Raw genomic sequence first — 144,179 nt, 5'->3', positions numbered from 1 at the left:
GGCCGCTTGCCTTTCACCAGGGAGGTGTATCCCAGCATGCCCCAGAACACTAGACTCTAGTGTTTTACTGGGGCAACACTGTGTATGTTTGTGGCAATTGTCTCCCACCCTCTGGCATAGCTGTTTCCCCAGGTCTTTTAGAGTATCTGCTGCTTCCCATTGGCAGGTCCAGAATGTGATTTTATTACCATAACTTGTTCAATGGGTCCAGGAGCCAATATGCCAGTATGGGAATCATTTCAGGTACTGAGGATAACTCTCCAAGGACACATATTCTCCTGAGGAACTAGGAGAATAATCATAGGAGGGCTGGGGACCCATTATGACAGCTGCAAAAGGAACTCAGATCTACCCTCCATTTACTTATATCCTCCATGATGCCTCGCTCTGACCAACGGATGACAGTGATGTTCTAGGTTCCTGGGGAACTGGCAGTTTTTTCACTTTATTGAGACATATTTTATGCATCATATAATTCACACATTTCAAGAGTACTATTCGGTGACTTTTAGTAAATTTGCCAAGTTGTGCAACCATCACCATAAATCAGCTTTAGAACATTTTCATCACCCCTGTAACGTCTCTCTGGCACACAGGGAAGAGAGATCTTACTGGAGTGATGAAAATATCATCAAATAGACTTTGAAAATGTTTTAAAACAATTGCATTATATTCCATCTTGTTGATGAATGACCATCACTTATTAAACCATGCTTAACATTTAGATTCCTAACATTTTGTGATGATATACACAATGATATAATGAACATCACAATCTGCAAATATGTGTGTACATTTCTTAATATACACCTAGGATGGATTTCTAAAAGTGGGATCCAAAAATTACAAAAACTATAACAGTCTGAATGAAGGATAAACACCGTGGAAGGGCTTTTTCCAACTCTGTGGTTGGCAAAAAAATGTCAGGAGAACAATTATTTTTGAAGATAGCCAACACCTACTGTGATAAAGAAGGGGCAGTCTATCCCCATAGGCCCTAAAGCGTATGCCAGGCAGTTCGGGGAGCTTCCCTCTGCGCCAGTTCCTCTGCTGCCAGGAACTCAATTCCTTAGAAACTGCCTGTTAAAAATTTAACACCTGAATGTTCCTAAAATGTTAAAGCAAAAAGCCGCATAAAGGATCTAAAGTCTGGGCCAGAATGGGCAGCTTTGATTTCTTTCTTTACTTTTTTTGTGTATCTAGTATTCTATTTTTAGAAGACAAGGCTGGAGGGACTCTAACCAGAGCTGCTTTGAGAGCAACCTGGACATACCTGGGCCAGCAGAGGCACTCTGTGATGACATTCATCACTCATCAGGGCCCTCACATTAGTAAAGCTGGGAAAACACACTTCAGCTTCTCACTGTGAGTCAAGGAAACACCAAGGCTGAATTTCAGACCCTCAGTTCACAACAGTTTCCCACCACCACCCTCAAGTGGATAGCTTTGACAAATCTTCAAGGTGAAAGAAACAAATCCATAGCAAAAGAAATTTTAAATGACATTTATTATTTCAATAGGCACTTTTCCCATGCTTTTCTATATTCTAGCAAATTCAGAACAAGACAGTAAATGGTTTTGCATTCATGGCAACAAATTCGCAGTGTTGAATGATTCCATTCAATTTTCACTATTGTATAAGGGCCTTGGTTTACTCTCTTCTGATAGAAGAGGGGAAACAACAGTATTTGCTTTTCTAGGACTTTAAAGGACTTTCATGGATTTTCTGGGTCAAAACAGGTCTGATGTGGTTTTACCCAGGCTACTTCTGAGGGTCTGGGGAATTCAGTCCCCAGCACCACACCTGACATCACTGTGTTCTGTAGACTGACCTCCTTGGACTTCACTGAGGTTCTGGGCCTAAGGGTCCACTGCCTTCCTATTGCTTTTTAATAAAGGATCAACACAAATAAACAAATTAAAGGCTAGAATAAACCCTATGAGATCAGGGGCATCAGTCTGAACTCATGCAGTTTTTAGTATATATACCAAGATTTAAAAAAAATAACATGCTAAATCATTTTAAATTATTATTAAAAAGAAAGGTGTGTATACACATGGATTAGTATGCATGCATATATTTCCTAGCTCTGACTGCTGATAGAGCATAGACCAATGACACCCTGAAAACAATAGGCACACCTAATGCCCAGATCATGGTTTCTAAATGCCATTCTCTAATCAAATAAGCCAGGGCTCCTTGGAGAAGAGGTTGATTCTAGGGCTGGGGCAGGGATGATACAAAATGAGCCTGGAGCTCAATGCCAGAAAGTAAGGAATTATTAAAGATAAAGGAAGGAAGGAAGGAAGGAAGGAAGGAAGGAAGGAAGGAAGGAAGGAAGGGGAGAGAGAGAGAGAGAGGGAGAGAAAGAGAAAGAAAGAAGGGAAGAAAGAAAGAAAGAAAGAAAGAAAGAAAGAAAGAAAGAAAATGTCAAGAAGACACAGGATTTGATCTCTTAGTAGGTAAAACTGGAACAATTTAACAACAAAATAAAAAATGATATCATTGAATTATCATCCAATGAATACAATAAATATCCATGAGTCCACATTATAGAAATTATTGAATAAAAGAAGAGACAAACTCTTCATTACAGAACAATTCCAGTTAATACATGTCACAGGAATGAGGGAAATCAATAATTACCATTAGAACATTGCAATAACTGCTGTGGGCAAGAACCACTGATGGATGCTAAAAGCAGTGGTTTTAAAAAGGTTTACACTGGTTAGGATTCTTATGACTGCAAAATCCTAAATCAGTTTACAAGAAGGACAGGGTAACACAAAGGCAAGAAGGATAGTTGACCATCTGTACCACGTGGATCCAGGAACTCAAATGCTATTGTGAGTTCCTGTCTCTGCTTTTCTCTAGTTTATTCTACAGATTGGCTACCAAGTCTAGAAATATGAACTCATGCATATTTATGTAATATACATGCTTTTATGGTATGTATCTTTTATAATAGAAAATAAATGATTTATTAATATTACATTACAATGTGCACCAAAATAATGGCATCTATGTTTCCAGACACTATGACCACCCTACATAAGAAGACTGGGTAAAATGACTTACCTAGGTCATATGATTCAGGCAGTGGGTGAGTTAAGAGCTAATAGGGAAAAAATCTAATATTTCCTCCTTTTACATATTACAGACCAGGCATTACAGAGAGACTGATTCTTTTCTTAGGTCTCTTCCATGATTCCTAGGAAAAAGTGGTGATTGGTCAGCTTGGCTCAGATGTTTGCTGCTGCCTGGACTGGTCAACTTTGGCCACACGGTCACTGCAGCTCCTGTAACTGTTACCTATGTATGTGGAAGAGCTGGCTTGACAATCCATGTACCATAGCATGTATTGAGGACCTTCTCTCATACAGGACTGACTATAGGGCAGGCACTGTTATAAGCACTGTACTTGTCTGTGTCATTTAGAGTCATGATGATGACCCCACACATTGTCATTCCAGTTTTCACGCTAATCACTAGCTATGTTGTCCATCTGTTAAAGAACTATTTTTTTTTCTGATTATAAAGTTATAGATGTTTATTCTGAAGAAATTGGAAAATATAGAAAACACAAAGGATACAGTAAAACACCTGTAGCATTGTTATACAGAGATAAATACTGTTAATGTATTTGAGTATTTCCTTTTCAGTATTTTCTATTTTTGTGTGTGTTTTCCACAGTTGAGTCCATTTTATATATTCACCTTATAACTTGTTTTTTGGGGGGGTTTGTTTTGTTTATATTTGTATTATGAGAACTTTCCTATGTCACTAAATAAACTTTAGAAATCTCTTTTTTCCAGCACCTATAGAATGTTTGATTTTACAAGGTTATACTTACTTGTTGTTAATAAAGGATCAACACAAATAAGGAAATTAAAAACTAAAATAAACCCTATGATACCAAGGGGCATCAGGCTGAACTCATGTAGTTTTTAACACATATACCAAGATTAAAAAATAAATAACATGATAAATTATTGAGTAGTTATTTGGTTTTCTATATTTTTCTATAAATTATTCCATCATAAATATATTTGTATAAATATTTTTGTGTCTCCAGTTATTTCACAAATAAATTTGTCATGAATTTCTATAAAATTTTAATTTTATGAAACTTATTCCATGGATTTCTGTGTCGAAGGAAGATCTGTGATTTTAAGGGCCTTGAAATTTGTTGCCACATTGCTTTCCTGAAAAAGTTATCAACTTATGTTCACACTACAGACAGTTTGAGGGGAAACTCCCTGCCCACTTATGGGAGATCAAACTTTCTAAACAGAAGATAGATACTCAGTCTCAGGGGAATTGGAATCTTGGAGAAAAAAAATGGGCTTTTAGAAGTATTATCTGAGAAAATGTGCATGCCTTAACATTTTAAATGAAAGCATGACTGATTGGGGGAACAGAGAAGACAGGATCAGTTAATATTTTTCTGAGAGTAAAAAGTGGATCAACTGAGTTAGAGCTCCTTCAGGAGAAATAAATTTGGGAGGCAGAGGTGTTCAGACATAGAAGACAGAGTGTTCCTTTTTCTTTTCTTTTTTTTTAAAGTTTATTTATTTTGAGACAGAGAGACAGAGAGAGAGAGCATGCATGTACATGAGTGGGGGAGGGGAAGAGAGCGAAGGAGAGAGAATCCCGAGCAGCCTCCACATTGTCAGTGTTGAGCCTGATATGGGGCTCAAACTCACGAACCATGAGATCATGACCTGAGCCAGAACCAAGAGTCAGACACTTAACCAACTGAGCTACTCAGGCACCCCAAGATGGAGTGTTTCTTATTTGAAGTTAATCAGATAAAGATTTATTCTTAGAATAAAAGATAACAGGTTTATATTATACACACACACACACACACACACACACACACACACCTTAGAACTAAGGAAACATATACCAAAGAGATCGATTTTAAGAAAGCTAAGGAGAGACAAGATCTATTAGTGGCACTAATATGAAAAGTGGGATGTAAGGTAGGGATACACTTTTGTTAGATGCCCTTGGAAAAAAAAGGATTAACTTCAACAGGACAGAACATGTCTTGAGAGGGAGTCCTAGAGAGGACAAGGAGGCAAAGGTGATGTTGAGCCCCTGTATAAGAGCAGGCGGCTGCCTCCAGAGTGTATATTGCAGGCAGAAGAGGGTGTGGGGACAAAGACACAGGGAAGGTCTGTTAAGAGAGGAGGCCAGGCTAGGCCACTTAGGGGATGACGTCATGGCACAGAACTTAGAGATTTTCGTTGAAGTGCAGGCAGAAAACAGAGGGAAGAAAGAATGTTAACAAATACCAGACATTAAAGGGCAAATGATAATAGTGTGAAAAGAATTTAGGGGGTATGTGAAGAAATTAAAGACCCTGCATTCATTTCCTATGGCTGCTGTAACTTGGTGGCTTAACCTAACACAAATCTACAATCTTACATTTCTGGAGTCAGAAGTCCAAAAGGGTCTCATTGGGCTGAAATCAAGGTGTCAGCAGGCTTATATTCCTTCGCAGGCTCTGGAGGAGGATCTTTTCCCTTCCTTTCCATCTTCTAGAAACAGCCATTCTCGGCTGTGGCTCTGTATCACTTCCACCTCTCCTTCTGTCTTCACATCTCCTCTGACTCTGACTCCCCTGCCTCCCTCTTATAAGAACCTTATGATTACATTGGGCTCACCCAGATAATCCAGAATAGTCTCTCCATCTCATGGCCTGTAACTTAATCCATCTGCAGAATCCCCTTTGCCATGTAAAGTGACATATTCACTGGTTCTAGGGTTTAGGATGTGGACATCATTGAATCATTGGGGGACCACCAGTCTATCTACCATAGACGCCAAACATACTTGAGGTTCATGGTCTCCAGCATTTGGAAATGGTCTTACAGGCTCTCCTGGACAGTGTCCCCTTCTGAAGTTTGGAGCCCTTCTCTTTGTCTATGGGCAGAAAAAATGCCAAAGGATCCAGAAATGTAGCAAAAAATGGAGGCCCTAGTTAAAAATAAATTAATTAATGAAAACAGCAAGAAGAAGCATTAGAATTTAGAGAGAGTTTATCTGAGATGAACAAGAAGCAAAGAAAGTTAGAGTTTCTTCCCCTCATAGAATGTAGCTGGTGTCATTCAGAATAAGAATCCAGGGCCTAATGGAGGACTTTGTAACAAAGCACTGAGCTGGAAGGCCATTCCTGACATGAATAGGTGTTCTCTGACTAGTAGCAACAATGTCTGAGAGAATTTTCAGTGACATTTTGTTGAAAGAGAGCTGGTCAAAGTTCTTTTACCCATTTTGACAAGTCTTTATTATTTTACACTAATGGAAAAGATCACATTTGTGGACATTAAATATAAAATGATGAGCTCTTGGGGCACCTGTATGGCTCAGTCGATTAAGCGTCCAACTCTTGATCTCAGCTCAGATCTTGATCTCAGGGTCGTGAGTTCTGGCCCCGCGTTGGGCTCCGTGGTGGGTATGGAGCTTACTTAAAAAACAAAACGAAACAAAACAAAAATCCCATGAGCACTTGAACACAATACCTGCATGGGGAGAGAATAGGCAGAGCCCTGTTGGGAGTGTGGAATTGAGGACGTACAAAGCCCTGAAGTTCAGGGGGTTGTCAACAAAGAATCCAGAAGAGATTGGATCAGGAAGCACAGACTTCTGGAAGGGAGAAGGTATGAGAGCACCACAGAGTGGCTGCTGGAGGAGGAATCGCTTGTGTATATGTTGCCTCTGTCTACAACAACCATCATAGAACTGTGTGGTTAATAGGACAAATTATGAACGAAGATTTGGAGAAAATCACATAATGCCAACAACCTAAGAGAACAGGAAAAAATTGAGGACAAGCGAATTTATTCCCTGATTTTTTTTCTCCACATTTGTTATTGAGAAAAGTGAGAATAAATGAATTGGCCCTCAAGGAAAGGACAATAATGATTGAATTGATATTATGGAGACAAGATCTTATAGAATGCTTAATATAATTCAAAGACCAAGTCTGACATTTGAGGGAAAAATAGTTCTCACTCACAAAAAAAAAGGGGGGGGGGGAAACAGATGAGATAAATAATAGGAAACTTTTTAAATAACTGAAAGAATTTTTAAAAATAGAAATAAAGTGTCCATTTATTTTGGAATGATTACTTTTTTTATCTGTGCAAAGTAATACATATTGCTTTTGGAAATGAAAATCATAATCTTGAAACTATGTCTACTTTTACTGGTGATGTTCAAAAGAGTAATATCCCCCTCAAAAGATGCATTTTTATTAAATCTTTAGTGTTGAAATGACATGTGTATCCTTTAGATGAACCAGGGAAATAAGTAAGTGCTGAACATAACACTCACTGCTCACTGATGAGAAAAAATGCTGGTGGACTGACATCTTAATTGAAGAAAATGAAATCTTATTTTGCATTAAATCCTGAAAGCCCTTAGCTCTGGCACCAGTAATATCAGACCCAAGCTCATTTTCCAGGTGGTATAAAATCTCAATGTAGTACAGGAGAGACAGATTTTATTTATGGAAGATGCTGAGCGCTCGCTTCTTTGGAAGTAAAACCTTGGGATGTGGGAAAATCACTGGTACAAGAGTTAGCAACTTTGCAACTCAGTTCCAAATTGAGCCCATTGTTGGGTTAGAAGTGAAACAACTTGAAGTTCATGCTCCTCTAGAGTATCCTTGCCCAGGACTCCATCGGAACACTTTGGTACCTTTGGTATGTTATGTAAAGCTGGGCTTCCTCATGCTGCTTTGTTTTGTTTGTATATGAAGTTGACATGGCGGCAGTCACCGCAATGAGAAGAAATGGCTGAATGAGTGAGCAGTGGAGAGGGAGGTCAATGCCTATGTGTGTATGTATGCATCACTATTAAATAATGGGCAAGGACCATGGATGGCCAAACAGCCACCTCACTGGCACATTCTTCTGGAAATTCCAAGAGTGTGTTACATGGCCTCCTATGAACTGTCTTAGATGTAATTCTTGACTTCCATCTAACTTACAAATAGGAAAAATATTGATACTACAGTGGTCACATCAATCTCTGCATGAAGGGAGAAGTTTTCCACTAAACTGGTTTTAATTTGTGAATAATGGAATCCTTTTTTGACTTCAGGTGATGTATTTAATTTGCCATGGTTACTGAACTCTGCAGTTTATCCCCTGGCCGCCAACCAAGATGGCACCATGGGAGAAGTGTGGTCTCTGGGGTCAAAGGAATGCAGTAGCTCCTCATACTGGCTACTGGTCAGTCACACAACTTTGTCTAGGGTATCGAACAGCTCTGGGCTTGTTTCCTTCTCTGGAAACTGAGGATGTAACAGCTGACCCTTGGCACTGATGTGAAAGTCAAATGAGCATACGCAGATAAAAGAGAACTAAGAGGGTGCCTGAGTGGCTCAGTCAGTTGAGTGGTAGACTCTTGATTTCAGCCAAGTCATGATCTTGTGGTTTGTGAAATCAAGCCCCGCATTGGGCTCTGTGCTGACAGTGCACAGAGCCTGCTTCTGATTCTCTCTCCCTTTCTCTATTCCCCTCCCCTGTCATGCTCACTCTCTCTCTAAATAAATAAATATTTTTTAAAAAATTTATAGAAAAGAGGCAACCAAGAAAGGCAAGGGCTAGCATCACTTGTCCTTTCGGTTGGGGCAGGTAGAGCTTAGGCTAAGATTCCTGTGGTGCTCTGAAGGCACCCACAGCCTTAGGTAGAGGATTGAAGCTTGAGATGATTTCTTCATTCCATCTTAGCCCTCAGAGCTTCCACATCATCTTCTCTCCTCTCCTCTCCTCTCCTCTCCGCTCCGCTCCGCTCCGCTCCTCTCCTCTCCTCTCCTCTCCTCTCCTCTCCTCTCCTCTCCTCTCCTCTCCTCTCCTCTTCTCTCCTCTCCTCTCCTCTTATGGAATGCCAGCCCTGAACAACAGCGAGACTAATTCCCAATCTTTTTTTTTTTTTTAAGTTTGTGTAAACTAGTGAAATTTTCCCAGGAACTGGCTCTGGTCTTGCACCTTTCCCCAATGTCTCTCTGGGCTCCTCTTTTTCAGTTATTGAGACTCTCCCATGCCTTTCTCAGAAAATCTTCTTCATAATATCACATTAACATGGTCGACTAACAGATCTCAGTTGATATCAGAGTCCCCTTCCTTGCAAAGGCCTTCCTGTCTAAAATGCCCCTTAGTCATGTCAGTTACCCCTTTTCTTATGCAGAGAGGGAGTCCTTGGTTTCCAGCAGCCCTGTGACCCCTTGAAGAAGGGAAAAGAATTAAATGGAAATCTACTGTGTGATTTTTCAAGCCAGTTTCCTTGAAAATCAAGGGTTTTCTTGTTTTCACATGCAATTAACATCAAGGTTAAAGGTCACCAACTGGTATTTGAGGTATTGTTCATTCTCCCAGCAATTCACAGTTTGAAGAGTATTTATCAGCTTCAACATTGACATTATGAAGCTGCTGACATGGTTTGAGGACCCAGTGGGTCTTCTAATCACAAGGCACTAAACACACACATCATCCCAACTGAACCTCAGAATTCTTTGAGGAGGACCTTCTAAAACATCAGCAGCAGAATTCATCTGAGTTGCCAGGGACTTGGGTTAAAAGTTTGTGAAGAACTGTAAAATATTGTGCTCACCAACATTCTCTCTACCCTGACTCAACTTGTTGAACACAATTATAAATGAATTAGACATGACAGCTATAACCTTCTGTTAACTCCACAGTCGTAAAAGACCAGATGCAACACATTCACAGTAAAATACACACATGTAGACTTTAATTTTAAAAGTCTACTTTATTTTGCTTGGCTTTGGCCAGACTTGGAGAATTCTGTCTTTTCATGGGTCGTAGATGTCTTTTCTCTAGAAAGAGCCAGAAAATTCTCTCTTTTACTGCCTAGAAGAACTTTCATAAACCAAGAACCGGCATGAAATCACCCCTTGTCAATTTTCATTCTGGTACATACTAATGGGCAAATGATCCCCTTTGTGGATCAATAATCCTCAAATCCAGTGTAAACAAATATGAGGTGTGCCCATTTGTGGTCCATCTTCCTTAACTGTGTTTGCTTTATTTGCCTCCCTCATGGTTCTTGAAGTATACTGATCTGCACGTCAATTTGGAAATAGGACCAGAAGCTTTGGAGTTTGGAGTCTAAGGTCAGGAACACTCAGTAGTTAAATTTTCTCCATTCATTCCCTGAAATAAATGGAACATGTAACCCAGGGTTTTTTCTTTTCTTTTCTTTTCTTTTCTTTTCTTTTCTTTTCTTTTCTTTTCTTTTCTTTTCTTCTCTTCTCTTTTCTCTTCTTTCTTTCTTTCTTTCTTTCTTTCTTTCTTTCTTTCTGTCTTTCTTTCTGTCTTTCTTTCTTTCTTCCTGTGCAGAACTCACATAGGATATTAAGGGCTGACACTTATTGACTGTTTTCCAAGCACCAGGTACCATTCCAGATGTTCTACATCTGTTCTCTCAGATACCCTTAACAGTCCAATGAGTTAGGTGCAAAAAAAATACAAAAGAAATTGAGTACTTTAAAAACCATAGTTCCTGGAAACCATCTCATATATGAAAATTGTCAAAAGTCACTGAATATGTACCTTGCACTGTATGTCACCTCCCGCCCAGCATTCAGACAAGGAACCAAGATGTGGCTGCCATTTCAACCACAAAGTGTTATGTGTCATGAAAGTTCACAGGGTATCAGAGCAGAGAGTCTCAGACTTTAATATCCATCCAACTCACCTGGTGATGTTGTTAAAATGCAGATAATGAGTCAGTGGGTCTGAGGTGGAGCCTGGGAATTTGCAAGTAGGGCTGGACCTGCTCTTCCTTCAAGCACACATTTACCATCATGGAACCAGACAACAGGCTTGATGTGAGCCCTGCTCACGAGAGACATCTATGAGCATTTGCAGGATTGCAGGACTGATGGACTAACCTTGAAGCTGGACTAGGGCAGCATAAGGTAGAGACAGGACTGGTGCCAGGATTCAAAACTGAAAAAGGTCCTTGCTCCAGGTGCTGACCTACATTTTGCACGATGCTATGGGTGAGTGCCTCCTTCAGCCCTCCCCTGTCACCTTGCTTAACCTCTTTCCCTCTCATCCCCGGCTCTGATTTTCTTATCAGATCAGCCACATACCTGAATGAGATATCTTACCTTAGTGCCAAGTTTACCAGTAATTTCTTGGCTACAGACAATTCAGCATTTCAGATGAAGCAGAGAGAAATCTGGGACATCCCACGTAACTCCCAGGGGCTTTCTTCTCTTGTCAGACCCACACTGTCTGGTGGAGAATAATAGATGGGCTCGAAGTGAAGTTCTGTGGAGATCCACACAGCAGGGAGGGTCTCAATGTAGAAACATCCTGTGCTGTGCCCCCGAGAGTTGAGCTTATGTGACATTCTCTCCAGGAAGCCTTGCTTCATAGATTCTGGGTTTATTGACTAAGAGTTATTCATTAGTCAGGACAGCCTGCTAATGGCATTCACTAAATAAAGTCCCTCCCTTCTAGCAGATACCATTAGTCTTTTCACCCATTTGTTTAGCTGACAAGAAGCTTGGCCAGGGCATCTCTCAGTAAAATGAATGAATGGATCCCAGTCCAGGAGCTTCAACTTCTTCCTCTCTCCTAGTTGCCGAGAACAATTTTTGGAAATGTTCAGTTATTTTTGGCTCCCTCTGTAATGTTATGATCGGCAGTTTACAGAACGCTTGAGTAACTCTTATAACTTACAAAACTCATATAAGTGGAGGAGCCAGGATTAGTCGTACACAGTCTGACTGCAGAGCTTGTGTGTTTAACCACACAGTGGACTTCACAGTTGGTGATGACCGTGGAGCCCTCCCTCCTTGCCCACGAGGCTGGCCTGCACAGATGATATCCTTGGGTTTCCTGACCTTCTACCTCCTGTAGATTTGGGCCACTGTGGATCAGCAGTAGGAGATAGGATAAGAGACAGAGGAGGTTGGGACATTTGTTCTTCCCGCTCCCTCCATCTGGTGTCATCTCTGGCTGGACTGTGACCTGGGACCATGCCACAATTTCTCTCTGGTGGCCCCTGCTATGAGCCACCTTCTCTTTTCTTGTTCCTTCAGTCCCAGAGATGCCCCCAAGTGCCATTCTATCCCTTATGATTCTCAACACTGTGACACATCTTTACAAATAATCATTTTATTAAACTTCCTCAATGACACAATTTGAGTGTGACATCTGTTTCCTGCTAGGACCCGATGGGAAAAAGTCTGCACACCCATCATCCAGAGGTGCTTGTGTGTGTGTGTGTGTGTGTGTGTGTGTGTGCGCGCGTGCGCGCGCATTTAATTAATTATTATTATTTTTTTTTTGGAGAGAGAGAAAGAATAAGTGGGGGAGGCTAGAGAGAGAGGGAGAGAGAGAATCCCAAGCAGGCTCTGTGCTATCAGCACAGATCCTGACACGGGGTTCAGTCTCACGAGCTGTAAGGTCATGACCTGAGCCTAAATCAAGAATAGGCTGCTTAACCAACTGAACTACCCGGGTGCCCCTGTGTATGTTTTCAATGAACTTTATCCAAATCAAATCAAATGGCTGAGTGTGGGACTAAAGCAATGCCATATTGTCTCAAAGTCCTCCAGATGGTATGCTAAACTGCCATGTGTTAAAAGCTCTCCCCCTATGTTTGTTTAAAAAGGTTGCCCATGCCCTGTATAGCACATGGACCTCATTGCCTGGGAGGTCATAAACAGTGACATGCAGGATGTTTGGAGCTCTTCCTCCCTCTCAGCTCTCCTGGAATGTAGATTAAAACTGTCATCTTCAATTAGCAGAGAAGCCAGCTACAGCAGAAAGAGCTACTTTCTCAAGGTCACTACCAGTTGATGACCAGGGTGACAGTCAAGCTCTGATTCTCTGCATTTCCCATCACTTTCTGAGATTTCTGCAGTAACTATGGGGTGTGTCCATTCTGTGCCCAGTGTGATTAGTCTTTGGGATGAGCTATATGGAAAAGGAAAACAATTACAATTCCATTTCCATCACTCTTTATTGAGGAGTGGAAACAGATCAAAGGAGACCTAACTCCGTGCTTACTGTACATGCAAATGTTGAAAGTCGGAGGGAGCACTGAACAGCCTGCTGAGACATTTCAGGCAGCTCTTCTCTCCCCTGCCCCACATTCTCTACCCCCACCATAATTGTAGAATTTCTGTAAATGTAAAATTTCCACTTAAAATTCATAAGTGCCAATTTCATTACTTGTAAATTGCTCTGCATACTAATTGGATCCTAACCTGTACCTATGTAATTTTGCTAAAACCTGTTTATCTCTAGTCCTTGGGATAACTTGAGGCTTGCTTCTGTTTCTGCAGAGGCGATGCAGGACAGAAGTCCCACCAGCTGATCCTCAGGAGATGTGTGCTCTCCCCACCCCTCATATGCTTCAGTGGGTGCTGCAGATGAATTGTTATCCCTTAGCAAAGCACTCCTCCCTGCAGTTTTTCCCATTTGCAACCTTCTTCCTGTCCTGGACTCTTGGAAGATATTGCTGGAGGTTAGAGAGGGAGCTGAGCCGTACTGAAGAATTTTCACTATGGATTAAGGCACTGAGGTCCTAAACTATGATGGCAATTGCTATTGCCTGTGTCTACCATCTAGAGATATTAAGACACTTAGACAAGCGTTATGAAATCTTTAGCAGCCATTGTAAATGAAATGTTGCAGCCTATCTTCTTAGCTCTGCCCATGGAGCCTGGCAGGAGAGAGAAGGGTTGACATGCAGTGTGTTAATCTATGAATGGCAAACTTCTCTTGACTTAAGGATTATGGTCTCCTCCTCGGCCAGAATGCTCAGAAGAGTTGTAAACAAGAAATATATTTGCCCAATGTAAATGTTTTTCAACATTTTATTATGAAAAAGTGGAAATACATAGTGAAGTTGGAAGAATTTTAGAGGGAACACCCATGTTATGGACTGAATGTGTCTCCACGAAATTCGTATGATGAACATATAACCCTCAGTAACCACAGAATGTGGCTATATTTGGAAAGAGGGTCTTTAAAGAGTGAAATGTTAACAACATTAAAATGAGGTCATGAGCATGGGCCCTAATCCAGTCTAACTGGGGTCCTTATAAGAAGAGGAAGTCTGGACATAGGTGGGGACAGAGGGAAGATTCAGGAGAAGACAGCCATTTATAAGCCAAGGAAAGAGGTCTGGAATGGATTCTTCTTTCCCCAGCCCTTAGAGGCAGTAAACCCTCCTGACACCTTCATCTTGGACTTTTAGTCTCCAGAACTGTGAGAGAACAAATTTCTGTTCTTTTAAAGCCACCCAGTTTGTGGTACTTAGTGATGGCAGCCCTAGGAAATTCAGACAAACCATATGGCCATCACCTAGGTACTGCTATTGCCATGTTTGTCTTTTAAATTTATTCTGCCCCTTCTTATATATCCATCCCTCTGCCATCATCATTCTGGCCTGATTTAAATGTTATCTCTGATTTGTTTGTAATCCCATGGCCCAAAAGAATATAAAGGAATGGTCCTCATTTAAGGAGCATTAAACCTTTAGACAATTGAGGGGTGTCTATGGTGGCATGATCAAAAGCATACATGGGTTTTTATAGTTGTATTTATAAAAACATAACATTTCACATAGATTTGGCTTCTTGGGTATAAAGCAAATCTTGTAGACCATGGGGGAAGGGAAGGGGAAAAAATAGTTTCAAACAGAGAGGGAGGTAAACCTATAAGAGACTCTTAAATACAAAGAACAAACTGAGGGTTGATGGGGGGAGAGAGGGGAAAATGGCTGATGGGCATTGGGGACGGCAGTTGTTGGGATGAGCACTGGGTGTTGTATGTAAGTCATGAATCATGGGAATCTACCCCCGAAACCAAGAGCACACTGTATATACTGTGTGTTAGCTAACTTGACAATAAATTATATTAAAAAAACATAGCAGCACATTTGGGTAATGGCGACCCCTGTCTGCATCCTGAGCTCATGTGATTTCTGTGGGAGGAAGGAAGCACAAGAACTTCCTTGGGATGTGGCTGGCAGGGAGGTGAGAGGAAGTATGGGTAGATATGATGCTTCCACACACGCACAGAACAGCACAAAGTAACCTGGGCAGAGCTGCACTGGTCCTGTGACCAAGGGGCTTAGTCTCCCTTCCTGGGAGGATAGGGGCTCCCAAGCTTGGGTGGGCGACAATGAAAATGTCCCCTTGCCTATGGAGAGTGCAGCCTTGTCCCATGTCCAGAGACATGTTAAGCTAAAAGAGAGAACTCTGACCTGAGAATCAACTCTGGTCACCAGCTCCCTTCTGAGGGTTTTGGTATCTAAACTACTGGTCACTGAAATCACTTAAGGTGGAAACTTTGACAGGATATTAGACAAAATGACACCACTTGGTAGTGTGCTACTGATAAACCTTTCTTCCTAAACATGGTACGTGGGCTTGACCTGGAACCCGGGCTTAGGATGACCATGCCAGTTTTAGAGTCCACTCTGGGTCAAACTGCCAAGCCGCACTGCTGGTGACAGGCTTCTCAAGGAAAGAGAACCAAAAGGGAGAGATTGCTTTCATTTCTGTCTTTTGAGAGAGACACAGTTTGACAGACTTGTGATCCTTTTTCTTAATCAATCTGCACTTGACATTTAATATGTGCTCAGTGTTGATAGCAATGATAATCACGCATCTGCTAGCATGGGTAATGGCATGCCTGAGGAAGAAACACTGAATATATGAATAAAGACGATTACATTTCTTTTTTTCTTGGATATAGAAGGTGGGTCTCGATTCTAATGATGTGCCTTGTGGATCTCTCCGGAAACCTTCCGGAATACCGGGGCAGTACCTCCATCACGGATGCGGGCCCTTTCACACTTGTTTCAGTGTTGCTTTTCCTTTAGTTTGACCTCAGCACTTGGTTGCGAGCTCACACAGGACAGATGGGGTCTAGCACTTACCAGCTGCTGCTCGCCCAGCCAATGCATCTCCCTGCTCTCTGCTCACAGTAGGTCCTGAATACACGTGTTTTGAATGGAGAACTGAGTGGAGGCATTTCTATTTCCCTTTTGTGTGAACCAATGCCTGATGCTTCCTTTGCCTCCAACAGCTCATCCTTCAGAAGGTACAGGTTCCAGGGTGTCCATAGGGACAGACACAGAGTCCTCGGGGCAGGTGGCTGCAGTCAGCTGAAGGCCCTCTCTGTAACCCAGGACCTTCGGTCTTTCCTCTCTTCACCTCCATGCTTCACCTCCTTCCACTTTTCACTCTCTATCCTGTCCATCCTTCATTCTAGATTTTTCTTTCTCCTGTGCTATAGGAGACTTTGAGGGTTCCTGGTGTCCTTGTAAGCCAGATTTCTTACACCAATTCATCTCAATTCATCAGATGCCTGATGATAATCTTGAACCTTAAATATTGGCCCCCCTCAAGGAGGCTTCTGTGTGGATTTGTCTGCCCCTCCCAGGAGGCTGTGAACTGAAGCATGAAGAACGGAATCCTTCCTAAAACTGAAAGGAAGCCTGATTACTTTTTCCCCCGGACAATAGGTGTCAACTTATTCTATAAGTAATGTCACAGGAAGCAGATGCTTTCTTTCTGTTTCTCTCTCTAAGAGCCAGAGGCAGAATTCCCCTAGATTTGTGTTGTATAATTCGGTAGCTGCTGTCATGTGCTAACAAGCACTTGAAATGTGGCCACTTGGAATTGAGATGAACTGTAACTGTAAAATCCATGCCGGTTTAAAGACTTATTAAGACAGTAAAAAGAATTTTTAAAACATTGTGGAATACCTTATTAATAACGTTTATATTATTTATTGTTTACATGTGGAAATTTCTGATACTTCAGGTTAAATAAAATATTATGAAATATTATTTCCCCTATTTCTCTATTTTTAAATTTAAAACCACTTTATTGGGGTACCTGGGTGGCTCTGTCAGTTAAGTGTTTGACTCTTTATCTTGGCTCAGGTCATGATCTCACAGTTCATGGGACTGAGCCCCTTGTGGGGCTCTCTGCTGACAGCATGAAGCCTGCCCGGGATTCTCTCTCTCTCTCTCTCTCTCTCTGTCCCTCCTTCCACTCACGCACTTTCTCTCCCTTTCTCTCTCTCTCTTGCAAAATGAATAAATAAACATTAAAAAAATAGGGGCACCTGGGTGGCTCAGTTAGTTAAGCATCTGACTTCAGCTTAAGTCATGATCTTGCAGTTCATGAGTTCAAGCCCTGCATTGGGCTCTGTGCTGACAGCTGGGAGTCTGGAGCCTGCTTTGGATTCTGTGTCTCCCTCGCTCTCTGCCCCTCCCCTACTCACAACTCTCTCTCAAAAACAAATAAACATTAAAAATTTTTTTAAGTTTAAAAAATAAAACTACTTTATTGAGGTGACATTTGATCAACATGAAAAAAGCTGTACATATATTATATGCACAATTTGATGAATCTGTAGACAAGTATACACCCGTGAAACCATTACCATAATCAATGTCATAAACATACCCTTCAGCTCCAAAAGTTTCTTCCTATTTTATTTATTTATTTATGTAATGATGATAACACTTAACATAACTACCTTCTAGCAAATTTTTAAGTATGCATCAGCCACCCCTTTTCTGGGATACGTTCCAAGCCCCCCAGTGGGTGACAGAAACCATGGATAATACCAAACCTTATACATACTGTGTTTTTTTCTAAGACATACATACATGTAATAAGGTTTAATTTTCAAATTATCCACAGTAAGAGATTCACAACAATAACTAATAATAAAGTAGAACAATTTTAACATTACCCTGTAGTCAACGTTATGCAAATATGGTCTCTCTCACAAAATACTTTATTGTGCTGTTTTCATCTTTCTTATTGTGATGATGAGTGATAAGATGTCCACGTGATGAGATGAAGTGAGGTGAATGATGTAGGCATTGTGATGTAGTATTAGGCTACTACTGACCTGTCAACACCCCAGAAAGAGGATCGTTTGCTTCCAGACGGCAGCTGACTGCAGGTAATGTGGGAAGAAAGATGACTGCTAAGGGGGGTTACTATAAATCCAGGCACAGCACTCAACAGTGGATTCCAGGACTTGTTCGTCTTCCATAACCAGAACTTGGTACCCTTTGATAGCACTGCCCCATTTCCCCCTTCCCCAGCCTCTGATAACTGCCTTCCTACTCTGCTTCTACTCATGTTCCTTTCCTCAAGCAGGTGGGATCAGGTAGTACTGGTTCTTCTGTGTCTGCTTATCTCCCTCAGCACAATGTCCTCCAACTTCATCCATGTTGTCACAAATGGCAGAGTTTCCCTTTACGTTTTGGCATGTGGCCAACAGAAAATTTAGAATTACAGATGTGGCTCACATACTCTTTCCACTGGACAGAGCTACTCTGGGGAACGAACAGGTTTTTTGTTAATCAAATTATTTTGATGACCCATGGCAGTGAGATGACAGGTCTGAAGAGGGACAGGGTGAGCAAACAGCAGGGCTGGGCACAGGGGACTGACAGGGCAGAAAGAGCAGAGGAAAATTTTAAGAGCAGGAATTCCGAATATTCAGTGATGCTGTTTGCAAGTTAGCGATGCAAACTTTCTCTGACCCTCCTGACTTTCGGTAAAGTTTCCGATCAGAGTGTTTTCAAGGAAAATCAAGGGCAATCCGTGGGTGTGACGTGAAGGTACAAAGCCACAGGTTATAAAATAGAGATGGGAACCGAGAAGCAGCAAATCCAAGTCGGAGAGCACCAAGGAAGGACCATGTGAGTGTCCAGAAAAATGCATAATCCCTGGAGAGACGACTGGACTCGGAGAAGTCATGGGATGGGCTTGTGGGTCTCACCAGCAGTGCAGCCTTACAAAGGGGGCCCAGTCAGATGTCACTTTCTGAATAGTGCATTCATTTTTGATGCATTTCAAAGTAAATTTCACTTATCGGTATACTTCCCTTTATAAACTTTAGCATCAGGATATGCCATCCCCAAATATGCCACTTTGGTTTTTTGTTTGTTTGTTTGTTTTTTTAAATTTTTTTAATGGTTATTTATTTCTGGGACAGTGAGAGTCAGAGCATGAGTGGGGTGAGGGGCAGAGAGAGAGGGAGACAGAGAATCTGAAGCAGGCTCCAGGCTCTGAGCTGTCAGCACAGAGACTGACATGGGGCTCGAACTCACAAACCGTGAGATCATGACCTGAGCCGAAGTCAGTCGCTGAACCCACTGAGCCACCCAGGCACCCCAGCCACTTTGGAATAAGGATTATTTTGAGCGGAAGGCAATTGAGAATCAAGAAATGTGTGAAGAATTTTTCTGCCTAAAAACAGGGCATAAATTTCCTTTTTGCAAGGTGACCCTCTCTTCTATACCAAGAAGAAAAGAATAATGTTTACCATTGGAGATGAAGAGTCAGCACGGAGATGAATCTGTGTAAACAGACCTTACTAAAAAATTCCTTAATTTTCATTAGTTTCTTCCAAGCATTTCCTAATCACTTTCTTACAATCTATGATCTCTCAAACCTAAACTCTCTTTCTTTTTTAAAAAGGTATAGATGTCCCGGAGTGCTTCTTCGAGTTTCACTTATTTTTTGTGAGCTCTTATGTGTAACATGTTAATAAAATGTGTATTTTTCCCCCTGTTAATGTGTCTTTTGTCAGTTTAATTTTCTGGCTCCAGTCCTCAAACATAAGAGGGTAGAAGAAAAGTTTTTCCTCCTTCACAAATATCATTAATTGGAGTTCAATATATAAGGTAAAACTTACGTACAATGGGTGTGTAGTTTTGATGAAAGTATATACCTGTGTAACACAAAGCCCTGTCAATATATGGCAAATTTCATCCCCCCAGAATGTCCCTTATGCCCTTTCCCTCAATCCTCACCTCCATCTGCTAGAAGCAACTACCTTTCAGATTTTTCCTGACCATAGATTAGTTTTGTCCTTTCTGGGACTTCTTGTAAATGGAATCATACAGTGCATACTATTTGGGTAAGACTTCTTTTACCCAGCAATTTTTTTTGACATTCTTCCATATTGTTATTAAACACAACATTCTAAAGCATCTTCTGTCACTCTAAAATGAGCCCAAACAATTTTATTTCTACCAGACTAAGCATACACTCTGGAATTTAACATAAAGACATGGACATCACCATAGTCCTTCACATCCAATATTATGCTCCTGATGTTGATAATAGTAGCTACACCCCAAAATACACTACTTTGGCATAATACTAATTTAAGCTGAAGGAAATTAAGAAAAAGCAGATTACAGGGATGGCCCTCAGAACTTCTCCTTTTGATCTAAAAGCAGAGCATACGTTTTATCTGGAAAAAAGTGCCCTCTCCACACTAGGTAAAGGAGAACATCCTTAACACTGGGTACTAGAAGTCAACATGGAGGGGAATCTATACAAACAAACTTACTAAAAACAACAGTATCTTCCATTGTTTCTCTGTATACTTCCTAGTCCCTTTCCCATAAGTAGCCACCCTACCTCAGACCCTTTTTCCCTCTGTCCTGGCACGTTTGCATAAGTTCTCACTCTTTGTGAAAAGGTATATGAACTCTCAAGACTACCTGCTCTTTTTGGTTTTTTGTTTTTTATATATGGAGGCCTCCATGTTCCTGTAAAAATATTAACATCAAATATGAACTGTGTGCTTTTCTCCTGCTTACCTGTCTTTTGTCACTGTGAGTCTTAGGCCAGCCACAGAACCTGAGAGAAGAGGTTTTGTGCTGTACAGTTCTAAGAAATATCTGTGTCCTCAATAATCTCACTTCAAAAGGTACATAAAATATAAGAATACCCAAACATCATATATTCCTGTTGAGGACATACTTAAAAATTCATCAACCATAAACATACTGTAATACTTCTTTAATCTATGTATTTCAATTTTTATCATATCTTTATATCATGTCAGAAGCTTGCTACCCTCTACACTGAGTAGAACTTTTTCAAAAGCTGCCCCTTCATCTAATATTCTCAAACTGGAAATATACTTTGCCCAAATCCTCCCAAGCTATATGTGTGATGTAGGTCCATTATCCTGTCTCAGCTTCCATCTTTCAGAATGGACGTATTTCAGATTTGCTAAAGTTTTGTCGTGTTTTTAATTAATATGGCAATCAGTTAATGGTTACTTATCATGGGCCTCCTATGATTAACGTATTATGGAACTGGTGAATAAGACAGATATGGTCCCTGCCTAAGTAAATCTTGATTGATTGATTTTAAGTGAGCAAGAAGCTATGCAAGAATAGTTCAGATGCTATGAAAATGTAAAGCAAGGGCCTTCACTTAGTCTTCCTGAGAAGAGGCATCAAGCAGGGTTGAGGATGATCAAAGTTAGGTAGTCAATGCAAGCATCCATCAGGCTTCCAGAAGTCGGCTCCCACAGTTGCAGAACTGGGGGGCAAGCACTTAGCTCACAGTTGACCACATGGCATGAATCAGTCCACTGAGTTTTTGGCTGCCAAAATTCTTTGCCACTCTGGTTTGGTGGTCATTGATTCCCAATTCTTAATATTGCTCTTGGAACATATTGGGAGTGTATTTATTAAATGACTTTGCAAAAATAAAAAAAATGCTATTTTCCACATCCACGAGCCGCTAATCTGAATGTGAATAAATATGGATGAGCAGTAACTTATGCATATATTGAAAATATGCCTTCTTAGAGATCTATAATGCTTTTTCTCACTCTAGAAGCCTCATCAAAAAAACAATGGAATGCAGTAGATTTTAAGGATATACATTTTACCAAAGGTACCAAAGCCTTTACTAAACTTCAATCCCTTAGTTGAAGAAAGAATATTGTAAAAAAAAAAATCTTGTGGACTGGCTCCTGGGAAGTTTGTAAACAATTTCCTTCTTTCTTTTTCTTTTGTGTCCTTCCATAAAGTAGCCAAGCATTATTCCTATAAGCTATCAATTCTAACAGAAGCCAAATCACATGTATTTATTAACTTTCTTGAATTCTTTTTTTTTTTTTAGCTTTTTTACTGTTTATTATTTTTGAGAGAGACAGAGACAGAAAGCAAGCAGGGAAGGGGCAGAGAGAGAGGGAGACACAGAATCAGAAGCAGGCTCCAGGCTCTGAGCGCTCAGGACAGAGTCCGATGCGGGACTTGAACTCACAGACCATGAGATCATGACCTGAGCTGTCGTTGGCCGCCCAACCTACTGAGCCACCCAGGCGCCCCTAACTTTCCTGAATTCTTAACATCGCTTGCTAATCCCTTAAAAACAGTTCCCTCTTGATCTGAAGGTAATGGTAGCAATAAAAATACACATTATAGCATCATTACGAATTGTTTGTTTTGTCTTCAGTCTCTTCTGAAGTTCCTCCACTGGATCAGCTGATAATGATAGCAATCAAAAACATACAGCATGCAGGCGGGAGGCAAGAGAATCCCAGGAAAGACATACAAGACGTTCAATTGGGATTTAAAATTAGATGGAACCAATGAGCCAGAAAACAGACAGGGGAGGCTGCTTGACAGTCTGTAGCAGCAGCAGGAATGAGCATCCACGGAGTAGGGGTCTCAGCTGGGCAGATGTCTGTGCCAGAGTGAGTGAGTGACAGATGAAACAGGATGGAGCAGCCTCCATTCTGGGAAGTGGGTGCTGTCACTACTTGGTACAGTCTCCTTTTGAGGGAGTGGTCCCACTCATTTAAGGAAGGAACACTGTAGATAGAGTTAATAGATGTCGTAGTGGACCTCTGCAAAATTTAAGTACAAACCATGCTGTGATGTTTGTTGCTCAACTATCATATATTGAAGTCCAGGGAAGAAACCACCCAGTTGATGTAGCACTAGCGTATGCAAGCCACGTGAAGTGCATCTTCCCTGCTGAATTATGAGAGATTTCCAACATTCTTTATTCCATAAACCAACATTGATTGCATACTTATCTTGTGCCAGATTTAGGATATTTTTTTGTCCAAGTTGTTAAACAGAAGGGAGGCAAGAAAGCAAGCAGCAGGAAGACCAGGTAGAAGTCTCCCGAAATATTCCTCAGAAGAGAATGACGTTCAGGGTCTCACAAAGGGAGAACTTCAGCATTTGCTCATGGAATGGATATGGCGTATGGGAGAAGAGGAGTCAAGGAGGAATCTGCTGTTCTTATGGTGGGCACATAGAAGAAAGGAGATTGTATTTATCAAGATGGAGGGTCTGTGGGAGGTACTGGGGAAAAAATGGAGAGCTCATTTTGAACATGTGAACTTTGACAACTCCTTTAGACATCTAAATAGAGGTGTCAAGAAAGCATTTGGGGATACAAGTCTAGAACCCAAGTGCTGAAGGATCACTTTGGGGGTTGTTGTTATTTAAATAGTATTTCAAGCTGTGAGACTGGATAAGATGCCCTAAAAAGTTACTCAGCTTAGTATTTGAAATAGCTGTTAAGTAGATCCAATTAAAATGAAAGGACATATTAACTTAAAAAATCATTATCCAAGGAATCAAAGATAGAACTTATAATTGGTCTCCTGAGAGAGGTGGACAGATCCGTAGAAGACTGGATCTGAAAACTACGTAACCCCAAAGACACACAGCGATTGTATCATTTATGCCTGTCCCCAAAGTGTCACAGAGCACCTAAAATATAGATGACGCCCATTCAATATCTGATAAGTGAATGGATGGATCAATGAATGAAGCTTGATGGAGAGGCAGTCAGGCTTCCCAGAGACAGGAAACCATGATTGTAGGGCTTGGGTGTCCCTGGGTCTTACACTTTTTAATTTAATTTAATTTTATTTTATTTATTTTATTTTATTTTATTTTATTTTATTTTATTATTGAAGTATAGTTGACATACAATGTTATATTAGTTTCAGGTGCCTCACACTTCCCTACTACCTTTTTTCTTAGCTATTTACGACCAAGTCTTAGGATGTGAAATCCCTGTCTAATTCATGGTGTGAAAATTAACCCTACTGTCTTCTTTCCTCTCATAATAGGAACTCATGGATGAACGCTCAGGAATCACCAGGCTGAGAGAGAGAAGGGTGAATAAGCCAGAGAACCCCCAGAACAGCTCTGGGGAAGCAGCACTGTAGGCTCTTATTTCTATAGTCACCTTTTATTTTGCAGCTGCAGTTCACGGCGAGGAATACCAATGAGCTGAGGCACGCTGCTAATTGCCAGATCAACATAACCTCTAGGGAGAAAAGCAAAAAAGCATTCCTATTAACTTCAGCAGTGGAATAATTTGAATCTCCTTCTAAGATGTCTTGTCTCTTTTTTGGTTAATTACTGTGGCAAACCTTATTTTCTCTTTAAATCAAGCCCTGCAATGCCCTTAATTCAACTGGGCTGCTACTAAAGTGCAGCCTTCAGGGGAATGAACTGGGAGTCTTTCATCTGAGAAAAAATAAACCTTCTTGGGGGTTATAGCTTTGTCACTGATCTCAACAAGGATGGCATAGTGTTGGCCAGCCTGCACCTGTCAGGGGGTGGGGGGACAGCCCTCCCACCTTACCACCCTGCTTCCAGGAGAAAGGTGAGGATGCTTCTGTGTACAGTCACCACTCACTTCTGTTTCCTCCCGAAAACCATCATCTCTCTTATGCAATGTGAAGTGAACCCTGTTCAGAAAACTTTTTGCTTCATGTTGGCCAGGGCAGATTCGCCACGGGCTCTGGCCAGGACAGCTCTTGCTTGTTGAGCATGTACTGTGTGCTGAGCACCTTCTGAGCACCCTACCCAGAGGCGATCATTGAACACAGCAAGCCAAAAAGTCATTACTATGGTATAGCCTGACTGCAGAAAAAGAGAGGGAGAGGGCTTAAGCAATTTGCCAGCTGATGGGCTGCTAGTGTTAGTGCGGGAGAAGACAGGGCTGCAGGATCCAGACATAAACTCAGAATCACAGCAGGTTGGTGCCCTCATGCTCTCTAATTGGATATTTTATTTGTTTTGTTGTTCAATTGGACGGTAAGCTTCTAGAGGTCAGGGACCTCTTCACAGCACTCATTCTGGGGTTGGGGGAAGCCACCTCTGTGAAAGCTGAGCCAGACAGCAAGATGTTGAGCAGGCATTGGCCAGGCATCTTGCCCTGTGGCCTCTTGGCATTGCAACATGCATGGACTCTACTTTCCTATGGAAACTTTTATGGTGCTGCTATCCCTGCCCTTCTAGAGAGTATGTTCCCCGAGAACAGGATCTATATAGCTTTCTATCTACCAGCATGCCTCTTCTCCTAACTGCCCAGTGTAGCTAACAGAGTAAGTCACTCTGCAGAGTGCTGTATGTACAACGTCCTCTTACCCGTCCTGGATTCACTTATTGACTAATGCAGGGTTCACTGGAGAGGGTGAGAAAATGAGAGATGGCGTCTGCTGAATAACTTTTTGTGTACACACATGTATACCTCTCCTGTAAGATCTCCAAACAAGACTTTATGTTTCTCTTCTTTGAATGCCCCATCAGCTAGAATAATACCTGGTCCCCAGTACCTGCTTAATACTTTTTTTTTTTTTGTACGAATACATCACACAAAAATGCACTTGAAATTTTTTGGTCTGTTCAATGCTGATGATTCTTTTCTTTTTCTTTTCTGGTATGTTCCCTCTCCATGGGGAGTCATGAAAGCCAGTATTCTATTCAAGAAATTTTTTAAAGAATGTAATAAGAATAAAAGGATCAAAAATGAACTCAAGACCAGTGGTTTTAATTGGGACACATTTCATAAACAACAGTAATGTCTCCCCAATGATTTTAATATTTTATCACTTATTGTTATAAATTTTAGTATTTCTTAATAGGTATGCATATATGTAGTTAGTGCTTTTATGAATACAAAGCTTGGCCTTATAATTACATATTACTGAGTCATCATGATTAATGAAATTCATGGAAAGAACACCAAGAACAATACCATTTCATAATAGAGAATAAATCTGCTTAACTTTCTCTGTGGAATTTCTGATAAATGATGTGTATAGAATTTTACCAATAAACAAAGCCGAGATTCTGGTTTGAGTCTTATTTTAAAACTCAATACACCATAATAAGTACTCATTATAGACCTTTTGTATGCTGGGCACTGAAGATCTGGTCAATAATACACATACATGACTAAAACCCTCAGGATGCCTAGACCTGACACTTTCCAAAATTATCTATAATCAGGGTTACATAAAAGAAAAGAAGTAACTGTTTGAACGTATTGTTTGAACTGTTTTATCTTTTGAAACACAACCAGTGCAGAAGTATTTCTATGCAAATAAAAGAATCAATTTTAATTTCTTTCTGATATGCAGCTTTGTTGGAGCTGGGAGATAATTTTTCAGATGCAAGGATATTTTCAACACCCTTTATCAGCATAGAGAAAGAAAACCAACATTTATTGAGGAACTACTAGCTCACAAATGTTAGTGATAAGGATCACATACAGACTTTTAAACAATGCATATTCTTGGGCTCTGCCACCAGAGATTGTGACTCAGGAGGCCCAGAAAGCTGGGCTGAGATTGAGTGCCCTTAAAACATTATGAAAAACACTTTGTCCCTCTACAGCCATTAACTGAACTGACTCTGGCTTTGTCCCAAGAGACTGGCTCCTGATTCTTGAGGTGCCCTCAGCTTTCGATTTCTACTTCTCAAACTGGTGCTCCTTCCCTACTCCTGTAAGACTCCTTTTATTTCAAAACCTAGTTTCCTCATTCCCTCCGCTGCCAGCAGTTGGCATTATGTGAAACCAAGCTGTCGGGAGTGACCACAGCCTCACAGCTGGCCCAGATTCCTGACACAGATGCCCTCATTTAATGTGTCCCCTGGCCCCCTTGGGGGTCACAGTTTCGGCTCCTGGCCTATTCCCTCACCCAAAGCTCCCAACCCACCCAGCGTCTCAGGTAGTACTAAGCCACTCCATTAAGGCCAGGGGGATCACACTCTCGTTTCTCCTTTGGAAGGTATTTGAAGAATTCAGATCAAAAAGATTTTCACATGAACATGGGTCTTTTTAAGATAATCATCATCATCATCATCTAATACCACAAATATATAACAACATTAGTGTGAGCATTTACTGAAGATGCACTATGTGTTAGGCACTGTGACGTCACCTTGTTCCTTCTTCACACGGCCACGTGAAGTAGGTCTGTTGCTGTCCCCACATTACAGTTGAGGGCTCTGGGGCTCAGAGATTTTTGTTGCTTTGTCCAACGTCAAGGAGGGAGCCAACTGAAGAAAGTATCTCTAGCAGAGCAGTTTTAGGCACTGGAACACAAGGGCACTATCCAGAGGCAGAGGAAACTTTCCAAGTGTCTACAAAACTGTCACTGACAGCTCACTCATAACCGTAAGTACAACCTTGATCAAGTGGCCCAGGACATCAGGAAAATGTAAGGAGACAATCAGTGTATTATTTCAGGTAGCGTTAGCTGGGATAAAAAGTCAACCCCCCAGATACATAACAACTTGTGTTTATTTCTTGCTCATGCTCCAGTTCTAAGTAGTTCTGGTCACCGGAGAGTTTGGCTCTAAGCAGCCTCTCAGAGGCCCAGGCTGAGCGAGGTTCTGCTGCCCTCAACTTTCACAATTGCTCTGGTCACCTTTATCCAGTTGTGGGAAGAGGAGAGAATCTGGAGCATCACACAAGAGAAGTGTTGGGCCTGGCCAGGAAGTGGGTCCACCACCTGTGGTCCCCTTTCATTGGCTGGAACTCAGCAAGTTGCCCTACCTAATTGTAAAGGAAACTGGCCAAGGTTGTCTGACCGAATATCCAAAAGGCAGGACAGAACCGGTTGGTGTGAAGCCAGCTGTCCCTGGCCTGGTGCCTCTTCCTACCCTCCAGAGAGCATTCATACATGGCTCATCCTTCTATAGAATGCACCAGCTCCCTTCTCTGATGGAGACAATCTAAGTCTTATCCTGCCAGTGTGTCAAGCTTAAAGTCCAAGTTCTCAGGGTGCATGCAGCCCCTCTGGCTGATCTGAATGTAGTTCCATGCGCTTTAACAAACTTAAAGACAAGTTAAATTTGTTTTTCTACCCCTCCTCACTGCCACCACACTCATTCCTAACTCTGAAGGAGGGACAAGATAACCACAATAAAAACGTCCCATGTGGAAAAGGGAAGAATGTGACACATACAGCAATTGCTGCAATGAGATAAATCCTGTCGGACAGAATTTGCAAGGTCCCTCTGCCCTCGCATGGGGCAAAGTTCCTTGATTCAACGCCATTTCTCCTCTCCAGTCTAGAAGGAAGTGCCCTGCCCACTTAGTCCTGTGAGTCTGCCTCCGGAAGGTTCTTTCTGGTTCCTTATTTCATGTGTTCACTATGGAAGGGAACTGCAGGACATTTGACAGTGAAGGGGAGGAAAACAACCATTTCTCCTCTCCTCTCTTATCTACCAGTGACTGGGGCCCACACATTAAACCGACAAGAGCCAATTAACAGGAGAAAAGGTATACTATGCACGCATATGGAGGCTTTCGTAGAAAAAGAGTGTAGACTCAAAGAAGCGGTTAGACCCAGGGGTTTATATGCCATTCTAACAAAGAGTGATAAATTCTGGAAAAGTGACAAGACAAAAGGAAGAGGTTTGGGCTTAAAACTGTGGGAAGGTGGATACATGGGTAAAACTAATGGAAGATGAAGATTATTTTAGGAAAGTTGGCTATGCAGATCCAACTTGGTGCCCATTTTTCTGGAATGGTGGTTATTTGCCTCCTGGTATGGGAGAGGGGAGGGGAATGAAAATTTATGCCCTGCTTTTAAGTAGACAGAAGACAGAGACTTTTTTTCTGTATAAGCTGGTTTTTTTAAAATATTTATTTATTTATTTATTTATTTATTTATTTAAGAAAGAGAATCTGAAGCAGGCTCCACATTCAGCGCAGAGCATGACACAGGGCTTGCTGCCACCACCCTGGAATCATGACCTGAGCCAAACTCAAAAGTCAGACACTCAACTGGTCTGAGGGTCACCCAGATGCCCCTGCTTTCACTGCTTCTTAATTGCCTTCAGCTCAAACATTTCTTATGTCACAATGGCATATCTTGGGGTGACATGTTCTGGTCCCTTTCAGTAGGGCTGTGAGCTTCCATGGCCACTTTATACAGGTTGGAAGGCTAAGGTTTCCTTAAGATTCAAAGGCTTTTGGCTGGGGAGGTTTGTTATTCTGTCTATTCTTGTTGGCAGGGTAATTCCTCCAATCCTTATGATCTGTGTGAGCCCACTCTCTATTCCACATGTCAGGAACCCAAGGACATTTTCTAGATTAACTCTCAAGACTGCATTGTTTCTGTTTTCTTCCTGGACTCCTTCATGTAATGGCATGCTTCCTTCATGTAATGGCAAGGCCACTGAAGCAATTGCTTGGGGCAAGGCCACATCCTTGATCTGATATTTGCCACAGGGATGGGCCACTTTATTTAACTAAGGCCTGATGAATTCTTACTGCTCAAACCTTTCCTCAGTCCTTCTTCTAAAAGTTTGGAGTCTAGATGTTATCTGCTGTTTTTAACCCTGTGAGACCCTATATTTATTCACATTTTCTGCTCTCTTTTATTTTTGCTTACAAACTGGTCAAACTTTTCTAAATTATTCTCTTTCTTACAACACATTGCTAAATGCAGTGAAGGGAAAGCAGCATATTCAAGTGTTTCTAGCTCTCTTCCACCACTTTCTATAAGGTCACAGGCTCTAGAAGTCCTCAGCCAGCTTACCAAGTCATGCTAGGCAATAATTTTACCACATGTTTTCTTTTGACCTAACAGGATCTGTATCATTGTGGAGCTGTTTTCAACATGTAGCTTCCCAAGATCACAGGCCTTCTCCATCTAGTTGTAAAGAGGGGAGGAGGCTGGAATGTGGTGAGCACTGCCACCACTCACACCCCATTGGCTATTGGTTACATTCATTCCTGTGGCCACACACAACTGCCAGGGAGGCTGGATGATGAAGGGTAGCTGAGCACTCTGTATCAAGTCCCCTGGAAAATGATTCATGGCCAGTGACTTCCCACTCACTCCAATAAGTCTGACTCTGGCCACCTTTTAGCCTCAGGAGCACATCTATGTTCTGGTGCAGAAGTCCGACCAACGTTGCCTCTCCCTAATGGGTATATGATGGAGTGGTGGCCACAGACGTGGGAAACTGCCTGCTGGCTCTGCCTTCCCCAGCCCTGAGTGCCTGGGTTCTGTGTATTCCCCTCTGCACTGCAGAGACGAGAGTAGCTCCTGTCTCTAGGATGCAGCACCTGACAAATGAAGACTGAAACTCATGTTTTCATCTCAGAGTACATTTCCTAAATGCCTGAAGAAGAGAAGAATGTGGCTTTTGGAGAACATCTAACGAAGTCTGCTACAACTCGGAAAAAGAAGCTTGTTCTCACCACCTTTAGACAGGCTTCAAGTCATCAGATCGACATGATTCATCTCCCTAGAGTTTTGGTGTTGTTATTGGTTTTGGTCTTGAAGGATGAGGGCTAGGAAGAGGAGTTGTTTTTTTTTTTCCCTGCCAAAAGCTCCTCACATGCCTCTGCCCTACCTGCACCCCACCTGGGGGGGACTTCATAAACTATCGACCCTCTCCATTGGGAAAGGAATGATACACTTGACATTTGGGTTCAAAAACTCTTTAAATCCCAAGTGCTGCCTTTTAGAAACTTCTTGGTCAGTTGGAATGTCACTGTCCCATTGACCTCACTGGGTGCTGTGGTAGCACACTGAACACTTAAACTTCTCTAGAGTTCTCCTCCATTGCCCCAAGCCAGCAAGAGATAAATCAAAATGTCAAGGTTTTATCCTGCATGCATATCCCATTAACATCTCCATCATTCTTGATAAGCATTTAATGGAGTACAATAAATGTTTTAGCACTGAATCAGGGCAGACTATGCACTCGGGGACTCCTGGAAGACATCTGGGAAGGGAAGGAACATGGACAAGGCACAAGTTGTGGTCACCAGCCTTGAAGGATTTGCAGACATTCCTCAGTGATGTGCTAGGACCATTGCCAAGAGCCTAATCTAAGGAGAGAACATCAAATCCAAATGCATGCTGGTAAAGCATGTAGGCTTCTTTTAGATAGAAGAGTTACTTTTCAGTAATAAGAATTTAAGTTCTGGCCTGTCCTTTAAAAGCAGAATTGCTTTCATCACCAAAGAAATGAGGTTGGGAAAATGCATATCTTGGGCAGGTGCATATACATTCATTCATGTTCCATTGATCTGAGTTGCATGACCAAAGCCCACAGTTAGTGAGATGGAAAGGGGAACCAGTATTTTGTAGTAGTTTATGAAAGGTTCCTCGACCCATGTGTGGTAGTTATGGGTCAGATATGCCATGTTGTTGTTACCTTGCTGATGCTGCCTTCTGTAGCCACAGGGAATCCAGTGAAACCAGTAGATTCTGAGCGTAAGCTGTCACCACACTTTCTGCACATAAAATTAGTTACCTGGTCAGAAGCCTTGCCCTGTGAAGTGGTATTGAGACAGGGAAACTAAAAGGACCCATGAAAAAACTTTTTTGCTCCTTTCCTTGCTTCTGTTCTTGCTAGAATCCGCATCCCTGCCTTACACACACCTTATAGAATAGATAATGTATGTCCTCCTTGTAAAGGTGGATTTAATGATTTCTTTGGAGTCTTCCAGCACAATAGATAACATCTCAGGAGTGATCGGGTGGGGTCATCATGAATATTTTTCAAGACTGCTGACTCATCAAGACCCCTGGTTCCGCGGCAGAAGGGACTTACAGAGAACACCTAAAAACTCATCTTTGTTCGCAGATTACTGAGAAGACATGTGCACCAAACCATCATCCTCAGTAAAAACCCAGGCCCCAAAAAGGAGACTCACTCTCCTTTCCTTTCCGAGTCTTCTCGGGATGCTCAGTCCATACCTACACTCTTCTCTGTATCTTTTATAAATTCTGTTTTCACTTCTTCCCCACTAGTGTTTGATTTCTATCCTGCAAGAAGCCAAGGACACTCTTGGCTCATCCTTTGGGATACCCTTCTGGGTTCTCACACCCAGTAAGCCTATATCAGTATGACAGCAGATGAGGTCTTTAAAAGTTCACTGACAGAGGCTGTGGCATAACTATGGCAATAGGGAATCCAAATCCATATTCAGTGTAAGTGAGGATCTCAATGAAGAATTCTACATCCCTTTCTTCTACATGATGAAGGTGGGGTCCAATGCATCCAACCAGGTGGCTAGTTGGCCACCAAGAAGACAGAAACAATGAAAACAGTTCAAAAACATATTTCTCTGTGTTTTCTCATTTTGTGAAAGAGTATTCCTGCAGAGTTTTGTTTAGATCACCTTGAAAACAAATCATCATCACAAAGACCTAGTTTTATTTTACTTTTCAAATGTAAACAGATGAAACCTCTCTGAAAAAGCATCCATCTTCAAAGTCTAGCATCCATCAGTGTTCTCTTCTATTAATTATTTAGATGTATTAGACTGAAGAGATCAAAATATGATAATAATAATACCACCACCAACAATTCATATTCACTAGGTGTTAGGCTCTGTGCTAAATAATTTACATGCACTGTCTAAATTAATAACTGCAATAATTCAATGAGTAGGTACTGTTATTAACTTTATTTTACATGTGAGGGAACTAAACTTGAAAGAGAGTAAGTAATTTACACAAGGTCATCTACCTAGTGTAAGAGGCAGGGACTGAACCTTGCCTTTCTAAGCAATAATGTGATTCCAGGTGCTTGCCATAAGGCATGGTTGTTGTTGCTGGTTACATTGCTGCAGAGCTGGGTACTATCCTAGCCTGTGTGGCTGAGGATATTTGGGGGCTCTGATTTCCATCACACTTGGATCATATAAATGAATAAGCAAAAAGCAGGATGTAGATTTTCCTCTCTGACTACCCATATCATCAAAACCTATGCTCTTTCTGCTAGAACATACACACACACACACACAAACGCACACACACACAGTGTAATATATATATATATATATATATATATATGCATACATATGTATACCTATACACACGTATATACAGATATACACATAATGCATGTACAGACCCCCTGGATTGAAAATTAAAGCAATTGCTTATGTTCTTGTCTCTTGCCTGTAACTTTCTTGTGCAGTTTTTCTCACACTGGGATCACAGATCCATCAGCATCCTCAGATGTATTTTCAGGGTTTTGTGTTTGCTGTATGTGTATTTTAAGTTGTATAGTCAAGAAACAGGTGGGGTAGATAGAAAGTGGTTGCAAATCCTTTACTGTTCCTGCCTTTAAGAGGTGGTGTCTATTTCTCCTCCCCTTGAACCTGGGCTGACTTCGGTGACTTGCTTGACCAGTAGAATGTAGTAGAAATGACATTAAAAGTCTTCTGAAGATAGAGCATAAGAGGTCTCCATCTTCTAACCCTGCCATCTTGGTGTATTCTCGCTGGGGACTATAGGCGGCCTCTGATGAAGTCTGACAATCTTGAGACTGCTATACTGGAGACACCTCCGGCCAATGGTCCCCGCTGTGCTAAGCCTTCTAACCATCCCTGCAAAATGCCACATGTGTGAATAAAGCCACCTTGGAGCCCTTGGAGCACCCCATCCACAAGCTGAGTATACAGGGCAGAAGAATCATCAGCCAAGTGCTGCATGAATATGTGAATGATGCAATTACAAGATTTAATAAAATGGCTGCTATTTAGCTCTCTGAAAGTTAATTCTTAGGCAGCGATAGACAACTAGTCCAATAATGTACATCTATTCCAAAGCATCTCAATCTGGATCTACAAACGTTTTTGGTAAGCAACAAGATAGTAAATATTTTAGACTTTGAGAGACATAGAGACAGCATCTGACACAATTATTCAATTCTGCTGTTGTATCATTAAAGCAGCCATAGACAATGTGTAATGAATGAGCCTGGCTATTATCAATAAAACTTTATTTACAAAAATGGACAGCAAGCTGGATTTAGCTGCAGAAGATGGTTTGCTGGCCAAGCACTGTCATATTTTGGTATTTGCTTTTTTTTTTCCTTTTAATATTCAAGTTGGCCTCATGTAGTACTACTTTAAATGTGGGTTATTGAGACAGGAATGCAAATTTAATGCTGAATGATGTAAAAACACACTGTAAATACATTTTACATAAGAGAAAGTGTCAGGAGACTTGGTCTATGATAGGATAGATAAAGGAATTTAAAGGGAGTTGCCCTATTGCAGTCCATACCCAATTTGTGTGATTCAGCTTTAACAAAGCAATATTAGGTCACATCCGTGTTGCTAATGGAGATTTAATTTATTTGGTTGCTAATTCCTGTTTAATTTGAAAATGGTTTTGATGTATAGTTGTGTGAAAACTACAAACATACAGAACTTTTACCTAGTTTTATATTGAAACACATCACAGCATTATTATACTAAAGATAAATTGAGTCGACTGTGGGGGACCAGGAGAAATTTTTTTTTCTTATGAGTGCTTTGTACCTTCTCTGTGTGAAAAGTGTAAGAAATACTGCCCTTAGGCCCCCACAGCCGTGGTGTTGGTCACCATGACAACCATTCATTGACCTGTGTTTGGCTAGCTCATGTTGCTGCATTTTCAATGCCAGTATACAGTATCTCCACTTAAGGTGTTTCCAGAATCTTCCTTTGATTCAGAAGTTCCTACTTGGTGTCCATTTAGCCGGCTCCCATAGGTCCAATGGGTCTTCATAGTTTCTTTTCTGTCTGGTCTGGTTAGCATTTTTGGTATACATAGTTTCTCGAGTAACATTCCCCCAAATACTGATACCAGTTTAAATTAACAGCTGTTGAGCCAGCAATATTACAAGGTTGCTCTCTTCCTGCTGGCCCATGGCTAGACTACATCCCCAATGACAGTCAGGCAAGGGGTACGTGACTGATTCAGGCATGGGGACTGTGGGTAGAAGTAGTACATACCGCATCAAGGCCCCTAAAATGTCCCATGGCATCCTGCCTCTTCTCTCATCCTGTGGGGACATGGAGAGAATGTGTGGAGGGCTCCAAAGCCATCAGGGGATTGGAAGAGCCTCAGGTCAGAGGAGCCTGTGTCCCTTTCACCACAAGGAAGGGTGTCAGCCAAACACCCTATTGAACTGCCTGCCACCTAAGCAAAATTCACATCTGATGTTGGGATTGATTTCAGCACCAAATACAGCAGTCATCCCTAATTTACAGGGGGAAACTATCATTGTTGGTACTTTCCTGTACAAAATTGCGTCATCCACATTCTTCTCTTGAATCTTTGGCATGGAGCATTGCTTATCAGCTAATGATGCCAGCAGATAAGCAAACAAATGAACAAGTAGCAAAGGAAGATACATTGTAAACTTAAGGAATACATTTTAATTTGCAGCTCAGCAATTTGTTTTATTGTTCTTCAGGTATGTCCACGGTTATAATTTTGTATTGACCACATAGGAGAGACAGATATTTCACAGAAAGAAAGCTATTTCTAGTATATCAGTATATACTATTTCTAGTATATAAAACGAATGCAGCATATTGATATTTGAAAGCTTCATGAACATCTTCAGGTGTTGTAGAATCATTCAGTTAAAGCATGCCATGAATAGGGACCACATCCCTGAACCATGACTGTTTCTGATTTGTGTTTCATTCAGAATTTTGCCATTTTGCAACTTTGGTATATGGTGATAATAGCATGAAACAGTAATTTAAGGTTCTTTCCTGGTAATCTCTAGTACTCCTGGCTCTTTCTCCAGCTCAGGGGGTGAAGGCATGTTGCCATCAATCCTCAAATAAGGAATGTATCTATAAAATAAAGAGAAATAAAGAGTCAGATATTTAGCTTCTGATTTTCTTTAGCTACAGTGGGTTTTAAGACAGAAAATTTGGAAGACTGTGACATTATGAAGAGCTAGTTTCATCTATATCCAGGCTGGCTAAAGATTCTCCAAACCATAGGTGGGAGAAAAAATCTAGAGTGGAACCAAGAGAAGGAGACACTGGTGGCCCAGAACTAGGAGCCATTTCCCCCGCTCTCCCCACCCTAGGCTGACTCCAAGGTCAAGGTATTGAAACAATCCCAGGGTGGGATTCTCTCCCCAAAAAGAGAGAACACATGACTTGCTTTTCCTGGGGAACCATGGGAGGCAGCGAGATACGTAGTACCCCACATCCAGGGAGGTGTAAAGTAGCAAATGGAACTGTACAAGCCATGAACCAGAGAGACTCCAGGCTGCCCCCTCACTCCAGCAAGACACAGCTGTGACTTGTGAGCCTGCCTGAAAGGTGGAAAAAAATAGCTGGCAAGAGGACCAGACTTCAGAGACTTTGAGACTGCAGGGAGGGGTGTGGTGGCAGATCTTGGATGGGCCTGTGGTTGGACATTAGACAGCAATGAGGACATTTCAGCATTCATGGATGAATGGTGGCTAGAGACCAGACACTTCCTGTAGGGCCTCAGACCATGAAAGCTGCTCCCTCATGTGGTCATGAATTTTACTTCAATGAAACTTTAGTTTTATTTTAAGTACAAATACATTTGAGTATAAATAAATAAGACTTATTTATTTTTCCTTTGTTAAGATAAAATTAACATACCGCACAGTTCACCCTTTAAAGGGTACAATTCAGTACTTTTGAGCATATTCAAAGGCTCATGCAACTATCACCACTGTCTATTTCCAGAACATTCCATCACCCCAAAAAGAAACCCCATACCCATCTGTAGTCATTCCCTATTCCCCCCCTTGCCCCAGTCTCCAGGAACCACTAATCTACTTTAGGTCTCTATGGATTTGCCTATTTCAGACATTTCAATACAAATGGAAACATAAAATACTTGTTCTGTGACTTTGTTCACTAAATATAATGTTTTCGGGTTAATCCACATTGTAGCATATATCACTACTTCATTCTTTTTTATGGCGAAAAAAATTCCATTGAATGCATATACCACATTTTCCTTATCCATTCATCAGTATGGATGTTTGAGTTATTTCTACTTTTTGGCTGTTATGAATAGGCTTCTATGGATATTCAGGTATGAATTTTTCTGTGGATATGTTTAGAATTATTTTGAGCATTGTATTCATTTTCTATGGTCACTGTAACAAATTACCATAAATACTGGCTTATGACAAAAATTTCTTATCCTATAGTTCCGTATTTTAGAAGTCTGAAATTCATTTCACTGTACTAAAATCAAGGTGCCAGCAGAGCTTCATTCCCTTCCAGAGGCTCTCCCTTCCTTGCCCTTCCCAGCTTGGAGAGGCTGCCCATAGTCTTTGGCTCATAGTTTTCTTCTTTCATCACCAAAGACAGAAACTCTGGGAAATGATCTTTACACATTGCCACCTCTCTGGATCTCCTTATTTGTATCTTTCTCTAATTCTTTTATTACTTTAAAGATTACATTGGGCCCACCTTCATCATCTAGAATAGATCTACTTATTTTGAGGTCAGCTGATTAATCTTATCTGCAATCTTACTATCCTTTGCGATGTGCGAATTCGTTGCTTTAATTAATGATTAATTAATTCATTAATTAATTAATAAGCTCTATGCCCAATGTGGGGCTTGAACTCACAACCCTGAGATTAAGAGTTACATGTTCTACTGACTGAGCCAGCCAGGCACCACAATACCTTTGTCATGTAACATATTATAATCACAGGTTCCAGAGATTAGGATGGAATTGCTGGGGCATTTGGTCATCATATCTAATTTTTTGATGAACCACCAAACTGTTTTCCTAAGCAGACATACCATTTTACACCCCAGAGTAAGAGTGTTCAAATTTCTTCACATTCTCAGCAATACTTGTCATGTCTGGTTTTTGATTATCGACATTCTTGTGTGTGCCAAGTGTATTATGTGATTGTGATTTACATTTCCCTAATGACTCATGATGTTGAGCATTTTTTCATGGGATTCAAGGCCATTTGTACATCTTATGCATAGAATTATCACTTCATTTAAATTGGGCTTCTATGTTTTTTATCATACATTTGTAAAAGTTCTTTGTATATTCTAGATACTAGACCTTTATAAGATGTGTGATTTGCAAATATTTTCTCCCATTTTATGACTTGCCTTTTCACTTTTTTGATGGTGTCCTTTGAAACATAAAGGTTTTTACTTTCGTGAAGTCCAGTTTATATATCTTCAAATACATTAATTATTTCTTCTGCCTGTTAAAATCTGCTTTGGGCCTCTTTAGCTAAATTTGAATTTCAGGTATCATCTTTTACAACTCTAAAATTTCTATTTCATTACTTTTATAATATCTATATCTATATATTTACTGATATTTAATTTTGTGAATCATTGGTCTTACACTTTTCTTTAATTATTTAGACGTGGTTATCTTTAGTTCTTTGAACATATTTATAATAGCTGATTTAAAGTCTTTGTCCAGTAAGTCCAACATCTGTCTTCCTTATAGATTTTTTTTTCCTGTCTTTGGACTGTACTTTCTTATTTGTCTTATGTCTCATAAATTTTTTGTTAAAAACTAGACATTTAAAATTATATGATAATTCTGGAAATCAGATTCTCCTCCCTTCTCAATGGTTATTTTATTTTTTTTTTTTGCTATTTGTCTATTTAGTGATTTCTTCGAAGTACTTATGTAAATACTGTCTGTATTCCTTGTGTTTGCAGCCATTGTGGTCTCTGCTCAGTTACTTTAGTGTTCAACTAGTGATTGGTTTTTTTTCAATGCCTTGAGCCATTAAGCCACCTAGCCTTTGCCTAGGGGTCTAACGTGTATTGAAGCATGTCTTCAACATTTGAATATTGGGTCTTTTCTGGGCATGCACACATCCCTGCATATGTGCATAGCCTTCCAGATTCACAGGAAGACATCAAAGCTTTTTCAAAGCCTGCAACAGACATCTCTTTCCCAGTTTATTTTGTTCTAAGGTTTTTGGTCAGCCTCTCATTAGCTTCAACTGGTTAGCATTCAGCTGTCAGACAGCTGTGATGTTAAAGAATTGCTGCTTGTTGTTTTCAAAAAACATCCTAGTGATAAGGCTGTTAGCCCCAGATGGCTCTGAGTTAGGTAAAAGACCTACACTCTCTGAGAAATGCTTTTTGCAGTGAGCTGCAAGAAACGTCAAACAAGGATGGTTCTCTGAGACTTTCAGGAAGCTCAGAAGCTGTTCTGGCCCTGCAGTGGCTGCTATGGTTGATAGCTATCAAGATTCTCACGGAACTGGAGAGAAAGGGAAGAGAACAAGGCAAGTTAAAAATGCTACAAAGCTCACTTGTCTTACTGTGATTTAGCCACTTTTCTTGAATACACTCTCCTTGGATTGTTTTAATCCCTTAGTTAATGTCCTAATGTCTGAACATTTTGATTGCAACAATTTCTTCCAGTGTTCTTGTTGCTTTTATGGAGAGAGGGGATTTCTGGAAGACCTTACCCTGCCACCTCAGAAGTACTTTTTTGCAGTCCAGAATTTAAATACAACTCTGGGAAAGAATGGGATTAAATCCAAGCTAGATTAGAAATATGTTTTTTCATTAACACCAAGATTTTTTTCCCTCATATTTTAACATCCATGAAGTTGAAATGCAATTTGCCATCACTATTTGCCAGTCAGCAGTCTTAAGAATTTGTTCTTATCTCCTTGTGGACATTAAAATTGCAGACTATATCAGTAGCTCCGAAGAAAATCCTGAAGATGATAGTAGTACACCCTTTAGAAAGTGGTGTATCATCATTGCTTCTGATGGTGTAGAGGACAACTGTGGGTTGAAAAATCATGGAAAATTAATGACTCTTATCCAAAAAGTGATTCAGAAGAGAGAGACTGTGAATACAAATGTTTTAAGAATACCTCAAGTAACGTGTTTCACTTGTATTTTGCTTTTCTATATATACAAGCATGCTAATGTAATAAAAATTTGTCAATAAGCCTAAAAGTCTTTTCAGCAAATATACAAGTTCAAAGTAACTACTGTTTACTGGAGATATAATGTGAGTGTAGCTACTGCAGATCTTCTGGTAAACATGTTAAAAATGTAAAAAGGAACAAGTAAAATTAATTTTCATGTATTTTTATTTAACCCAAAATGTCTAAAATGCCACTTCAATGTCATCAGTGTAACACAATGATTAGGATATTTTACATTCGTTTTTCATAGTCTTGGAAATTCAGGGTGTATTTTACATTTCACATCTCAAATCTGATGAGCCACACTTCAGCTGTTCAATAGACTTGTGTGGCTTGTAGCTACTGTGTTTGACAGCACACAAATTCTCACTAATTACAGCATTTTCTCCCCTAGTGGTACACAAAAGAAAGATGTATCTCATACTTAGTGATGTCTTAGATGAGATGAAATATGGTAGCTTTTACCTTGTGTTGGGAAAGGGAATTAAGATAGAAATGTTTAGTTATGAACAAAACTAGCTATGCTTCTCATACACACCCGCTGTGTAGATGACAGCTGTCCAGAACACCATTGCTTGCTCAGGATTCCTAGGTCAGCTCTGAGTCAGCCTCTTGGAGTGCCTATGGTGAGGCAGCCACAGTACCATGGCCGCTGGTTCTTCGTTTACTGCCACCCAGTATGGCTTCCAAGGTGGCTGTGTGTCTTCCCCTAGATGCTCTGTGCCAGACCTCACTCAAACAGGTTTCATAGAGGAGAAGAGCAGTTCCAAAGTACCTTCTGCAGTGACTTTAGGCCAGCATTGTTTTTAAGACAGCCATGGGGCATGCTGTTGTTCTAATCCTCTTTTCTTCTCCCTCCTTGTGAGGATCAGGAAGTCAGTAATGACAGGAAGACATTTCTCAAAGTCATTGATTTTTCTTTTATTTTTGTGATCAGTTTCTCAGCTGGCATCTCATTGTTTTCAGGTTAAGTACTGCTTGTTTCTCCAGCATGATGCAATTTAGTTAGGACAGTAGCTGGGAATACAGTTGATGGAATGCCAGGCCTCCATGCATGTGCTTTCTCTACTCCACATAAGAGGTACTCTACTCACTAGGTGTGACGAACATAGACACTGGCTTCTAATAACAAAATGAAAGTTATACTTGCCTGACACATGCAGTTTAGATGCATTTTACTGTTCTGGATATTCAGAGAACTTGAAAAGCCTGAATCCTTTGTTAATCTGCATACATTTCATAGCATGGTTTCTCAAAATATTCAAAATATAATTATCCTGAAAAGCTGAGCCCTTGGACTATTGGGGTATGGGATACTTGAATATTAAGGCAGTACCTCTAGGTACTAGAGACTGCTTTAAGAAGCCTAACATAATGGTTCTAACTGTGGGCTCTGAAGTCAGACAAGGGTTGCAAGCCAACCTCTGTCATTTCCTGGCTGTGTGATTATACACTGATGAATTAACCTCTCTGAGTCCCAACTTTCCTGGGGCTAATATAATATCTACCTTAGAAGGTGATTTTGTGAGATCTATGTGCAACCATCTACTACAAGTCTTGCTTAAATAGTTCTTGGTAAATTGTACAGTGCCCCCAACCCCCGACCTTATCTCTAGGGGATATATTCAAAGACCCTGATTGATTCCTGAAACCAAAGATAGTACTCAGTGCTATACATATTATATATTTTTAATACATATGTACCTATGATAAAGCTTAATTTACAAATTAGGCATGGTAAGAGATGAACAATAACAAATAATAAAATAGAACAATTGTAACAATACATTGCAATAAAAGTTATATGAATGTGGTCTTTAAGTATATGATTGTGCCACACTCATCCTTCTTGTGATGATGTGAAATGATAATATGCCTACATGATGAGATGAAGTGAGGTGAACGATGTAGGCATTGTGACATAGCGTTAGACTGCTGCTGACCTCCTGGTGATAGGTCAGGAAGATCATCTGATTCTGGACCACAGCTGACCTTGGGTAACTGAACCATGGTAGGCAAAACCATGAATAAGAGGGGGACCTCTGTATTTGTAGTGGGAGGTGGCAAACCTTTTTGTAAAGGGCCAGATAATTAATGTTTTAGGTTTGGCAGGTGGACTGTGAGGTCTCTGTCGCAACTAAGCTCTTTGTATGCGGCAGCATAGAAAGCATGTAAACAAGTGAACAGGGCTGTGTGCCAATAAAACTTTATTTACAAAAATAGGCTGTGGGCTGCCGTTTGCCAACCCCTGTTCCAGGCAATGAGGTGCCAGTAGAGGTTTAGTGCAGGAGGGCGTTTGGCCTGCAGGGCTCTGTGCTCCAGGGTCTCTTGAACACAACATTTAAGTGCACAGAGCTCAGTCAGCCCGCTGAGCTTTTAGCCAGGAGGCAGTTTTGTCTCTGAGCGGATGCCTTTGCTATGCAAGTGGTGTCAAAGATCCCTGGCACTTGTAGTTCACTCCCCCTCACTTCAGCCTTCCCTTTCCCTACCCTGTTCTTCATCCCCGTCTCCTTCCCCTTGTTCCTCCCTCATCTCTGTGCAGCCTACCCGAAGTTGGTCCTGTTCTCCCCGCTCAGTCCTCCCAAGAGCATCCAGATGGCAGAGACCACCAGCCAGTCCCCTGAGGAGGCACCTCCACGTCCAGGGAGGGGCCGGCTCATCACTGGCTGCTCTCTGAGCATCTTTCTAATCAGGGCCCTCGGGGCAAGGCCTGCGTTTTAATGATCTGGAAGCAGGCAGTCATGTTGTGGCAAAAGAAAAATGACAGTAACACAAAGGTAGTGGGAGCCCTCTCTGATTCAGCACAACCGTCAGAGGTGATTTATGTCTCCCGAATTCCCCAGCTGCTCATGTCAGTCCTCACATCAAACACCCCGAATGCCTCCCTTCAAGGCTTCCTTTACATTCCACCCAGAAAGCACAAAGGACTGGGAATTTCTTTCTAGGAGCCTGATTAACCGATTTTCCCTTCACACAGCAAGCACAAAAATACCAAGGCTGATCTGACATTGCAGAGGGTTAAGGTGACTTCACTGTCCCTAGGCCTTCCCTCTAATAACTTACATGTATTTTACATATATATAACTAATAACTTACATATTTTTTCTAAGACCCGAAACCCTGTCAAGCTAAGGAAGAGTCTCCCAAGGCGATAAATTAACCCAAATGCTGAGCTACTAACTCCACCTAAAGATACGTGAGCCTAATACGCCTTTCCTGCTTGTTTTTGCCACTGTGGTTCTTTGCATTTGACAATTACCCCTCGGATGAAGACGGCCCCTGCTTCCGGTCTGAGGCCCCAGGGGTGGCCCTACTCTCAGTTCCAGGGCATGCTGTTGTTACCTTGTGTACAAATTTCTAATGAGATTTCCGGTTTTTGCCGCCCTCTCCTAGGGATGGCTCGGGATTCTGCCGGTGGCTCATTTGTATCCGTGACTTTTACAAATTAAAACACAGAAACTTCTAGACAAATGAAAACATGTTTTATTTACAAGAAAAAAGTCTGTACACTGTGTATACATAAAAATATACAAAACCAAAATAGAAAATATCAAAGGTGTTAAAATGTATACAAACACTTTTAAAATGTGACTCCTGGAAAAACCTCAGGCCTTCATTAGTTTGAAGGGTACACATTCCAGTTTAAAAATTATCATACAAAAAAATTCCCAAAGCTGTTAAAAAAGTTCACTGGTTCCCACCGGAAAAATGTCATACGTGTTTTATCTGGAGTAGAACAAGATGTGCGGCATCAGAAATGTTAGGTGTTAGCACTATCAGTGCAGTTAATTTGTGTGAAACCTACCTGGTAAAAAGACTATTTTCCACGAAGCCAATATTCACTTTTGCCCCTAACCTTGTAAAAGCCATGAGCTATATAATAAATAACCTTCTCATCAATGTTCAGCGTCACATTCTGATGAGGCCACAGTGTTCAGGGTTCTACCTGCATAGTGCCTTTTAAATATTTCTGCCATACTTTTTAACATACCCAGGGTGTGTAAAATATCAGTGTGTGGGAAGACCGAATTTTTTTTTTTTAATAGAAGGACATATAACATTTACGTTTTTCTATTAAAACACTGGCGTTTGCATAATTAAAATAAAATTGGTTGTAAAGGTTTTAGGAAAAGTTTGATGAAAAAAGACAATATAAAACCAACATGTGTGTAGATACGTATATATACAATTATATAACTATATCTACATGCACACTTTTGTAACAAAAGTAAGAACTATAGCAATGTCTTTAATTCTTTAAATTCTATCATTCCAAGCTTGTAGAGGAGTATGCTGGATTATTACGTCTTACTAAAAGGCTTCATTTATTTAAGAAAACAAGAATCAGAACTTACATTTTATCCTTGAATTCACAGAGAGATACCTTTCATTTACCAATTGTGTAAATAATGCCCAAGTGACAAGAACATGCAGAATATTTTCACAATGGAAATGTCCAGAGTATAAAAAGAAACAAGTTTGAACGCAAGCACATTTTACCTAAGCAGTTAACTTCTAAATGTAGCTGCCTTTGTCGGCTGTCACAACTGAGAAAGAGTTCTAACCTATCAGAAAGTGGGAAGTCGAATCGGATAATGTGACAGAGTATCAGAATATATTCAGAGACTATTTGGCCTGTCATGGATTTCTCGATAATTCCCTACCTCCCTCTCTGCCTCTTCTCATAGTTGAGCAGAAATGAGACCAGGTCACTCTACCTATCAGCCTTGAACATGCACTGTGTGTTGATCTCTAAGACAGGCTGGAGAGAGAACTTGAATCATGCCACTTGTGCATAAAAAATGCTTCCATCATATGCCATTACTCACGTGAGACTGATCCCACTTAATGCAGCCGAACAGGACCTAGACCTAATTAATTCAGTGGATGTACGTGTTCCTGCCCGGAAGGGTCAGCTAACAACATAAGGTATTAATCTGTTCTACTGGAAGGAACTGGCTCATAAACACGTAACAGAGCAATCCTATGGTAGTTTCAAACTGTTACTTTTATTTCCCAATTTTGAAAATGCTAACGATTATTTCAGCATTGCGTTGTCCAGACACTATGGCTACAATGACAAATTATTACTGGTGAGTTCAGGATTGATTAAATGTCTGGCTCAGAGACCTAGGGCAGGACACACTGGAAGAGTTGTGACTGACGCAGGGCTCCTGGAGTTCTACATACAGGCAGACAAGGAAAGACCCAATAATTGGAAGATGTGCAAAAGTCCCTCACTTTTAATACATTTTCTATTCATTTTAATACATGCCCTTGATGTTGCATGGTGCATATATGCAACTTTTAATTGACCACCTCTTGGCCTATGCACAAAGTTCCCAATAAAAGCAGCCTTGTTAAGGACTTGGGCTGGAAGGAAGGTCAGGTACGCAGGGCTGGCACTGGTATTCCCTGGGGACAGTGAGCTTTCAACACCTATTAAACCCCATCCTCATACCTGGTAGAGGAACTGGGGAAACTAGTCAGGGAAAATCTAGATAAAGGTGCCTTGTCATTCTTGGTCAACATTTGTTTCTTTGTGATAACAACCACCACCACCAAAGATCTCCTGAAATTATCTTCAATTGAAGATAATGGCTTCAGGTTGCACCTTAAGGATTTTATCAGTGTCCCTTCCAGAAGTGGATGGAGCATTTTAGAAGGGACAGAGCCTGGGAGAAATGTAATAGGACAGCATTTATTGTTAACTACTCCACAGAAGAGCTGTGTGTTTATTGCAGTTCAGTAAATGTAGCCTAGAAGGACTTAATCAATGTCTGGCAAAATACTACCACTTAGGACCAATTTAGCTAATACCAGATGCAGTCATCATGTTAACTGTAACTGCCTGATATTTTTGAGAGGCTAAACAATTTAAACTTTCAAACAGAAGAATGCCCAGCCATGCTATATTAATATGTGTACCACATTTTCTGAATGTTTAACAGACCCTGATTCCCAAGAGTCTTTAAGGCCATAATAAATTCAAAAATTTTAATTAAATTTCCTTTATGCTCTTCAGTCTTTCTTGTAACCTCAGTGAGACTGAAAGGACTTTTTAAAGTACACGCGTTACAACAAAATGCTATTTAAAAATCTTTGAAGTGTTTTCTGGGGCTTCTGAACTTGAATATTTATATTGACCCCGATAAATTTTCCTTTAGCTAAGCTCTTATGTCACTGAAGGGGGTTGTCCTGTATAAAAAGAAGGTCAGAAGGAAATCCACCAGGAAGGCTATCAAAGGAACTTCAATGTCATGGGCATTTGAAGGCAGAGCCTGGAAGGTCCAGGGAGAACCAAGGCCACAGGAGGACTGCTCACTCACCGTGATCAGAGTTACCTCACCAGCATCCAGTCACTGAACTCCTTATTCCACATGGGGACAAAACTAAGCTCTTTTAGGAAACCAGAGAGAAAAGTGGCTTGACCATGTCTGCTCACACATAAGCTAATGTGTAGGATAAAATTATGAATCTATTTTCATAGTTCAAGAAAGAAAGTTCTAAAAATAGGCTTTTAGTGGATACTGTCATGATTAAAACTTTTCAGTTATTCCTACACTTCACTATCATAATAAGCCATAGGAGATGTCTATTACCTAACCTGATTTCTGGGGAGTTAGCCTAACCAAACAGAAGCTGTCAATTTCTATAAACCATTCTTGCTCAAGAAAGTAGTTTTGAAAGCACTCAGGAAAAAACCAATCCTGGAACAAAAAAGAAAAAAGAAAAAAAAAAACTTTCCCACAAAACTCTCTTGACATCTACACGCTTGCAAGGAAGAACAGATTTTTAATGAAAAGAAGTCTTATGTGTACTGCTGAAAAATGTTTCGGTTATATAGAGAGATAGCATGTTTAATTAAGGTATTCCAAAATGTTTCTGTTTCACTACATTCATAGCAAAAAAACCTGTTTTTCAATGTATCAGTGACAAAAGCTGAGATTAAAACCAAAAGAAAACAGAACCGAATACAGTTAATGCACTGGGGTGACACCTTCCTCCCCTCTATGAGCTGTTGCCTCTCAAGCATGTAGGTATTTTCCTTCTTGTTAAAGAGCAACCTTTTCACACAATTTTACTTAATTATGTGGCTTGTGTGTTGCTGAGATAAAATATATCTATGAAAACAGGGGCAGGGTTCCTCACTGTCTGTCTGTAGGGAGAATTAGTGAAAATCCAGAACATCACTGCTAGGTTTCCAGCAGCTGATATTGACCTGAAAGAAATCCCCATGAAAGAGACAGGTGTGCATCCCCAGAAGCAAAGAATGAAGGCTCCGAAATTCTCCTTCTAGATTGGAAGGAGCCCTTCCTCACGGACAAGGGGGTCACGAGTGTCTTGAGTGTAACAGCGTAAGGGCTGTGAGAACTGGCAGCCGAGGAGGTACAGTGCGCAAAGGCTGGAGCTGGGAACATCCTGGTCCCGGGCCACCCTGCAGCCAGCCCAGTGATTCTGTGTCTACTTGCCAGAGTAAGAAAATACTGCAGGAAAACAAAGTGTCTCCTTTGCAGTGCTATTCCAGGAGTGGCTTTTTCTTGGACTGCTTGAGATGGATGCTTTATGGTTTTAGAAACAAAGCAAAAATTCAGTGGGCAATGGGAAATGGAGCTGGGGAATATGCAACAGTTGGGGAACATGTGCACCTCTCAACATATACTGGGGATTCTGCTGTTAAACACATCTGAGTGATAATTCAGATGGTCGTCATAATCTCTAGGGTATTTAATAACGAATGAATGTACAAGGGACACATTAGGTGCTATAGATACCGTACCTTGACAAGGGTGTATAAACCATTTCATAGTATCAGGTATATCATAGAAAGAAACCTGTAGCTGAAACCAACCCTGATAAGGGGTGCCCACGGCATAAGAAAAGGCTAACATTTCTGGAGGTATAGTACCCATTCGTCACACATTTGCTTTTTTCTTTTTTTTTTGCATCTTTCTTGAGCTTTTTCCTTTTAAACTCCGTTTCTGTATTCAAAGTAGTAATACATATTCAATGGCTTAGAAAAAGAGGAATTCTCGCGGCCACCACTAAATTACAGTCTAAAGACTGAAGACTACATTGCCTAAAATATATCTTCAAGTATTCTTCTGGGACTCAGAGTACGACAGTAGTACCTTATTGCACATGGGCTCTCAAGAGCCGCTCTTCAAGAGTGCGGACCGACGCGCCTGGGCGCAGGGCAGCGCACGGCCCGGAGCCCCGGCAGGACCACCTTCCCCTTGCGGTGCAGGTCCCCCTGGGCGCCCGTGTTCAGCCTCTGCACCAGCAGCTTCTCGTAGAGCAGCGGGTGGTACGCGCCGAGCGTGCAGGCCGCGTCGTAGTACAGCTCATGGTAGTGGCACAGCTCCGTCTGCCGGATGGACGGGATGTATTCATACACGTGCACTTCGCTGCACATGGACATCATGATGAGGATTCCTGCCGTGGAAAGAAAGTTAGAAGCCAATGAACAACTCCGAGCGGGAGCGAGAATGTTCTGGAGCCGTGGTGGACGGAATGACTGTAGCAACAGGCACTTGCCCTGGGCTCGTTTTCCTGTTACTTTTACCGTGGCAGTGTCAGAACCTCCAGCAAGTGGCCTGTCTGTGGCTCAGGGGCTGTGGGGGCCTGAGATGTGGTACTGTTATACATTCATAGGATTCATAGGATTATTGTGGGAGGCGCAGTTACTGTACTTAACAAGACATAATCTAGTGAGTGAGGTTTGCATTCTCCAAGTTCACGTGTTGCAGTCCACAGACAGGTTCTGTTCTCATTTGCAAGAGTAGGGCTCTTACGTTCCAAACAAACACATGTTTAAAAAAAAAAGGGCTATAAAATAGCTTCTTGATTATAAAATATATGAATGGAAAGAGATGGAATTGGGAAAGAGAGTTTAAGATTCATGATATCAAAATTATCTCCCTATGTTGCAAATAGAGTGCTATCAAACCTCATCCTAGGCTAGGGGGCTTTCTTTTCCCAGCACCACCACCACCTTTGTTCCCATCCTTTAAACTTTAAGCAAATATATATGCTTATGCCTTTTAGGAAAGAGGTATCCTTTATGAAAAAAAGATGGTGGCAACAGTTAGCTCCTGTTAGAGGCAATATCTATCTGCAGAGGACAGTTATATTTCTAATTAATCAACCATGAAAACCCTTAAAGCCAGAGAAATTCACGCATAAGGGCCACTGGGAGAGAAGCGAGAAGGGGCCAAATGTTGTCTGGGGGTTCAGAGGAGTTGCTCAGGGAGGTGAGGCCTGCACCTATGGGGCAGCCTGGCAGACAAGGGGAGACAGGGAAGCAGGAGAAAGGGATGCTGGTCCAGAGATGACAATGGCATCCTATTTAGAAGCCGGTAAAGGTATGACTTGAGAGCCATGACGTAGTAGTGTGGCTGAGAGTAAAAGATATTCCTAACAGAGAGAAGAAGGTGCTTCTGTTCAAAGTCTCAAAAGCAAAACTGTTCTCAAGAGCTATGTCAAAACTTCAAGCTACTGGTCTGTTCCTCCCCCTTTCCTCCCACAACCCACTTCTTCTTCCTCCTCTTCCATGGCTGACTTGCTGCTGGGTTGTGACCCCTTCCTCGGGAAGGCCGAAGGTGACAGTGATTCAGGTGGAGCTAAGGGCAAGAACCTTCCTCCTGAAGTCACCAAGGAGAGCGGGTATCAGTACCTGAAGATACAGCACAGGCCGTAATGGAGTCTCCCTCCTTCTGATAATTACTGCTCTAGGAACATTTTGTTCCCCTCCTCATAAAATCATCTGTAAGGAACTCACATTGCAAATGAGAAAGCCATGTGCCCAGGGCGAACTAAATCCCCCACCTTTTTTCTGGTTACTTTACACCTGCAACAAACAATGTGTATGTTCTTCATCAGGGAGTGTCACAGGACCTGTGTCTATGGAGTTAAGAATGGCTTCAGTGTTTTCATTTTTCAAAAATATATATTTTTTTAATGTTTACTTTTGTGTGTGTGAGAGAGAGAGAGAAGAGAGAGAGAGAGAGAGAGAGAGAGAGAGAGAGAGAGAGAGAGAGAGACAGGATCCAAAGTGGGCTCTACACTGAGAGCACAGAGTCAGATGTGGGGCTCAAACTCATGAACCACAAGACCGTGACCTGAGCAGAAGTTAGATGCTTAACTGACTGACCACCCAGGTGCTCCAGCTTCAGTGTTTTAATCAGGAGCTATGGAACAAGTTCTTGAACCGCAACACCTGGAAGCTGGCTGCTCTCCCTCCCCTGGGCATGGTACGTGGCTATGCCAGCTTTGCCCAAGGAACCGCATTGAAGGGTCCTGGCATCCCTCACATACCTAGATGCCTTTCATTAATACAATTATGACAACTACTTTCCTGCAGATGGCAGTGAAGAGCCTTTGAGGGTGTCTTGCACAAAGGCATCTCGAAAACTAGCAATGGAACTGGACCAGTCTCCGTTTACCTGGGTTGTGTTGTCAGCCAGTAAAAGAAACTCTTCCCTGAGGGCTGTAGTCAAATGTGTACGAGTTGCCACTTTTGCAACTCTGGTCATTAGAGTGTTAGAGTGGATGGCTTTCAGAAGTTAATCTCATAGTCAAATGTCTTAGCCACGTTATTGGCTCTTCTCCTAAAGCAGTTCTCAAGCTTCAGCATGAAAAAGAATGACCAGGCAGCATGCTAAATGTCAGTTCCTGAGACTTGTTCTCATTTCCAGAGATCTGGGTGCCACTAGTGTATGTTGGGATCCAGGAAACTGCATTTTTAAAAAAATTTCCTCATGGCACAAGAACAGACACTCAGATCAATGGAACAGAATAGCGAACCCAGAAATGGACCCACAAACTTATGGCCAACTAATCTTTGACAAAGCAGGAAAGAATATCCAATGGAATAAAGACAGTCTCTTCAGCAAGTGGTGCTGGGAAAACTGGACAGCAACATGCAGAAGAATGAACCTGGACCACTTTCTTACACCATACACAAAAATAAACTCAAAATGGATGAAAGACCTAAACATAAGACAGAAAGTCATCAAATTCCTGAGGAGAAAGCAGGCAAAAATCTCCTTGATCTTGGCTGCAGCAGCTTCTTACTCAACATGTCCCCGGAGGCAAAGGAAACAAAAGCAAAAATGAACTACTGGGACCTCATCAAAATAAAAAGCTTCTGCACAGTGAAGGGAACAATCAGCAAAACTAAAAGGCAGCCGACAGAATGGGAGAAGATATTTGCAAATGACATATCAGATAAAGGGTTAGTATCCAAAATCTATAAAGAACTTATCAAACTCAACACCCAAAAAACAAATAATCCAGTGAAGAAATGGGCAAAAGACATGAATAGACACTTCTCCAAAGAAGACATCCAGACGGCCAACTGACACATGAAAGAATGCTCAACAGCACTCATCATCAGGGAAATACAAATCAAAGCCACAATGAGATACCACCTTACACCTGTCAGAATGGCTAACATTAACAACTCAGGCAACAACAGGTGTTGGCAAGGATGCCGAGAAAGAGGATCTCTTTTGCATTGTTGGTAGCAATGCGAGCTGGTGCAGCCACTCTGGAAAACGGTATGGAGGTTCCTCAAAAAACTAAAAATAGAACTACCCTACGACCCAGTAATTGCACTACTTGGTATTTATCCAAGGGATACAGGTGTGCTGTTTCGAAGGGACACATGCACCCCCATGTTTATAGCAGCACTATCAACAACAGCCAAAGTATGGAAAGAGCCCAAATGTCCATTGATGGATGAATGGATAAAGAAGATGTGTATATATACACATACACACACACACACACACACACACAAACACACACACACACACACACACACACAATGGAGTATACTGAGCAATCAAAAAAGAATGAAATCTTGCCATTTGCAATTATGTGGATGGAACTGAAAGGTATTATGCTAAGCAAAATTAGTCAGAGAAAGACAAATATCATATGACTTTACTCATATGAGGACTTTAAGAGGCAAAACAGATGAACATAAGGGAAGGGAAAGAAAAATAATATAAAAACAGGGAGGGGGACAAAACATAAAAGACTCTTAAGTATGGAGAACAAATAGAGGGGTTGTGGGAGGGGGGAATGGGCTAAATGGGTAACGGGCATTAAGGAATCTACTCCTGAAACCACTGTTGCACTATATGCTAACTAATTTGGATGCAAATTAAAATAAAATTAAATTAAAAAAATTTCTTTAAAGTTCATTTATTTTTGAGAGCGGGGGCGGGAACACGTGGAGGGGCAGAGAGAGGGAGACAGAGGATCTGAAGCAGGCTCTGCACTGACAGTAGAGAGTCTGACGTGGGGTTCAAACTCATGAACTGTAAGATCATGACCTGAGATGAAGTCAGACACTTAACCAACTGAGCCACCCAGGAGCTCCAGGAAACTGAATTTTTAATAAACATTCCTAAACTATGTGTGGCAAAAGGCTGTTAAAAAAAGTCCAATCTATCACAGACCATTACTTCTACAAAATACAGTACAATGATTTACTAGAAAAATTATCACATATTTGGATGCCATGCTATGTCAAGTTACTACAGAAGTTTCTAAATACTGTCAATTTCTACGATGATCTACTTGTAGACCAATGACTAATGTTTCTGGACCAATGCCGGTCTGCCTACAATGCATTGATGGCCATTCTTTGAGGATTATGTTCGTCTAACACACATATTCTTTGAAAAGGTCTGCTGTCAGGGATGCCCATCCTGTCTCATTAGTAGTTAGACATTCCACATATTAGATTAAATCTAGAGTTGAGTTTGCTACCCACACCCAAGTAAGAAGATCCTTGGGTGGTTTCTCAAGTACTTCCTATTGTCTTCAGCTCAAAGAGCATCTACTAACATGTTTGAATCAGATTATTTTTTTTCTCTAGGAAGTTTCCCAGAGAAAATTTTTACTCTTGCTGCTAGTTAGTACATTTTAAGTCATGCATTTGCTAGGTATACAATATAGATTTTGTCAGAAGACTGGGCAAGAAGTTTTGGTTTCCCTGCAAGTAAATAGGTACGTTTTAGCACTTTCATATAAAAATACTTTATATTTAAAAATAACTTCTAGGGGTACCTGGATGGCTCAGTCAGTTAAGTGTTCAGTTTCAGCTCAGGTCATGATCTCATGGTTCATGAGTTTGAGCCCCACATGGGTTCTCTGTTGTAAGCCCAGAGCCCACTTTGGATCCTCTGTCTCCCTCTCTTTCTGCCCATCCCACCCCTCTCAAAAATAAACTTAAAAAAAATTAAAAATAATTACATGACTTCTAGAGCTTCAGAAATGCAGAAACTTGGTTCTTCATTTTAGACAAAATGAAGGCGAGTGGAGGTTAAGAAAGTGTGGGTTCTTGCCTTGAGTTACCTGCACAATTCCTCCTGATCTTTCCTTACCTGATACAGACTTACAGGAGCAATTATCTAGCCCAATGTGTACTCATACGAACTTGTGGCTTTCTAGAACCATGAGCTGAGAGCATCGTAAAACTTAAACAATAGCAGAATCTGCCCTAAGTGTTTAAATGTCAGCCAGCTATAGCACTGACATCACAACTGGTATGGCAACACCTTCAAAAGGAAGGGGAAAAGCAATTTACAATTTGTTGGCTACACGTGAAAGGTGGACAAGATTTATGGCACCAAAGCTGGAGAATATTTTTATTATTCAAAAGTTTTTTTCAGACAGCATGGTCAATTCATTTGGCATATGCATACTCCACTTTTCGATTTATTAGGGCCATGATTACACACAGATGGGAGTTTAGATTCTGACTCTCTCATATAATAAATACTAAAAATCATTACTGTTAAATGTGGTCAAATATATACAATAGTTATGCTAACAGTTAAGAGTACTTAGCCATAAATAAAATCCTAAAGATGAAATTTCTTCTTGTTTTGCAAAAAGGAGCTAGGTAGACATCAATATTTGGAGTTATATAATAGCCCTGGCACAGTTCTCAGTACGCGTGTTAGGGAACTGTGGGATGTGGGTGTAGACACTGCAGGGAGGCAGGGCTGGGACGGGGCTAGGAAAGATCAAAGGCTTCACATTCTGCCGGAGGCCTCTTCAGTTAAATCCAACATTTATTAAACTGGGCACAGTGCTAATCATTGGGGATTAAGAGAAAGTTTCTTTAATAAAAGAAAGTTAAAGAACTAACCTTTAAATATAAAAACAGGTAGCAAGCCCATAACTGGCAATTCTTTGGATGACTTGGAGAAAGAGTCTTACGTGATGCACTGAGAAAGAATGTTTGAGTATACCACCAGCATTGCTTCTCAAGTGTTGTGATGCTGAGCCCTACTGTTCACAAATAATGTAAATACCAACAACATGTGGTTCTCCTCTGAATTACCACCAATAAAGTGCCACATTGAGAGCCCCCAACTCACCCCCTCCCCAGGTTTGCTGATTCACTAGGAGGACCCACAGGACCCAGTATATAGTGCTACTCTGCTATGATGTATTAAAGCAAAAGGATACAAGGTAAAAACAGAAAAAGTAGAATTTATGTGGGCCAAACTCCAGGAAAAACTAAGGCCAAGTTTCCACTCCCAGTGGAGTCACACAGGGTTTGCTTCATACCCCTAGCAACACATGTGAAATGCTGCCAATCAGGGAAGCTATTGAGAGAGTTGGTGCTCAAGGTTTTAACTGGGAACTGGTCATGCAGGCAGTCTCTGCCTGGCACATAGCAAAATTCCAGACTCCCAGAATGAAAGCAGGTGTTCAGCATAAACCATAGTGCTTGTGTGAACAGTCTAGGCAAGGTGAATTACTCTTATTAGTTTCGAGGTTGGGAACCTTCCCAAATCAAAGATCCCAGATGCCAGCCAAGGGCCAGCTTTGCAGGCATGCCTTCCTAAATATCAGCAGTCAGGCCTGTCAGGTTAAATCTTTTCTGCAAAGATATCATACATGGATAAATTCACAGTATCATGTTGCTTCATAATCAATTCCCCATGCCAGAATTCACATGACAAATTCACATCTGGTTATGCTAAAAATGTTTTTAGTTTTTAGTATTTTTTTCATTTCCTTTCTTAGGACTGCTCAGGATCACCTAAAAATCAAAAAGGATACAAATAATTTAATACTAGGCTATTCAGTAAAGAATTTTTAACAAATCACTTAAACTTTTATGTCAAGTATTTTGTTTATGGACTACCAAAAAGTAACTGCTTTCATCACTAATAAAATTTTACTGCTTTCACCCAGCATTCAAAGAAGAATTAATACCAATCCTTCTCAAACTCTTCAAAAAACACAGAGGAGATGGGAACATTTCCAAATTCATTTTATGAGGCCAGCATTACACAGATACCAAAAACAGAAAAGGACACCATAAAAAAAGAAAATTACCAGCCAATATCCCTGATGAGCACAGATGCAAACATACTCAACAAAATATCAACAAACCAAATTCAGCAACACATTAAAAGGATCATACACCACAATCAAGTGGGATCTGTTCCAGGAATGTAAGGATGGTCCAGCTTCTGTAAATCAATCAATGTGATAGACCCACATTAACAAAATGAGAAAAATCATATGATCATATCAGCAGATGCAGAAAAGCATTTGACAAAACTCAACACTCATTTATGATAAAAGTTCTCGACAAAGTGGGTTTAGAGGAACTGTACCCCAACATAATAAAGGCCATACCTGAACAGCCCTCAGCTAACATCATACCCAATGATGAAAAGCTGAAAGTTTTCCCTCTCAGATCAAGAACAAGACAAGGATATCCACTTGTGCCACTTTATCCAACATAGTATTGAAATTCCTAGCCAGAACAATTAGGCAAGACAAAGAAAAAAAAAGCATTCAAAGTTAGAAGGATAGAAGGAGAGAAAAGGAAGAAGTAAAACTGTCACTCTACAGATGACATGACGCTATATATAGAAAACTCTGAAAACTAGCCCAAAAGCTATTAGAACTAATAAATGGATTCAGCAAAGCTGAAGGATAGAAAATCAATGTACAAAAATCTGTTTTGCTTTTCTACACTAATAACAAACTATCAGAAAGAAAAATTAAGGTAACAATCCCATTTACAATTGCACTATAAAGAATAAAATATCTAGGAATAAACTTAACTAAGGAGGTGAAAGATCTGCACACTGAAAACTGTAGGATACTGATGAAAGAAACTGAAGAAAATACAAATAAATGGAAAGATATTCCATGCTCATGGACTGGAAGAATTAATATTGTTAAAATATCCATATTATCCACAGCAATCTACAAATTCATTGCAGTCCCTATCAGAATCCCAATGGCATTTTTCCCCCACAGAAATAGAACAAACGATTTTAAAATCTGTATGTAACCACAAAAAAACCCCAAATAGTCAAAGCAATCTTGAAAAAGAACAGAGCTGAAGGCATTACCATCCCTGATTTCAAACTATGTTACAAAGGTACAGTAATCAGGACAGTATGGTACTGGCATAAAAACAGACACATAGCTCAATGGAACAGAATACAGAGCCCAGAAATAAACCCACACACATATATGGTCAATTAATTTCCAACAAAAGAGCCAAGAGCATACAATGGGGAAAGGACAGTCTCTTCAATAAATGGCACTGGGAAAACTGGACAGCAACACACAAAAAATGAAATCGGAGTGCTATCTTATACCATACACAAAAAATAACTCAAAATAGATTAAATACTTGAACTGTAACCATGAAACTCCTAGAAGAACACATAGATATTAAGCTCCTAAACATGGATCTTGGCAATGAGTTTTTGGATTTGCCACAAACACAAAAGCAAAAAGAAAAACGAAAAGAAAAAAAAGAACACAAAAAGAAACAAGTAGGACTACGTCAAACTAAAAACTTCAAAGCAAAAGAAACCATCAACAAAATGAAAAGATAGCCTACTGAATAGAAAATATTTGCAAATCATATATCTGAAAAAGGGTGAATATCCAAAACATATAAAGAACACAGGCAAAAAAAAACCCCAAAACAAGACAACAACAACAACAAAAAACCCAACAATCCAATTTAAAAAATGGGCGGAAGACTGAATGGATAGATTTCCAAAGAAAACATAAAGATGACCAACAGGTAAATGAAAAGATGCACAAAATCACTAATTATCAGGGAAATGGAAATCAAAACCACAAGGAGATATTACATCACACCTGTCAGGATGGCTATCATGAGAACAATAAGAAATAACAAGTTTTGGCAAGGATGTGGAGGAAAAGAAACTCTAGTACAGTGTTGGCGGTATTGTAAATTGGTACAGCCACTGTGGAAAACAGTATGGAGGTTCCTCAGAAAATTAAAAATAGAAATTACCGTATCACTCAGTAATACCACTTCTCAGTATTTATCCAAAGAAAACAAAGCCACCTGGAAAGATATCTGCACCCTTATGTTACTGAAGCACAATGTTCACAATAGCTAAGATACAGATACAACCTGAGTCCATTGCTGGACTCTGTTTCTCTTAACAAAGAATCCTTGAAGGCATTGATAAGTGAAGTAAGTTAGAAGGTGTTATGCTAAGTGAAGTAAGTTAGACAGAGAAAGACAAATGCCTTATGATATCATTTATATGTGGGATAAAAAAAAGCCCAGGAACAAAAAAATACCCTTATAGATACAGAAAACAGATTGGTGGCTGCCAGTGGTGAGGGGTGGGCAAAACAGGTGAAGGGGTTCAAAAGGTACAAACTTCCAGCTATAAAATAAGTATGTCATGCGATATAACATATGGCATTGAGACTATAGTTAACAACACTGTATTGCATATTGGAAAGTTGCTAAGAGAGTCCATCTTAAAAGTTCTCATCACAAGAAAGAAAACTCTGTAAACCACATATGGTGACAGATGTTAATTAAACTTATTGTGGTGATCATTTGGCAACAGACACAAATATCAAATCATCATGCTGTACATCTGAAACTAATATAATATTGTACATCCATTAAGCCTCAATGAAAATTTCCTGCTCCTGACACGAATGTGTCAATATTTAGACACATTTTAATGTATTTTCCTAAGCCAATCAGATGGGCACGTGGCCAGCTTTTTAAAATCTGTAAATATAATTCAATTAACATTCAGTTTCTTTGGCCAGTTTTTACAAACGAGTCCATACTAGGGATTCATTTAAAGGGGAAAAAAAAGTGCACATTTTTCTGGGCAATCATGACTCAAGAAGCATTCATTTGCCAAATTACATGTCTTTAAGTACTGTATAATGCAATGTAATTATCAAACCAATTAAAAATCATTTCAACTGGTCTTAATAAAATGTCACATTATCTGACTCAGCATACTAACAGTAGATACACTTATTTATTTGCTCCAAAGCCAGGATACAGAGCAAAGTACAACCCATGTTCAGAGTACCACAAATTCTAAATCAGTGAGGCTTCCTCTGTAAAATTCTACTTTGTGTGTCTAGCTGTAGTTGATGTGTTTTCAGATCAGGTATAGTGTGTTTGTATATTTTAATTGTGATTAAAATTATCTTGCTTTCACCTGAAGTATTCAAAGTAACGTCCAAAATTGTTCAGGATGACAGAATTTTCTCCTTGCTGAATGGATCCTTTTAACACATGGCAAAATAAACTATGGATATAAACAACACAATGCAAGTGACAGAAAAAAACGCTGGCTTACATCAATTCCAGTTAACACTTGAACATAATTCATATGTGAGGTAAATTAGGAATTTCTGAGCATGACCACCACAACACTGCAAACCAGATTTCTGAATAAGTGGTCTGAGTGCAAGAAAATCTAAGTGTATGGAATAGGCCAGTCTCATAGGAATCTAGCACCCCTGTCAGGTTTCCCCATAAATTCATCATAAAAGAGAAAATTATGAAAATCATACTTAAGATTATTTAAAAAAATTAATGTTTATTTATTCTTGAGGGGGGGGGGCACGCAAGCAGGGAAGGTGCAGAGAGAGAGGATGGCACAGAATCTGAAGCAGGTTCCAGCCTCTGAGCTATCAGCACAGGGCCCAACACGGGGCTCGAACTCACAAACCATGGGATTACGACCTGAGCTGAAGTTGGATGCTTAACCGACTGAGCCATCCAGGTGCCCCTATGCTTAAGATTATTTGGGAGCAAAAGTAAGTCTTCAAGTAAGACTTCCAGAAAATATTTGTAATTAAAAGGTGGTTTGGAGATCTGAACTTGATGTAGTAAAATAATAGTTTAAGAAGCATCCACCTCATTAGATAAAATCATATAATGCAAGAATGATACCAGAAAGGCCAATTATTAGCTGATTTCTATTATATTTATTTCATGGTAACACACATTCAGAATTCATTATTTACAGGGAAATGCAAAGGTATTCCTAATCAATATAATTCTGACATGTTTTACATAATCATAAATATGGATGCTAAGTGGCTTCTTATTTTGTGTTAAACATCTGAGTTTGGATGATGTATTGGAAAATTAGAATCCTCCCCCCTCAAAAGCAATACAACATGGAAAAGAAAGTTATGACTTGTTTTTAAGCCTATTATTCTTGTGCATAGTTAAACTGCCTGAAATTATAGTGTCTGCATTTATGAATTCCAGAAATATTAGTTATAATACAATCAGTACTGGCTACTGCCTTTTAAAAAATGGCAGGAGGTGTTGCTGGTTTCTACAATAAAAATACCATCAGTTGCTCAATTCCGGATTAAAGTAGAGAGTCTTATCTCTGTGCTGCTGGTTGGGATGTGTGCTACCAGGCCTGTCTGCCTGCTGGTACTTAGGCTATGCGCCACGGATGGCGAAGTTGGTGCCTCCCGGCCTGGCTGGATGCCCTACTGCATGTAGATGACAAACCAATCCAGACATGCTTTATGACCCCAGGTGAGTTCACTGACCTTGTATAAAAATATCGGTCTTTATGAGAACAAAATGGAAGCCGTGAGACTCCAAGTAAATTATTCCTTATCCTCAGTCAGGCTATGGTACAGTCAAAACGACTTCAAAGTACCAAATAACAAGATAAATCTCTAGTATCCAACTAGTGATGAAAGAGAGAAATGCTACTCATATGTGCACAAATCACTCCCCAGTGGGCTCAGGGTAAGGAACCTAATAAAATAAAAAAGTTCCTCCAAAGAAACAAGTCTTTATGGATCATCAAAATTACCTTGATCCACGTTACTTTCTTTTAACTTAAAAAATGCATGTGCCATCCAAGAGGTGTAGGAATCCCTTTACTGCTTCTCTGGAGAAGGGGATGGTACATGTAATACATTTCCAGTGTATCTACTAGTGTGCCTCTTTCTGGGAACTGTAAGGACAAATATGGTCTGATTAGAAATTCAAAGAAAAAGCATTATGTCAACACTTACCAACAGTCACCTACATGACATGTCATACACAGCCTTTGCCTGGCACTAATACCCTTGGGAATTTAACTTAAGGAAATGGTTTACAAGAAAGAAAAGTTTATGTATGCACATACAGAATAAACTATAGTACTATTCATACAGAGATAGTAATGACTCATCAATAAATTGATGATATCAAATACTTTGAAACAACTTAAATACTCAACAGCTAAAGAAAGGCCTAAGTTATGATATTCCTATTTGATGGACTGATATGGCCTCTGTAATATCAAAGGGAACAAGTCTATTTTTTATTATGTTTTTATATTTGCCAATATGGTCTTATTTGACTAAGCATAAAGTTTTAGATGGAAACATCACAATAATAGTAAAGAGCAAATATTGGCTATTGTGCTAAGCATATGATGATTCAAACATTATGGTAGTACTGGTATCTTCAGTTTCCAGTTTAAAGAACTGAGGTTTGGAGGTTTAGAGTAACTTGCTCTCAAGATCACATATCTAGTTGACAAGGAGAACCAAAGTTTGATTCTGGTCTCTGCAAAACCCAAGGTCTTGACCACAGCACACACATATACTGTGTTATGGGAGGAAGTGGGCATCCTTCTAGATGTGAGAGCAGCTCTATCAGAGGGGAGAGTCTATAAGGAGACAAGAATCAGAACTTCCAATTCATTTTTTCATGCCTTCACTCATTCAGCAAACATTTACCATGCACCTGTTGTGTGGTGCCATACATTGAGGGAAGCCTCTTCATTACAACCACGTTAAGAAAACCCAACCCTAGATGTGGTTGCCATTTGGAAGAGCACAGACTAAAACAATCAAATGGCAGTATGCGAGGTGGTGGTGGGGTTACTGGGTGCTTTAAAAAATGTTTAAATATTTGGTTATCATGTTATTTTCCCCTTTGCAAAGGAGACTCTTCAAAAATGCTACAAGGAGCCCTCAACAAATACAAAAAGATCGAGATCCTATTGTGCATATTTTCAATGCCATGAAACTTGAAATCAGCCACAAGAAAACATTTGGAAAGGTAACAAATACTTGGAGACTAAAGAACATCCTACTAAAGAATGAATGGGCTAACCAAGAAGTTAAAGAGGAAATTAAAAAGTTCATGGAAGCCAATGAAAGTGGTAACACCATAACCCAAAACCTCTGGGACATAGGAAAGGCAGTCATAAGAGGAAAGTAAATAGAAATCTAAGCCTTCCTAAAGAAGGAAGAAAGATCTCAGATACACAACCTAACCTTACACCTTAAAGAGCTGGAAAAAGAACAGCAAATAAAATTCCAAACCAGCAGAAGACAAGAAACAATAAAGATTAGAGCTGAAATTAATGCTGTTGGAACCAAAACAAAAAACAAAAAACAAAACAAAACAAAAAAACAGTAGAATAGATCAATGAAACCAGAAGCTGTTTCTTCGAAAGAATTAACAAAATTGATAAACCACTAGCCAGATTGATCAAAAAGAAAAAAAAAAAGGACCCAAATAAAGAAGATCAAGAATGAAAGAGGAGAGACCACAACCAACACAGCAGAAATAAAAACAATAATAAGAGAATATTATGAGCAATTATATGTCAATAAAATGGGCAATCTGGAAGAAATGGACTAATTCCTAGACACATATACACTACCAAAACTGAAACAAGAAGAAATAGAAGATTTGAACAGACCCATAACCAATAAAGATATCGAATAAGTAATCAAAAATCTCCCCAAAAACAAGAGTCCAGGGCCAGATGGCTTTCCAGAGGAATTGTACCAAACATTTAAGGAAGAGTTACCACCTATTCTCCTGAAGCTGTTCCAAAAAATAGAAATGGAAGGAAAACTTCCAAACCCTTTCTATGAAGCCAGCATTACCTTGATTCCAAAACTAGACAGAGACCCCACTAAAAAGGAGAACTATAGACCAATTTCCCTGATAAACATGGATGCAAAAATCCTCAACAAGATATAAACCAACTGGCTCCAGCAATACATTAAAAAAATTATTCACCATGACCAAGTGAGATTTATACCTGGGATGCAGGGCTGCTTCAATATCCAGAAAACAATCAATGTGATCCATCACATCAATAAAGAAAGGACAAGAACCATATGATCCTCTCAATAGATGCAGAGAAAGCATTTAACAAAATACAGCATCCTTTCTTGATAAAAACCCTCAAGAAAGTCAGGATAAAAGGATCATACCTCAAGATCATAAAAGCCATATACGAAAGACCCAACACTAATATCATCCTCAGTGGGGAAAAACTGAGAGCTTTCCCCCTAAGGTCAGGAATAAGGCAGGGATGTCCACTCTCGCCACTGTTATTCAACATAGTACTGGAAGTCTTAGCCTCTGCAATCAAAGAAATAAAAGGCATCCAAATTGGCCAGGAGGAGGTCAAACTTTCACTCTTCGCAGATGACATGATACTCTATATGGAAAACCCAAAAGATTCCACCAAAAAACAGCTAGAACTGATTCATGAATTCAGCAGTCACAGGATGTAAAATCAATGCACAGAAATCAGCTGCATTCCTATACACCAACAATGAAGCAACAGAAAGAGAAATCAAGGAATCGATCCCATTTACAACTGCACCAAAATCCATAAAATACCTAGGAATAAATCTAACTAAAGAGGTGAAAAATCTATACGCTGAAAACTATAGAAAGCTTATGAAAGAAATTGAAGAATACACAAAAAATGGAAAAAGATTCCATGCTCCTGGATAGGAAGAACAAATATTGTTAAAATGTTGATACTACCCAAAGCAATCTACATATTCAATGCAATCCCTATCAAAATAACACCAGCATTCTTCACAGAGCTAGAACAAATAATCCTAAAATTTGTATGGAGCCAGAAAAGACCCCGAATAGCCAAAGCAATTTTGAAAAAGAAAACCAAAGCAGGAGGCATCACAATCCTGGACTTCAAGCTATACTACAAAGCTCTGATCATCAAGACTGATAATCAAGACAGTATGGTACTGGCACAAGAACAGACACTCAGATCAATGGAACAGAATAGCGAACCCAGAAATGGACCCACAAACTTATGGCCAACTAATCTTTGACAAAGCAGGAAAGAATATCCAATGGAATAAAGACAGTCTCTTCAGCAAGTGGTGCTGGGAAAACTGGACAGCAACATGCAGAAGAATGAACCTGGACCACTTTCTTACACCATACACAAAAATAAACTCAAAATGGATGAAAGACCTAAACATAAGACAGAAAGTCATCAAATTCCTGAGGAGAAAGCAGGCAAAAATCTCCTTGATCTTGGCTGCAGCAGCTTCTTACTCAACATGTCCCCGGAGGCAAAGGAAACAAAAGCAAAAATGAACTACTGGGACCTCATCAAAATAAAAAGCTTCTGCACAGTGAAGGGAACAATCAGCAAAACTAAAAGGCAGCCGACAGAATGGGAGAAGATATTTGCAAATGACATATCAGATAAAGGGTTAGTATCCAAAATCTATAAAGAACTTATCAAACTCAACACCCAAAAAACAAATAATCCAGTGAAGAAATGGGCAAAAGACATGAATAGACACTTCTCCAAAGAAGACATCCAGACGGCCAACTGACACATGAAAGAATGCTCAACAGCACTCATCATCAGGGAAATACAAATCAAAGCCACAATGAGATACCACCTTACACCTGTCAGAATGGCTAACATTAACAACTCAGGCAACAACAGGTGTTGGCAAGGATGCCGAGAAAGAGGATCTCTTTTGCATTGTTGGTGGCAATGCAAGCTGGTGCAGCCACTCTGGAAAACAGTATGGAGGTTCCTCAAAAAACTAAAAATAGAACTACCCTATGACCCAGCAACTGCACTACTAGGCATTTATCCAAGGGATACAGGTGTGCTGTTTCGAAGGGACACATGCACCCCCATGTTTATAGCAGCACTATCAACAATAGCCAAAGTATGGAAAGAGCCCAAATGTCCATCAATAGATGAATGGATAAAGAAGATGTGGTATATATGTATATATATGCGTGTGTGTGTGTGTATATATATGTGTGTATATGTATATATGTATATATGTATATATGTATATATGTATATATGTGTATATGTGTATATATATATACACACATACACACAGACACACACACACACACACATATACACACAATGGAATATTACTTGGCAATCAAAAAGAACGAAATCTTGCCCTTTGCAACTATGTGGATGGAACTGGAGGGTATTATGCTAAGTGTAGTTAATCAGTCAGAAAAAGACAAATATCATATGACTTCACTCATGAGGACTTTAAGAGACAAAACAGATAAACATAAGGGAAGGGAAGCAAAAATAATATAAAAACAGGGAAGGGGACAAAACATAAGAGACTCTTAAATATGGACAACAAACAAAGGGTTACCGGAGGGGTTGTGGGAGGGGAGATGGGCTAAATGGATAAGGGGCATTAAGGAATCTACTCCTGAAACCACTGTTGCACTATATGTTAACTAATTTGGATGTAAGTTAAAAAAAATAATTAAAAAAAAAAGAAACCAAGAAGTTAAAAAAAATAATGAAATAGACATTATTCTTATTCTTGAAAAATCTTATTTTTATTATTTATTATTTGAAGTTAATTTTTAGAAATATTCTCCTGACTTTTTCTGAATGTACTTATTTACTTTATTAATCCAACTAGCTATTCTAATAACCATTAAACCATGTTTTAATTATTGAAACTCAAAAAAAAATGTTACAAAGAAAAATCTTATAAAGCAATAGAATCAGTCTCTCCCTTAAGGTTTGGTCAAAGCTTTGGACCAGTATCTAAGTTGGGATAAATAATCTCTCAATCTCCTTTGACTTACATATGTTAATAATGAGCTCTCTTAAAAAGTCAGGTTTTCATTAATTTTCACCAAATGACCTTGTTAACAAAAGTCAGAATATATTCGCACAGTTATATTACAATATTTTGAAAGATAGGGGCACCTGGATGGCTCAGTCGGTTGAGCGTCTGGCTTCGGCTCAGGTCATGACCTCATGGTTTGTGAGTTCGAGCCCCACGTCGGGCTCTGTGCTGACAGCTCAGAGCCTGGAGCCTGTTTTGGATTCTGTGTCTCCCTCTCTCTCTGCCCTTCCCCCGCTTGCACTCTGTCTCTCTGTCTCTCTCTCTCTCAAAAATAAATAAAAAAATTAAAAAAATTTTAAAAATATTTTGAAAGACAATTATCACTAATCAACGTACAACTTTGAATTAGGTTTCATATTTAATTGCAGTGAATATTCATCTCTTTAGGAGTGATTCTTCAAAATATTTTGGTTGGTAGAGTAGTTTGGTAATAACATGGGTTCGATTGTTATAAAAAAAGGGAGAAAACATAGTTCAAAAATGTTCATTTAGAAATCTGAGAAGACCACCTTCAGTACACATTATAGATATTAAATCTTTAATAAGTATCTTAGTAATATTAAAGCTTGTAATGAAAGTATAGTTTAATTCACTTGATATTAGTATGCATTTACATTTTGTCAATATTATAAAAATTGTTCACATATGTTCTTTAAGTCAGTTTTATTACAAAGAAAGCAAACTGAAGTTATTAGCTTTGATAAGTCCTTTATGTATGTGAGTTAGAAACTTCTGGAATGTTTTGGGGGCGCCTGGGTGGCTCAGTTGGTTAAGCGTCCAACCTCGGCTCAGGTAGTGATGTCATGTTTCATGGGTTTGAGCCCTGATTCAGGCCCTGTGCTGACAGTTCAGACCTGTGTCTCCTCTGCCCCTCCCCTGCTCGTGCTCCGTCTCTCAAAAATAAATAAATATTAAAAAAAAATTTTAAAGAGAAACTTCTGGAATGTTTTTCCAGTGAAGAGGCTCTCAGAGTTTGTTTGCTTCAATGCTAGGTCAATGTGTTCCTTAAATCCTATAACTCCCTGCTCTTTCTTTATAATCAGAAAAGGCAGTTCCTATTACTGTAGACAGAACAAGAAGAATTTATTCAGATGCAAGTTAAATATTTGTGACTGAATCTGATGTTACTAGGACATCTTGCCCAAAAGGAAACTTCTCCATAGGAGCTGATAATACACAGATCCCACAGAACCCAGGAAAAAGTACAGTGCCTATTTGGGTATTGTGATCAGAGTTGACATTGATGCAGCAATATTTCCAACCCTGTTCTAAGGAACATTCAGAATGGTGCAGTGGACAGAAGTTACTTCTAGACCCTTCTTCCCTTCAATATGGTAGTTTTCCCTTTATCCTTAGGTTCAGTTACCCACGGTCACCTGCAGTCAGAAAGCAGATGATTCTCCTTCTGATAGGTCATCAGAAGGTCAGTGGTGGCCAAATGCCACATCCCAATGCCCATGTCATTCACCTTATGTCATCTCATCAAATGGGCATTTTATCACCTCACACCATCAGAAGAAGGGTAAGCACATTGCAATACCAGTTTGAGAGAAAGACTGTATTCACATAACTTTTATCATAATATATTGTTATAACCCAGAAGAACACACACATACCTACCACAGCTCCTATCTACCAGGCAAGCCCACATGATTTGTGTGCCATCAAGGAGACTGCTGGTGCAGGACTAGGGGTTGCTAATGAAGGTGCAAATGCTTCTGGAATGGGAGATGTTGGCTGAACTATCTGCCTGAATATTACTGAGGGCGGTTTCCTGAAATCAATGAGAGTTGGGACGTTGCTTATTGGTGCCCCAACTTATACCTGACTAATCAGTACATCCGAGAATCTGGGTCCGAAGATGATAAACCAACCAACCAAACGAACAAAAATCTACTTTTAAGAAGGACGTTGACAGGTAGCTGTTATGTATATCATTTCACAAGTTTTAGGGCATGAAAGAAGTCCATCAGTAATAATAAGAGTAAATTTTTTAGCTATGTCTTCAAAGAAACAAAGGAATAATGTATTATTGGTAGCATCCTGTGTTCTCCTGCTGAGCTAAATGCTTATCACCTTGATGGCATGTCTATCAATACAGGACCCACAGACTTGATTTCTGAATTTCCTTCTAACTTCAGGATTCTAAAATGCCAGAAGGGTGGTTCTCAAAGTACAGAAAAAGGACCACAGCAGAAGCATCACTTAAAAACCTGTTAGAAATGCAAATTCTTGCCCCTTCCACCTTCCCAGAAACTCTAGGGGTGGGCCCACTTGTCTGTGTTTTAGAAAGGTATGGTAGCCAGCCTCCAGCATGGCCCCCAATGATCCCTACCTGGTATCCCCATCTTTGGGTAGTTCCATCCCACAACAATGGGACTGACTTGTGTAACAAATAGAATGTAGCCAAGGGGATAGATAGTTTATGACACCATAAAAAGTACTGAGACCTCCTTCTTGCTCTCTTCCTTGGATTGCCTGCTATAGGGAAGCTGGCTGCCATGTTGTAAGAGCATTCAAGTAGACCTATAGAGAGGTGTGGTAAGGAACTGAGGCCTCCAGTCAACAGCCATCTTGTGAGTGAACCATCTAGAAAACAGATCAGCCAAGCCAAGTCCAGACAGCTCAATGCAATCTCATGAAAGATACCAAGGTAAGCCAGCCAGCCAATCTGCTCCTACAATACTGACCACAGAAACTGTACAAGATAACAAATGCTTATTGTTCTGTCCAGTAGCTAAGTTTTGGGGTAATTTGCCTCACATCATTAGATATCTAATACATAAGCCCTCTCTGGGTGATTCTGACACATGTTAAACTTGAGAACTTCTCAAGTTCTAAGCTAAAACATTCATTCTCCAAATAATTACTTCTTGTACCTCCTATGCGCTAGGCTAAGAGCAGGAACACAATGGGAAAAGCACACACTTCCCAGCCCTTGATGCATCCTGTTCTCTTCCTTCATTGCCCAGTTTGTAATTTTATTTTATTTAGGGAAGGCACACCTATGTAATGTCTGTCACTCGGTGCACCATGAGTTCTTTGCCTGGTTTCCTCACCACTGGGCTGAGCCTGGGCTCAGCATCATGCTTGGCACATAGAGGGGCTTAATTAATACCTACTTATTGGATGACTTTCCCCTTCCATTTTCTCCACCTTTCTCCTGTATGATGAATTCAGGCACCAGGAACAAGTCTCCTAATACCACCAATGACATGACATTTAAAGGGTTCAAGGTGTGTTCCCCTGGGAATCTAACTACCATTTATTTCCATAGAAAGACATGTCTTTTGTGTTCAAAACAGTCAACTTTTAGAGTCCCTCTATTTCACACGTGCAGATTCACAACACGTATAAGGAAAACGTATGCAGCGGGTTTAGAAACATCAGTAATTAAATGTGACACCATTTTCCTTTCCAGAAGAGCACATCCATAAAGCAAAGGGCCTCATCTTGCTTCACCTGCAACGTCTTCCCCACAGGTGGAGCCCTGTGCTAATGAGGAAAGCAGGGCGTCAGAATACTGCTCTCCTCTGATAGAAAGCACCCTGCTGATTGCTGTACCTGGGCAGAGCCCAGCGCTGTGCACACAGAAACATCCTGATCTCACCGACCAGCTCTGCAATGGGTTCTTTTTGTCCAGTAATGAACATGAGAGGTTAGTGTCTGGACATGATGAGGTGGTGAGACAAGAAGTCAATAGTTTTTTTTTTTTTCTACGTGACCTTAGAACACGTATTTGGAGAACACTTCTCAATAACAGAAAATAACTCACTGATTTTTAGAAATTCTTATGGCCGACAGATTGAGATGTGAGCGACATCATTCTGCTAATATTTAGGAACATCAGATAAGTTATAAAACAGACTGGCTCTCAGCATATTTCTGAGCAGGATCAAAGAGGAGGCAGACAGACTGCAAAATCAGCAGAGTATTCAGAGGGCGACTGGGGCTCTGCTGGGCACAGCCCACCCCGACTGCATCTCCCGTCCATCCTTAGTGAGAGCTCACTCTTAAATCCGGCCAGGGACGGCAGGCCATGTCTTCTGTGACATCTGTATCCCCAGTCACAGAGCACAGCCCGCCCACTGGGAACTTAAGGCTTCCTTATCTGCTTGCTCTTTTTTCATTCTTCTGTGATTAGCAAAACTTAACAGCACTGTCCTATGCAACTTTGTGTGATGATGGAGATGTTCTCCTGCACTGTCTGTCAAGACAGTGGCCGCCAGTGCACGTGGATACTAAGAACCTGAAATAAAGCAAGTGCAAGAGGAACTGAAGCTTTTCTCTCCTTTAATCCTAATTAATTTAAATTTGCATAGCCACATGTGGCTAATAGTTGTCACTCTGGGCAGGACAGTGGTAGAAAACAGGAACCATTGCCCATCGGCACACCAACTCATCTTTAGAAAGATTTTATGAGTCTCATTTCTCATATGAGCATATTTAAGGCTCACGGGGGTAAGTGACATGCCCATGATCAAAAAGCTGGTAAAGGGCAGAGAAGAATTTACACTTAACCTGCCAGACCCAGCCTCCACTCCTGCAATGACGTCAAACTGCATTCCTCCATATTCGTGTAAAAGCAGCCTCTAAGGCAAGTATCAGCCTCTGAAAACTCCAAATTCTCAGTAAATAGCTATGAAAGGAAGCTGGCCATGTGTGGCAGGATTCCTTCCAACAAAAACACATGGGAAAATATTTCTCTCCAGCTATGACTATCTATGTGAGTCTTTCAACTGCACATTGCTGTAAGTATATCTGACAGCCCCCACTGTGCTCTAAAACTTCTGCTCCAAGGAAGCAGAAGCCCCATGAATTCGTGAGAAGGCAACAATATGAAAACGATTTTATTAAACTTCCGCCACATCCCATTACGCTGTCTAAGCATTATACTCTCCTACTTACCCTTTGCTGACAAACTGGATTATACTTTCTTTCCTAAAGCAACAGGATCTCACGAAACTGTGCAAAAGATAAAGACACTACGATTTCAAAAAACTGATTTGGACACAGAGTGTCAAAGGTATGACTTTAAAAGGGGGTTAGCTATACTGAAGGCAGCTAATCTACAGAGTCATATCGTAAATTCTGTCTTGAACTCTAGGTAAAATAGTTCACATTATTGCAATGCCACAAACTCACTCCAAAATCCACAGGCCTCCATTCAGATACTTGTGTGTCCCGTATCCATAATGAAAACAGTGCTATCTCCATAAATCTCTCCTTTATTCAGAGGGACCCAGTTTGCAGCCCAAATTAAGACGCAGGGTGGCTAATTTGTTGAAATTAGGCGGGGAGAACATCACAGTTTTTTGTGGACACAACTAACATCCTTTGGTTCCACTACAGCTTTCATATTGCCAAGGGGATCGAGGATATTCCTTAATATTACCCTACTCGGGTAAAATCAAAGAGATAATGGGATGATTAGCTGAATCATGGGTAAAGAAGTAGAGTAAAACCACAAATTTTGGAGGATCAAAGCCTGGCTGCAAAATATATATATATAAAATAAGCTAAGTGTGATGATTCTGTTATATGAAAAAAATCCATTTTTTAGATTAGAGCTAGTGGACTCTGGCAGCAAGAGCTGTACAAGGTCTTAGAATTAGTCTCATCAAAGCCTGCACTTGCTATCTTGCAGCACATGACACTATCCTACGGTCACAAATTCAGCTCCTCAATCTGGTATCACGTAAACAATGTGAATGGGTGAGTGGCTAGTGGATCACAGATGACCCAGGTGGGGTCTGTGTGTCTTCCCCCTTGAATCCAGTGGGGCCTTGACTACTCTGACCCGCAGAAGAGTGCAAGTGACATTGTGCAGGTCTCTAGGCCTCAACCTTAAGAAACAGGCAGCTTCTATTTCCTGCCTTTTGGCACACTTGCCAGGGGCCATGAGCTCCCATGTAAGAAGCCCGAGTACCCTGAGACCACCATGCAAGAGACCACGTGCAGGCACAAAGTCAATAGTTCTGGCTGAGCCCGCCCTCCCAGCCATCCCCGCCAAAGGGGCCAACCACGGGAGTGTAGCCATCGCATGAAGCAGGTGAATACCATGAAGTGATTCCCACTGAAGCCTGTGGAACAGAAGAATAACCCAGCCAAGCCTGTCCTGACCCACAAAACCGACAGAAAATAAAACAGTTTTTGCTGTACATCTTGCAATTCTGGGGGCAGTTATCACATACCAATAGAAAACTGGAAAAAACAGAGTGTTTCTACTATCTTCAGCTTATCTATGCTTCCTCTAAAACCACCTTTTAATTGTTCTGATTAAATAACATAACTGTACATTTGCTAAATACTAAGCCTAACCCTAACCCTGAGTGCCTGCCTGATCATCCATTTTTATATATACCTACCAATGAAGCCAGAAGATGGTGGGTTGGGCTGAATCTTCTCCTTGGTGTTCTCCTGGATAATGTCCCAAAGCTGCCATATAAATTTAGGATGAAGAATGTAAAATGGCTGATTTGGGTTTCTCTGCCGGTGCTGAACATATGGAGTGAACAGGTTGTAGTCTGGCTTCTTGTACCACTAAGAAACAAACAAACAAAAAAATCAACGCAATCAAGTACAGAGAACCACACTGTGAAAAGGAAACAGGGCAGCACCGGGGTGGGGTTGGAGACTATTTAGAGGCTAAGGGCCCGGGAGAAGGAGGTGAAGTATAGGCACTGCCTCATGGATGAGGGAACCAGAACAAAAAGAGATAGGGTCCCAGCCCTGAGGGACAAGGATTTGTTCTTTAGTGAAATATGGGAGATGAGCTAGGGCAGGGGCCCCAGACTTTTCTGTAAAGGGCCAGGTAGCAAACCCTTGAGGCTTTGTGGGCCAGACAGTCTCTGCTGCAACTAGTTGATGCTTCTATTGTACTGAGAAAGTCACAGAAGATACATCATGAATGAGCATGGCTGTGCTCCAATAAAACTTTATTTACGAAATGGGGCCAGATCTGGTCCACGGCTACAGTGTGCTGACCCTGGGGCTTCAATCAGTGTATTTCAAAACATATTTTTCATATGTAATACACAGTGACAGAAAGCATATCAGTTATTGCCTAGGTCTGGGGCAGTGCTGGGCAGACTGATAGGTGGGGCACAAGGAACTCTTGGGAGTGCTGAAAATATTCCATTTCTTAACTGTGGTGGTGGATACATGACTATATAAATTTGCTAATACTCATCAACATGTATCCTTCCACTGACTGTACATGTTACTGTATGAAAAAATGTACAATAAGGTTGATTTACTTAAAAAATTTTTTTGATGTTTATTTTTGAAGGAGAGAGACAGAACGTGAGCAGGAGAGGGGCAGAGAGAGAGGGAGACACAGAATCCGAAGCAGGCTCCAGGCTCTGAGCTATCAGCACAGAGCCAGACATGGGACTCGAACTCACAATCTGTGAGATCATGACCTGAGTGAAGTTAGTCGCCCAACCGACTGAGCCACCCAGGCGCCCCTAGGTTTACTTTTAAATGTCTTCAGAACATCTGAGGTGCCACCATGAAAAAATGGGATTTGGAGGTATGTGGGGGAGAGACTTAGTTCATAAGGCTCTGAGGGCCCTGTTATCCCTTCAAACAGACACCTTCGGGAAACAGTAGATACGCACTGAGATCCCAAGTAATATTCCATGGTTGAATGGGTTCTGTGGCTTTAACAATTTTGAGAAGGACCGGGGCCAATCATCTTGTGTAAACTTTGCCCCCAAGCCAAGAGGCAGCAGAAGGGAAGCAAGAGGAGTGTGGGCCTCAGTTTCTTCACCCCTCCTCCTGCTCCCCAGAGCGCAGGCCACCCAGAAAGCAGCCCGGTTGCCTGGGTTTCAGCACTGTTGCTATCCCCTCCATCGGGTTGGACAGCTCTGTGCCCCGGGCTTGGATGCTTCCCAAGGAGGAAGAAACAAGGTCCAATAGCTAGAGCTCTCAGTCTCTCCACAGATAGTGAGAAAGCTGTCAGAACTTAAAACCAGAGAACTTCAGACCGGAAAGGAAGCTGAAGAGTTCCAACATGCATTTCGTGCCGGATTCTCGGTAGACGGTACCTGTGAAAATCAGCCAGAGAGCTTTCTCAGAAACTACACACTGGGGCTGTAAGTGATATGTCAGGAAATGGGGCTCTGACAGATACATTTGAAAAAATACTCTCCAGGTGATTCTGGTTTGCGCTCCTGGTTAAGAACCAGTTAGGATTAAAAGAGAGAGGGAGGCAAACCATAAAAGACTCAAATGCAGAGAACAAACTGAGGGTTGCCAGAGGGGTGATGGTGGGGGGAGGGGCTAAGTCGGTGAGGGGCATTAAGGAGGGCACTTGTTGGGTCTTCTACTCCTGAAATCATTACTACACTATATGTTAACTAACTTGGATTTAAGTGCAATTTTTAAAATTTTTTTAAAAAAGAACCAGTTAGGAATCATGCTAGTTAAATGTCCAGCCTTGGTCTCAAGATGAACAGTGACACAACAGCCCCAGAAGGACCCATCTGACCTTGGGCCGCTGCTCTCTTGTGAAGTCCTCTTGGTAAAGCCAAGGCCTGTTCCCTCATTTCCATCATCTTAAGAAGGATGCATTCTCTTGGGTCATGACAGAACAAGTTGAAAGACGCTCAGTGGCACAGCAGACATTATCTTTCATGAGGCTAAAACTATCACACTTCTTTCCCAGCCCTCCTTAAAAGACAAGTGCATCGGCTTTTCATCCAAGTTCTCACCAGAAGTAACTAGCTGCTTGTTTAGATAGGCAATGATTTGCCAGAATGCCATGAATGTAACTTGCTTATATTTTGATGGCTAGCAGTAATCTTGTTTACACTGTATCACATAAGGTAAGAAAGGTTTAGAGGAAAAAGCCAGAGTTGCACACTCAAGAAGAGTCTGTAACAGGTTCCACTTAAAGGGCAGTGAGCTGTTGATTCACAAAGTTTAGATTCTCTTATCAAGCACTTTGAATTTATTTCAGAAGGTCTCGTAACTACGTGGAAGGTGATGTAACCCTATCACAATGGAAAACTCTGAGTTTACTTGGCTCAACTTCCAGTGTAACTAGGAATTTCTGAACATTTAGGGCACTGTGATTTGTTTTTGTTTTTAAACCTTCCAGAGCAAAAGCCCTTTTTTCATTAGGTAGGTCACGTTCACCAAGTACGCTACCGGAACTGGGTATCAAAATGGTATGAACGCCCATGTATTTCAGTAGTGCCCATGATTGGTTTCATTCTGTAAAAGCTTAATCCTTGACTTGCTCCCATTATTAATCAGTCAAAGGCACTGTCTGATCAGTAGGGTAAGGGCACCAAAGGGAACACTTACCAGGTTAAGATTTGCAGAGTAAGGAGCAGGGTCCCAGGCCACCAAAATGACGTTTTTATACAATGAACTGTCAATGAAGTGATGATTGGGGTTGGTCAGAATCTGCAAATACACACAGAAATCATTTCAAAGCGAGTGGCTCTTCAAAATTATATTTTTAAAAAGAGGACAGTTTAAAAAAATGAATCAGAGCAAGAAAAACAAAATTACTCAGACTTTACTATTTTCCTCTGGGGGAGTGAGAGAGGCAGGCATTGCACGCTAATGAACCTGAAGAAATGTCTGGGGAAACTAGGGTTAAAAATAAAATTTAGGAGGGGTGCGTGGGTGGCTCTGTCAGTTACCCGTCTTGACCTCAGCTCAGGGCATGATCTCATGGTTCATGAGTTCCAGTCCCCAGTCAGGCTCTGTGTTCACAGCCCAAAGCCTGGAGTCTCCCTGGGATTATGTGTCTCCCTCTGTCTCTCTGCCCCTCCCCCATTCTTGTTCTGTCTCTCTCTCTCTCTCTCTCTCAAATATAAATAAACATTAAAAAAATTTAAAAAACAAAATAAAATAAAATTCACGAGTTCTTACATTTTCATCAGCATTATACCCATAGCCGGTGGTATCGAATCAGCTCCTGAAAGATGCGATGCCTTAGCTAATTTGGCACCCCCGACCTCCTCTCTAATTGCCTTCACAGACAACTGGAGAAGGAGGCACAGATATGAATGACCCACGTTATTAAGGTGCCTTCAGAGTGCCAGCCTCAGGACAAATGGAACAGGGACAGCCAGCAGACTGGTGACAGCCCACATGCGACTTCCTCCCTTTGTGGTCCTAGAGGAGTCCTTCGATCTCACCTGCCAATCATCTTTTTTAAACTACAGCTTTGGAGGAGAAAAAAAAATTTGGTTTTCCTCAGTGTTGAGGTGCAACTTTTCACAGTTTTTAAGATGCACTCTCTTTCTTCATACAGATTTCTCAAGTCAGGACATATTTTACAGGTGGCATGTATTTTAATTTGTGGGGATGATTAGCTAAAAAGCTGGAAGTGTTAATAAATGAATGGCGACTCTTACAATCCATGCTGTCTATGAAGCAAGGAAACATGGCGATTGTTTCTTCCCTTGCTGCAGGCTGCCTGGCTCAGGGTCCCAGGCAGAAAGCTAATCTTTTCTTCTGCAAGCAACTTGTCATAAATCATCCATCACCTCATGTTCTTTCTATATAGTTTGAAACTCTAGAAACTGCCATGGTTTTGAGAATAATTTTGCTTTGAATTTGGAAAACATTTGTATGAAAAACACCAAAAAGAGAAATACTTCCATTTTCAACAATTTCATTTTTAAAATTTTCAGATAATGGACTAAAGTTTCCAAGCCACCCTACTGACCCTTGGATTTTGTAGCCTTTGCTTTTTCTCCCCTTCATCCCTTGCCTTTCACACCACCATGATTTTTTTCTAAATTTAACTGTCCTTTGCTCCATCTGTAATATACAACACACTATGATTATATATATACACATACATATGCATATATGGATATCCATACATGTTTCTATATCTTCTCTGATTTTTCCTTTTAATCTTATTTACTCATTTCTTCCTAGTCATGTCACACATAAATGCCTATTTATCTGCATTTTTTCTCATCAATTCTTTTATGATTACAAGAACCTACAAATAAGCAAGACCATGGTCATGTACAACTGGGTAATTTCTCTTCATTCACCCAGTTAAACTATTTACCTATAAAATGTACATGCATGAAAACACTCCATCCATCTTACCTGGGAATTAATGATGCGCACGGTGGTTTTATTTCCAACATCTTTCTCATAGCCACGTGTAGGTGCCGAGTTAAATCTCAAAACTGCATCATGAGAATCTAAGAACACATGAGTGACAAAGTTACTTAATTTTTTGCTGTAGAATCAACATAATTTAGAAAAAGTTTTAAAGCAAATTTTTTAATACCTGAAGCTAACTGGAAACAACCAATATAGTTAAGATACCCATACATGTCATTTTCAGTGTCTGTAGTGTTTATTTCGAATGAGGTCTTCGCTAGGGGACAAATCAACATGGGAACATATGAATCCATTACATGTGGTCCAATGTCATCTCAGATATATGTAGGTACTTGTTATGTGTTCATATTCTCTAAAGGGGCATGCTTTATGTGGGCATTCTCAGAGATTCCAGGGTATTTCCAAGATGGAATCCATGGGAGCAGACAAAGGCTGCAGACAGAGGCTGCTTGTTTGTGGCCTCTTATTGCTTTAGAGCATGAAGGCTGCTCATGGTGTCGCTAAAGAGGCCACTTGTGCCAGGACAAGGACATCTCCCACACAGTGAGAGCCACAGCCTTCAGTGCAACTTTTATACCTTGGGGTACTGGTTTGTGCTTAAAAAGAACACCAGCCCTATAGAACACTGTACGTTAACTATACTGGAATTGAAATTTAAAAGTTGAAAAAGAAAGAAAGAAAGAAAACCAGCTGATTTCTGTGCTTTACAAATTGCTGCTGATTCCCAGAAGGCCCATGTGAGAGCAATCGAGAGCATTCTGCATTTCCAGCAACGGTATGACCAACTGCCACAGGACTGGAGGACGGGAGACACCACCAGTGGTACTGGCTGCCGAGGCTCTTTACACTCTTTAAGGGCACACCTTGGTTCACCGAGCCTCAACTACAACATAAATCTGTGTCTCTCTTCATTCAACTTGACAGACTTCCTCGAGTTCTCAGGGGTCCCGGATGAAAACACACCTCCCACATCCTGGAGGCTGACGAGGACACGAAGAGCTAGAGGTAGGCTAGATGGGAATGGGGACACATTCCCTTTCCACAAAGCAGTCTAGATGCATGCATGTGTCTTGAAATCTCCCAAGCCAGCTACTGTGTTGCCCAGAAACCAGAGTTAATCAGCAATAAGGGAATCGCTACAGGCTATCTTTAGCTTCAAAAATTCTATGCACATTTCAAGCTTACCTTGGAGCAACGACAATGCCTCTGTCTGCGTGAGAGAGAGGTAAGGTTATGTATTTCTGATTCACCAAAGAGCCTGTAGATGTGCCCTATGTTTACCGTGACCATACCCCACACAAGTCCTTAAAGCAGGCCACCTCCTTGAGTGTGCTGCTCCCTCCTGAGCAGTCTTCCTAGGAGACACTTTCCTACTCCCTAAGTATCAGAGACTGGGCACACATGCCACCATTGAAACAACGTTACCTTAGGGGGCGCCTGGGTGTCTCAGTCAGTTAAGCATCTGACTTCAGCTCAGGTCATGATCTCACGTGGATTTGAACCCTGTGGATTTGAGCCCTGTGTCCGGCTCTGTGCTGACAGCTCAGAGCCTGGAGCCTGCTTCAGATTCTGTGTCTCCCTCTCTCTCTGTCCCTCCCCTGCTCACACTCTGTCTCTCTCTCAAAAATAAACAAACATTAAAAAGAAAAACAAACAAAACACAGTTATCTTAGGTGCCTTTCTTGACGGGCCCTGAACTCAGAAGAATTTGTATTCCAGTTTTGAGCACCAAAATTAAACAGAACACAAAGAAGGAATAACGGGTACTTGACTACGTAATTGAAAAAATTCTAAAGGGGAGCCTTGGGTGGCTCAGGGGGTTAAGCATCTGACTTCAACTCAGCTCATGATCTCGAGGTTTGTGAGTTCGAGCCACATGCCAGGCTCTCTGCTGTTATCACAGAGCCCACTTCAGATCCTCTGTTCCCTCTTTCTCTGCCTCTCCCCAGCTCGTTCTCTCTTTCTCTCTCAAAAATAAACAAATAAGCATTAAAAAAATTCTACAGTGTTCTTTTAGGGGAAATGGTGCAGGGGGGGAGCAAGCTGTGACCACCTGTTTTAGTAAATAAAGCTGGACCACAACACGGACATAGTCATTTGTTTATCTATTGTCTGTAATAGCAGAGGTGAGTTGTGACAGTGACCCCCATGGCTCACAAAAACTAAAATATTTACTACTTGGTTCTTAAAGAAATAAATAAAGAGGTTTGCCAATGTTTACATTCTAGGTGATCCATGCTTTGAATAAATGATGCCTAACAACCTGAACACTTTCTATTTTCTTTACAATATAGGCACTTGTTCATACATTTTTTTTTTGTAATGAGCTGTTTGGTTATTTATTTTTATTGGATAGTATTTTCTCATACAAATTCAAATGCTATTGGAGTCAGAAAAATTTGATTACCCAAAGCAGTGGTTCTCACGTTTTGGTCTTAGAACCCTCTTACACTCTTGAAAATTATTGACAACCCAAAGTTCTTTTGTTTATTTGGATTATATCTGTCAACATATGCCTACTTTGGAAGCAAAATAGAAAACTTAAAGATGTTTTGGGGTGCCTGGGTGGCTCAGTCGGTTAAGCATCCAACTTCGGCTTAGGTCACGATCTCACGGTCCGTGAGTTGGAGCCCCGCGTCGGGCTCTGTGCTGACTGCTCAGAGCCTGGAGCCTGTTTCAGATTCTGTGTCTCCCTCTCTCTCTGACCCTCCCCCGTTCATGCTCTGTCTCTCTCTGTCTCAAAAATAAATAAACGTTAAAAAAATTAAAAAAAAAAGAAAAAGATGTTTATTAATTAACTGATTATTATTTTCTTAAAGTAGGCTTCATGCCCAGCATGGAGCCCAAGGTGGGCCTTGAACTGACCACCCTGAGACCAACACTTGAGCTGAGATCCAGAGTCAGATGCTTAACGGACCAAGCCACCCAGGCACCCTTACTTACTAATTTATTTTAAAATATTTTTATGAAAAATAACCATATTTTCAAAAAATAGAGGACTTGCACTGGTTTAAATGTCTGCAAATCTCTTTAACGCCTGGCTTTTCAGAAGACAGTTGGTTTCTCTTAACTGCTTCTGCATTCTGTTGCAACATATTGCTTTAGTTGAAGTATATGAACCCTCCGATATATCTTTGAAAATGTAAGGAGTACTTAAAGTCTTTCCACATTACTGAGAATATTCTTCTTTGATACTTCATCAAAACTTGACAAGTGCTAGTTTCTTAAAAAAGCTTTCCTAATGTGGAATGTGAAACCGTATCAATGAACTTGCCATGCTCTGTTACATTAAAATCCATTCAAATAGTTCATCTTGCTCTTAAAATGGATGATTCACCCACACATGATTTTGCAGCATTGTGCAACGGTCATTTGGAACTACCAATTTAATAAGTTATGCAGATCTTCCAAATATTGATGCACTTCATTATAAGGTATCCCCCCCAAGTCACAGCAGTTAATATTACCATGCATCTCATCAGTTTTTAAGGCTGGGACACTTCTAAGTTTGAAAGAGTGCCTCATGGGGTTAATGAGGTTGAAACTAGCAGAAAGTTTAAAGCTTGTTTTTCTGAGAACTGTTCCCCCCTAATCAGCTGCTGTGTCTTTTCAGACCCCACTAACAGACTCACTTGGCTATTTCTGCAGAAGCCTGGACTCAAGGTCAACTGATATGGTTCCAGCCTAGGAACAAGCAAGGCCTGGCATTCCTTACTCGAGATTACAAGCCCAAGACCCCCTCCAGTTTATACTGGCTCTCAGAGCAAGCCCATAACCCCTCTCCTCATCTGAAGATAACCTCCTGACATCAGGGGCTGAATTCTGCCTCCTTCAAGAGTTAAGTCTCCACCTCAAGGGAACATGGGGTATATGTTACAATAAATGTTTGCTCAATGAACATGCTATCTTTCCTTATGAGTAGTTGTTAAGTTTCCTTGCGCTTTGCATCAATATGTATGCATTCTCAACCTCTATGATTGTAAAAAACTCATTCCCTCCCCCTTGGAGGAAGCAGATTTGAGGCTTATCCTCCCTTCTTCAGGTTTGGCTGCATAAATGAACCCTTTCCTTGATGCATACCTGATGTCTCGGTGATTGGCTTTGCTGTTGCACACAGGGCAGACGAACTTGGGTTCAGTTACAAGTTCCTGGTTGAAAGCTTGAATTTTATTACTGGCAAAAAAAAATACTGTCCGCTATTTTCCTAAAAGGGACAGGCTCACTCAATTCCTCTTTGAGAAAATATCTACCAAATATCCAGTGACTGAATAAAGTATGTCTATCAGTCATTTGTTTCAAGTAAACATGGCGTCGCATGATACAAGTGGCTAGTTCTGCTCACTACTCAGCCACACAAGGGCTTTTCCACTATGTGCTGGTGTGCAGAAGCGTTTTCACGTCATTGCCTTCTTGGTCTTGAAAACATGTGTACTCAAAGACTGATATTTAATAAAGCCAACATTTTTAAATGTTTTCCTGCTTCCTCAAGGACATCCATAAGTAAAACTGCCACTCTTTTCTTCTCCTGCAGAGCTTGGCTGCAGAAATCGCAACTAGTACCATTGGGCAACACCGCCTTCATTTACACTAAGCAACAGTTTTACCTACCACTGCCTCTGCACCACCAGTGCAAATGTCAATGGTTAAAAAGACCCCTGTGTGTTTTCATAAAACGTTTTCCCCTCATGAGCCCCTGAAGGGGTCTTGGGACCCCAAATGTAAGCACATCACAACGATGTGAACTGCTGATCTGGGGCAACCCACTCCCAAGCCAGAGTGAGAGCAGGCTCCAGGCAGTGAGGTGACCTTTAGGAGCAGACGTAATCAGGGCACTATGAGGGCAAGAAGTGTGAGGCCAGTGCTGCTGAACCTTAGTTCTCCTGCTAAACCATGCTGCCCTTGGACGCAGCCTCTGTCTAAAGGAGAGGTGAACAAGCCAAGGCTTCCAAGCAGTGGGTGCTTTCAAATTAATTAGGTAGAAATTCCAAATTAACGGTATCACCCTTGAAAATGTCATAGCTTTTAAATGCCAGTATTCTACACTGAGGTGTGTGTTAAGCCTTCAAGCGACCACACAAGGCACAGGGCACAAAAACATAAACTAGCTTAATTCCTTTGGAAGTGGTAGGAGTCTAAAGAGTTAAAAGGCCAATTTTTGTGCAGGAGGCTGCTATGGAGAAGGAACCTCCTTAAAGCTGTCAGTGGGATCAGGATGGGAGGGGGGAGCGTTTTGGGGAGGATGAGCTGAGAGCGTGTCTATCATGCAGACATGTTTTGTAAACATATTCCTGGCTGTGCATCTTCTTGATAACGCTCTTGAAAAACTAAGCTGTCCATTCATATTTAGAAAAGAAGGAATGGATCAGACAGCAAGCACATGGGGAATAAAGTAAAGCCTCATTTCTGGAGAAGGCATTTCCAGGGTAGAGCCATTTCGTGTTGACCTTGAGAACAGGGCCAGGCTACATGCATTCACTAAGGAAGATTAAAAAACCCTTCAAGAATCAGCCAGCCAGGAGGCGTACCAGCACTAAGTCAGTGCCTTGCCTTGGGCACTGGGCCCCACATCCCCCTCCTCCCTTCCCGCACTCCTCCAGAAAACAAAATCTGAAACAGCAAGGGAGCAAAAGCCTCCAATCTATAGGGAATGGCCTGCCAAAGAGATGATTCATCCCTCTCAAGACTCCGCCGCCCCTGTGTGCCTCGCCTCTCCCTGGGACAGCATGCTGCAGTGTGACTTCCTTTGTGCCCTCCACTCCAGGCTCTGGAACTCTCTCTGAAATGCAAAGCTGACCCATCACTTCCCTGCTTCAAAGATCGTAATGCCTCTCTTGGCCCCATGGACCCAGGGGTCAGAGCTAGACTTTCTGGAGACCCAGAGTGGGGTTTAATGGAGTCCAGGCTCCACCCACTGTGCCTGTAGGTGCCCCCATAAAACAGGAAGATTCCTTTTCTTGGCTTTGCAACAGTTTACACAAGAGCATTTAGAACAGGACTTTGCAGTAGACACCCTATAAGTGGCACCTTTTATTACAAGTATTAAGTGAAATCTAATTTCTGGAGAATGATGTGCAAGCGGCCTGCCTGCCTATCAATGTAAGTCTCTCCCCACTCTCAGCCCCTCGTGCTCCCTGTAGATCTCATGCCACCCACCTCCCCCATCTCCCTACCCCTGTGCCCTTCTGTGTGCCTCCCACCCCCCCCCACCCCCCCGGCCAAGCACTTCTCATGCTGTGTCTCACCTACCTCTTACCCTAGACTTCAGCCTGGATTTCCCTCTTTGGGCACTCCTTGCTAACCTCTCTCTACCCAGTCATCAGCCCTCATGGTGGGTTAGGATTCTGCTGTCATTTCTTCCCCGTCAGTAAGCATATCTCTCTGTCCTTCTAACCACAATACTGAAAATGTCTGTTCAGTTGGTCTTCTCCAATGGACTGCATAGGACTTGAGGTTTATCCCTCAGCCTTATTTATCTTTGCATCGCTAGTGCCTAGCATAGCATTAGGCCTCGGTGGGTTGGGGACTCAATAAATAATCAATTCCTGTTAAATAACTACAGGATCTTCTTTCTCCCCTTTTGAGGCATCAGGATCTGCCAAATCCTAAGCTATTACCACCAAGTACCATATGCCCTGCTTCCTACACAAAGCCCTCCACACCCTCCCACTTCCCCAGACCCTTCCCAGAATTTGAGTTGCAAACACACAGTCCCTGATTTCCCACATCGGGGCTAGGGCTGTTAAGACATTTCTCCTCTGTAGTGTGTTTGCACAGGACTGCTGGGAGCTGATTTCACTACCAAATTATTATTGTTTATGTGTATGGCTGAAAAAAAAAATAATCTCTTAGTTCTAGGAAAGAATGTTCCATGTTTCCAAAACAGTTCAGTTTGCTTTGCAATAACATATTCAAAGTGGAGGTGTTTACAACTGCTATACTGTTCTCAAAAACAATTACATGGCATGACTCAAGCCTAACAGAAGAGGGAGAAGCAAGACTGAGTTGTCAGAGGAGCAACCAGCAGAGGGAGCTACAGGGCGGCCGATAAGCAAACCTGAGGCGCATGGGGTCTCCCACTCAGAGAGGGGAGATTGATGGAGCATTCTCGGCCAGTACAGCCTGGAGGGGCCTCCTGGCAGGGGTGACATGGAGGTAGGTACTTTCTTAGCTTCTTCCTCAGTCTTTCATGAGACCATGACCTTTCTGTAAGTTCTTTGATCTTCATTTAGCCAATTACACAAGTAGAAATGTAGGGGCCAAGATGATTTTAGCTAACCAGCATGGCACGCCCCAGCATTCAAAGTTACCTGAAGGAATCTGCTGAGTGAATCTGTTTTTATCAAGAGAGACATTAACAAATATGTGTTATAAGCACATATACGTTAGGGGAGCAGGAAGGAGACATAGAAGCACCTGGCATGCACAAGTGCTGAGACTAAGAGACACCCTTGCTTATAAAAATGAAACTTTTTGCTTTTACACACGGAACTGTGCTGATTCCACATTCTTAAAATGGTAGTAAAAAACTGGGTTCAAAGGAACCTGGGCAATACAATAAAGACAATTTCTTAAAATTTCTGAGTTGCGTTCTTCAATATCATAATTGGAAGTCTATAGTTCTAATCATGAAGCTTCACCTAAGGGCAGACAATAGAAATTAAATTTGGATGCTAGCAACTAACAAAGATGTAAGTGACATTTCACGTTCCCCAGAAATGTGTAATTCCCAGTGTCTTTCACACTCTCTTCCAAACTCTGAATCAAGTAGAATTTATAAGACTCTGGTCAAGGATATTTTTGCCAGAATAAAGAGCAAGAGAAATCTCCCTGACACACAAGAGCAATCCCTATATGCAGCTACTATGCAGAGGTGTTTAAAGCAAAACAAAACCGGAAGCAAGTTACTGCCTGCTTTAAAGCATAATACTTAAATTCCTTCTTACATTATTAATAATGGTCCTCGGGAATGAGAAGGAACTTCACCCCAGGGAGCTTTAAACCACTGTTCTTCCATAATCAATTGCAGACTACTCTGCTCCGGCTTTGGCTGCATATGACACGTGGACAGTGTTATTATGAGCCTGCTGTAATGTCAGCACTGGGACACTGGGACCCTACACCTCAAGCCCGTGCTCGTGCTTACTTTTTTCAACTTTTTAAAAATTCACATTCAGCTCCATTCCCAAGAATGTCTGATAGGAGGTCTGGGTGGTGGGACCCAATTACAACGGCATCGCCCCATTTCAAGGCAGCTCTGGCATGTCAGCCCCTCCTCAGGAATACAGAACACTGACAGACCCAAGAAACAAGGTTATTCCTTTTTACCAAGTGAGCAAAAGCCCCTTGACTGAAACTTCCAGATTAGCTATGAGCTACAACACTGTCTACTGTGAGATGTATTAGACACAGTTGTTTTACAACTTGACTTCAGGCCAAGGCTGTGTCCGATTCACATTTTTTTCTTGGCACCTAGTACAGAAGTCTGAACATAGTAAGGACTAAACACATGTTTATTAAATGAATGAATGATTCTATAGACTCAAACTGCTTGTTTGCCCGTGTGGCAATGGAATGAGCATGGGCACAGAGGGAAGGCTAAGGCTTTACAGCTAAGCCTGAAGTTTGCTGAGAAAGAAGGAATTCTGCCTCCAGATGCAAAAGAGAAACCCTGCCTCAACTTCCCACCTGCTTGCCTGCCCTGCAGACTCCAGCCTCCAGACAGCAATCTCAACTCTTATCCAAACTTCCAGCCTACTCACCTGCCCTACAAATTTCAGACTTGTCCATCCCCACAACTGCAGGAGCAAGTCCTTAAAAAAATCTCCTCTCTCTCTACATCAATCTGTTTCTCTGGACAGGCCTAATACAGGAACTATGACCCAGATGTGCTCCTGGGCTCTTGACAGGGCTCTGAAGGCAGAGTTCAGAAGGAAAGATGGATACCCAAGGTGTGGTCATGTTATTTACCATCTTGGAGAAGGTCCCTGATGGGTGTCCTGGCCACGACTCAAAGGTTGGACATGCACCAGCTGGCGTGAGGTCAGAGCTCATTGTGCGGACAGGAAGGGCTCTTCTCTGAGCCACAACATCCATTTAGTCCCTGGGCTAACTAAAATTACCACCATGCATACTTCTCTTTGCAGTTGCGCCCTCTCTAACTGTCGCTGCCCTGCAGACAGTTCTGCTTTCTTTTCTGGTCCTCTTGCTCCTCTCCCATGAGCCTACAACTTAGGGGTTCATCAGGTCCCTGCGGGCTAGGCCAGGAGCCTGGCCACGTAGAACACAGTCTCTTTGGGAGAAGAACTCGGAGCGGCTGCCAGGGGCAGGACACAGACCTTCCACTCCCCTGCCAGCCAGGAGAGGGGCAACACCACCGCTTTCAAATCGACCCCCAAAAAGACCTTTGCTGCTACCTCCAACAGGCTCGTTCTGCGCCAGTGAGGGAGAAGCACGGGAGACTCTCCGGCTGGCGTCAGAGACATCCAGCGCAGAACCCCCGTTCTGCCCAGCCAGCCAGACGCAAAGAACAAGGCCGAGTGCGCACCGTGGGCGACCGTGCGGGACCCACCTATCTCCTCGCCCAGGGAGGAGTTGAGGATGGCGCCGGCAGACATGACCACGGCGCAGCTCCGCAGGCCGCGCGGGTGCAGCTGGCTCAGCGGCACGGCGGGGACCAGCTTCTGCCAACCGAGCGCGGAGAAGGGCGCCTCCTTGCCGTCTAGCGTGCGCACCCGCACCCGGCTCCGCAGCGCACACAGCAGCTCGGCGCGGCTCAGCCCGGCCGCCCGCCGCCCGCGGAAGCGCACGCCGTGCTTGTTGGCGCTCAGGTAGTCCTGCATGGCCTTCTGCAGCCGCGGGTTGAGCATCTTGGACGAGACGTTTCCCTTCCAGAGCCGGTGGAGGAAGGCCCTGGACATGGACGAGTATAGCCTGTCCCCGTCGTCGCCGTCCTCCAGCGCCGGGCTCCCGCCGGGTTTCCGCTGCCGCTTCCTCGACCGCCTTCTCTGAGCCAGGCGAGCCGGTGCAGCCCCCTCCCGCCGGCCTGGGTCCCTGGGGGAGAGGGCCCCCGGCGTGCCCAGAGTGTGGCTGTGCAACCCTGGCTGCCCGGCGGCAAAGAAGTAGTCGTCGTCCTCCGGGTAGAAAGCACTTTGCGATTTTCTCCCGATCTGGGATGAAAAGAACTCTTCGTCATTTTCAAACCCAGCCTGCACCTGGGTCCATTGCGGCAGGTCGCCTGGACCAGCGCGGAAGGGGACAGACGGGCGTCCGCCCAGCAGCCGCTTGTTCGCACCCACGCTCTCAGGCAAGGAGGGCTCCTGCATGGCACCCATGATGGCTCTCTGCTTCCCCTGCATGGGCAGGAGCCTCCTGGTCTCCAGGAAGGAGAAGGAGCTGGGCGCAGGCTCAGCTGGGTTGCTGTCGGTGAAGTAAATGAAAATCACCACGAAGAGGAGCCCCCAGGCGAAGATCCCGCAAAGCATTCGTTGTCTCCATTGCTTCAAGTGGGGTTTCATGGCAGGTCTCTGGGGTCAGCACCTTGTGTCGGTAGGAGGCCGAATGAACCTGAAAAACAGCCAGGTCTGCAGTTAGCCACAGGAAGACACCTGCTCAGAGGTCCCTGGGGACAATCTGGCTTGAGCAGTGTTTCTGCAGGGGAGGGTTAGAAGGGGCATCAGAAACCAGGTTCATTTGGGAAGTTTGACTAAATTTAAGCATCATATCCCCCCAGCCCCACCCCACTTTCCTCCACTTGATCCGTGCCAGACAAGAGGTCCTGCCTAGAGTCTTGGGAGACAGCTGGAGGAGTGGCTGTATATATGGAAAACCTCTGCAGGTATAACCACTTCCCCCACCCTGACAGCCACTGAATTGGGGCCCATCCCAAAAGCCTCTCCCTGAAACTGGGTTTACAGAATTCCATTGGAAAAGCAAAGCAGCTGAGTTAAGAAGCAGAGTCCGTCCGCCCTCTCTTCCCTGCTTTATCAGACAACAAAGGCTCCTATATTGTACAGCTGTAGTACTGTGTGCTTTTAATGGGTGACAACCGTGTCAGATTCTTCCTGGTCTCCCCCAGGCCCTGGGGGCTGCCTGAAATATACCAGAAGTCCGCTAGGGTCCTGAATAACCAATGCTTCAGCCAGGTCTGCAGTTAGCCACTGTGGGCGAATGTGATGCCAGGGTATCTGTGGACTTCAAAAATACACTCAAATAAGTAGCCTCCGACTTCACCCCCATCATGAGTCTCTCATGGAACAGGAAGGTAGTATGTTCACATGTCAAACACGGGAGGAGATGAAGGAAAAGCTGCCTGATTCTAGATGAGCCTCCAACAGAGAAAGGTGATGAAGAAGGCAGAGATGAAATGGACAAGATAAAAGGTAAGGGAGAAGGAACCTCTCCTTCACACAGTACTCGAGCCCCTGTTTACTGCTACATTGCTGTGTAGGTACAGTGCCTGGTACTAATAAAACAGTAACAAGAAACGCCCTTAATGTTCGGGAATGTAAGCAAAGCCCCCAAAAGGGAAAAATACAAGGCACGTGTAATAATACTGGAGCTTTCTGGAGCCTACCAATGAGCACAGTGTCCAACACAGGCAGACACTGAATACATATTGGCTGAACGAATGGCGTGAGCCTACGTGTGCGTGTTGGGGGTGGGGGTTGTGTGTTTGGGTGATGGGGTTGGAAGAAGTAGGGAAAACTGAACTGGAAAGTGACTCCCATCCAGCCATGGGGGACCCGGAGGGTGTATTTGGATGTTTGAGCCACAGGCTCTGTGAGAAACGGGGAGAAGTGAAGTTCTCTGAGCGAGGGTACCATGCTGGTTGCTTTCAGATTTCTCTATAGCAGGTAGGGGCGACAGGGAGGAGAGGTGTAAGGAGGCAATACAGGGCTCGAGGGGGTCATTGGTAGAAATCAGACACTCAGAAAGTAGAGTATGAAGAACTCAGAGGGGGACTTCCCTCCCTAGCATAGGCTGATCCATGTGACTAAAACTCAAAGGCATGTGAGGTGGGGCCATAATGCAATGGCTGGGTTTTTACTTAGATAACTCATATCAAAATGACTGATACCTACATAAACGCAGTTACTGTGGAAGCTGTCCTCTGTCTTTGGTGGTAAAAAATGATATGCCAATGTAAGAAAACCACGTTTTCTTTGTGGCTCTGTAGCCGACTAAATATGGACACAGATTCATTGACCCCCTTCCCATTGAGAGGTGGGGGTCTAATCCTGTCCTTGCATTCAGAGGAGGATTCTGTAACTGCTCTGATCCGTTTCCACTCCCTGCTTCCATTTTCTACTTCTTAAAACGCTCATCCGGAGGAAGCTAGCCACCAACAAGGCTGTCTCTCTAACCTCAGTCCACCCTGCAGTCAGGAAGCCCAAGCTAGCCATGTAGAAAGGCCACATGGACTGCAAGATGCCCCGCCAACCCCAAGCTCTTCCGGCTGTCCCAGCCCCAGCATCAAACATGAACAGCGAAGACACGTGGTGGTGCGTCCAGCCAAGTTGAGCTTTCAGATGATCCATCCCTGGCCAACCTCTCACTGCAACTGTATGGACGACCCCAAGTGAGAACCCAGCCAAAGCCCAGTCTACCTACCGCCACAGTGATGATGACAGGTTGTGGGAATAAGCCACACAGGTTTTGAGGACTTTGTTACCTCAGAATAGATCACGGGGGCCGGTGCTAACAGAAATGTGAAATGAGAAGTGCCCCAAACGCTTCCAACATCATGGCATCCTTGAAAGGAGAGCCCAGCCTCTCAGAGATTATATGAAAAGCAATATTCATTTCAATGGAGGGGCTGTGGCTTTTAAAAACGTGTTTGCTTTACCTTGTATTCACCTAAAGGCAAGGCTGCAGGTTTCATTTACGGTCATAATTCAAACACACGCGTACAGAACATGCTTTCACCAAGCTGGGAACGTTGATGCCAATAAATTAACACAGAAGAAACAATACTAATGGTTAACCTATGTGCCACACCCTAGGCTTACTCTTTCCCCCGGATTAGTTCATCTGGTCTTCCCAGCACCTTATAAGGTAGGAAATACACTTTATAAATGAGGAAACTAAAGCCCGGAGGGGTTAAGTAACTTGCCCAAAGCCGGGGAGATAGCTAGCAGCAGCGACTGCATACAAAACCCATCTGCGTGACTCCAGGGCTCACACATTTAGCAGTAAGTTCTGACTCCATTTGATCATACAGACTGAAGCTATATCTTCTAAAGAAGGCTTTTTAAGCTCTCTCTGGTGAAGGATCGCTTTTTTTTCTCCAAACTATCACAATCTGATGCTCTTATATTTCCACTCCTGCATGTCTTGGCAATGCCCAATTACCGTAAAAGACTCTAAATGCTTACTGTCAAGTTTTGTACACATCTCATCAGGAGCTTGTAACGGACAGTTTGCAGATGTGCACACGCAGTCTGGGGACCACACTTTGAGTAGCGTCTACCACATGATCTCTCTAAACCTGTTTTCTCGGGAGCCTGTGCTTCAAACTGTGCTGCCCAAGCTGAGGATCTAGATGCTATTTCCAGTATTTCAACATTTCTATTAGGAAATCAGAAAATCACCCTTAATGCCGGTTATTCTGCCCTTACCCCAGATGAGCACACTGCAATACCATTCTGACACTAAGCTCTGGAGTTAGCACAGTCTGCGCCAGTTAGGGACTCAGTCCCACAAGACTGCCTCCACCTCGGACACCAGCCTGAAGTGGGAACCCCAGGCCACATGCACTTAGGACCCTTTCTTTGGCTAGCAATCTGGGAGGTTCCCATGGCACCCCCTCGGGTTCCATAATTTGCCAGAACGAACTACGAGAGCCCTGTACCAACGATTACCGAGGTTTTGTAAGGTACACACGTGGTTCGAGGTCTTGCAGGGTGGATCCCTCTCTCTGTGGTGTCAGAGAACATCACTCTCGGACACCACTATGTTCATGAACATGAAGTTTCACCCAGCCCTGGTATCCAGAGATTTCCCCCTACTGTCTGAACACACAGTTCATCTTTCTGGTGACCAGCCTCCATCCTGAAGCTCGGCAGGGACCCACCAAGAGTCACCTCATGAACATAACAAAGATATTCCTGCCACTCAGGAAATTGCAAGGCTTTTGGCAGCCCCATGCCAGGAACCCCCAGACAAAGACCAGAGAGATTATTCTGCCACAGCAAGGCTGTAGAAGTCCTCATTACGTGGTTGCCTCTCGTTGAGCAACAGCTCTGGGCACACAGTCGGTGGCTTGCTGAAGAATGGGGAAGTGGAGATGTCTTTGTCCAGCATTTGCTTGAGAGACTGTTTTTAAAATAGCAAGTCAGAAGGGGAGGGCTGTGCACAGGGTTGCTGTGTGTAAAATGATGAGGAGGAAGCCTTGATCCTTTGGGGAGGGCCTAGAAACCTCTGGCCCTCTGGGGTTTGGAGCTGAGGGCCCCACCCCCATGCCAGGTGACCCTGAGCTGCTTCAGAGCAGCAGAGTGGGGGTATTAGGCATACAGACTTCCTTATTTAGAAAACGCCTCGTTCCCAACCAAAGCAGGCCAAGACATTTTGTTTTTTAACTTTGGGGAGCTGACAGACATGGAAGAGAGGCAGAATCATGACAGGAGCTCTCTGGTCAGAAGGCAAGCCTAAAAGGAAAAAGCAGGAGAGAAGGCACTGCCATGGGGCCAGGACCCTGGGGCAGCTCTTGTTGTCTCTGCCCACTTTGTCAGGAAGCAGAAAGGTGGGATTTGTGAAGCCCTCTGGGCACCATGCAAGCACTGGGAAGCCCAATGCAATAATGATGATTTTTCATTAGGTAAGATTTCGTGGCTTCGGATGCACAGTAATAATAGAAAGGAGGGGGATCAAGGTCTCAACTCATGATTAGGCTGAACTTTTAATAATCCAAAAGCTTCCCCACAACCTCTGTCGCTGCAAACCTTCTGCTGCCAATTAAGGGAACATTCTCCAAAATGATTAAATCTCAAGGCAACAGCAAATCCTCCGCCAGCAAAACGCTACACACATCATTTTACGGATCATGGGGCCCAGTCCCCAGCATCTTTATAAAAATCCAGGTCAGAGACAGGTGGAGGACATCACCAATGTTCTGTCCATTGCTCATTCTTCTCCTCAAAATGACCATTCAGCCAGAGGAAGAAATGTTCAGCTAAGCAACAGAAGAAGAAAAAAACAACACATTTTTTTTCCTCTAACGTGGTATATTTAAAATATAATAACGTAGCTTAAACAAAGTAACGTATACTCATTGCTATTTCCCATCATTAGCTGGTGTGATATAAATCACATCGGGGAGATATAAGAGCTACATCAGGCAAATCATCCGTTCCCAGGTGCCAATGACAAAGTGCTACCTAATCATACGTTCACGTGTGCTTTGTCGGGGGTGATTTTAGTGACTGCGGCAGTTCAGTCCCTGCCAGTTGTCCCCTGGGAAGAGAACTGGCAAGATTATAAGCATCGTTTGTGTGGCGTGGCCCTCTCTCCATAGGGATTTTTTTTTAAGTTTATTTATTTATTTTGTGAGAGACAGAGACAGTGCAAGTGGGGGAGGGGCAGAGAGAGATGGAGAGAGAGAGAGAGAGAGAGAGACAGAGAGAGAGAGAGAGAGAGAAAAGGAGGGAGGGAGAATCTCAAGTAGGCTCTGCACTGCCAGCACAGAGCCCGATGTGGGGCTCGAACCCACAAAGCGGCGAGATCATGATCTGAGCTGAAATCAAGGGTCAGAAGGTTAACCAACTGGGCCACCCAGGTGCCCCCTCTCCAAAGCGATTGTAATAACATTATGACCTACTACTTTAGCTGTGCTAAGGTCTACATTCCAAGTAGACGTTCTCTGCCCACTTGAACTACTTTTCTCTCTTCCCACTTTTCTCCCAATTCCTATTGCCTTTCTAGCCAGGCCTCTGGGAAACTTAACAGGGTAACACTAAAGCAATGATCATAGACAAACAAAACAAAATGACTGGCTACTAGAAATTATTTTGATTATTCCACTTGTTCAGGAATTTCGGTGCCCCTCAGATACTAATTCTCAAAGAAATGAGCCACGCTTCTGCATGGAGGATGTTGAAAATAATACGAAAGAGTGTTAATAATCCTCCTTCAAATTGTTGAGGGAGAAATCACATTTTCCAAAAGGCACAATTCATTACAAGTGGTCAGATGACGTGAGGAAACACAAGCTGCAGATGAACATTACAGTGCAGCTAAGTGTTAAGAGGGCTAGCTTCCCATTTTGTTCAAGGGTAGAGAGAAGTTAATTCTGGCCTTTGCCACTTCAACGATGTCCCTCTCATAAGCCCTCAGGTTGACAGGCTTGATCACCCGTTTCCTTGAATGGAGAGTATTTTGTAGCACACTTTGATGGATGGGTCTCTGTTACAACTGCCATCTGGCCGGGTTTTCTGTTGGTCGGAGAAACACTCTTGTCTTTTTTGTATGTCGAAGTTGTCTGAAGAATCTTAAATCTAAGTATTTATTTTAACATTGAAATAATAAAGAAGATTTAGGATGTGAGCTATAGTGAGATACTCATGTATCTTAGTAGCCGTCAGGAGACATTTGCTTTCAAGATTCGTTTTTCCAAAATTAGCTCTTGTCACATACCCAAGAAAACACTCAAGTCTGCAGAAAAGAGGGAGGTACCACCCCCAGCTGGAATCCTTCTCTCTCTTCACAACCCCATTGGCTCCTTTCACAAATAACCCCTTTTCTTTCTTTTCATTTTCTATAAATGTAAGAAAGCCTCCAGACTGCTACATGCACGACACGGAGGGCCTGCTCTTTCATTCTTTCTCACTCAGGTCTCAGCCCATTCTGAAGCTAATGCCCAGAAGAGCAGAAAGAAGGAGGTCAGCCTGGTCAGTGGGGCCTGGTGGTGGGAGGGCTGGCCCCCTTTCTAAGGGTCCCAGCCAAACTGCTGATTCATTGTCCTACAAGGGCAGCCCTGCAGGTGCACTGGGCACCCTGAGGGTGAGGCAGCTTGGCTGAGGCCAAGTATCCTTGTGACCAGGAGCCGCTGGACTCCACGATAGATGTCGCCATCTCCTGTGGGAGGAAGGACGCAGTTATGCTAGGGCCAGCCGACCCATGAGCTCTCTTGGCAAAGGCCTGAGTTTAAAAAACCAGTGCCATGGCTTCTGGTTGATTTAAAATGTGGTATCTTGAGTAATCTCAGAGGGGGACAGTGGGAGCTGCCTGAGGGTGGGACCGTATCAGATTCAGTCTTATATTCCCAGGAAACCAGTGTAGGTGGCCCCATGGAAGGTTCCCGATTAATGTTTTTAAATAAATGAAATGAAAGACTGCAATTCATAAAATAAAATAAGCAGGACCGCCCGGAGGCGGACTCCTGGGTGGGACAGGCGGGAGGGGCCCCACCGCTTGCTGTCCTTCCCAGGCCAGCGGGAGTGTGTGGGTGGCTCTCTACACATTTAACCAGTTGTCGTATGGTTGGCTTAAGAACAGCATGGAAGGAACAGAATGTAAGGAACAGCAGTCACAGGAGTGGTCAGGGAGATGGAATGAACGAGCAGCGACGGTATCAGATGCTGCCATGCAGCAGACGCCTACCACATGCTGGGCCCTGTGCAAAGCCCCTCATCTGTACTGTCTCAGTTAAATGCTTCATTCCCAGTGTAATCCTCGTATCAAACTCTACAGTCAACATTGTTATTCTCATTCGGCATATGGAGAAACTGAAGCTCTGAGTGGTCCCCATCATGTACACTGTTCCAAACCCTTTTGTACCAACTGTACAATGAAACCAGGGGATGTTGCACCATGCCTGAAAATGTATTGTATTTATTTATTTTTTTTTAATTTTTTAATGTGTATTTATTTTTTAGAGAGAGAGATAGTGCGTGCCCGCGCGTCAGGGAGGGGCAGAGAAGGAGACACAGAATCTGAAGCAAGATCCAGGCTCTGAGCTGTCAGCACAGAGCCTGACTCGGGACTCGAGCCCACGAGGTGTGAGATTATGACCTGAGCCGAAGTCGGACACTCAACCGACTGAGCCACCCAGGCGCCCCCACCATGCTTGAAATTTTAATGAGATTTTTTTTCTCTCGGCCAGAAAGTATTATGCCAAATTTCAGGTTAGCTCCCTACACTGACCAGACCACCTGACATCCTGTCTTGCCTAACACGCTTTTGTCTGCTAGAGAAACTGATCTTCCCAGGTATAGGCCTTGGAATCAACACCTCCCCAGAATCCACCTGCTTGGCCATTACTAGCGACAGCTTAGCCTGGGCACGCCAACCATGTGGATTTCGCCCAGTCAGAACAGGCTGCCAGTTCACTAACATTTCCAGCTACAGGTGGGAAGGTCTAAGATCTCAAGGAATTTGTTATCTAGGTAGGAAGACCACAATTCTGACTGCTTGGGTCTCTGTCCCAGGATAAGTGAATGTAGAGAGGAGCGAAATGGACTAAAGACGCGGGGGAGTAGGTTTGGACACTGAAGCACACATTGGTTTGGAAGGGAGTCAGTCACCTCCAGCCAGTGGAACAACTGGGCTAAGTGCACCTGGGATGAGAATTTGCATGGTGCAAGGACAGGTGACCAGGAATGTTGGGCTCCGGCTGAACAAGGGTGGCCAATCTTATTAAGACGATGGTATTCTCTTTCTGAGCAAATAATTTCAGCAATACAAGATTTTTCCTCAAATGGCAGGGCAGATGGGAAATAGTTTAAAAGGCAAGGACTCCCATATGTGAGCCACTCTGGGCAGCTTTTAGCTTTCAGAACTTTCTGCAATGAGGTGGCAGGTGCTGTTGGGGCAGAGGGAGGTGGAAATGATTCCAGACGTCTATTATTGGTTGTGCAGAGACAACACAAGCTGCCTACCAGCTAGGGTCTGCTGGCTTCCTGAAACAGCATTCATCTGCTTTGGACACAGTGGCCTGTTTGTTTTACGATAATTAGCATTCAAATATTTACACTTTATACCAATAATATGCCAAGGCTCATGATTGAAGCTGTAAATTAGCTTCCGCACTGATGTTTAGTAGTCAAGAAGATGAAATGTTGCATACCTGCCACTGAGACTTGAAGGTTACACTCTGCTTCCTCCAATGTAACTGGGCTTCTGGGTCAAAGTGTAGGTGGTCAGCAGGTGGCTCTCCCAAGGAGGCCTCTGGACCAGTGGAAGCCACTCTTTCATAGGAAAAGCATGCCTTCCTGTCCCCACAGGGGTCAGAGCATCAATACGGACTGGCAGTGGATGCATGTGTGATGGCAAGAGGTTGCCGGCACCAATCAGGGGCACATCAGGGCCACCATCTCTGGTCTACACAGTGTTGCACAGTGACATTGATGATTCCACACTGAGAAGGAAAGGCAACGTATGGTTGACTGGAAAGCCCTTTGGTCAGACAGGCTGTTCAGATCCTTGCCGGCTCTGTTATTTTGGATAAATCCTTTGAGCCTCAGTTTCTTCATCCAGTGTGAGTCATAACACTGCCTTGATCACCACTGCTCTGTGAGATGAATGAGTCAGGCGCTGCGTGTGACTTGACTGGCACAGTGCCTGGCCCAAAGGGAAAGCTACATAAATATGATTTCAGTCCAGGTTTTGAAATCCTGTAAAAGCAAAAAAGTGGTATAACCAGCATGGATTTCACTGTATGAATATTGGTCCCATGCGTAAACACATAAAGGCTCACCAGTAGGCATCCCTCTCTTTCAGTGGCCCCAAAAGGACATGCCCTCATTGAGATCAGCACAAGCAGGGGACTCCAGCTAATAAGCATGGCCCAGACCCTGCCTAAATAAAGGCTTGTCTCTGGTGTCTCCGTCACAAAAAGCAGAACCCATCAGGGGCTGAATGCCCAAGAAGTATCTTCTTTGGGGCTCACCGTGTTAGCTTATTGTAACTCATGTTACTCTAATTCAACAAATAGTTACTAAACTTAATGTCAGGCTGAATATGTATCCCAGGAGACTCTGCCTTTGGGGAAATTGAATGAAGTTCTTGGGGAAATTAAGATTTAAAATCTTGAATACCAAGAGTGCAAATTCCAACATGTCTCTTCAGTCCAGACACTGGGCTGTCATCAGAGCCCAGGAAGAGAGTGTGCTTAGAAGAATTCCCTTTCAGAAAACTTCAAACCAGGGCACTGGTTTTGCCTATCAGGGGAAAGAGAGTGTTTTCTATGGCAAGAGCCACATCTTAACAAATAGGGATCATAAAAAAAAAGCTAACTGCTTTAGATCCGTCTCCATAGATCAGCACAGGTGGATCTCAAGAATAATGCTGGAGGGGGGGGGGGGGGAAACAGAAGCTGCAGAAGCAAACTCACAAGAGTCTTAATCATTTCTGGAGGGTTATAAAATGCCAGTACAAACCTCAGCAGTGACCGCTGAGGAAGGAGGACTGAGATTTTGAGTGGGAGGGAGGGTGCTTGCATCATTGCTCAAAAATGTCCTTTCTTGAGGCACCTGGGTGGCTCAGTTGGTTAAGCGTCCGACTTAGGCTCAGGTCATGGTCTCACCGTTCATGGCTTCGAGCCCCACGTTGGGCTCTGGGCTGACAACTCGTAGCCTGGAGCCTGCTTCAGATTCTGTGTGTCTCTCTCTCTCTCTCTGCCCTTCCTCCACTCAACTCTCTGTCTGTCTGTCTCTCTCTCAAAAATAAGTAAACAATGGGGGCGCCTGGGTGGCTCAGTCGGTTAAGAGTCTGACTTCAGCTCAGGTCATGATCTCGTGGTTTGTGGGTTCGAGCCCCGCGCTGGGCTCTGTGCTGACAGCTCAGAGCCTGAAGCCTGTTTCGGATTCTGTGTCTCCCTCTCTCTCTGACCCTCCCCCGTTCATGCTCTGTTTCTCTCTGTCTAAAAAATAAATAAACGTTAAAAAAAAAAATTTAAAAAATAAACAAAAAAAAACTTTTAAAAATGTCCTTTCTTATAAAGGAAAGATTCAAAGTAGTAAGGCAGAATATTAATAGGTATTAAATCTGAGTATATAAACTAACTTATGTATTTTGTGTTTTGAACATATTTAAACATAACAATTTTACACATAACAAAAGTTATAAAAATAAAAGTTGTAATAAGAGTTGTAAAAATAAGAGAAATCACTAATTGTGTTTATATTTACATCTCTACTTCCTAATCTCTTTGGCTAATAACCCCTGCTTCCTCTGTTAGCACAAAGTATAAATCTAACGTTTAGATTCCAACCTGGATTCCAGCTTTGGTTAAGACTCTCATGTGACAACATCATCAATCCAGCAATGAATAACTTACAGCTGTAATGATTTATGAAAGCATACAAAAGCAATGAGATTTTGGCCCTCACTCTTTCTAGCTATGTGATTTGGGGCAAGTTACTTTAGCTCTTGGAGCCTCAGCTTCATCATATGAAGATGAAAATAATCCTGACTTTAACAGACTGATACAGAATAACAGATTTTAATGAGAATATGCAAATAAAGTTTCTATTGTTGCTACCATAGGTTGTAAGTATCTAAAAACAGCTATGCCCTGTGGCCCCAGGCTCTGCCTTAAGCACTTATGGCTGCCATCTTGTTTACTCCTAACTACCTGAGAAGATGGAGTCTCTGAGTCCTGTGTTCTCTACTCCACCTCTTAATTCTCCTATAGAGAAGTTCCCAGTCCACTGAGGGACAAGGATAATGGCATGAATCTTGGTAGCACCAAACTAAGCTGGCCCAAAGTCTAGATTTGACAGTTGGGGGAAGCAATGTGGGGGACTGGCAATCCAATTTGTTCCCCACACCCAGGCCACAAGTTATGCATGACTATCTGTAACACATATAATAATTTAACCTCCATCTGTCTGACATTTGTGGTAGGTTGTAAAATGCTGAACAGTTATTTCAGTGTCTCTCAAATCCTACCATCTGGGAACTATGGTGAAGCCCATTTTATGGATGAGAAACATGAGTCCCAGGGCAGTGACTTAAAAGTCCCATTGTTAACCTGTGTGGGAGCCAGGACAGTACCTGGTAAAACTGCAAGCAGCCAAAATGAGGACAATGATGATGTGTATTTTCCTTACCTCCCAGGGTTGTTGAAAATGCCCAAGAAAAATGTGTTAGTAGGAACATTTAAAACTCAATGTCCTACAAATTCATTCAGTGTCCATGATATAAGGAATCATAAATACTTAGATTTCAATGTTATGTCAAAGTTATCCTAGCTGATTTTTTGGTCCCATAATATATGTGTAAATAAAAAGATAAAAATCACCTTGGCAGATGAAGAATTGCCAGTGAAAATCGTAGACTGGTGAACACTTTTCTGGGCAAGTAAAAATGACAACAGTTTGCTTTGTAAGGCTACTTAGTGGCTTTAGTAATGTAGCCTTAACACTCCTAAAGTTTGGTTTTCAGAATGAAACTATTAAAACATTAAGAGAAAATGCAAGTTGTGAATGCCCTAACACCAAGTTCTTATGATAGGAAATATTTTCCACAGAAGTAGCAGAAGAAGGCAGCATATCTTCGAAATGCATTAACTCTTATATTAAAACACATATGCATATTATGTTGTCAAATATAAATGAACTTGAATTTAACATAAAATATGAGACTTCAAAGAAACTTCTCGGTACAGAGCTTTCAACTCTGCCCTCTGACCTTCCAGAGCTCAGTGTTCTTCTCCCTAATGGAAAAGTCTGAGAAGCTGGGATGAGACTCCAGAGTAAGGACCCCAGGGGCACCTGGGTGGCTCAGGAAGTGAAGTGTCTGACTCTTGGTCTCAGTTCCTGTCTTGATCTCAAGGTCCTGAGTTTGGGCCCCATGTTGGGCTCCATGCTGGGTTAAGCCTACTTAAAAACAAACAAACATATAAACAAACAAACAAACAAAGAAGGTCCCCAGTGCACTTAAGAATAACTTGGGTGGGGCCCCTGGGTTGCTCACTGGGTTAAGCATCCAACTTCAGCTCAGGTCACCATCTCCAGGTTTGTGAGTTCGAGCCCTGCATCGCGCTATCTGCTGTCAGCACAGAGTCCGCTTCGGATCCTCTGTTTCTCTCTCTCTCTGCCCCTTCTCCGCTTGCTTGCTCTCAATCTAAAATTAATAAACTTAAAGAAAAAATAACCTAGGTATGATTCAAATGTTTCCTCTCTAGTATGCTTCTCCAGGTTCCATTTCCAAAGCCAGTAAAACAATTCCAGATTATGGAATAATTTCTGAAGTTTCTAATTCTAAGGATTAGCTCACTTTTATAACATCTTCTAAGTGCCAATACACCCAGGCATGGCCAGTCAACTGAGTTATGGTTCCCCTGGGAACAGCAGCACGAATGTTTTTTTGTATCTGAGCACACGTGTACCTACGAACACAGTGTTGGTCTTAACATTACTTCACTCATTCATTCGTTCTACAGGTAACTGGGCACCTACTACACACTGGGTCCTGTGTCTACCATGTGGAGCAAATCAAATATAATCTGTCCCCTCCCCTGAGCTTATAGGACAGAAAAGGCAGAAATCAGGTATACAAATCTTGCAAGATACTGTGTAGTCTTAACTGATTTTTTTTTTTTTTTACCACATTCCTTTTTACCCTGTGACCTTCCTGGTGACCTTGGCAGCTACTGCTAAAGGAGGAGGACCGAGATTTTGAGTGGGAGGGAGGACGCTAAACATAAAACAGGGGTGCTTGGGTGGCTTAGTTGGTTAAGTGTCCAACTTCAACTCAGGTCATGATCTCGAGGTCTGTGGGTTCAAGCCCCGCGTCAAGCTCTGTGCTGACAGCTCAGAGCCTGGAGCCTGCTTTGGATTTTGTGTCTCCCTCTCTCTCTGCCCCATCCCCACTTGTGCTCTGTCTCTGTCTCTCTCTAAAATAAATAACATTTAAAAAAAAATTTTAACATCAGACCTCTAGTGCCTAAAGGAAAATTGTCACAAAGGCACCAGAAGGCGGTGATGTCAATTCTTGCCTTTAAAGTCCAAAAGCTAAATGACTTATTTTGATTAGATGGAGAGAGGTGGGTGGGGGATGGGACAGATGGGTGAGGTGTACTAAGGAGGGCACTTGTTGGGATGAGCCTGCATGTTACATGTAAGTAATGAATCAATGAATTCTACTCCTGAAGCCAAAATTGCACTGTATGTTAACTAAAGTTTTTAAAAATTAATTTATTTTAGTATTAATTTATTATTTTAAAATTAATAAATTATAAATTAATTAAATAAATTTAATATATTTATTTTGCATGATCAGGGGAGGGGCAGAGAGAGGGAAAGAGAGAGAATCCCAAGCAGGCTCCACACTGTCAGCACAAGAGCCCAATGTGGGGGTCAAACCCAGGAACCATGAGATCATGACCTGAGCCGAAACCAAGAAGTGGATGCTAAACCAACTGAGCCACCCCCTAAAATTTAAATTAAAAAATAAATAAATAGTGGCACGTGGGTGGCTCAGTTGGTTAAGCATCCAACTTCAGCTCAGGTCATGATCTCACTCACGGTTCATGAGCCTGAGCCCCGCATCAGGCTCTGTGCTGACAGCTCTGAGCCTGGAGCCTGCTTCAGATTCTCTCTCTGCTTCCCCTCCCCACCCCTGACTCACACTCTGTCTGTCTCTCTTTGAAAAAGAAATAAACACTAAAAAATGTTAAAGAAATAAATAAAGTTCAAAAGCTGTATTTCAAGGGGTGGGAAAGGGCAGGACAAAAACTGGGAAGAATACTTGCTGAGCCTGTTTTCTCTTGTCCAAAGGGAGACTGGAAAGATCTCTGAACTGATGGAAAAGGAGAGTGGGAATTGAAACAGAACAACTGGGCACTGGTCAGGGCCCCCGAAGATGGTTTCTAATGTCAACCAACTGTGGCCTCCAAAGTAGACAGAACCCACAGACCCAGAGGGGATGCGCGGCACGGGATGGAAGGGGGACAGTAGAGGGAGCTGTACTATAATGTACTGCAAGGCAGAAGGCCAGGCAGGTAGTTCAAGCCCAGCCAGCCCAAAATGCATGCACCTGCATGCTAAGGACTAGACAATTTCCCTGAAGTCATGAAGCTATCTAAGTTAGAAGAGGGAAAAAAAAGAACCTAAATCACCCACGTTAATGTCAACTTTGGTTAATTTACTCAACTAGAAAAGGTTGGCTGAATTGGTAGTTTGATTTTCCAACACTGGGTGGAATGGGGTCTCAAAATACAGCTTAAGTTGCATTGAGATAAGTTTGCATTTCTTGAACACTTCTGGATGTGGACTCAACATACACACCTGCTACGTAAGTGTACGGATACAACTGTGCTGCGTTTTCTATCTCCTGGTGCCGCCCACATTTATATCCACCGTGTTGGTTTCTCCTCTGAACTGCAAACCTATATATAACCAACTACCCCCCTTCTGTGCTTCCTAGCAATCTCGAACCTCATGTGTCCAAACCAAACACCTGTTACTCTCTACTCCTCCCTTAGCCTTTCCCCATCCAGTAACCAGCATAGCCATTCGCCGGGCTGCCTGGGTCAAAGACTTTGGTGTTACTCTTGCTTCTTCTTTCCACTTAAACCTATGTCCAATCCCAACCACCAGCCCTGACCTGACCTAGACAGACCCAATCCTAAAACATACCTGCACTCGCACAACTGGTTGCCTTCTCTGCCGCCCCAAAGTGGTCCACACCACCTCTCGCCTGCACCAGTGCAACAGCCCTGGAACCGGTGTCCCGGCTGGCACCCTGCCTTCCCTCTGTGCGTGCTCCAGGCCACAGAAAGAAACTCTTATGATGGAAATTTAATGTAGCCAGTTACCTGCTGTCAATCGCCCCTCCCCCCTTACCTCCCATATGTGGTATGCCTCCACTTCTTTTGCTGACCTCATCTTTTAAAAATTTTTAAAAATATTTATTTATTTTTGAGAGAGAGAGAGAGAGAGAGAGAGAGAGAGAGACAGAGTGTGAGCAGGGGAGGGACAGAGAGAGGAGACACAGAATCGGAAGCAGGCTCCAGGCTCTGAGCTGTCAGCACAGAACCCGATGCGGGGCTCGAACCCATGAGCTGTGAGATCATGACCTGAGCTGAAGTCGGACACCCAACCGACAGAGCCACCCAGGCACCCCGACCTCACTTTTTTTTAAGTTTAGTTATTTTTGGGAGAGAAAGAGCACAACCACAAGTGGGGGAAGGGCAGAGAGAGAGGGAGAGAGAGAGAACCCCAGGCAGGCTGCACACTGTCAGCATGGGACCTGATGCGGGACTCGAACTCACAAACCATGAGATCATCACCTGAGCCGAAATCAAGAGTCAGAGGCTTAACTGACACAGGTGCCCCTTGCTGTCCTCATTTCACACCACTGCTCCCTTTGCCTTCCTCCATCCTCCTGGCCCCTACAGCTTCCTGCACACTCAGCTCCCACCTGTTGCAGGGCTGGGGCCCTACCTGGGCCCTTCCTGCTGCCTGGGGCCATCCTCTAGAAGCTGACCTGCCTTCCTCCCAGTTTTTATGTAAGTCTCTGCTCTACTCAGAGGGGCTTTCCCTGAAATACTCCTCCTCCCGACCTCTCTCAGCCGGCTCTGTCTTCACTTTTGGTACTGCTCACCACCTGCTATGTTGTTTGTTTAATGCTATCCTTCTCCAACAGGCTGTAAGCTCTACGAGGGGGACCTGTCTTTCCTCACTCCCTAGACAGTGCCTGGCACATAGGAAGTTCTCAGCCACTCCAGGAACAAGGTGGGGAAATGAAGGAGGGACTGTAAGACAAAAGACTTTGGGGACTAACTTAGGTTGGGGAGCCTGGGCGGATCATACGGTGGCAGTAAAATTTAAACTGAGAACAAATGGGTGGGAAGAATTAGGTAGTTGGGGGCCGGGTGCATTTCAAGTGGAAAAATAGGAGCTGTGAGGGGTAGGGCAGGTGGGAATCTGCGCGCCTGTATTGTGGTTTGGGTAAGGGCAGAGATACACAATATCTCCTCTTCACAAAGATCAAACCCCTTGTTACTTAATCCCCAAACACACCATGATACGGTAACCCTGGCCTCTATGAAATATACTATCAAGAACTTGGGAGAAACACTATAATTTTAATGTCTTTATCACATCTAATGACATAAATAAAATGCAGTGGGTTTCAGCCTCCCCATCAGAGTCAGTAGACAGTTTTAGCTAAAAGTCAACCACACACAGTTGGCAAATGGGAACTTAGCACTATGACTTCTGGAAGTTTATTTGGTCATAGATGGAATGAGGAAAAAGGGAGAGATGTGAAAATAATATTGTGTCCACATGCACCCAGCCTTGACGGACGGCACAAAACTTCTGCAGGGCTCCAGCAGGACCAGAAGTTTACAAACAAGGCATCGCTGCCAGACGCTGGAAACCCAGATCTGCCCTGGAGAGGGACCGACCAGCCCCACTCCCAACATGGCAGGGACAGAAAAGTACAGAGGGAGGGAAGGGTGAGACCGGAGTCATGGCAAAATTATCAGAATAGGAGTTTAAAGCAACCAGGATGACACCAGAAAATAGCACCTCAAAGGAGATGAAAGATGCTGTCTGAAGACTGTGTCTCTGGGACGACAACAGGCATCATAAATCGTTCTGATGAATTCTGGTCCAGTATCTATGCTAAACAAATGCTCTGGTCATCTAACCCCACTCGCCCCAGCCCCTCCTCCTTCCAGCTGTAACTTTTCTCTGGGCTGCAAAAAGCTTTTATCTAATTTGTTAATAAGCCATGGCATGTAAGCTGCCCACCTACCCTTGATGGAGACACACACACGCACGTGCACACACACACACACACCACATCATATACACACAATGCACGCATTACGCCTTTATTATATGCCAGGCACTGTGCTACGTGGTAGGGATCAAAAGGACAATACAACACTGTCTTATCCTTCACGAGTCTATAATTTAGTGAAAATAACTTTTCTTTTTTTTTTTTTTACTAAATACAATTTATTATCAAACTGGTTTCCATACAACACCCAGTGCTCATCCCAACAGGTGCCCTCCTCAATGCCCATCACCCACTTTCCCCTCTCCCCCACCCCCCATCAACCCTCAGTTTGTTCTCTGTATTTAAGAGTCTCTTAAGGTTTGCCTCCCTCCCTCTCTGTAACTTTTTTTGTTCCCCCTTCCCCTCCCCCATGGTCTTTTGTTCAGTTTCTCAGGATCCACACATGAGTGAAAACATATGGTATCTGTCTTTCTCTGCCTGACTTACGGTGAAAATAACTTCTAAAGTTGTCTTCATGGTACCTGTGTCAGCCACGAACATTTCACTATTAAAGAGAATTTATGTTCATTTATTTTTATTTCTTACTCTTATGGAAATTTACAAGTAGTACTACATTTAGGCTATCTGTACCTAATTTCCATGCTGGGTAAGTGAAAGTTCTGTTAATAGAAAAAGAGAGCACTGATCCAACATTGATTCACTCAACAAAGATCTCTTGTGAGGCCCACACTCAGACATAAAATTATCAGCAACAGCACCATATATTCCATGCAGCTTAAAGGAGATGCTACCACCAGGACACCACGGTAATAAAACCGTATGGATATTTATGTTTTCTCTCACTCCACTGTGCATTTGCTCACTTTATTTCTGCTCTTGGCAAGATTTAAATAAAGGCTTTTTCTCCTCTGCTCTACAAATGTTTGCAGCAGCTACATTACACTGACTTAACACAGCATTAACTACAGTACAAATATACAGTCCTCATATTGCTTTTGGAACAAGGAAAACGTTTATGATCTCTGTCACAGAAACACTGAATTCACCAATCTAAAATTTATTTAAAATGTCAGATGACTTTGATAAAAATCTATAGCTCAAATTCAGCTCTCAACAGTGTGGAGTTATTACTTTGAATTTAAAAAAGAATGCACCCTCAAGTATGTTCTGGCTGTCTTCAGAATATAAAGTTCAAGTCAAGCCATGTGGGCTACTGTGGGTTTACTCTGCATTATGTGCTAGAAAAGCATTCTGACTTGGTTGCCCCCCTCATTTTAGTAAAAACTTCAGTCCCCATTTTATAAGAAAACAAAATATCAGCTCTCAGTGGAAACCACTGAGAATTGTGCACCCGGAGGAACGTAATTTCACTGTGCTTTATGATGTGGATGCTAAACGGAGGCAGGTCATATAAGAAAACCACATTTTCTAGATGGAGACAGGGTAATTGAGAAAACTGGCTTCACGGCTTCACACTAAAGAAAACAAGTAAGTGAGCTATTGTAAGTCTAATTAATACAACGCATAAAATACATTTTGGTTTTCCCTCAACCCCAAAATAAGTGAATACAGTAATAGAATCATGAGTTCATGGCTTACAATGTCAATGCCATTTGTCTTAGAAAAGCCAAAGAACATGAAATCAGTGGTTGTATTTTCTCCCCCTATCCTGGAGACTAGGGAGTTTTCACAAAAGCCAGGACAGACCTTACAAGGACTCAAGGACTCCAACTTTTTTTTTTTTCCCACCAAAGAGGAACCCACGATGTGCGAAAATGAAGCACGTTACCTGTGTTGCAAGGGTAACTGGAGGCAGATACTCACAATGCATTCCCTGTCATCTAATGATACCAAATAGATCGGATCACAGATTTTACTTCCGGAGTATTTTAAAGTTCTGTAGCCCAAGAGAATCCTGCAGGAATTGGGAAGGAGAAATCTGAAGAATAAAATTACTACATTGTAGCATCTGTAGAATCATTCCAATGGAGTCCCAAATATTCTGGGGAGCATAGGTGGTCCCCTCTTTAAGGCACAGTATTTCTGAAGCTGACTGCAGAGCAGATCACCACAAGGTGGCATCCCAGGCACCGGGGCAGCATCCCTTAAGGGAACCATGCACCTGAGGGAAATATACTGGCAAGTATTCGGAAGTCTGGGTCCTCAGTTTGCCAATGGTGGAGCCTGGTGGTACTGGATTAAACCTCTGCCAAAGCTAGGAAAAGCTATTATCATTATTAGGTGCCAGCGCTTTCTTCTTGCTGGTGGAGACAGCACAGAAGTTATAGAACAAGGGCCTGGTACCATCCCAGAATCTCTAGAGCTGCGTGTTAAAAAGAAAACTTCCTGGGTCCAACTGTGACTTCCTGAATCAGAATCAGAGGAGGAGGGCCACTGAGCCTGCATTGCAGACACTCCCCCTTGGGCCATTCGCCCTTGCCCTTGGCCTTGCCAGGGCCAGTGAATGAGCCTGAAGCCAGGGAGGCCGGTAAGAATGGGCCACTGCATTCTAAATGCTCCTCCAAGGCGGTTGGGCAGGAATCTGCCCCAGACTACCCGCTGACGCCTGTCTGACCACAATCTCATAATCCTGTCACCGCTAACAAAACCAACCTGCACCACAACATGTTAATCCCTGGGGTCACCCCCGGGCCACATGTGACTGATGCCAGGCACACATCTGCATGTCTTTGAAATAACCTGTCACCTTTTAAGAGCCAGCTTCAGCATCCCTCTCAGACATTCCTTATCATTTCCTGCACTGCCCCAGGACTTCGTACACACTACTCCTCCCTCCTCCCTCGGGGCAGAACCTCTGCATGACCAATGGGCACCTGCCTTCCATTGCTTGTATGCACATGAATGAAAGGGGGAAAAAACGCATTCATTACACTTGCAAAAACCTTACCACAGCATTAACGACAGTATTTCCACTAGACGTTCAAATTTCCATTCTATAGGGAAAAGACAATGAGTTGAGTTACAAACACCTACATTCAAATACTTTTCCATGTAAGTTTCTTCCCTTATTAACCATACCAACGTGAGTAAGTTATTAAACCAAAGACCGGTTTCTTCAACTGCAAGACTGAGGTAACATCACACAGCTTAGCCAGCCTTTAAGAGGATTTTAACTGACCTCTATATGAAAGTCAATTAATGCACTGCCAGGCACGAATGCTTCAAGAATGTTCGTTCCCTTCCCCTTTTCCTTTTGTACACTTTCTAATTGGCTCTGTAATGGTCTACAGGAGCCTATAGAGCTTGTAACAAATCTTCCAAAAGAAACTTCTATGCCAATTTCATTCCTCCTTAGTAATGTGCTGATAAACGTTTGACGACTGGCTCTTGGGAAAGAGAAGTGGGAAGTGGAGGGCTGATTTTGGCACTGCCCCATTTCCCTGGAGTACATCCTTCGGTCATGGCCAGTTTTAAACTACTAAGGTGAGGCCACTGAACACAGAGAAGAGATCCACAGAAGCTTATTGTCGTACAGTATTTGCACCATCAGCCACGGCAGATGTGGACACCTTCGAGAGCATAGATGATAGTAAAATGTAACTGAAATAATTACGAAATGATGAATGTTGAGAAAGAACTATTTTAAAGTAGTTTAACAACTGGCTCACAAAATTCCCGAGCGAGTATTCACCGGCCGGCTCTAAGCACACCACTGTATCTCACCTCATCAAGAAAATGCTGACTACAGCGTATTAATTCTGGGGTGTTCTGATTTGCAGACTATATAGGGGGCTTTATTTATGCAGGACCCTTTAAGCAGATGCAGAAAGTATATGCTTCGAGTTTCTACAAGGGTGAAATATGGCTACAGAACAGTACACGCCTGTGCAGTACTGGGATAGTGCTCCCTGTGCATTAGCTCTGCCGGGCAAAGCCCTTGCTGTAGAGGAGGAAGCTTCTACAGTGCACAGCTCACGGCCAGCACCCAGTCAACATGATGGCAATAATAAAACTGATTTCTTGCCACTCTTCTTTCCATCAGGTCCTCATAACATACATTTGTTAAGCCTTTGCTTTTTATCTTAGGCCCCTTCCAGTTGTTAGATGCTATGTCATGATGCAACGAGTTTTAGTATCCATGTCAGACATCTGACACTCTCCTGGACACAAGGAAGCAAGCTGCCCACAGGTAAAAAGAGGTGTGGAACTGGAAGCCATGTTTCATATTTTTATAAAACCAGTTGGCTCTTCAAAGCCCTCAAGGCACTACATTTTATTTGCTTATGCATCTGAACAGGCACTGAATTGTTTCAACAGAGATAATAAAATGCATTTGTGGCTTATAATTTTTTTTTTTTCCACCCTGCTCAATTCTAGAAGTTGCATTTCATGACTCTGGCTTGCCTCCACATTTGGTAGTCTTTCCAACAACAAAACCATCTTATTTGAAGACTCACCCTGTAGTCCGAAGTGGTTTCAGAATATATGGGGTGCCTGGGTGGCTCAGTTGGTTAAGTGTCCAACTTTTGATTACGGCTCGGGTCATGATCTTACAGTTAGCGAGTTTGAGCCCCGTGTCAAGCTCCACGCTGACAGCGTGGAGCTTGCTTGGGATTCTTTTTCTCCCTCTCTGTATCCCTCCCCCAGTCACACATGCATGCACGCTCTCTAAGTAAATAAATAAACAAACTTTAAAAAAGAGTGAACTTTAAGTAAAGGCATGCTATGTAACAAGTGTGGTACTTCATACACCACAAACAGGGCTTCATTTAAACTTAAAACAACCAATGAGTTTGGTCATATTATTGCTCAATTTTATGAGGAGGAAAGAGGTTCCTTGAAGTTAAGAATCCATTAGATGTCAGCAGGGCCACCTTCATGGGATGTGACTTGTGTCGTGTCACAGGACCCCACATTCAGAAGGACCATGCTTGCTTTGATTTTCTCCTGCCACTGTCTTAAAGTTATTAATAATTTCACCTTTGAGTTTGTGTTTTCCAAGTAAAATCCAATGGGAAAATGGGGCAATGGGACAATGAAGCATTCCCATGAGCAGACCAGACATGTATAACATGTGTGCAGTATGCGTGTCCACCTTTCCTTGCCAGCCCCTTCACAGACAGCATGCCTGACGCCCTGTGGATCCGGTGCATTGGAAGTTTAGCAAGACTCAAAGTGAGGACACAGTAAGCATGTTACCTCTGTGACTAAGTAGGGGGATCTGACAACCCCGAGGGGCCATGCTTTGTTAGAGCCAGAACTGTCTTCAAAAGCAAAAAGAAGCAATGGTGTTCTAAGAAACACAATAGGCCAAGGGCTCTCATTGTGTCCTTTCTCATTGCCCTGGATGAACTGTCCACATATGCTGAAAATAATGATGTAGAAGAAAAGCCTGGAATTCCTTCCTTACGGGAAAGCTGAGGTTGGTAGAATCGCATGTGTCACGAGGTGAAATAAAAAGAACTGAGTTAGTTTTGAGTTATGTCTCCACTGTTCTGGTAAGAATGAAATATGTAAGCCTGTGCCCGCCAGGAAGTACACATTGTGTAATCTCACTGATTGTGCAGAGGAGTTAAATGATCCTACATGTGGATTTAAAAGTGGCATTGCACAACAAAAATGACCAGTAAAATTGATGTTAATAATTAAATTTTAATTCTTCTTTCCTTAGAACATTAAAAACACCATGACACGCAAAAAAAAAAAAAAAATGGAGGGAAAGGGAAGGAAAAAGTGTTTTGTTTGGGTGCTGTTAAGGGCATTATCCCCTCCTGCTTTTTGAACAAGGGTTCCCCCTGCCCCCTCGCATCGTGCATGGAGTCTTTCAGCCAGCCCTGGGTGTCACGCAGCCTGTAAGCGGCAGTCAGGATCCAAACCCAGGCTGACTGCAGAGCTTCCTCTACTTTCAGACCATCTTAGTCGGCCTCCGGTTAAAAGCAACAGTGCTCCCAGCTTCAGAACATTTTTGTCATTATTCCACTGTTAGCAATCTGGACAGCACACAATTAATTGTTTATTCCCTTTGGCTTTTCTTGTTTTCTTCTTGTTTTCTTTGGATCATTTAAGGCTGTATTTTCTCTATTCACTGAGTAAGTATTCACTCTGAGCCAGGAACATATAAGAGTCTCAGCAAAGTGTAGAATGTTAGAGTCGAAGATGGCAAAGTCATTTCTAAGAACCTTAATAAAAACAAATAAATGAGGAGTTTTATGTAACTTCAAAGTCTTTCTGCTTATTTTCCCCAATACTTAATTACTTTCATAACCAGAGGCTGCATTTTACAGCAGGTGTAATCCTTCTGGGGACTGGGCTGGTTAAGACGGAGGAGGGAGGGACTGAAATGAGCATTTGGTTGCTAAATGGGTGTGTTTGGTTGAACAACAAATGTGGGTGAGAAGCAGCAGATGAAAATTCTGTGTGCTTGAGTCCCACAGCGAACTCAAAGTCAGGGAATTTCCACCCTAGGAACTGTCTGCATCTTTAAGACCCCCAAATCATTTATTGTGTTGTAAGTCACATCAGCCAAAACTCACTTTAAAGAATAAGATATTCTATAAAAAGGCAATGCAATAGCAAAACCACCACCACCAAAACAAAACCCCAAAACTTTTATGAGGGCTGATGAGGCAAAGGCCAAAAAAATGTGCTAGACCTGTAGCCAAGTTCATTGCCTTTGACTACTGTGTTGTGGTTCTACTAATATCAGCCACAAATGACCACCCTTGAGCCCGGGATAGGAGTGCTGGTTGGTACTTAAGCATAAAAAAGACGCAGAGGATTTACTCTCATTTTACAAAGGAGAAACTTAAGAACAAGTAGAAGAAACCACAGACCTAAACCCCAAACAGAAAACTATAAAATGCCTCAAAGAGAATATAGGGGGGAATCTTGATGACCTTCAGTATGGCAGAACTTGTTAAATACAACAGCAAAGGCACTATCTGTAAAAGGATGAGTTGATAAGCAGAACTTCCTTGAAATAAACAACCTCTGCTCTCTGAAATACAATCGCAAGAGTGTGAGAAGACCAGTTACAGACTGGGAGAAAATACTTGCAAAAGACACACCTGCTAAAGAACTGTGAGCAAAATTATACAAAGAACTCTTAAAACTCAACAGTGAGAAAATAAACATGATTAAAAAATGGGTTAAAGACCTTAACAGACAACGTGTCAAAGAACATATACCAATGGCAAGTAAGTGTATGAAAAGATGCTCCACATCATAAGTCCTCAAGGAAATGCAAGTTAAAACAACCATGAGATACCCCTACACACCTGCTAGAGTAGCCGAAATCCAGAACACTGACACCAGCAAGGATGTGGGCCAAGAGGAGCACTCACTCATAGCTGGTGGGAATGAGAAAATGGTACAGCCACTTTGTCGGCTTCTCAGAAAGCTAAACATCCTCTTCTCCTATGATCTGGCATCATGTTCCAGTCATGTTAAAAGGAACTGAAAACTTACATCCACATAAAAACCTGCACATGGATGTTGACAGCAGCTTTATTCACAAGTGCCAAAACCTGGAAGCCACCAAGATATCCCTCAACTGGCTAAATGGATACATAATCCATTGGATAAATATGAACGGATAAATAAGCTGTGGCAACCAGATAATGGAAAATTATTTGGCACTAAAAAGAAACAAGCTGTCAAGCCATGAAAACACACGGAGGAATCTTAAAATGTACTAAGTGAAAGAAGCCAATCTGAAAAGCCAATCACAAACTTTGTGATTCCAATTATATGACATTCTGGAAAAGGCAAAACTATAGAAACAGTAAGAGTTCAGTGGTTGTGGGAGCTGGTGGCGGGGGGAGGAGGTGGTGGTGAACAGACTGAGCACAGAGGATCTTTAAGGCAGTGAAAATACTCTGTATGACACTCTAGTGGTGGATACATGTGAACATTTGTCCAAACCCACAGCACGTACAACCCCAGGAGTGCACCCCAATGTGAACTGCGGACTCTGGGTGACAGTGATGTGTCAGGATAGGTTCACTGGCTGTAACAAATGTACCGCTCTGGGGGGAGGGAGGGCGGTGCTGATGGTGGGGGAGGCTGTGCACCTGTGAGGGCAGGGGCCTGTGGGTAATCTCTGTGTTCTGCTCAATTTTTGCCACAATCCTAAAGCTACTCTGAAAGTCTTAATGCTAAAAGATGTAGAAATAAAAGGAGAAGAGAAAAACTCACACACAAATCACCCCGAAGTGGAGGCCCTGGAATCTGAGACTGGGTCTGTTGAGTCCAGGCCTCTCTCCTCAGGCAGCCCCTCCATGGCTTACAAAGCGCTTTCATACACTGTGCGACTCAGTGCCATATGGATTTTGGATTAAATGTTCAATTCTGACCTCAGTTACACCGAAAATAAACTTTTCACAGGTCATAAATTTTTAGAACCTGCCATAATAAACGAAATATCTGTGTACAAGTCCCAAAGCAAAGATAACGGTCCTGAAAACCTCCAGCAGTGGTTCAATAGTGCTTGCTGTTAATGCTGAAGTCCTGACATCATGTGTCACACCAAAGAGACGGGAGACCAGAAACTGAAGAAAGGTGGGGGTTGACGAAAAACTGTCAACCATCTACCATCGGTGTTGGGGCCGGGGAGCTTAAGAGACAATACAAGCCTATGTGTTCCTCTTTTTAAGAAGGAAATTTCTAATCTCAGAAGGTACCTTCTACAAATTTCTGTTCCCACTTCTGTTTATTATGGCTGAAGAGCACGAATCAGAAAGTGCAATAGAAAAAAAAAATGATTAAATACGTTATTTGTGGAAGGAGTGCCATCACATTCCATGCTAAGTTAGTAGTAAGATCGCTGTGTCCAGCATGGAAGCAGCTTCTTTTATTCAACAACTGTCTATGGAAGGTGAGAGAAGATCCCATATTTAAGAATTCTGGGGTTGGCAAAGGGTGGAGAAGATCTGTGGGTGGTGACCAGAATTCCCAGGAGTCCAGGACAGCCAGGCCAGGAGATACAAGCCGCACTGTGAAAGTCCTAGAGAGGGAGTCATGACTCACTAGAATCAGGGACTGCAAGGGCTCCCCTCAGGCAGGTGCAGCCAGGGAGTGAGGGGAAGCCATCTGGGTCTCTGGCAGCTTCCCTTGCATACAGAGCTTACCTCTTCCATGCAGATATTCCAGGAAATACCAAAGCCAGGCAACTCTGTTAATTTCCTTCAGCAAACAGAAAACATATTTCGCCTCATCTTTTCACCTTGTCCTCTAGAAGCCCCAAAACAACAGCTGCCCTTTGAACTCAATGGGAACTGCTCCTGTCCTAGGAAGCCTGCCTGAGATGGGGCCCAAGGGACCCCTTTCCTGCCTGTTTTCTAGGTCAGGGAGGGGAAAGACTGACAGTTTACGCAGTACAGAAGCCCCCTCTGGCCACTTAAGCTCTCTGGGCAGGAGCAGGGCCTTCAAAGCTGTCAGTCAGATCCTTCCAGAAAGCTGAAGAACCCTGGGGAGGGAAGAAAGGATTTGTTTGCTTTTAAGCCTTTCTCATTAATTTGACTGAAAGCTGAGGCCTCACTTGCATGCCCAGCCATGTGGGGATTTGGGGCTGAAGCCCCCTCTCCCAGCTCCAAGGGGGTCCCAGCTCCCCCTTACACCTGCGCCTCACCCCTTCCTGATTCAAAGCAGGACTGAACAGAGGGCCCATCCTGGAAGGCACCTGACCTTTAACCCTGGGAGAAAGATTATCCTTTAGTTATTTATTTGTGAAGACTATAATCGAGCTGACCCCCTCTGTGTTGAGCCACGTTCCACTTCACCTGGTGTGGCCGATGTGATGTGTCTGTGGTGACTGCTAGGGAGCCCATCCGCAAAACGGCCAGGGAGGGGAGCACAGGGAGAGCCAGCTCTGTACAGACAGTCACCTGGGACATCCCTGCATTCAGCCACTGTTTGGACAAGGAATTCTCCCAATCACTGCATGGCCACATCTCCATCTTTCCCTTGGCAGGGAGGGCGGCAGGCACAATTCACATCACCCTGCAGGACGCTAGTCTTCCTGGGAGAAGGCTTTGCCTCCAAAAAAAAAAAACAAAACAAAAAAAAGAATAAATTATTTGGGGGTGTCTGGGTGGCTCAGTCAGTTAAGCATCTGACTTTGGCTCAGGTCATGATCTAACGGTTCGTGGGTTCTAGCCCCGCGTCAGGCTCTGTGCTGACAGCTCAGAGCCTGGAGCCTATTTCAGACTCTGTGCCTCCCTCTCTGTCTGCCCCTCCCCTGCTCGCACTCTGTCTCTCTTCCTCTCTCAAAAATAAACGTCCAAAAAAAATTTTTTTAAATACATTTTTTTGCTGTTCAAACTGAATGTTTAATAGTAATTCACTAAGAGGGCTTCAAAGTTACAACTTTGAATTACTTCAGATATTCATGAAAGGTAAATGCAGGACTTCCTGTTAGATCCATATTATTCATCACTAGTTTCTAGGAAGCCACAAAATTGTGTTTACTTTGAGGCTTACTGCCTGAGAGTAAATCTTCTCAAGGAGTCTAAAGCATTTGGGGGCGGAGGGGGGGAGAACAAAGAAAAGAAAACCAAACCAATAAATAAGCAAAACACCAAACCCATTACTAAAAGCACAGGCCAAATTTGCCTCCCCACACAGCCTGGAATCCATCTGAGACGAGTTCCAATATCCAAGGATTGTGAGTTTCCTGAAAGGTTCAACAATTGTTGGTGGGTTGGTTTGTCGCAGGGGTAGGCCTTCCTGGCTGGCACCAGATTTCCAAAACACAGTAACAGAATCTTTTAACCACATCCAGTTATCAAAAGCCATGTCTGGGACAACAACATAATTAAAAAGCGCCAAGAAACCCACTGGCATAGAAAGCCTTATTAAGCTGGCATAGCATGCATGACTCATAAGGAAAATTAAAAGGGCTTGGGGGTGTGTAGGGATCTAAGGTCATTAAGAAAAATGAAATAATTTAAACAGATATTCAAATCTGAATACATCACTTTAAATAACAGCCATGCCCTGATGCTCTGGTGCCTAACCCTGACTTCTACCCGTAGTTTTCTTACTTTAAAAGCTTCCTTTGCCTGGTGTGTGAATCCAGGGACAGATGTGAGTCTGTGCTGATGATGTGGAGATGTACCCATAGCCTCCGGCGGAGGAGGGGTCACCAGAAGGAACTGTCTGAGTGCCACAGTCAGCAGCATGACAACTGCTAATAGCCAGCACACATGAAATCATTAAAATCCACTTAACTTGACTATGAAAGCGATTTAAAGCTATTTCCGTGGGTGAGAGGAAATCCACACTTAGGTTCTTCTTTCTTTACTCCCAAGTGGTTCCATGATCTTAAGCATATGTAAATGGAGCACGGAAATAGTTTATTCAAATGCTCCAAGCATTTTTTAAAATTCCTCCAGCTTTTGTTAAATTCCTGCAATGGTCTATTTACTGCTGGGGACCGCCAAAGGTCCCTAACTTCAACCACGGGTAACATTTTTTATTTTAATTCTAGAATGGGTTCAGAGTAAGGGAAAGTGTCCCCTTAATTAAATGACTCATCCCAGGCATTCCCTAGCTCTAACCCAGTGTTTTGGGAGACTGCAAACTTTAAAACAAAACTCATTTAAATAGTGGGGAGAGAAATGCACAGCATTTGGCACTCTAGAGGATGTGCATCTGGGAAGATACGTTGAAAATACACTAAATTCCACATAAATTTTTGTGGAATGAGTGACCCCAGACACGCACTGACCCCCCTGTCGGGGAAGGCACCTCAGCCCTGGGGGCTGTCTCCTCCAGGAAGCACTGGCAGAATGAGGTCAAGGCCACACCATCAGACACACAGGAAGAAGGCACAGCACAGTGCCTTCTCCAGGCTTTCAGCTAAAGGTGTGCACCTTTCCGCTTGCACCTGGTTGAACTGATCTCAGGATAAAGGGATTGCACTTATAATTCCTCACAGACAGCTCATATTTCATACTGTCCCCGGGCTAGCAGCACCTTTCCCAGTTTTAATACCTATTCATAGATGATTTGTGGGCAGCCAGAAAAAATGCAAGCCCACAACAAAATGCTGCTGAGCCCATTCGCTCTGGAGCAGCCTTTATTATCACACCAGGTGCTGATAATGTATGTAGCTCTAATTGTTAGAATTTGATACATTTATGAATCCTAGACAAAGTGCTTTTATAAAACCTCCCTGGGCAGATCCTCCCCAATTTATTTACTAATCACTTACCAATTACACGTGTCCCTTACTTGGGAATGCTTTGTTAAAGGAGGAACAAAGACGCCCAGCCACATTTCTACCACTTATGAAAAGAAATGTGAATTTCCAGTGTTCTCGGTGAGATTCACAAGAGGCATAAAGATTACAAGGTTGAACAGTTTAACTCTGATTTCCTAATATCACTAGTAAATGTGTTTCTCCAAAGTGATTAACTGCAACTCTAAAGACAATGTATGTACAGAATGGTCCATTCAGTCCATGGTCCCTTGTCTTTAGAATAGCCTATTTATAAATGGATGGCTAGAATTGGAGGAGCTATATATATGTGGGGATTTGCCTTGAAAAAAAAGGCAGAAAGGATCTCACCCTCTCCCCTTCATTTGTAGAAGTCATGTTTACGGAGTGGACAGTAGTCCTTTCAAATCTGAAATACTTTCAGCTCCGTTCATTCAGTTAACATTGATCAAGCCATCTACTGAGCTCAGTATCTTGAGATGTACTAAGGAGCTGGGGACACAGCCTCACAGGGCTGCCTGCAAGCACCTTACAGTTAAGCAGGGGAGAAAAAAAAGTAAAAGGTTAATTACAATACAGACTAGGAGGTGCAACAAAGACAAATGGTGCTATAGCACAGGAGGGGACCATACATCGTGTGTGTATGTGTGTGTGTGTGAAAGAGACAGAGACAAAGAGACAGCAGGAGGAAGAAGCAGGTCCATCCTTAAACTCAGCCTAATATAGTCAGAGACACCCTTAAAGTAGTAAAGAGGAGACAAAACTGGGGCCCAATTCAGAAGCACATGATATTCTAAAAATTCCAGGCTGGGTCCTGTATGCCATGGAGTGGGGGTGGGGTGGGGGAGGGCGTGGCACTAAGGAGAGGAGAAGGTCACATGATCAAGCTTAGGGTTTGGAAAGATGACTCTTTGCCAATATGGACAACATACGGGGATTCAGGAGGTGAGCAAGAGTGGACAGAGCCATCTGTAAAGTGAATTCCTCATTTAAATGCTCCTTCTGCTAATAGAGCAGGGCTTCCCTCCATTTTTTCTGTAAAGAATATGATAAACAATAGAAGCTGAAGCCCAAAAAACATTTTGCCTTCCAGAAACAGTAAATGTCAGGAAAGAAACTCTGGACAATCACATGAAGTATAATCACATATTTCTGAACCACTTAAGTAGTACACGCCCAAGGGCATGCTGTACAAAAGCCAGCATTTTCAGAGGCAGGTGAGAGATACAGCTTCCTCTTTAGGAGACAGAAACCAAATCATGAGACTCTTAATGCCATGTGAGCTTTGACTGCCAAATGCCCTGCTCTCTACCAACTGGGTTCCAATGGCATCTGGCTTTGGGTTTAAGCCAATCTCTTTGACTTTAGGCAAATCCTGAATTTATACAATATAATCCAAGTACATCAGACTATTATTAAGCAGTCTGCCTGTTAACCTTTTTACTTTTTAAAATCATATTTCCAATTTTTAATTCTTTTCTAGTAAATGTTAAGATATCATTCTATCTTTTCTTTATATCCCTTTGAACTTTACTTTCCTTGGTATAGTGAAAACCTTTTTTCAAGTTGGTCAGTGTACCAAGTACAGGCCAGGCAACTGATGGCCTGGAACTGAGTTTTCAGGGTTTTTTTTTAGTTTTTTCAGTTTATGGATTTTTATTTATTTCCAAATAGCAATGTAGACTATCTCTAGGCAGACAAAAACTCTAAAGAATCTATATGATTTTAATCTTTCATGTCCTGCTGAATTTTTCTGAGCTAGTCCCTTAAAAAAAATCTTAAAAAGTCGTATTATGTAAAATATCTCATAGAACTATCCATCTATCAGTGTCCACTTACAGTATGAAAGTATGCCAAATTCACAAATCAAAGGCTAAAAGTTGCCAAATGAAACTAAATTCAGTTAGTAAAGAAAGCTTCATTTTGAAGTTTTTTTCCATAGAACTGTCCTATGTTCAATTTTATTTTTTTAAGTTTGTTTGTTTGTTTGTTTGTTTGTTTATTTATTTAGGCAGGGGAAGGACAAAGAGAGAGGGAGAGAGAGAATCCCACGCAGGCTCCACACCATCAGCACAGAGCCCAATGCAAGGCTTGAACCCACTGACTGTGAGATCATGACCTGAGCCGAAACCACGAATCAGATGCTTAACTGGCTTAGCCACCTAGGTGCTCCAGTTTTATTTTTAATAAGGGGAAATATATTAAAATATATCTTCAAGATTTAGAACATAATGTTATTAGCTTTTAATACACTTAAAAATATTTTGATCCTGTTGTGTAGCAAATGGAAAGGAAGATCTGTAGCATCCAAGAAACAGCAAAACTAAGTGACATTTATGTTACTAACAACCTACAATTGTTAATAACAAAATGCACTTTTGTTCCATGCACAGCATGGAAGTTTCTGAACCAAGAGCAAACTTCTCAACTTTAACAGCACAACCTATATTTCATTGCTGGTTAACGCTGCTTTAACTCTAAAAAAAATATACACCATACTGTTAAAACGTCATTTTGTTTAAAACTGAATGCAAGCAGGTGACACAAAACTCCTCTGTTCTGTTAGAAATCAGGATAATGGTTACCTTCCGCTGGACAGTGACCAGAAGGGTCAGGCTTCAGGGATTGTTGGCAATATTTTACTCTTTTTTTTTTAAGTTTATTTATTTATTTGAGAGAGAGACAGAGAGAGAGAGAGAGAGAGAGAGAGAGAGAGAGAGAGAGAGCATGCGTGTGCATGTAAGGGAGAGGCAGAGAGAGAAAGAGAGACATAGAGAGAGAATCCCAAGCAGACTCCATGCTGTCAGCATAGAGCTCGATCTCATGAACCGTGAGATCATGACCTGAGCCCAAACCAAGAGTTGGATACTAAAAGGACTGAGCCACCCAGGTGCCCTGGTAATATCTCATTCTTGATCTAGCTGGTTATATGGGTGTATTTGGTTTATGAAAATCCATCAAACTTTTCACTTATGATCTGTGCACAGTTGGCACCGGCTAAAGATTTAATAATTACCTTTTCTATGCAACACTTCTCTGGTTAGGAACACAGCTGAAGAAACAAGCCAGGTAAGGCAGTTGCCCAAAATCCAGAGAAAACCGGACTTTGGGGATGTGATACAGCTTCCCTCCCACGTCCCACGGACACAAGCAGCACATGACGCACACAGACACATTTCGAGAGTGAGGAAGAAAATAAAAGCTCTGAAGTCTCTGGAGGAAAAAACAAGGGTCACGTGGGGATATGGGGTACAGGTTTCTATGTACTTCATTTCTCCCCCCAGACTGCATCTGATGCCATCCATTTCCAGTTTCATACTGATTAGTGTCTGACAGCCCTGAATGTTTTAGCAAATCTCTGATGGCCTATTTGATCTTCAAGGGATAGCTAAGCTGGATTCTCTGTATCTTCCTGAGACCCCAGAAGGTGGTTTAGGGGCACTGCTCCACCTCTGTCTTTTGTATTTGAGGTTAATGTCATCTGCTTCTTGAGCATACAGGTAGCTGACAAGAAGAATGTCACATGAAAATAACTGTAGTCTTGTGAACTTAAAAAAAAAAAAAAGTAAAAAAAGAAGAAAAGATATGCCCTAGACATGTTTTGTTCAATGATGTCACTCTTCCAAGCTCCCATTCTACCAATGTATCTACACATATCTCCCATTCTACCAATGCAAGCAGTCCATGACTCAGTCACTGCTTTTTCTCTCTCTACAAACTGTCAGCACCAAATGAAGGATGCTTCATTAAAAAAAATAACAATAATGTTTATTTATTTTTGAGAGAGAGAGAGAGAGAGAGAGAGAGAGAGAGAGAGACAGAGCATGAGTGGGAGAGGAGCAGAGAGAGAGGAAGACACAGAACCCGAAGCGGGGCTCGAACCCATGAGATCATAAACTGAGCTGAAGTCAGATGCTTAATGGACTGAGCCACCCAGATGCCCCAAGGAATTTCATTTTGAAATTTCACACAGATGAAAGAACAGTCCAAGGGACTTCACCTCGAAAAAAGATTTGCTTAGCAACTATGCAAAACAAACAAGGGGAAGATTTAAATACCTCATTGCAATCATCAATCCTTGTTTTCTACCCTCAACATAAATATATATATATATCAAAAGGCACATGACCTTCCTCCTATAATTTTGTTCTATGTCTACCTTTCCCCACATACAGAATTTGAATTTTTTTGAGAAAAGACTATGTGGGTTCATAGAAAATATGTACCCTGGAAAGTGAATTAATTGATCTGTGGATGCCTTTCAGTTCAACAAGGAATGATTCTAAGGAATGGCCCTCCTTCCAACCTGTAACTGGTGAGGTTGAGCATGGACCTGATGGACGACAAGCCCGGGCACCTGGCTTTGCACTACACCAATCACACTAAGCATTTAGGGTCACCACTATGCACCACAGTCATTCCCAGACCAAATGTGTGGGTCATAAGGCAGGGTCACTCAGTATATTATAAACTCATATTCATTTTCAATATGGTGTAATGAATTCAAGATAGATCTAAGTTAGGCAACTGAGAGGCAGGGACCCACTGGGGGAGATTTGGGGCAGGTGAGTCTAGTTTTGCCAGTAAAACATGCACATCATGTATGTGATTATACTCCTGGAGTTCCATGCTATAATTGGGTTTTATATACCATCTACAAAAAACAAAGCTTCCTTGTTCCAGGAGTCTTTTGACTCTCCTTTGTGAAGCACATTGTTTAATGCAATTTAAAGCTTTTCTTTTACCCACTTCTGGTTTTACATCTAATACTATGCCTACCAGTCATGAACATACTGGAAAACCCCCAAACCAAAAATTAATTCTGCTCTTTCAGCATATGTATCAAACAGTAATACGAGGGGTATTACTGGGGTATGATTATATTACATTAATAGTATGTTTTAATTATGTGAAAATTACAGAGTGTGGCCAGTAGAGACATGTTTGGGTTTAACTTACGGAAGCAATCACATTATTTTCGAGTCACATTAGAGATTTTTTCCTGTTACTATCAAGTCAGTTTCTGAAACCGTCCCACCTCAAATAGTTAATGAAGCAATCTATTTAATGGCTCTCTCTGAATGTTATTATAAAGTATCAAGTATTTAGTCACACAAATTACTTAATTATTTCAACTCTCCCGGCTACTAATTTTGAACATAAGGCAGAGGAATACTGTTTGTACTGTTATTGTAAGGAGGAAAACTGCCCTTTGAAAAATGTCAGTCAAATACCTACATACACATGACATACATACAGATACACAAATACTAATATAAAGTAAACCATGTTGCACTTGTCAGCTTCCTGGTATTCATTAATTGCTCCAAAAAGTACCTTATGAACCAGAGGGTTTCAAAAAAAAATTTTTTTTTGAACACTTGAGCTTGCTGCTGTTTTAATTATTTTACCTAAAGTTTAAAGTGATGAGACGACATCGGGGCAACTTCAAATGGTTATCAGAGAAAGACTAACTCATACCCACTATTGGGCCAACACCAGTTTGACCCCAAACCCTCTAAAATGGCTCCACTTCTTTCACCCAGCAAGTAGCTAACTAATGTATAGGACCCCGGCATTGGTTTTCCAGGCTGCCCTGCCCGAGAGGCCTCCCTCGTGAACGTCAACAGTCAAAAACATTCTGCAAACCACCAAAGGGACCTTGAAGACGCTACTGTTGTTAAAGAATATTTACAGATACACACACTCTCACACATATACACATAGAAGTAAAAGTGTGTTTTCCCATACCTATCCTATTAATAATAAATCCAAGTAAAGCTTAAACGACCTTAAACATTTCTATCTTCACACAAGCCACTGGCAATCTGGAACATGCAATTCTCTCAGAGGTAAGTAATACAGGAAAAAGAAATGTTCTTCTCTCCGTCAGAAGGCCAAGGCTCTAAGTCCTGATTTTCTCACTCAACAGTTGTGAATCCCAACAATTCATGCATAAGTATCCGAATTCAGGTTCCCACTCCAAATTACTAATGGTAAACCATATTAATGCAGGGATGCAGTCCCCCTGTATTTGCAAGTTTATGTGTGCACACGTCTGTGCACGTGTGTGTGCGTGTTCTTGTTATATTTTTATTTTTTACTTATTTTTTTTAAGTTTATTTATTTTTGGAGAGAGAGAGAGCAAAGGCAAAGGGCAGAGAGAGAGGGAGAAAGAGAATCCCAAGCAGGCTCCATGTTGTCAGCACACAGCCTGACACAGGGCTGAACTCACAAACCCTGAGATCATGTCCTGAGCCCAAACCAAGAGTTGGATATGTAACCGAATGAGCCTCCCAGGCATGTTCTTTTTAATGACAGTGGGAAGGAGGGAAGGAAGGAAGGAAGGAAGGAAGGAAGGAAGGAAGGAAGGAAGGAAGGAAGGGAGGGAGGGAGGGAGGGAGGGAGGGAGGGAGGGAGGGAGGGAGGAAGGAAGTCCTCTTTTCTGTATGGGGGATATAGTTTTACTAATTTTAAAATAGAATTTACAGAGCAAGATCCCTCTTCTCACAGTAAACCCAAATCCACTCATTCAATCACATGTGCACTTACAGTTCCACAGCATAACTGGGTTAACTGTATCATTCAGAAAATATACCAATCTTACCAGTACCTTTTCTACCTGTTTGTGGTCAGAGGTACAAAGACAGGTTTTAAGCACCTAGTAATATACTTATCTTCCAGAAAAAAAAATCATCACTACACTTTCAAGGAAGCTACTTTTCAAATTTCTTTCTGAATAATGAAAGCTACCGGATTATCTAAGAGATTTACCCTCTTCCAAATTTAATTTAAAGCTAAGTCATTTTAGAAACCACAATTACCAACATGCAAGAACCTCTACTTGAAAAATTTGTATAATTTGAACATGGAAAACCAATTGTTTTAAATTTAATAATGCGTTTCCCTCTCGGGCTCAAAGACTAGGAGCAGCCAAGAGCAGAACATAACGTGTGAATTATAAACTTCTGAAAACAGAAGGTTATAATCAAGATATCGCAGGATTTTTCTTTACAGTGTCTTCTCTAATGCTTTAGCCAATATATTTCTCAATGTCCCAAGAGACTACTTTCTGAGCTTCCTCTCCTCACTGACCCAATAACTTAGAGAGTAGGGATCATTTTTTCAAGTCTTTGCTTAAATTTTTCCTTGGAAATTTCACTTGATGAGAAACCCTTCATATGAGCCTGATTTTCAATAGAATACTGACTGCCTGGGATATTCTCAACTGCAGGGGTCGTTTTTAGGTTGCATTTCCTGCCTTTTTCTGCTTCCAGGTTCCAGTGAATCTGCTGGCTTTGTGTAATGAGTGCCCCACCAGCCCCTTCCATCCTGTTATAAAAATCTTTCTGATCCAGCAAGCTCAGCCATGGTTTGAGACGAGCAAGCTCAAGGTCACAGCCCTTCTCTGACCCCAACATACAGACCACGAGAGGAGTCATGCCTTTTCCTCCACAGAGTCTGAGCATAGTCTCAACAGCATGGACTTTGGAACACACAAACCCAGGGCTGCTTTCCCACTGTGGGACTTTTGAGGAAGGCACTTCATCTTTCTGAGGCTCAGTCTCCTCACCTATGAAATGGGGATAACAATACACCCCAGGGTTGTGGCTAAGGTATACTGGGATAACCTATGCAGAGCAGGTGGCAGGGTATAATCCATAATAAGTCTGAAGCAATTGCTGTTATTATTCTTTGAGTTACTACTCCCTTCTGGGCTACATGGTGTTTGAAGGGATACGAAGCAGAGTAACTAAAGGTGAATTCTCCTCTGAGCATGGGAATTCACTTTTAAGTATGTCAGAATATACAATTCTCAATTTCACGGAATCTCAGCATGAGGAGACACCTTGGAGAGGATTTAAGCTAAGCCTCCATTTCCCAGCCCTGGAAACCAGGCCCTGGGAAGGCTCAGACTTGCTCCAGTGACCTGTGGTGCAGGGACAGCACTCCCAAGAACTCAGGTTTGAGGGCGCCAGCCAAGAATTTCCTTTGCGGCTTCTTCACTGAGAAAGTCCAGTGCAAACTGCAAACCCAACCCTCACATCCTTCTAGCTTGTTAGAGCTGATGTCTGCCTGGAATTCAGAATTTTTTCCTAGAGAAGACCACAGGGGGTAGCAGAACCTGGAAGGGGGCACAGAGCACGTCTGTGCAGACCAAAATCCCTGAGAGAGTGGGTAGTATTTCTCTGATGCAACTTGCATCCAGAGAGCAATTCTTCCCCAAATCAGAAGGGTCTTGGCACAGTGGGATGGCCAAGAAGAACCTGCAAGTGGCCAAGTGAAGACACTGGCCAAGCAGCTGCTGGTACCCCATTTTTACCAAAGCAGCAGGTCTAGGACCCATGCTAGTGCTGGACCAAACCACTGATAAGGACAAAGCCTCAGGAGTGCCAGTTCATATATCACATCCTTTAAACGCACGGCCGCTATTTCACCCACAGCTTGGGTGGGTTCCAAGCATTACAACTGTTCCCCATCCATCCCAGGGGGTGGGGGGGGGCATGGAATTTCGGATCAGGATGGGATTTGATAAGGGGCATAATAAATCCATATTTCTCTGATGCTTCTTCCCCAGTCCCCACCCCCCCCCCGATTCTTCTGTCTGTGCTCTGTGTACTTAATAATGCTTCCAAACAAATCTCTCCAAAGTAGGAAGGAGCGCTTTCAGAAAAATGACAGATAATGCTAAACAGAAAGTCTGAAGTTTATCCACTAACAGCAAGCAGCTGGGCAACTTCTAGAGCACACACTCAGTTCTTGCCCTTGACCTCAACCTGTTGAGAATACTGAAAATTGCTATGTAAATGTACACCTGCACTTTCTGGATTCCAAAATTAGTGTCTGATTCTATGTAATTATTTCTCTGACAGTCAGTTGTGAACTTCATCCCATAGTTCTTCTTTGAGGAGGCTCAAAAACTTAAAACTTAACATACACCTAGCATGAGGGCACTATTTTTTGCTTAGACATGTAAACAAGTCAAATTAAGTATTTCATTTAATCTAAGCAATTAAAATTTATGATCATATAACAGAAGACCCAGGAGGATAAAACACATTACAATGAAAGAGAAGGTGAATATTTAACAGACTGTCCCTATTATCAACACATAAGATATTTTTATTCAAAAGTATCAGGAATGAGGCATGAAATCTGAAAATCAACTAAGTTTCTCAAAGGGCAAATATTTCTAAGTTTTTTGGAATGCAACCCATCGTGTATCTATCTAAGCAGCAGATGCAGGAAACTGAGAATTAGTTTGTCAATTTAGGGAAGATTTAAGCGCTTGGCAAATGCTTGGATACATTCTGGACCCACAGTACACAATTGCAGTTAGTATAAGCAATAGATAGAGACTCACACAGGTAAATCATCTCAGAAAGAGAATCTCAGGGGAAAAAAAAGCTCTAGAGAAACAAGCACCTAGAAGAATTTCTCAGCAACCCCTTCGCTATTTAACCTATCTCACTGGCTGACCAGAAATCCTTCCCGACACCAACTTAATTGTTCACCCCCTTCTTACGTGTCCTCATCAGAAACTGAGCCTAGTTGATTGACTCCCCTTCCCTGCCTAATAAATCTATTCACATATTTTCAAACATTAAGTTATCTCAGGCTTGAATCCTCCTGCCTGCATATCCTCACTACTTCCTAGATATCCATCTACTTCCTAGATGGCGTGCACAACATAAGAAACCCCCCAAATGCTGGTCTCTGCTCTGAACACTCTCCAACAGTCCCTACCTTCTGTCTGAACTCTGGGGCTCAGGATTCCACAAAGAGCTGAGGCTCCTACCACACGTTCGTCAAGAGACTTACCTCAAAACTAAGCATCAGCTGCATTTTACAAAAAGGTAAAATGCTAAAATTCATATCAATCACAATAAAAACTGGATCAAGAATTCCAACATGTTTGAGTGCCCCCATTTTTCACTGTGGCTGTAAAATTCAAGGCGACTGCCCTACTATTTTAGGTTGTTCTCCATTTTCATCATAATATTCATTCACCATTGTCATCAGCTTTTCTAAACCTTTAGTAGGAAATGCAAACCCGGAGTGTTGCAAAAGTCTGGCGGTCAAGTTCAGAAAAATAATGGAGGAGCAAAGTGGGTAAAAATAAGTTCAAGGCCATTTAAAGGAACTGTTAGCCCTAAGTTTGCAACAACGGGATCACACACAGCATTTCAGGTTTTGAAATTCGTCGTTAGTCACAATTATTTCAAAATGGCAAAAATATGTTGAGCAAAATTTCAAAAAGAAAAAAAAAACTGTAAATATCAAGTAACCCGCACGAGGCTTTTTAAATACGTACAAAGCACTTCACTCACAATGTGTTGCAAGCGCTCCAACAATACCCTCACCCAAGCAGCCAGTCCCCGTGGGAGATCAGCAAGCCCCTTCGCTGTTAGAACGCAAACGGTACAGAAAACAAAGATTACTACCAAATATGGTTTGCGTCTCCTCCAATTTTCAATATGACCCTGTAAAAATAAGTTCACAAAAAACCAGCCAAGCATTACTTTTCTCCCAAAGTGCTTCTCGGATTATAAAACAGCTTTGAAAGTTCAGCCTGACAAAACAAATATGGTACTAGGAGGAGAGACCTGGAAGGCAACCACAAAAAGTCTCATTTAAATTCCTGGAAAGCAGGGCTTCTCCAAACACAGCTATTCAGCTCGCTTTGGAAGGCATCACTCGCTGCGAGCCACAAGTTGAACTTCACTCCCCGCCCCAGCAGCACCGTCACATCCGAAAGAGACGGGTGTTAACGTTGCTTACTCAAAAGAATTCATCAAATATCTTCTCCCTACACGGTGAAAAGTGTAACAACTTAAAAGCAAGAGTTTTCCCCCAGCAAGCGCGTAAGAATTAACACCCGGGTATTTGGGATTCTATGGATCCCTTCTGTCCCTAAACATTATACCTACAGCAAACTAGAAACCAACAGAACACACTTTAAGCCTTAAGAAGCGCAGTCTTGCATGGGGGTGGGGTCAAGAAAGGCAATTAAAAATCTCGATTTCCTCCCAGAGCCAAATTAAATAAAATAAAGGATCGCCGTTTTATTGATTGAACCGCAGGAGCACAACTGTGTCTGCCCGTCCCCAAAGCTCAAGCCCTCAGGTTCACTCACCCTCTCGAAGAATGTCCTGCTTCTCCCCCAAAACCCTCAGCGTCCCCTCACCCCCCTACACAGGTCTGGCTCCCGGCCACCGAGTCTAACTCCGTGCCGATCAGCGCACAGGCTGCGGCGACCCGAAGGCAGACGTCGCCCCACTGCCCGAGCCCCGCGCCCTCCCCTACCAACCTTCTCCGGACGCCGCGCCTCGCACCGTCCGACCCCGCGGTGCTCCGCGATCCCCCGTCCGCGCGGCGCTGGAGTCGGAGACGTGCGTGTCACATTTTATTCTCCGGCAGCCGCTCGGGCGCGCGCGCCACGCGCTCCCACACTCACACGGCCGCCCGCAGGAGCTGGGACCCGGGACCGGGGGCGCCCGACGCGCGCCGCGGAACTTGGGGGCTGCGAACGCCGAGCGCGCGGCTCAGATCCTGCTGCCGGTGGCCGCCCCCGCCGCGCAGCCTCCCCGCGCCACCTCGGGAGCCCCGAGCGACCCGCGCTCGCGTCCCGGGCGGCCTGCGGGATCACCTCCCCCGGGCCAGAGCTGCTCGGCGCGGGCGGCAGCTGCGGGCGCGGCGGGTGCTCGGCCTCGGGCCGGCGCGGCGCTGCGCTTAGCCCCGCGCCGCGCGCCTCATTGTTCCCGGCAGCGCGGCGGCGGCGGCGGCGGCGGCGCGGACGGCGGGAGGGACCGCGGCCCCGAGCCCCGGGGCTAGGCGGAGGCTCCCGGCCCCCGCGCTGAGCTTGTGCCGCGCCCCGCCCCCGAGCTCCGCGCGTTCCCCCCGCCCGCCCAGCCCCCCCCCCCCCCCCCCCGCTCCCTCCGCCCGTCCCCCCGTCCTCCCCCTTCCCGACCTCGGCTCACCTAGCGGCCGGGCGCCGGGAAGTTGCGCCGTCCGCTCCCCGCGCCCCTGGCCCGCCAGGCGGGGTGCACGGCGGGACGCTCCCCGGCTGCGCGCCGAGCCCTGCCTCTGGCAAAGGAGCGACTGCAGACTTGGGCTGCGTGGGGCTGTGCGGGCGGCGCGGCTGCCTAAAAAGGCATGCCTCTCCCCGGCCGCCGCCTGCAGCCAGCCCTAGTTCCTCCGAGGGTTACCTGCACCCGCACCGCGCTGGGCGCCCGGCGGGCACGCAGGTCCCGCGGGCGTCAGGGATGCAGGAATGTGAACGGGCTGCGAGTGGCCCCGCGGAAGTGAGTCTGTGTTCCCCGCTTGAACACACCCTCCCGCCGCGCCGCAGGCCGGGCTACCTGCGCAGGAGGCAGCGCTCGAGAGCCGGCCGGGTGGGGCGCGGGGGAGCGCAGCATCCTCCCCGGCCCGCTGACTCCCTTTGTTCCGCCCGCGCGGCCGCCGGCTCCTCGCTCCGGGGAGCTTCTCCGGGGCGCCCTGGGGTCGGGGTTGGACTTGGGGACGAGCCACTTTCCACTTGCGAAGGGCCGCCCGCCAAGTCCCGGGAAGGAATTTCGTCGAGGCCCCCACCTAGCCGCCCCCTCCCCACTGCCCGCCCCTAGCCCCGAGAGGATTGGAAAGTTCTCGGGACGGTGGCGCCAGAGGCTGCTAGCAGGGCGCGTGGAGAACCCGCCGAGGAAGCGGGCGGCGACTGTGGGCCAGGCAGCTGGAGGCGGTGGGTGGGGCCGCCGGGAGCCGCAGATCAGGTGTCCGTCTGCTCGCGTGCGGAATGTCCATTTGTCACCGCGGCTCTCCTGCCCCTCCCGGGAGGCCGCAGCTGGTCCCGGGACCGGAGACCGCGCCGCCCTTTGTTTGCTGGTTAAACACGCTCCTTTGAACTTCAACGTGGCTCCCAGCGTGCGTGCGTGTGGCTTTGGGCCTCCGTCTTTCCCCGGGGGTCCTCTCGCTGACCGTGAGCTGTACCGGTTTAGGGGAGCCTCCAGCTGGAGTTAGGTTGAGTCGGATGATATTACCAGATAGCGCCCATCCACCTCAGAGGGACAGGTTGCCCGCTGTCCTCTCTATCCCAGGGCCCTGCAGGGGCTCACATTTTGGAGACACAAATCCTTCACTAAATATACCATTTTAAAATTTGCGTGTACGTTCGTTTAACTGAGGCTTTTTAGAGTAAAACAATTACCTGGATACCCAATTCAGTCAGTGTTACCGAGTGGCTACTGTGGGTTGGGGACTGGGTTCAACAGTAGACCTATTAAGGCGAATAAAATCTCTTTCCTACCCTCAAAAGGCTTGCAGAAATGTAAAACATCACGAGGGTTCGACTAAAACTGACTGGGCAAAATGCGTTGCACTCGATCAAAAGCGTGGGCCGAAAAAGCTTACTCAGTATTTCCCCAGTTACGTTAATGGTTTCTGACACTTGGAATTCTGCAGAACTGCACGAAGGGGTAATGTGTCACACGGATTTAACAGCAACAACAACGACTCTGTTTCACAAATGTGAAATATTATAGTGTGGCTAAAAGTAACTTTTAAAGAATTTTTTTTTAACATTTATTTATTTTTGAGACAGAGAGAGAGAGAGAGGGCATGAACAGGGGAGGGTCAGAGAAAGAGGGAGACACAGAATCTGAAACAGGCTCCAGGCTCTGAGCTGTCAGCACAGAGCCTGATGCAGGGCTTGAACCCACAGACCACGAGATCATGACCTGAGCGGAAGTCGGATGCTTAACCAACTGAGCCACCCAGGCGCCCCCTTAAAGTAACTTTTAAAACAAGAGAGACATGATAGAGGCCATTGGCTGGTGGGGGAAGGAAGTAATGCAGAAAAATCTACCCCTTATCAGCTGAGAGACCTTGAGCCAGTCACTGTCTTGTTTTCTCCTTTGTCTAACACATATAATAGTGCCTACCTTCATGATTTGTTGTAAGAAGTAGAGATTACGTGTTGAAAGTGTCTCCCCTAGTGCCTGGAATCTGATACTTAATAGTAGTAATTCATAAACAATAGTGTTAAATACTTTGGTGAAGTAAAGGAATAATTTTTATACACTTTTTGTGGTGTATTTGTATTTTATACACTTCCGTTTCTTTGCATTCTTGCTGCAAAAGTTGATGTTGACTACCTTGAAGAAGTCTTAATGAGAAGTTAAATAAGAGTAGCCATGGGGGCTCCTGAGTGGCTCAGGTGGTTAAGCCTCCAACTCTTGATTTCAGCTCCGGTCATGATCTCACTGTTCAGGGGAAGCAGCTTGTTTCCGCTGCTTTGGGCTCTGTGCTGACAGCATGAAGCTTGCTTGGGATTCTCTCTCTCCTTTCTTTGCCCCTCCACTGCTCTCTGTCTCTCTCTCTCAAAATAAATAAATAAACTTAAAAAAAAAAAAAAAGAGTGGCCCAATAACAATTAACTTGATGCTTGTAGAAAAATTACCACCTGAAGGCAAATATGCAAATCATTGTTGTAAAATTTTAAGTGGATTGTATTTATTATTTATGATTGGGGGTAGTAAATGAAATGATGCTAAACTAACTTAATCTGTTGCTTCCTGAAGAAATCAGAAAGCCAGTTGATGTACATAAAACTATCAACTGATGGTTATTTCTGTTAAAGTGTAACGATAAATAACATATTTTGACATCTTTTAGTTTCATTGCCTAGAAGGTACGCCAAATAGGAACAAATGATTTAATTTTTGTGTTAGTCTACTGATTTGTAAGAAATTCCAGGGCTCATCTGACACTTTAATATCCCTTTCCTCAAACAAAACAAAACCCAACAAAGAGCCAGAATAAACTTACTCCTGCAAATAAGAAAATTCCTGCATCAGAAGCCTGCTTGCTATTATCCACTTACTTATAAAAACTTCAATTTCTTTTTCTGTTTTTAAACTCCGGGCTCCTCCCCTGACCTTTTTTTCACATCCACTCTTGACCGATGGTGGGCTGTGTTTCACAGGAAACATTCCTTCTGTTTTCAGAAACTTGTTATTGGTAAGCAGTCAAATCGGGAGGCTAGGTGAATCTCTCAGCGGAGAAGTATTTGAGCTTGGGTAGGAACTGAAGAGTCAATATTTCCTAACTGTACCATTGCTGAATCTGGGGGTTTGTTTTCACTTAAAGTACTGTTCACAGAAAATATTTCTCTCCTATTTATTTTGCCATTCTGCTGTCACAGTAAACCCAGGGATTCTTTTACAGATGAGGAAACTGAGGCTGGCAAGTTTTGTTTTGTTTTTTTTTTTGTTTTTTTCCACTTCTCCAAGCATGACATCTTCTGGTTCTGATTTACTTGTGATTGCTATTCTATAAATGCACTTAGTGCCTCAGGGAGGGAAATCACCTATAGATGTGTTCATACTTCATCAGCGAAACGATTCTGTATGTGGTCGGTGTAAAAAATGAATTTCAGGTACTCATTTGTTTGGATCCCATATACAACGCAAAGATCAGGAAGAAACATTTGTTTTCCAGCCAACCTATAGATTTTAAAAAATAAGATTAATTAATTTACTCTTTAGAAATGTTAATAAGGAAACAGACCAGTATTAAGAAGAAATAGCCTCGAGTGTGTGGATGTGTGTAGAAGCTGGAATCCTGGCCATACAGGAGTTCCCTCCCCCATTCCTTCAATATTTGCAGGTGGAGAAAAAAAAATCTTTGCTAGCATAAGAAAGATAGCTTTTCAGCATGTGATATGGAGGAGAGGACAGAGAAATGCAATTGGTTGCCCTTAGGCTTGCCCCGTCCACAGTTTGCACCCCTTCTAGCCTGCCCTTGGACTCCAGGCAAGGTCACTGAGCTGGCCTCAAGGTGGGGTCAGGAGGTCACAACCTGACCTCCCATAGGCCATCCCTACCTTTCATACAGAGCAAGATGAGAACAGGTCAGGTGTGAATGTTTTCTTTTCCTAAACTTTTCCTTCCTATCTGAAGGACTGGATGGAAAGCCAGGGGCTCTGGGCTTTGCTTCTGACCTTGTCACACTTAGTGAATTTGTTTGAGTTTTCTGTACCTCAATGACCTCACCAACACTACAGATTAACCCACTTCACAGTTATCTACAAGAATCTGACCTCACGTCGCAAGCTTAGAAACATTTGCCAGGGTACACAGTTTCTGTAAAGGCTTTCCTGTGAATTGTTTTCCTGGATTTTCCACAACTCTGAATGAGGAAGGGAAGGTATGCAGGGGCAGAGTGAGGTGGCCCCATCACTTCTTAATTGTGTGGTAATAAGAATACCTCGTCACTAAAATTTTAGGGCCTGTGTTCTAAGTCCTTTATAAGCATGAACTCACTCAATCCTTACAGTAAGGGTTTTAAAACCCATTTTCCATCTTTAACCTTTTCTTTTGAAATAACCTCAGACTTAGAGAAAAATGGGGTAAGTAATACCTCCCCCCACCACTCCCCACATATTGACACTTTGCTGTGTTTGCTTTCCCATTCCTTTACCTTCTCTTCATGTCCCTGCCCTCCCCCCCCCCCACCAGCAGTCGAAGCATGCATTGCATACATCATGCCTCTTTTACCCCTAAACACTTTGCTTTAGTTTTCTGAAAACAGGGACATTTTCTTACATAACCAAAGTGCAACTATCATACTTAGGAAAATAAAATTGGTTATACTGTTGTCTAATCTCTGACTGTATGCACATGTCAATTGTCCACTAATGTCCTTTATACCAGGTGAAGGGGTTCAGGACAGCCCCACCCCCCCCAAGGATGTGCCCCTTTAGCATGTGGATTATTTGGAGCTCAAGATAATTGAGACCCGGTGGGCTCAAGAGAAACTTTTGCCCCTCCCTTAAGTATCCAGAAGAATCTAAATTGGAGGATCTTACCAGAATAAGGGTTATTAACAAAGATACATTTTATCTGAGTGACCCATCTGTATGGCAGGGCAAACATCTAATTACCAAACATCTGCTGTCTTATCACTTGTGAAGTGTCTTTATTTCCCCTGAAACCCCAGACCCCTGCCGCCTTCTGCTTGGTTCTGGATGACATAGATCCATCATTTTACCCCACAGTCTTTGGAATTTCTCTGTGTATGTGATTCCCCATACATACACCTATTACATTTTATTTTCTCCTGTTAATCTGTCTCTCCTTGATTTGATTCTTAGTCCAGCTAGAAGGACCTTGAAGGGGACAGGAAATTCTTACTCCCTGTGAAGGGGGTGAGGCACTCTTGCTCCCTGACACAGGTCATTAAGGAATAATAATAATAATAATGCCCAGAATCCGATCCAGGATCATCTGTTATACTTGGTGTCTTTTTGGTTTCTTTAATCTGGAACATTTTCTTACAGTTTCTTTAACCTCAACACTTTTGCAGAGTTCAGACTATTTATATCATTAGATGCCCTCAATTTAGGCTTGTCTGCTGTTTCCTCACGATTAAATTCAGATTAGATTCAGGTTATGCTTTTTTCCTTTTTGGCCGGGAATACCAAAGTGTTATGTATCACTCAGAGCATCGTTTCAAAGTTAGGCTTTCTGTGCCTTTGTTCCAATAGCAGTGGGCTTAACTTCTGTTCTTGGCGAAGGTGGTGCCTGCCACATTGCTCCACAGTGAAGTTACTATTCCTTCCTTTATAATTAAAAAGTAATTTGTGTGGAAATACTTTGAGGGCATGTACATATTCTGTTCCCTTCAAATTTGTATTCGCTAGCTTTAATCTCCACTCATGACTCCTACAAGCAATGGTGGCACCTTTTTTTCTTTACACTTAGTTGTTGGCATGTTGCCACAGAAAGAGCTTTCCCTTTCCCCCATTTATTGATTTTATAGCAGGATTTTGATGCGAGCATTTTTTGTTGCCCTCTTTCTAAAGACGATGAAATGAAGGGTCACAGAGAGGGGACGCGGGTTGTCCTGGATCACACATCTATTAACTGTCACTTGGGCAAGGTAGTGCTTCTGATTTCTCTCTTTCAGTTTATTTATTTAATTGAAACCATTTTTTAATGTTTATTTATTTTTGAGGGGGGGGGGTGCGTGAGCAGGGGAGGGACAGAGAGAGAGAGAATCTGAAGCAGGGTCCAGGCTCTGAGCTGTCAGCACCACACAGCCTGATGCAGAGCTCGAACCTGTGAACTCTGAGATCATGACCTGAGCCGAAGTCAGACACTTAACCGACTGAGCCACCCAGGCATCCCAGTTTATTTATTTTTGTGAGAGACAGAGTGGGGCAGGGGAAGAGAGAGAGAGGGAGAGGGGGAATCCCAAGCAGGCTCTACGCTGTCAGCACAGAGCCCAATGCCAGGCTTGAACTCACAAAACTGTGAGATCATGACCTGAGCCAATGCTTAATGCCACCCAGGTGTCCCATCTTTCCTCATCTATAAAATTAAAACAATAATCCATGTTTTGAGGCTGTTTGGAGAATTAAATGAGATAGTGACTCTGAAGTGTCTACCCCTATTGAACATATAGTAATGGTCATTAAGATGATGGGAATATGCCCATTTTGTGGAAGAGGAAATCTGGTTACAGAGAGTAAGAGAAGTGTGTAAGACTTGTTACCAAGGGACATTGCGACCTTGAAATCTTTCCTTCAGCAACTATTATTTGAGTGCTAGCTGTCTACCAGGTTCGGTTCTAGGAGCTGTGGCTATAGAAGTCAACAACACAACATGCGCTTGCTCTCGCTGCCTCTTTTTCCCAGGTAAGACTAAATATACGAACCAACAACAGCCAGATAGTATGTGATGATGAAACTCTGACTCACAATCTGCAGCAACCAAACCAGGAAGCCAGACCTTTGTGTGATCCACTCCAAACAGTCAGGGCTTAATAATTGCCGGCTTCTCCAATTTTTGTCCCCACTTTCAATTTAAGACCATATGTAGAAAGCCAAATATGCTCCTCTAACCAATCACATGGGATGCCCCATGTCTAGTTACTCCATGGTTATAGATTACGTCCCCCCAAAAATCATGTGTTGAAGCCCTAACACCCTGTACCTCAGAATATGACTCTGTTTGGAGACAGGGCCTTTCAAGAGGTGATTGATTAAAATAAAGTCATTAAGCGGGCTCCTAATCCAGTCTGACTGGGGTCCCTATGAGAAGGAGAGCGTAGGATACACAGAGAGACATGAGGGTTCCCTCTCACGGAGGAAAGACCATATGACACAGCCAGAAGCTGGCCATCTGCAGGCCAGGAAGAGAGGCCTCAAGGGATGCACCCCTGTCACTCCTCAATCTGGGATTTCCCGCCCTCAGAACTGGGAGAAAATGGATTTCTGTTGTTTAAACCACCCCCTCTGTGGTATCTTGCTCTGGTGGCCCTAGCAGGATTGCACACCGCCCACAGCTTCCTCTGGCTGACAGTGTCACTCAGGGCAGCCCTGAAGCCACCTCTTTTTTCCATTTTAAAGCTTTCCCCCTCCTCAGCCTGCCTTTGAGTCCTTGCCAAATGCCTATGATGGTGGCTGACTCCCTCCCTTGAGCCAGCTCCCAGCAAATAGCCTTTGTCGGTTCTCATTTGGGTGGGCTTCATTTATTTCCACACAGGAAGGGGGAAGACCCATCAGCGCGTTGCCTGAAAAATACCTAATCCCACCCCCAATCCTTGGCAGGCTATGGAGGCAGACCAAGGCTAGTCAAGAAACTTCCTTTCTAAACACAGTGATTCAGGAACAAACAGCCCATATGTGCTGATTCTTTGATTACCTGTTCAAAGGCCTCTCTTCTAACAAACTAGCAATATAATTAATTAAAACCCTACCTCAACTACTGGGTAATTTTCCCATTGATTGGCCTTGCAATTTGTTATACATCCCTCACAAAACACTAATCATTTTAAGGTGAAGCAGCCTATCCCGACATATAATTACAACAGAGGTGAAAACACCGTTCCATTTCAGTGTCTAAATCCTACAGCAATTTACACTTTTCTCAGTCAATACTAGAAATGGTACAAAATAGCTTTAGCTATAGAAACTAATGGATAATAATGGCACTAATTTAAGAGCCACCAGAAGCATGAATACAAAGTAGAAACTTTGCACCAAAGTTTTCTTTAAAAAAAAAAAAAAAGAAAGAAAACCTACCAACCTGTTAGTTTTTTAAAAGAAGTGCTAAGTCGTCTTGATATTTCTCTTGTTCGGTTCAAATTATTCTCCCCAACGTGTTTCTCATCTAACACCATCTAAAATCAATTCTTGCATGACTGGGGTTGATTGTAAGGTATATATTAAATACTACAATTTTTATTTATTTATCTATCTATCTATTTATTTATTTATTTATTTATTCATTTATTTTTAAAGTTTATTTATTTATTATTTTTCTGGGAGAGAAAGAGACTGCATGAGCGGGGCAGGGGCAGAGAGAGGGGGCGGAGAGAGAATCCCAAGCAGGTTCCACATTGTCAGCAAAGAGCCCCATGCAGGGCTTAAACTCACGAAACCTGTGAGATCGTGACCTGAGCCAAAACCAAGAGTCAGACGCTTAACCTACTGAACCATGCAGGCACCCCTAAATAGCACGCTTTTAGACAGCTATACTTCTCTCAATTCGAAAATCAACCAAAGTGAAAAAGAATCACCAAAGCAAACTGTATCCTATTACAGGCAGGAAATAATTTGTAGATTTTTGACTGACTTGGCTAAGGGGAACCAATTACCTCATGGCATGTAAAAATATTAGAAGGACACAATCAAAGTCCGTTGCCCTATTTGTTCAGCTGGATCTTATGGTGCAAGTATTGATGACACAGTGAATAATTTATTCTTCTGAAAACGTTAGCACTTTTAAAATCTTACCTCTTTTTCTCTTTGTTTCTTTCTCCCTTCCTTCCTCCTTCCCTCCATCCCTCCCTTCCTCCCTTCCTTTCTTCCTAGTTTACATGGATTCTGGAAGATGCTGTTATCTATGGAATCATTGAGATATGGTAAAAGAAAAATACACATATTCATGATTTTACTCTTTTTTATTTTTGAGAATAACTTAACACTCTTGAAGGACATCTGGGTGGCTTAGTTGGTTAAGGGTCTGACTCTTGGTTTTTTCTCAGTCATGATGTCACAGTTCATGGGTTCGAGTGCATCAGGCTCTGCGCTGACAGTGTGGAGCCTGCTTGAGATTTTCTGTCTCCCTTTCTCTCTTCCTCCCCCTTGCTTGCACATGTCCTTTCTCTGTCTTTCAAAATAAATAAATAAAATAAACTTAAAAAAAAAAAGAACGCTTTTGAAGGAAGAGTCCAAGATGGGTTGCATTCCACAGGCATCTTCCTGAATGAGAGAGCAGCCCCCTCTATGTGTGGCCAGGGTTTGGGGGCCTCAAGACCCTCTCCAAAAGAGCTCTTGAGGTCAAAACTATTTTCCTAATAATACTGGATATTATTTTCCTTTTTCATTCTCATTCTGTCATGAGCGTGCACGGTTTTCTAGATGCAGGGTGACATGTGACATGTGATATTGCAGCAGATTGATGGCAGAAGCAGCTGTGAATTCACCTGTATTTTCAATCAGACATTAAAGCAGTTTGCAAAAGTGTCCAGCAATGTGGTTCTTCTTCCTAGATTTTGTTTTGCTTTGTTTTGAAAACTAGTTACTTTGTCACAAAAACATGTGTCTTATGCTAACATACAATAGCTTTATATTATTGTTACTTTTTTAACTCTCAAAAAAATTCCAGTGTAAACACACAGTGTTATATTAGTTTCAGGTGTACAATGTAGCGATTCAACACTTCCAGACAACACCCCATACTCATCATCACAAGTCATCCCCATCACCTATTTCTCCCACCCACCTCCCCTCTGGTAACCATCAGTTTGTTTTCCATAGTTAAGAGTCTGGTTTTGTTGTTGTTGTTGTTTGTCTCTTTGTTTGTTTTGGTTCTTAAATTCCACATACGAGTGAAATCACATGGTACTTGTCTTTCTCTGATTGACTTATTTTGCTTAGCATTATACTCTCTACACCCATCCATGTTGTTGCAAATGGCAAGATTTCATCCTTTTTTATGGCTGAGTAATATTCCATTGTGTATGTATACCAGATGATATCCATTCCTCTATCAATGGATACTTGAGCTGCTTCGATAATCTGGCTATTGTAAATAATGCTGTAATAAACATAGGCGTGCATATACTTTTTCACATCAGTATTTTCATATTCTTTGGGTGAATACCTGGCAGTACAATTGCTAGATGGTAGGGTAGTTCTATATTTAGCTTTTTGAGAAACGTCCTTACCGTGTTCCACAGTGGCTGTACCAGTTTGCATTCCATTCAACAGTGCACGAGCGTTCCTTTTTATCCACACCCTCACCAGCCCTTGTTATTTCTTGTGCTTTTTTATCAGTTATTGTTATTTTTAAATTAATTAAATATTAAAAATATTTTGGCTTAATTTTGGTAAATATGCAATAAAGTTTGAGAACCACTAAGCTACAGCATTAGAGCACATTTGATCATGAAAATGTCCTGAAATGTGGTGAGGTCCTGGATTAGTGGACTCGGCGTGTCCCCCAGGGCTTGTGCCAACTGTTTCTCCTGCCGCTTCCCTCTTCCTTGCACAGAACTTCTTTGGCTCCCTCCACGTAGTGGTCTTCTGGTCACTGGGCCTTTGCTTGCTCACTTCCTAACCTTTACATCTCAGTTTCAATCTAAACTTTTCCTGAGAAAAAAATGCCCCCAGACCATGTTAAGTACTTTTCAGATATAACTTCATGGGGCACCTGGGTGGCTCAGTCGGCTAAACGTTGGACTTTGGCTCAGGTCATGATCTCACGGTTTGTGAGTTCGAGCCCCAAGCCCTACATTGGCTTGCTGCTATCAGCATAGGCCTTGCTTGGGATACTCTGTCTCCTTCTCTCTCTGCCCCTGCCCTGCTCACGTGTGTGCACACACTCTCTCTCCCTCTCAAAAATAAAGAAACATTAAAGAAATAAAATGCAATTCATGGCACATGGTACTTTTCTTCTGTTGCGTGTAACAAAACTATATTCACATTCAAAATACTTGTCAAGTAATATTTTTTGAGTGTCTTCTATATGCTGGGGCCTGTTCTAGGGGCTGAGAAACATGAGTGAAAAACATAAAAATAATCCCAGGCCTAGTGGAGCTAATGTTCTGGTGCAGGGTGGGTAGGAGACAGACAATAAGCAAATAAACAGATAAATTATATAGTATGCCAGATGATAATAAGAGCTCTAGAGATTAATAAAACAGGGAAGGAATATACAGGGTCCTATCAGTGGGAGAGTTGCTATTTTTAAAAGGTTGATCAGGGATAGCCTCACAGAGAAGGCGAAGGAGCAAACCTACCTGGAGAGGGCCCCAGAACAGTAGAAGAGGGAACAGCAAATAACAATGATAATGGATGCTATTAATTTGTTAAATATTATAAGGAGGTATATATTTTTAAAGCACAAGTATCTAATTTCTGTGGCATCCCATTTCCCTGTTTGAATCAATAAAAACAAGGATGACATCTCTTGCATTCAGTGCTCTGCGAATGTCTGCTAGGTGCAATCAACAGGGCTAGCTGCGTCCAACTCTCTTCCGTCCACCCTTCAGCCCCGCCCTAAGGCACGGATTCACCCTTGGTCCTGAAACCGGCTCTTCCTGGAATCTCTGTGGGTCCTTCTCTCCACCCGTGTCATTTAACATTGACAGAGAAATAAACCAGTGAGGGATACCGGCAGAAGTACTAAAGGTTACTGGCATCTGGAGTAAAACTGAACTTTAATTCATCCTTCTCATCTAACACCGGTGAAGAGAATTCTAAACTCGAGTCTGAAGATAGCTTGGTTAATGGCATCATCGTCCACCCAGGAAGCTGAAAGTGAAACAACACCCCTCCCTCTCTATCCTTAATAACTAGTTAGCTTCTTGAGCTCCTGTATTTGCTTTGCCTCTTAAAATGTTCCTTTCCTTTTCCATTGCTTTGGGTCAGATTCTTAGCATCTTGTGCTGAAATTAGCTTACAGTCTGGTCTTTCCACCTCCAGTTCTCCCTGATTCAATCCATCCTTCATAGCCACCATATTGTGTCATATATATATATATATATATATATATATAATATAAAATTACATATAAATATACATATTATATATGTATTACATATTACATATACATATGCATATTTTAGTACATATAAATATATCTACTCATTTATAATATATTTATAATTTTATATATTATATAAAATCATATATGATATATTTATTCATTCATTTATATCATATACATTTTTATAACTATAATTTTAGATTTACTTATATGTATAATATATATTTTTCAGATATATTAAGTATAATACATACCTGAATTCATCTATCTCTATGATAGCTATGTCTACATATCATTGAAACATATCTACATACAGATTTGCCAGTCTGCCCTTCCTCCTTTAAAATCTTCTTTGGCTCTCTAATGCTTTGAGAATAAAAGCACTTTTAAAGTGATGTTCAGAGTCTTTCTCTGCTAGTTCAAACCTCATCTTCTGGCCTCATTTTCTACCATTTTTCTCATAAATATGCAATTTTTCTCCATATTGGAAAAATAACCAAATTGGTTATTCCTGAAAAGAATATTCAATTTCAGTGTGTCTTTCTTTTTTCTTTAATTAGATCCATGGTTCTCAAAATGTGTGCAGAGGGGTTGTTGGTGCCACAGCAAACTAAGCGAGATGCTGCAGAAATATTTTAGATTCTCAAGGGAAACACAGTGGTACCTGATACCTGTAGGATAATGCACTTCAGGCAATCTCAATGCTAGATTGTGCTACATTGTTACTGGTGATATCTCATCTTTTTGAAGTTGTGTTTCCAGCAGTTGTTGTGATTGAATTAAGTATCATGTACAAGCTAAAGTGGAACCAGAAATGAAAGCAGCAGTGTTCGATCTGATTTCATGTGTGAGAAGTTGTGCAGTGCCCAACTGAAACACACATTATTGAATAATTTTGGATATTTAAGAAGGAAGAGAAAACATGTTGTTTCTTCAATTTATATGAATTGTTTTCCAAATAGCTACAGTGGCTTTGGGTTGTTTGTAGTAGTTATGTTCCAGAATGTTCCCACAAACAGTGAATTCGCAAATACTGAATCATTGCTCTGAGAGGAAATACAGGGTTGGTTCCTGGGAGGTCCTGACCACAACATTTTCATCAACTGATCAATTTATAAGCGTGTTTATTAGTGGTTTTGTTTAAAGGCATCTTATGTAGTATACATTGTTGCGTCTTTAACATTCATTGAACTCACAGCTCCTGGCAGTAACACATTGCTGAAGGAAGTTTATCTAACACACGTATTTTCTCTGTAGGGCACCTCAGAACCTTCCAGCCCTTAGGAACTTCAGTGCTATACTTGGGGTGTTTTAAACGGCAACGTCACCAGTGAAAAAGCACAGAAATGTGAGAAATATGGCACTTAATAAACACTTAAGGACCTTGTTTACAGAGAGCTGAAACAAGAAGGCAGAGCGTCATCTTGTTTGACCTCAACTGGAAACATGTTCTCAAAATTTGACTCAAGATTTTCAGTGCTCCGTGTATGTCTGCAAATGACCATGGAAGTGCCGTGAGTATTGATTTGGGGATGAGTGATACATGGAGCAAGTAGGTGAATTTGCAAATATATAGACGCCACGAATAGTGAGGATCAGCTGTGTGAAGATGTCAGGCTGCATATACTTTTAAAGTTGTTCATCCTAATTAATTAATACATGAATCAAAACTATTAGACATTCCTTCTGGCCTAGAGGCATCTTGAAAAATTTCTGAGACACTGAGGGCACTGTAAACTACCAAAGTTTGAGAACCTTTGGTTTCTATTTTTCTTTTCTCCTCTCCAAGTCGTTGACATTTGGTCTTCTTTCTTAAACCAACTTGGTGCTCCGCCCCCCCTTTATAATTTTTTTTTTAGAAACTGAAAGAGAAAGAGAGAGAGAAGGGGGGTGGGAGGGAGAGAAAGTGCGTTCAGGAGAGATGAGCAGAAGGAGAGAAAGAGAGACTCTCAAGCAGGTTCTGGTGCAGGGCTTGATCCCATGACCCTGGGATCATGACCTGAGCTGAAATCAAGAGTCTGATGCTCCACCCACTGAGCCACCCAGGTGCCCCTCGTGCTTCCTTCTTCTTCTTCTTCTTCTTCTTCTTCTTCTTCTTCTTCTTCTTCTTCTTCTTCTTCTTTTTAATTTTTAAAAATGTTTATTTATTTTTGACGGAGAGAGAGAGGGAGACACAGAATCCGAAGCAGGCTCCAGGCTCTGAGCTGTCAGCACAGAGCCTGAGGCAGGGCTCAAACTCATGAACAATGAGATCATGACCTGAGCCGAAGTCGGACGCTCAACCGACTTAGCCACCCAGGCGCCCCCACTGGTGCTTCCCTCTTATCTGGCCCCTTCTCCCTCTCTTCAGTTAACATCAGCTACTTTCTCTTTGGCGCTGACGTCGTAAGTGGTAAGTGGTACCATGGTACCACTTATCACAATACAAAGGATGCATCTCTGTCATGAGATTGGAAACTCTGAAATCTGGAAAAGTATTTCATTCTTTGCCCACTTCCCTCTGCCCCCCTCAGGCTACAATGTCCTGGTTCTGCCACCAGTAACAAAAAGAATTTCAGCAGATCTAGTTCCCTGTTGCTGGACACTGTGAATTGTCTCACAGTCTTTCCTATTTTATTTTCAGTTTCCCTAGATTTGAAGGAATGGAGAGAGGAAGGAATAGGATCTGACTGGTGCTCAAAAATCAGTCTTTTCTGTGTTTCAGCCCTCGCTGAGCACTATCTACCTCTCAAGCAGCCAGTGCCAAAGTTGCGCCACAGAAGCACCCTTACTTATCTTACAGACTTCATCCTCCTTCCCAGATGGTGCCATTGTCATGGGAACAGCAAGCATATTGGCCTCTCTGTCACCTTGGGATAGGAAATTTCTCTGTACTGTCTGAAAAGAGGTTCATCCAAAGATATTGTTAAGAGAATGAAAGGTAAATTCACAAAATGGAAGAAGACACTTGCAACACTTATAAATTAGCAAAAGATAGATAGGCACCCTGTAGAAAATAAATAAGAGAACTGAACAGGTGCTTCATAAAACAGGATATATAAATGGCCAATGAATCTGAAAACGTGTTCAGCTTTCTCAGTAATCAGAGAAATGCAGATTAAATCTTTAATTATTCTCTACAACAGAAAAACTAAAATTAATAAAAGACTGACAATACCAATAAGAAAAAAAAATTTTGTAGCAGTGTCATTTCTATTCCTCCAATCTGGAAGCATCCCAAAGTCCTTCAACCATAAAACATACATAAATTATGGTATATTCATCATGAAGTATTATACAATAATGGAATTGAACAAACTGTAGCTACGTGCGACAACGTGGCTGAGTTCCACAAACACACCGGCCTGAGTGAAACGGTTCAGAAACAAAAGGACATATGGTTTTTGAGAGTTGCTCTCCCATATTACATTCCCACCAGCAATATATGAGTGATTCAGTTTCTCTATATCCTTTCCAGCATTCGCTATTGTCACCATTTTCTAGTGTTTAATTTCAGTTGCTCTAATAAATACTTATAATTCGTTACCCTAATAATATGTGTGTAGGGATATCACACCTTGGTCTTAATTTGCATTTCCCTAGTGGCTAATAATACTGAACATCTTTTTGCGTGCTTATTCGCCACCCATATTTTCCTTCATGTCTTTAGCCATTTTCTACCCAGATTGTTTGTGTTTTCAGTGTTGATTTTTGAGAGTTTTTGCATAGTGTAGATGAGTCCTTCGTCATGCATGTGATTTGCAAATATTACCTTTTCTTTCCATTACCTTAACAGGGTCCTTTGTAGAGCAAAAATTTGAAGTTTTGATTTATTTAAATTTATTATTTTTCTCTTTTGTGGATCATATTTTTAGGGCCACATATTAGAACTCTTTATTGAGCCCTAAGTCCTGAAGATTTCTGCCTACATTTCTTCTAAAAGTTTAATAATCTTATGTTTTACATTTAAATCTATTTTGATTTTTGTATAAAGTATGAGGCAGGTCTAGGTTTATGTTTTTGTCTATATATACCCAATCACTCCAGCACCATTTGTTGA

The 144,179-nt window shown here is 42.4% G+C and overlaps 1 protein-coding gene and 1 long non-coding RNA gene across 7 annotated transcripts; one reads left to right on the top strand and one right to left on the bottom strand.

Annotated features, from left to right (window-relative positions):
* Positions 1 to 43,304: 43,304 nt before the first annotated feature.
* Positions 43,305 to 128,580, bottom strand: ST6GAL2 (ST6 beta-galactoside alpha-2,6-sialyltransferase 2). 6 transcript variants are annotated; one of them, XM_027069394.2, is made up of 6 exons: positions 128,450 to 128,580; positions 85,782 to 86,776; positions 76,193 to 76,290; positions 74,417 to 74,518; positions 71,470 to 71,644; positions 43,305 to 48,274 (listed from the first exon to the last, which is right to left on the bottom strand). In XM_027069394.2, exons 2-6 carry the CDS (start codon positions 86,725 to 86,727, stop codon positions 48,003 to 48,005), a joined length of 1,593 nt encoding a protein of 530 aa, XP_026925195.2. In that variant the 5' UTR covers positions 86,728 to 86,776; positions 128,450 to 128,580; the 3' UTR covers positions 43,305 to 48,002. The 6 variants fall into 6 exon arrangements, with proteins under 6 accessions (XP_026925195.2, XP_053056336.1, XP_026925196.2 ...); XM_053200361.1 differs by lacking the exon at positions 128,450 to 128,580 and adding an exon at positions 128,297 to 128,411; XM_027069395.2 differs by lacking the exon at positions 128,450 to 128,580 and adding an exon at positions 128,069 to 128,275.
* Positions 67,557 to 71,433, top strand: LOC113602438 (uncharacterized). Its single transcript, XR_008289236.1, has 3 exons — positions 67,557 to 67,754; positions 68,584 to 68,759; positions 69,246 to 71,433. It is a non-coding gene; the product is annotated as an uncharacterized LOC113602438 (long non-coding RNA).
* Positions 128,581 to 144,179: the final 15,599 nt, after the last annotated feature.

The sequence above is a fragment of the Acinonyx jubatus genome, chromosome A3 (assembly GCF_027475565.1).
Source record: "Acinonyx jubatus isolate Ajub_Pintada_27869175 chromosome A3, VMU_Ajub_asm_v1.0, whole genome shotgun sequence".
In the NCBI taxonomy this organism is placed as follows: Eukaryota; Metazoa; Chordata; class Mammalia; order Carnivora; family Felidae; genus Acinonyx; species Acinonyx jubatus.
This window is presented reverse-complemented; position numbering and strand designations above follow the sequence as displayed.

Coding starts and splice junctions, on each gene's coding strand:
- ST6GAL2 (XM_027069394.2), bottom strand. CDS start 86,727: ATGAAACCCCACTTGAAGCAATGGAGACAACGAATGCTTTGCGGGATC. Junction 71,645..74,416: donor ACTCTGCAAATCTTAACCTG/GTAAGTGTTCCC, acceptor TTTGTTTCTTAG/TGGTACAAGAAGCCAGACTA. Junction 48,275..71,469: donor ACCATCTTCTGGCTTCATTG/GTAGGTATATAT, acceptor TTTCCACGGCAG/GAATCCTCATCATGATGTCC.